The sequence below is a fragment of the Arachis ipaensis genome, chromosome B3 (genome assembly GCF_059453495.1).
Source record: "Arachis ipaensis isolate K30076 ecotype BB chromosome B3, ASM5945349v1, whole genome shotgun sequence".
In the NCBI taxonomy this organism is placed as follows: Eukaryota; Viridiplantae; Streptophyta; class Magnoliopsida; order Fabales; family Fabaceae; genus Arachis; species Arachis ipaensis.
Window position 1 is genome coordinate 15024390 of NC_142438.1, and position 144179 is coordinate 15168568.

The 144179-nt window shown below is 34.6% G+C and overlaps 12 protein-coding genes and 1 pseudogene across 12 annotated transcripts; 5 read left to right on the forward strand and 8 right to left on the reverse strand.

Annotated features, from left to right (window-relative positions):
• Nucleotides 1-26586: 26586 nt before the first annotated feature.
• Nucleotides 26587-28611, forward strand: LOC148569900 (uncharacterized). Its single transcript, XM_088506711.1, has one exon. It carries the CDS (start codon nt 26587-26589, stop codon nt 28609-28611), a length of 2025 nt encoding a protein of 674 aa, XP_088362837.1.
• Nucleotides 28612-30384: 1773 nt separating this feature from the next.
• Nucleotides 30385-33323, forward strand: LOC107629748 (uncharacterized). Its single transcript, XM_021117526.2, has 6 exons — nt 30385-31141; nt 31298-31545; nt 31630-31836; nt 31933-32025; nt 32117-32224; nt 32934-33323. Exons 1-6 carry the CDS (start codon nt 30385-30387, stop codon nt 33321-33323), a joined length of 1803 nt encoding a protein of 600 aa, XP_020973185.2.
• Nucleotides 33324-36851: 3528 nt separating this feature from the next.
• LOC107629749 (Leucine-rich receptor-like protein kinase family protein) lies at nt 36852-41779 on the forward strand. The gene is made up of 3 exons (XM_016332635.3): nt 36852-37380; nt 38177-40900; nt 41237-41779. The coding sequence occupies exons 2-3, from the start codon at nt 38350-38352 to the stop codon at nt 41608-41610; spliced, it is 2925 nt and encodes a 974-aa protein (XP_016188121.1). The 5' UTR covers nt 36852-37380; nt 38177-38349; the 3' UTR covers nt 41611-41779.
• A 1024-nt stretch (nt 41780-42803) lies between these two features.
• CCR4 (CRINKLY4 related 4) lies at nt 42804-45638 on the reverse strand. Its single transcript, XM_016332636.3, has one exon. It carries the CDS (start codon nt 45365-45367, stop codon nt 43067-43069), a length of 2301 nt encoding a protein of 766 aa, XP_016188122.1. The 5' UTR covers nt 45368-45638; the 3' UTR covers nt 42804-43066.
• Nucleotides 45639-48165: 2527 nt separating this feature from the next.
• On the reverse strand, nt 48166-51054 carry AMK2 (adenosine monophosphate kinase). Its single transcript, XM_088508739.1, has 8 exons — nt 50634-51054; nt 50437-50556; nt 50211-50339; nt 50000-50134; nt 49491-49637; nt 49282-49356; nt 48568-48718; nt 48166-48452 (listed from the first exon to the last, which is right to left on the reverse strand). The coding sequence occupies exons 1-7, from the start codon at nt 50880-50882 to the stop codon at nt 48614-48616; spliced, it is 960 nt and encodes a 319-aa protein (XP_088364865.1). The 5' UTR covers nt 50883-51054; the 3' UTR covers nt 48166-48452; nt 48568-48613.
• A 1902-nt stretch (nt 51055-52956) lies between these two features.
• RGD3 (ROOT GROWTH DEFECTIVE 3) lies at nt 52957-70015 on the reverse strand. Its single transcript, XM_016332638.3, has 29 exons — nt 69852-70015; nt 68255-68339; nt 68070-68164; nt 66990-67204; nt 66463-66517; nt 65653-65734; nt 64581-64915; nt 63920-64028; nt 63150-63789; nt 62837-62969; nt 62565-62633; nt 61972-62183; nt 61276-61504; nt 60938-61111; nt 59996-60421; nt 59469-59903; nt 59235-59354; nt 58667-59146; nt 57838-58376; nt 56738-57230; nt 56588-56656; nt 55921-56025; nt 55609-55836; nt 55261-55524; nt 54602-54651; nt 54307-54416; nt 54109-54191; nt 53632-53844; nt 52957-53492 (listed from the first exon to the last, which is right to left on the reverse strand). Exons 2-29 carry the CDS (start codon nt 68301-68303, stop codon nt 53322-53324), a joined length of 6183 nt encoding a protein of 2060 aa, XP_016188124.1. The 5' UTR covers nt 68304-68339; nt 69852-70015; the 3' UTR covers nt 52957-53321.
• A 4060-nt stretch (nt 70016-74075) lies between these two features.
• On the reverse strand, nt 74076-77394 carry LOC148569901 (uncharacterized). Its single transcript, XM_088506712.1, has 6 exons — nt 77047-77394; nt 76663-76986; nt 76377-76560; nt 75780-76280; nt 74662-75652; nt 74076-74562 (listed from the first exon to the last, which is right to left on the reverse strand). The coding sequence occupies exons 1-6, from the start codon at nt 77392-77394 to the stop codon at nt 74076-74078; spliced, it is 2835 nt and encodes a 944-aa protein (XP_088362838.1).
• Nucleotides 77395-98705: 21311 nt separating this feature from the next.
• LOC148569902 (uncharacterized) lies at nt 98706-101585 on the reverse strand (annotated as a pseudogene).
• Nucleotides 101586-107839: 6254 nt separating this feature from the next.
• SGR2 (shoot gravitropism 2 (SGR2)) lies at nt 107840-121000 on the forward strand. Its single transcript, XM_016332639.3, has 21 exons — nt 107840-108400; nt 108874-108974; nt 109089-109283; nt 110056-110211; nt 110936-111007; nt 111132-111284; nt 111861-111911; nt 112132-112302; nt 113236-113385; nt 113937-114002; nt 114089-114598; nt 115536-115608; nt 115714-115802; nt 115990-116062; nt 116751-116853; nt 117273-117366; nt 117450-117512; nt 118529-118577; nt 119247-119344; nt 119524-119570; nt 120410-121000. The coding sequence occupies exons 1-21, from the start codon at nt 108187-108189 to the stop codon at nt 120663-120665; spliced, it is 2784 nt and encodes a 927-aa protein (XP_016188125.1). The 5' UTR covers nt 107840-108186; the 3' UTR covers nt 120666-121000.
• Nucleotides 121001-121419: 419 nt separating this feature from the next.
• On the reverse strand, nt 121420-124213 carry LOC107629757 (replicase polyprotein 1ab protein). Its single transcript, XM_016332641.3, has 4 exons — nt 123381-124213; nt 123209-123262; nt 122663-122788; nt 121420-122088 (listed from the first exon to the last, which is right to left on the reverse strand). The coding sequence occupies exons 1-4, from the start codon at nt 123747-123749 to the stop codon at nt 121909-121911; spliced, it is 729 nt and encodes a 242-aa protein (XP_016188127.1). The 5' UTR covers nt 123750-124213; the 3' UTR covers nt 121420-121908.
• Nucleotides 124214-124233: 20 nt separating this feature from the next.
• Nucleotides 124234-127550, forward strand: LOC107629758 (Oxidoreductase, zinc-binding dehydrogenase family protein). Its single transcript, XM_088507986.1, has 4 exons — nt 124234-124575; nt 124698-124842; nt 124943-125034; nt 126499-127550. Exons 1-4 carry the CDS (start codon nt 124483-124485, stop codon nt 127186-127188), a joined length of 1020 nt encoding a protein of 339 aa, XP_088364112.1. The 5' UTR covers nt 124234-124482; the 3' UTR covers nt 127189-127550.
• On the reverse strand, nt 127541-129073 carry LOC107629755 (Acyl-CoA N-acyltransferases (NAT) superfamily protein). Its single transcript, XM_088507987.1, has 4 exons — nt 128546-129073; nt 128256-128308; nt 128005-128175; nt 127541-127914 (listed from the first exon to the last, which is right to left on the reverse strand). The coding sequence occupies exons 1-4, from the start codon at nt 128927-128929 to the stop codon at nt 127698-127700; spliced, it is 825 nt and encodes a 274-aa protein (XP_088364113.1). The 5' UTR covers nt 128930-129073; the 3' UTR covers nt 127541-127697.
• A 1529-nt stretch (nt 129074-130602) lies between these two features.
• Nucleotides 130603-133847, reverse strand: LOC107629759 (MICOS complex subunit MIC10). The gene is made up of 3 exons (XM_016332643.3): nt 133494-133847; nt 132883-133022; nt 130603-131217 (listed from the first exon to the last, which is right to left on the reverse strand). The coding sequence occupies exons 1-3, from the start codon at nt 133603-133605 to the stop codon at nt 131197-131199; spliced, it is 273 nt and encodes a 90-aa protein (XP_016188129.1). The 5' UTR covers nt 133606-133847; the 3' UTR covers nt 130603-131196.
• Between the last annotated feature and the right edge of the window lie 10332 nt (nt 133848-144179).

Consider the following 144179-nt stretch of genomic DNA (forward strand, 5'->3'; position numbering starts at 1 on the left):
TATATTTAACCAAACGAAAAAATGGATTGAAAATTATAAAGAAAAAAAGTACGTAACTCTTTTTATATTATAAGAAAAACACTCATTCAGATACATTTGAAAGTATAACTAAAAGTGAAAAAAAAAAAATGATGCTTTAGGCTATGGCTATATATGCTTTTTGGGCTACGACTACGCTTTTTGGAGTGATTCCTATTCGGCCGTTGCTCATCTGTCCAAGACCAAAGACTACGCTTTTCAGCGTCAATTTTTGTCAGAATAGGCTATGCTTTTCAACGCTACTGCATCACCTGTAAAGCGTAGGCACATTATATACCATGGCTACTTTTTATAAGTATAGCTTTAGGTCTCTCGTTTTTTTTTTTTTTTTGTATACTATAGTTACTGTATATAAGTGTAGCCTTAGGTCTCGATTTTTTTTTGTATACTATAGCTACTGTATATAAGTGTAGCCTTAGGTCTCGTTTTATATATATATATATAATTTTCTAATAATTATTAATACAACATAATAGTTAATAATATGATTACATGTATAATAATTCTGCATTTTTATTTAAATGAGTTGAATATTATAAAATAAAAATAAATACATAATTATACTAAATAATTTTTTAAATAATAAAAATTATTTCTAACCAAAATATATTTATAATAATGATCCAAAAGTACTAGAATGAAGTTAATTGTAAAAATTTATACATCTCATACTAAAGTAAGCATAGCCATATCAAAATAACCATAATATCACTTAGAATTTACTACTAACACTCTACAAAAAAATATATCCTACATACATAAGTATTTTCTAATAAAAGTCATTAGTCAACCATACATGTAAAGATTCTAAACAGTACTCTATCTTAGCCAATCAACCACAATAATAATAAGCTTAATCTTCATTATTACCCTACATAATTATATAGAAAAGTAGTTAGAAAAATATTCATAATGACATTCGTAATTATAAAAATTAAATAAAATTTTTGTTATATCAAGATTTTAGTATACAAAAATTATAATTTTTTTTTTTGGATTTTACATGTATAAGCTTATTGCGTATTTCATCAAACAGCTCAAGTGCAAAATTACTCGAAAGAGCATACAATCAATAAGCTCATAAATCAAACCAGCAACATTATTAACAAAACGTGTAGGCTTCCTATCTCTATCTCAGCATGCATATTTCTTACCATAACAAAACAGATCATCCAACATTCAAAAACAAAAACAAGAATCCAATAATGGAAATTCCAAAAGCAAATTCACACAATAAAATAAAACAAATAAAAAAACTACTAGAAAGCAAGTTGATTCTGACATTGTATCAAACACCTTAAAGGTGAACAAAACTTAAAACACACTAAACCCTCAATTACTAAGTTCCTTATATATATACATTTACTACTAAAAAATGTCAAGTTTGCATATAAAAAGGACAAATCAAACAAAAGTATAAGTATATATTAAAAAAGTATAATATTACTATTGATTTGTTTGGATTTTGGTTCAATTTCGATACAAAGTGTCTACCAAAACTTGTATAATCGATCTCCATTCGAAGAATATATATGAGAAAGTTTAGAGAGCCAGTATTTTTATTAAAATTTAGCCAGTACTTAATCAGTAAAAGAAAAGTGAGTAATTCTACATTATTAGATATAATTTCACACTATTAAAAACACTAATGATAATTAATTAATGACTATAAATCACAATTTATCTTTTATATGAATCTTTATAAAGACTTTACAATATGCTTGAATGTAAATAATTAAATTTTACTAATAATGAAAAAGTGTACATTACAAGAAAACATCAATTTTGCTATGCTTTTAAAGTATGGTGAAAAGTTAAAAAAGTGTAGTAATAGTTTTTTGCCACACTTTTTGAGCTATCGGCACGCTTTTGAAAGAGCCACATCTGCAAGCGTGCCGGTTACTCTATCGTCACGCTTTTGGTGACCTATCACCACGCTTTATTTTTTGCCATGCTTTTATAGATTGCCACGCTTAAAAGCGTATCCGTATGTGAGAGATATGGCTACGCTTTTAAAGCGTGCCAATAGCAAGAGATATATGGCTACGCTTTTAAAGCGTTCCAATAGCGAGAAATATGGCAACGCTTTTAAAGCGTTCCAATAGCGAGAGATATGGCTACGTGTGTAACACCCTAACTATCAAAATGTTACGCTTCCGACTGCGCCACTCTGATAGATTGGATATTACGACGACTCTTATAATATTTAATACCAAAATATGAGCCTGTTTAAAAATTTAAATCGTATTATCGCTCCAAAATACTTTTTATAGGTAGCATACATCCATACATACAATACAACATACCATACTCACAAAGAATACTTATAAATACTTAGTATTAATTTACAAGCTATTCATATTAAAATCCTATCCCTCTTACAGAACTTACGAAGTTAAAAGCGAGGAAAACATAAATACTAAAACAATCCAAAATATTTCCTAAACAGAAAAGAAATAAACTCTTTCGAATTTCGTCGTCCATAACCTGAAAAAGAGAAGACCTGTAGGGGAGTGAGAACATCGTCCTCGAAAGGGTTCTCACTATAGGGTTGCAGAATTACTATAATAGGATACGTGAAAATAAAATCATTACAGTGATTAATAATCACCTTATGCATCTTTCCAAAAGTAAAGGTTTACTATTAAAAATCTGAAATCTTTTCTAAAAGAGGAAACTGTCTATTTCTTAAAAATTCAAAAGCCTTTCAAAAGGTTTTTCCTAACCGCATGAATGACCAACCTGCTCCAAGTATAGGTTCATTAAGTCTATGTTGAACCAGCTTAGTTTTTCATACTTTTCTAAACCAGAAACATCAACCAAACATGGCCTTCGGCCTACCTCATGATAAACCACGGCCCTAGGCCCAAACAATCCAAACAACAACCAATCACCACAGTCCAACAGAGTTTCAGTCACAAACACAAGTAGAAAAGTTCAAGCACAAACAAACAATTACTTCAAGTAGAGCAAATAACAATTAAACATAATTAATCACATAGGCAAACCAAGTACAATATGCACACCCAAACAATGTCACATAGATGCATATGATGAATGGCTGTCCTAGTGGCTGATGAGTCTCATCTGTCGGTTATAAAGCCAACTCGACAAGTCCTGGTAGCTAACCATTGAACTGTCCCTCTGTCGTGCATCCCCAACTCGAGTTATTCACAACCATAATCATAATCACACAACACCCACACTGACGTTTATCCACGGAGGCGAGCTCATCCGGAACTTTCACAGTGTCCGGCCACACTTACGACATAGGGTCAGCAGAGTATCGAGTTTCAACCTAAAGCATGTGGTGACTAGCCACTGCTTTTACCCAGGTAAACTCGTATCTCAGATAATTGGAAATGCAACAATCACTTTATCAACTCAATAATCATCCATATTCATACTCAGCCATCCGGCTCATGACATATTCCACAATCAGCCATAATTCATTATCATATACAGCCATTCCGGCTCATAACATAATAGCACTTCCACCATCCAACATTATCAAACTCATGAAATCATCATTCAAGCCATAAATCACTTTTTTTCAATTCACTTTACTTTGAAATCAAAAATCAATTCTGTCCAGCCTTGGCTTTAAAATCCTCATTCCACAAATCATTTCAGGCTCATAGGCCACTTTTCCTCAAACGTAAATTTCTCTTTTTAAAGCATGGTTACTGAGCACGTGGTGGCTAGCCACTTCTCCTCAAACGTAAATTTATCTTTAAAATAAGGCCATTCTCTACAACATCTTTCCAAACATTCCAGAAACCACACCAAATCAAAAGCCATTTCCGCGAGATTCAAAATCATTCATTCTAAAACAAGATTTGGCAACAAAAGTTCCTCAGCGGAGTCTCAAGACTTTAGGGGAGACTAACCTAACTCATTTCCTTAAATTCATTGAAAACCTCTAAAACCTTAGCTTCTTGATTTGAATAAAGAAAAGAGGATTTAAACCAAAACCAAGTTATTTAATCCGAAAACCAATTTCAATTTCGTTTTTAAATCGGAAATCCCCCCAAAGGCTCGGAATTGTTTAGTCTCGCTAAGCCGAAACTTAAAGAACATTTCAAATATAAAACGAATTTAATTAATCAAAGTTCAATCTCTTTTAAAATCCACTAAAACTCTTCCAAAGGAACTTCCTTAATCAAACTTCAAAACATAGGCACTTTCATATTTCCATCAATCGAAAAAACATAAACTTTTCATAAACAGCTTAGACTCGAATCACCCATTTCTTAATAAACCAAAAAAACAAATAATAGGACCTCTCAAATCCAATTTCTTTTCTAAATCACATTTTAAAATACGATCTTACTTTCATAAAAATTTGGCAGCATCTCCCCTAAAACTTGGACTTTGCCACCCTTTTCGGGTCCCAAGCAAACCTTTCTGCAGCCCTTTCCACGGGTTCAAAACCAAAATCAGTTTACAAGCAAGCTAAATTCAACCATTCATATCATTTTTATCTCTCCAGGAAAACTGATTCAAAATCAACTCATTATCAACTGACCAAACCCATTTTCAAAACTTTAAGGAAATAATTCAGCAACAGTTCATTTATCGAAACCAAACAATAATCCAATCAAACATATAATCATATTCATCCAAACCAGCCAGGCAATACATAAGACTTATACAATCACTAAAAAGTATATAATTCTCACATCGGTATCCATTTATAACAATTCTAAAATAAAAAATAGCTTTTTAGAAAAACCCTACCTAAAAGTTGAACCCTTTAAAGTTAACGCGTCAAGAGTCCTCTTTCTATTCTTAACTCGCGGCAGCAACCTCAGTGATTGGCGATCGGATTTCTGCCAGTAAAGAATTTTATGAAAATAATCGCGTTGTAAGTATAGTTTCTAAACTAATAGAGAATCCCTTTCGTACAAAAGTTTGGTTGTCACAAGTAACAAAACCCAATAAAATTTATAACCGAAGTATTTAAACCTCGGGTCGTCTCTCAAGGAATTGCAGGGAAGTATGATTTATTATTGGTTATGAAATTGTATATTTTTGGATTTTTAAAATAAGGAACAAGTAATTTAAAATGGCAAGAAAAATAAATTAATAATTAGAAAAACTCTTGGCAAGGTATGAGAACTGGAAATCCCATCCTAGTTATCCTTATCAGGTGTGATGAGAATTGTTTATTGCTCCCACTTAGTTAACCCGTACTAAATAAAGGAAAGTCAAGTGGACTAATTAACTTGATTCCTCAAGTCCTAGTCAACTCCTGTGGAAAGACTAGCTTTAAAGGGATCCAAATCAATCAGCAATTCCCAATTTCCAATCAACCGCTGAGTTTGACAACTCAAGTGTCACCAATTACTTATCCAAAGCTAAAAGGGAAGGAAATCTACTCGAATAAAAATGTCTTTTCATCAAATCTAACATGGGAAGGTTCATAAGCCAATTTGGCAACATAATTAATTAACAAGTAAATGCATTAGAGTAAATAAAAGTAGGAGAGAAACATAAATTAAAGGAACATTGAACCTGGATTAAAGAAATAAACATACTCTAAGAGAAATCCCAATTCTAAAACCTAAAAGAGAGGAGAGAACCTCTCTCTCTAAAACTACATCTAAAACCTAAAATTGTGAGTTATTGAACGTTGTATGAATCTCTCATTGATTCCCTTATTCTCCAACCTATATTCTGTGTTTCCGGGCTTGGATTTGGGCCGAAAAAGGGCCCAGAAATCGCTGGGGGTGACTTCTGCAATTTTCTGCACGTGGCGTCTGTCACGCGTGCGCGTGGGTCACGCGTGTGCGTCATTTGGAGGTTTTCCTTTCCACGCGTACGCATCAGTCACGTGTTCGCATCGTTTATGCTCTGCGCCTAGGCACGCGTCCGCGTCGTCCATGCGTACGCGTCGCTTGTCATTTTCTTCAAAACTCTATTTTGTGCGTTCCTTCCATTTTTGCGTGTTTCCTTTCTGTCCTCTAAGTCATTCCTGCCCTATGAAGCCTGAAATTACTTAACACACAGATCACGGCATCGAATGGTAATAAAGGATAATTAAAATTAATATTTTTAAGGCATAGGAAACATGTTTTCACATACATCATGGAATAAGGAAGGAGTTGTAAAATCACGCAATTCATATGAATAAGTGGGTGAAGAATTGATAGAAACACTTAATTGAGCACAAGATAAATCATAAAATAGTGGTTTATCAACCTTCCCACACTTAAACATTAGCATGTCCTCATGCTAAATCCAAGAGAAAAGAGTGAAGGTAGATTGGTGGAATCTTATGCAATGCAATCTAATATAAATGCAAGCTACCTAAATGAATCATGCAATTCTAATTATTATCCACCTATATATATAGAGCTTACATGTGGTTAAATTGATTCATATTTTTCAAGGAATCACATATGCATAACCAAGGGCCAAATCATATTAAAATACATTCACAATTGAGTTGAGTTAATTAAAAGATTTCACAAACTTGCAAGACAATCAATGATTAAACATGGATATATGGAATTGAGCTACTGAACTCTCACTGGATTTGTGTATACACTCTAGTCACTCAGTGTTTGGGGTTAATCACTCTATTCTTCTCTAGTCATGCTTTCTAAAACTTTATTCTTCATCTAACCAATCAACAAATATTTAATATATACATGCAAACATCATGAGGTCTTTTTCAAGGTTGTAATGGGGCTAAAGTAAAGGTGAGGGCATATCTATAAGGCTAAGTGAGCTATAAATTGAATCCTTGATTAGTCTAAGATCTCACCTAACATATACATACTCTATACAATTTAAAATTATGCTTAGCTTCCTATAATTTTCCCACTTTCTTATCACATACTCATGCACCAAATTCTTTTTGATTTTACCCCCATGTGCATTGATTTCTTTACTAAACTCATTATTGGGGTAATTTTGTCCCCTTATTCATTTATTTATTAAAAAGGGATATTTTTTTTTGAAATATAAACACAACATATCAATGCACATGGTATTTTAATTATTTTGGTTTCACATGAGCATGCTCCCAAATTTCAAATGATTTATAGAGTTAATACCTTCCTATCAACCCAAGTTCTCACAGTTTCCGCACACTTAGTTGATTCATAATCTCTATCTTAAACTAACCAAAAATTCAATTTGGGATTTTTTTAATTTGTTTTTCTTCTTAAGGCTAGTGATGTGGTTATAGAACAGAAGGGGATTAAAAAGGCTCAAGGGGGCTAACAAGGGTGACATAAAATGGTAGGCTTATTTGGGATAAGTGAGCAAAAACAAGTAATGGCCTCAATCATATGCAAGTATGTAAATACATTCTATATTGGACGTATAGACTGAAACAAAGTAAAGATTGCAAGCATAGAAAAGAAGGGCGAAACACACAAGAATGAAAACTATGGTTAAATGTAACCATGCAATTAAGCACAAAAACTCACGGGTTGTGTGTTCTTTGGCTTAGAAACCATATATCAGTTATGTATATCATGCAAGTAGAAATCAAGAGTTTCCATTCAACTCAATGTGAATCTTTGAATGGCTCTTATAAAAATAGGTATTTTCTTTGAAAAATGTTGTCAATTTACCAACATTTATTGCTAAATATATATATGGTGGGTGGATTGTTGTGATTCTGAAAAATTAAAATTTCTAGTTTACTCTTTTTATTTTCAATTAAACCAAATTATGATATGCTAAAAAGGGTAAACTAAACTACGTAATCCATATTTTCTATATCACAACTAATAAGCTAAAAGTACAAATTAAGCTAAATATCTAAGATATATATACAGCCCAAAGTGCAAAATGTAGAAATAAAGTAGAAATACAGCAAAAGAAAATGCACAAGTACTGAAAGACAAATAAGATAAAATAAAATAAAAATATAGAAAATAAACAAAATAGGATAAAAAGAGTCTGAAAGTAGTTCACCAAAAATAAAGTTCGCCAGAGATGGCGACCTCCCCACACTTATATAATAGCATCGTCCTCGATGCTCTATCAAGCTGGGTGTGAAGAAGTGGCATCTCCGGAAGGGTGCTCTGCTGGTGTCTCTATGGTGGCCTGAGGTGCTGCAGTCTATATGGGTGGCTGGGGATCTGCCTGTTGAAGCGGGGGCTCTGTCTGTAAAGGAACCTGTGGATCGGCTGGCTGTATCTGCTGGGGCTCCTCATGATGTGGCGCAGCCTGCTCGGGTCCTGCCTGCTCAGCCGCTGCTCGATCATCCTCCTCATGGTCATCCGCCTCCTCCTCAGATGGCTCTGATGGTGTGTCAGGCTCGGAGGGGATGTCATGGTGGCCCGATCGGATCATCAACTTTAAATGCTCATAGCGTCGCTTGCTGCGACACTCAGACCTCTCAAATCGCCGCTGGTTGCGGCACTCCATCTGGTTGAGCCGCTCAAAGAGACGGTGCACAAGGTGGTAAATGGGCTCTGATGCAGGTGAGGGTGCTGTGGTGGTGGTGGCTGGTGCAGCAGGTGCAGAAGGAGTAGCAGAAGATGTGGCTGCCTCAACGGAGGCGGTTAGAAAGGGCGGTCTGTAGCCCAAAGCCTGGAACTTCCTGCCATGTGTGATAATCTTCTTGCATTCGGCGACTGGTGGCTTTTCATCCGCAAGCTCCCAGGGCACCTCAGCTCGGCGGCCTAGCTGAGTAATCAAATAGGGGAAGGGTAGAGTGCCTCAGACATGGACCCTGGACATGGAATACCGGATAAATCTGGGAAGGTACATGTCCTTGCCCTCCATCACGCACCAGATAAGGGTAATCATGACAGTTGGCACCTCAGTCTCGTGAGTGCTCGGCATCACATAGTTGCTCAGAATCTGCTGTCATAGCCGAGCCTCATCATTCAGATAAATAATTTTTATTCCTTTTGGGGTCACTGTTGACTTACCCATGACCCATGGGACAGTAGGATTGAGAGCTATAGTGTGCTTCACTGCGTTCCAGTCAAACCTCATAAATCTCATATCCTCTTCAGCCTTCTGGTAACCATCCGGCTGATCGGATTTAGGCTGGAGTTGGAGGATGTCTTCAATTGCCTCCTCAGTAACTAGAATTTATTTGTCTCTGAGTTGCATGGCATGCAGGGTCGTTTTAAAGTAGTTGCAGTAAAATTCTCTCATCCAGGATGCATTTACCTCAGTCAAGTTCCTCTCCAGAAAGTACCAGCCTCTCTGTTTGATTTGGTCTGTGGTGTACTCTAGTAATTTGGCTGGAATTCAGAGGGTCTTTTCTAGATATAAGTTCCTTGAAGTTGCAAAGACAGGATACTTGAGTTCACAGTATCGGTTTGCAAACTTGACTGGGTCGGTGGCAGGCAGTAACTGATCAGCTTTTTCCTGCGAGGTAAAATTCTTCTCCCGCCAGGAATCATCATGTAGTATATCCAGGATGGCCATAGAGGACTCTCCTCTTTTTCTTTTTCCTGTGCCTGTTTTGGCTTTTTTTTTCCTTTAGGGTCAGACATCCTGAAAAGCAGAGGTTCCAGGATACAGTTTATAAAACTAAAGTAGAAAAATAGGTAAGCAAATAGTATGTGAGCAATATAAGCATAGAGGGGCAAAAGAGGAATAGCATAACAATATAAGCATGAAGTGAGTTAGATAGATGTAGAATTTTGGACCGTATGCAAGATAAAAGTCAAAGAATTAAAATAAAATCACAATCCAAGATCCATGATATGTGGAATTGTTTGTTTATTAGGAACAACAATAATCATGCCTTGAAATGGGTTGAAAATAGTTAGGTGAAAACTAAAAGAGAGTTAGAAAGTTAATGCAGTTAAGAGTTAAAAAGTAAGGTTAAAGTAAGTGGCATGGTATTGTATGTCCTAATTAACAAAAATTGCATAAACTTGAAGAACAAGCAACTCACGTTCAAGCAAAGAATGTAGTTTATTGATGATAAATCATATAAATAAAAGAATTGTAAAATGAAAATAAAATCATCAATAATGCGAATTAACTAATAAGGGAACCAGAAAGAATAAGAATGCTAGCCCATTCATCCATGAATTGGCTTGGTTGAAACTAATTAGTGCATAATTTAAAAGTACCAAACCAATTCATGAATGGGGGTTGAGTGAAACAATTTGCGGAAAGAAAGAAAAAAAATTGGACAGCATTCCGGCTAAAAATTGGACGTTCCCGGGTAATAAATAACAGCAGAAACAGTTCATATGACATTAAAGTAGTGCACAAACGAGTAACAAATAGCAAGTCACATGAATTCAGAATAAACAAACTCAATTTTAAGCAAGAATTGCAATTTAAATCAAAACAACATTAAACAGTAATGAACAGCACATCAATTTCAGAATTGCGAAATAGATAAAGCAAGCAGCAAGACGGCGCAATTATCAGACCTAAATCCACTAACCACATCCTAGCTACCTAACCACCTAAAATCCACTACTAACATGCATCTCTAACTATCCTAATTTGAACATAATTTGAAAAATATGCAACTAACTAATTAACTGGGAAAGGAATCGGTGTGCAGCAGAACTTGGTGGGCGCAGTAACAATTTGAACGCAGAGAGAGGGTGGTGGTGTGATGGTGCTGGTGGGCGGCACGGCGGCGATGCGGCGGCACGGCGGCACTGGGAGTGCGGGCGGTGGTTCGGGTGGGGCAGGGAAAGAAAGAAGGAGAAGAAGAGAATGGAGGGGGGCAAGGAGAGGGTGGCGATGGGGCAGGGGGCCGTGGAGGAGGAGGAGGTAGGGGGAAGAAGAGGAAGAAGAGGAGAGAAAGAGGGGGGGTGAGGAGGGAGGTGAGGGTGGTGGCGACGGCGGCGCTGCAGCGGGCTGGGCGGGGGCGCGGCGGGGCGGTGGTAGTTACAGAGGGGAAGAGAGAGTGGAGAGGGAAGGCTGTGAGGGAGGGAGGGGGGAAAAAGGTGACGCGAAGAGGGCTAGGGTTCCGCGTCGGGGGTAAGTGGATTCAAATCCACGCGAACGCGTGGGTCACACGAACACGTGGTTGAAGCGGAGAAGCAATGACGCAAAAGCGTCATTGACGCGAACGCGTGAATGGTGGATAAGGAAAATGACGCGTACGTGTAGAGCACGCGTACGCGTCGACTAGAATTTGTGCTAAACTCACAAATCCAGCGTCGTTTTGGCGCAACTCTCTGTTTCAATTAGGGGGAAAATTTTTCACGCGACGCGTACGCGTCGCCCACTCTTACGCATGGTGTGTGTTAATGAAAATGACGCGTACGCGTCGTTGATGCATACGCGTGGCCCAGATTATGCCTAACGCATACCAGCCGCACGATTCCAGCCCAACTTTCTGGGCGTTGGATGGCGACGTCGATTTGAAATCGACGCCCACACGTGGCCCATGCGCACGCGTGGTGTGCTTTTTTTTTTATGCAGTATGCAAGATGCAGATGTTATGAATGATTCTAGGGAAAATGAAATAAAATAAAAATGAAACTAAAACAAACAAAATGAAATAAAATTAAAATTGAAAAAGGAACGATCATACCGTGGTGGGTTGTCTTCCACCTAGCACTTTTAGTTAAAGTTCTTAAGTTGGACATTTGATGAGCTCATTGTTATGGTGGGTTGTGTTTGAACTCATCCAGAAATCTCCACCAATGTTTGCAATTCCAATAGCCTCTGGGGTCCCAAACTAGGCACGTAAAGCCTATGAGCAAGTTAAAGCAGGTTTTCAGGCTCCAGGAGTATTGATTGTCAGGATAAATTCCAGGATCCCAAACCTTGATTTTGAACCCGTCTTCACTTCTATCTTCATTATTCCAATCGGGTGGTACACAACCTGGATTTTCACTGAGATACCCAAACTTCTTCCAAAATTCATTCAATCGAGCTCCATACCAATCCTTGTACTTCAAATTGAAGTGTGGAACTGTATTGAACCTTGGGTGCCAATTTCTATTGCTAACTATCTCCTTTTTACTCTTAAAGCCACAAAGAGCTCTAAGCTGGCCATCGGTCTCAAGCAAACCATATTCAAGTGGAAAGGTAAAGATAAAGGCTAAGGATTTTACTCACTTGAAGTTTGTATTAGGTGGTAATGGCCGTGGGAGAGGTGTTTCCAGTGGTTCTTCAAGCTCCACTTCCTTGTACTCCTCTGTGAATTCTTCCATTTCCTGACAAACCTCTTCAATTGCAACCTCGTCTTGATCAAAGTCTTCAATTTCTTCCTCATCACTCAAGTCATAAGTTGGAGGTTGAGAAAAATCTACCTCTACATCATCTTCGTATTCACTTGGGGCAGATTCTTCAGTCTCAAAGAATTCAATTACAGATACAAGTTCATCACTAGGAGAGCTTGATTTGTAGTCATCATTACCAAGGAAACTTGCTTCTTGATTTATCCCGTCCAGTTCTTCATAAGATACATGCCTTGGGGGTTGTGCACTATCCTCCTTAGCTTCAATTGCAAATTTCTGGGCGGAATTCTCCACAATTCTTGATTCCCATGGAGGTTCAGCGTCTCCTAAGTCTTCAACCAATTCTTCTTCTTCGATAATTTCAGCTTCCTCCACTTGTTCTAGTATAAAGTCATGTTCCGTATTGTCAACCGGAGCTTTTAGTGTCTCCTTCGGACTGGGGGTTAGTCGATTTATCGCTTGCTCCAATTGATGAAGGGTTGCATGAAATTTATCCACGGTTTCCTTAAGACAATCCTGTGATTCTTGGGTCGACGGATATGGACATGGTATATATGGAAGTGGTGGTTCTCGGGAATAATTGGATTGAAATTGGGGTGGGTAGAGGTTAGGGACATATGGAGGTGAATGGTTGTGATTGGCTTGTGAGTATAGTGGTTCGAAGCTATGTTGAGGAGGTGGTTCATTAGCATATGATGGGGCTTGTTGGTAACTACAAGGGGGTCCACCATATCTACCATCTTGGAATGCACCTCAGAATGGTTCTTGACCATAGTAAATTGGTGGAGGTGGTTTGTCACAAAGAGGTCTACCATAACTATTGTCTGGGCATGTATTGTAGAATGGTCGTTGTCCATGGTATCTTGGAAAATGTTGTTGCCGAAAGGGTTGATCAGATTCTCGTGGCTCCTTCCATCTTTGATTGGTTTGACCTCGATGCATGTTCCTGTTATAGATTCCATTCCTTTCAACAACATTGGAACCAAACTTAAAGTCAGAGAGGTGAGAACTTATAGTAGCTAATAAAAGAAATTAAAAACAAAAATAAAAACATAAATAAATAAACAAGCAAAATAAAACATTTACAATAACCAATAAAAAGGCACACAATTGCAATTTCCCAGCAATGGCGCCATTTTTTGCGATCGGATTTCTGCCAGTAAAGAATTTTATGAAAATAATCGCGTTGTAAGTATAGTTTCTAAACCAACAGAGAATCCTTTCGTACAAAAGTTTGGTTGTCACAAGTAACAAAACCCAATAAAATTTATAACCGAAGTATTTAAACCTCGGGTCGTCTCTCAAGGAATTGCAGGAAAGTATGATTTATTATTGGTTATGGAATTGTATATTTTTGGGTTTTTAAAATAAGGAATAAGTAATTTAAATGGCAGGAAAAATAAATTAATAATTAGAAAAACTCTTGGCAAGGTATGAGAACTAGAAATCCTATCATAGTTATCCTTATCAGGTGTGATGAGAATTGTTTATTGCTCCCACTTAGTTAATCCTTACTAAATAAAGAAAAGTCAAGTGGACTAATTAACTTGATTCCTCAAGTCCTAGTCAACTCCTGTGGAAAGACTAGCTTTAGAGGGATCCAAATCAATCAGCAATTCCCAATTCCCAATCAACCGCTGAGTTTGGCAACTCAAGTGTCACCAATTACTTATCCAAAGCCAAAAGGGAAGGAAATCTAATCGAATAAAAATGTCTTTTCATCAATTAAAGCTAAGAATACCATAATTCTAAAATACCTCAAATTGTATTTAAACATAAATTCAAATCTAACATGGGAAGGTTCATAAGCCAATTTGGCAACATAAGTAATTAACAAGTAAAAGCATTAGGTTAAATAAAAGTAGGAGAGAAACATAAATTAAAGGAACATTGAACTTGGATTGAAGAAATAACCATACTCTAAGAGAAATCCTAATTCTAAAACCTAAGAGAGAGGAGAGAACATCTCTCTCTAAAACTACATCTAAAACCTAAAATTGTGAATTATTGAACGTTGTATGAATCTTTCATTGATTCCCTTATTCTCCAGCCTCTATTCTGTGTTTCTGGGCTTGGATTTGGGCCGAAAAAGAGCACAAAAATCGCTGGGGGCGACTTCTGTAATTTTCTGCACGTGGCGTCTGTCACGCGTGCGCGTCATTTGGAGATTTTCCTTGCCACGCGTACGCGTCAGTCACGCGTTCGTGTCGTTTATGCTCTGCGCCTAGGCACGCGTCCACGTCGTCCATGCGTGTGTGTCGCTTGCCATTTTCTTCAAAACTCCATTTTGTGCGTTCCTTTCATTTTTGCGTGTTTCCTTTCTATCCTCTAAGCCATTCCTGCCCTATGAAGCCTGAAATTACTTAACACACAGATCACGACATCAAATGGTAATAAAGGATAATTAAAATTAATATTTTTAAGGCATAGGAAACATATTTTCACATACATCATGGAATAAGGAAGGAGTTGTAAAACCACGCAATTCATATGAATAAGTGGGTGAAGAATTGATAGAAACACTTAATTGAGCACAAGATAAATCATAAAATAGTGGTTTATCAGTGATTCCCAGGTAGTATCAACAGCGACAATCAAGGTTCACAGCAACGATGACTTATCTGACGTAAATTGGGATTAATGCGAAACAGATATTAAATGAAATTAGAACATAATTGTTAATAGAGCATTGTGGTAACAAGGAACGAAATCAATTAGTCTCACTATGAGAAACGAAGCGAGACGACACTGCAGCAACTTTCGCTTTAATCATATAGTTTTCAGAACTCAACCGATAATAGCAGAACGGCGAGCCGCAATCCCAAACTGACCCGGCAGCAACTCCGGTAGCGGCCAGAAGCTCCGGTGGATCAACTATAATAATCACGCAGCATCAAAATCTTCTCAGAATCCAAAAGGACAGAAACCACAATTAAAACCCTTACCGGTAGTGTTCCTCGATGATGGCAGCGGTACTCTCCAGCACAGAGGCTCAGCCACCCACCTCCAGCAGCGGGAATAGCGGCTGGGCACGGCGGCAACTCCACACGCGGCGGTGACAGCGTCAGCTTCGCCTCCCCTCATCCGCATCAATCTCCCGTCGGTCTCTCTCTCACCCTTCGCGGGCTCTCTCTCCGGCGGCGGCTCAATGACAGATTGGCGGCTCTGTGGTGACGGTGTGGCAGGATGCGACGGCAGCTGAGCACGGCAGTGCATCCACACGCGACTGTGACATCGACAACTTCACCTTCTCTGCGCGCTCTCTTCTCTGTCTGTGGCTATGGTTCGCGCTCCTTTCTCCCTTGATGGCAGCACGAGGCGCGGGCTCCATGGACGAGATGACAATGGCGGCGACAGCATGGCTTCTCTCGTGCAACAGTTCGGCGGTTGGGCAGCGGCATGACGCGAACAGCAAGCTCAACCAGCGACCAGGGATACGGTTGGGCGTGGCACAACTGCGCGTCTCCTTCCTCCTTTCCCTCTTCTCTATTCCCGTTCTCTCCATCTCCCTTTCTTGCTTTGTGTGTGCGTGTATTCTGTTGGGAGAGGGGCTGCAGCTTGGGGCTAAAGGGTATTAGGGTTTGTGGGTTTGATTTTTAGGGTTAGGGTTTGATTTGGGGTAAATTTGAAATTAGGGATTTTTGGGGTAAATTAAGGTTGGTAATTTCTAAATCAATTTATATTATATTGTATTTAGTTTGAAATCTAATTTAATCCCTAAAAATTACTTTGAAAATATTATTTAATCGTCAATTTGCTAATTAGCGCTCAATCAAGTATTTTAATTTAAAATATAAGATAATATAATAAATTTGCTCTATTTATAAAAATTAAAGTATTAAATTCTAAAATCTCAATTGGTTAAACGAAATCATATAAAAATTCTTTTCTTTTACAACTATTAAGCTTTATAATTTAAATATGAAAAATTATTCAATAATTATGAAATTAAGTAAAATCTTGATTTTAATTATCAAAACTTGGTTTAATTATTCTCAATGAAATAATTTCTAAAAATAAAATCTCTAATAAATAAATAAATTGTAAATCAGCTCATAATAGGATTTTATAAAAGTTCTGGGTCTTACAACGTGGCTGTTGATGACTACTATACAATATAGCCACTCTTTTAAAGCGTGGCTATAAGTTTGTTTAATAACCTTTTGTTCTTGTTTAATCTTCGTAATAAAATCTTACAAAATTCATAGATAATTTTAAAATTTAGACAATGAGAGTAATTTTAAATCAACTAATTCAACCTTCATAAAGTTGTCACAAAAAAAAATGTGTTTGATCACATGACATGCTCTAACAAAATACCAAAAATCAAAATCATAACAACTATCCATGAATTCCTAATACATGAGTTACAATTCCAACAACTATTATATTATCTACTTCCTTTACATATACTTCATTACAAAATATGAAACTTCATAATTAATGATCATCCATTGTAAGCAAAATTATTTTCACCACTGCTCTGTATAATTTTAAATATTGTTGTATTAGTGCATTTTATATTTTACCAAAAAATGAGAGGGCATATATTGAAAACCACGCTGTATTCACAATATTTATCTTTTTGCCATGAATCAACAGTACACAACCAGAAAATTCAACAACCAACAATACATATTCAACTAGCAACAGTAGCATGAATTACTAACAGAAAATTCAACATGGAAAATGAAATTCTATATGAATACAACAAGCCTCAAAAACTCCAAAAGTGCCCTTCCGTCCCCCTCCTCCCCTTTCGTTTTTTTTTTTCTCCTTTTCTTTTAGGCCACAAAAAAATGATAAATAGGGTTATAAACTTATAATATTAAGTTGTCTTTACTACTAGAATAGAGTAATGTAAAAACTCTTTGTTATTGCTATGAAGACAAGTACATAGTAAAAAAAACCAATAAGAACAAAACATGAGAAAAATAAATTATTTTCATGAAAACAAACATTAAAATATGCATAATAAGAATGAAAATTTGGTAGCTTTATCATCATCAAACAAGCACATATCTTATCATGTTCATCATAGAATAAGGGCAGTAACACATCAAACATTTACATTATAATCAAACAGCAAGGGCAGGAACACATCAACAATTTTTTTTTTTTGCTTAAGACTTCCATGATCCATCAACAGCAGCCACTTTAACAATGTATAATGAATTGACTAGACAATATTTAATTTTTCCCTTGGTCTAAACTAAGATTTCACTATTGAAATTACAATTTTACTTAATGAGAATTTGATAATAGTTAACTGAAAATAGATCTGAGATATGTAAGCAGACATAACAATGATATATTGGCTAATAGCAGCATTAAAGCTAAGAAATAGGGTTTACCAGCTCGACCCTACACGAGGAAGGGTTTCTTTCGAGTGACGGAAGGGAGCGACTTTGAACAACAAACCTTCTCCAATGCTCCGACGGAAGGGAGTGGCGGTGGAAGGGGTTAGAGGTTTGCAACGATAGAAGGGAGTGGCAATGAAGGGAGCATTGATGGAGGGTTTGTGAGGGACAGTGAGCGCCTAGGGAGCCACCGTCAGGGAGAGTCCCTGCCGAGAAGAGGGTTAAGCGTTTATAGCGGGAGCAGTGATGGTGGGAGTGCCGGAAGAGGGAGTGCCAACAGAGGCATTGCGAGTGCCAGCAGTATTCTTCGGAGTGTTGGGGTTCTTCGCGGAGTGCTAGGGTTTTGATCGGAGTGATATGACATTCTTCGCAGAGTGCCGTCAGTGTTTAGGGTGAGGCATGAGAGTTATTTTCTAGTGAGAAGCACAAAAAGGGTTTCGAAAGAGTTTCAGGGTGTGCCACGAAAAAAAATGTAATTAATCATATCTGAACGAAAGCTTTTTTTTTTGGAACCTTTTGGCCATGCTTTTGAAGCATGCAAAAGAGTTACAAGAAACGGCCACGCTTTTAAAACGTCACTATAACAAAACCATATCGCCACCCATCAAAAGTGCGTCTGTTTCTCTCTATGGCTACGCTTTTGAAGCGTAGCAAAAAAAGCGTGGTCAAATCTCTAATCAATTGCCACCCTAAAAAAAGCATGACCATTGACCCCTTTCGCCACGCTTTTGAAGCATGGCAAGAAAAAACGTGGCCAAATCTCTAATCAATCGCCACCCTCATAAAAGCGGGGCCATTGACCCCTTTTGGCCATGCTTTTAAAGCGTGACAAAAAAAAGCGTGGCTACAAAATTTTTTTCTTATAGTGACAGTTGTTAAATGTAATAATAACAATAATTTCAAAGAACTTATAAATAAATAAGATCTGACAAAAGATTAAGATGAAAATTGAACATTAAAATGTTTGAAAATTGGAAAACAAGTAAAAAAAATAACAACATGAAATAACACTACCACAAAACAAAAGATAATGACAGAAAATTAGCAGTTGTTTTGACAACCGCCACTATCTGGTGGTTTTCCAGCAGTTTCAGTGGTGAACACTGGAAGAGCAGCTATTTGATTTGGTTTTGCGACAAATTTTAAAGAACCGCTGCTAATCTCCTTTTCTTTGGCGATATTTCAATCTCCCCCTTCCCAAAAACACAACCCTAAACAACTTCAGCAAAAAAAATAAAGAAAGAAACGTAAAGAGAAGAGAGGGAGAAACGGAGAAGGAGAGGGAAGGGAGGAAGGAGTTGGGCCAGTGCTGCTGAGTTCGTCGCCACCGTTGCGTTGTCGTGCCGCCAGAAAGCCAGAATCGCAAGAGAAAGAACCACGAAGAGAGAGGGAGACCGCATCAACTCACCGTGAAGCCAGTGCCGTCGTCGTCCTCACGCGGGTCTTCTCCGTCGTGTCTTGCCACGCCGCCGCCACTAAGCTTGCTGTCGTCGCCACTGAAGCCAAAGAGAGAGAGAGATTTTGTGAAGAGAGGGAGAGCGCGTGCTCACGAAGGAGAAGAACTACGAAGAGTGAAGGAGAAGCAAAAGACGATGAACGCAGGGGAGAAGGAGGAGGTCCGTTCTCGCACCGGCCTGCTCTGCCACAGCCACTGCCGTTGATTGGGGTCAAGGTCGTTGCCGTCGCACCCTGTTCCCATCGCCATTAGGGTTTGCTGCTGCTGCCATTGATAGAGCCGCCGCTGGGAGGAGCCGAATAGGGAGAGGAGGTCACCGTCGAACACGCCACCACCAGTTACAACCGTCGCCAAAACAAGACAGATTCACCGGTAACTCTGCTTCTTCCTTTCTTGAATCTGTTTTGCTTCTATTTTGTTCCACTATTCTCCTAACTTTATTTCTATGCACTTTGAAATTGGCTTTGCTCATTTTTTGTACCCAGTAATTGCTTTGCTTCATCGATGGTATGTCTTGTTTGCTTTTCAAATTTAATTTTACTGCCTGACTGGCAATGACATGGGTATTGTACATTTTATTGATTTATTATTTCCTTGGATATGTTGTATTGGCACTTGATAAACTTTTTCTCCACCATGAGGGTGTTGAGATATTATACTCATTAAAACAAAGATAGATTTCATTACTTGCTTCCTCTAATTTGATGGCGTTTACCTATGTGGGGGTGTGTCGTGTTTGGTTTTCAAATTTAATTTTGCCCAAGCTCCAAGTTGTAACAGTAATGAACATTGTTGCTATGCTAGAGACCTAAGGTATTTTATTATTTTTTTCATGACTGTGCTTGTAAGAGCATCATTTGATTTCAAACTACAGTGAAGTAAGTGCAATCATGTAATTAGAATTAATGTGCCTTAGGATAACTTAGTTATTTATGATGGATATGAGAATATTAAGTCATGATTAGCCTTTGCATCCGATGTGAATGGTCCCAATTGAACCTTCTTTACAAGTCTTGTTCTTTCCAGCTAATAAATGTTGTTTTTCTCTTGGGAAGTTCATTATGACGAGTATTTGGAGTCAATGTGATCTCAAACTCCGTTTGTTACTGTTGGTTAAGCTTCTATTGTGTAATCTTAGTTGCTCTATTCTTGAAAAATCTGCACTGAGCATGTACAATGGATGATTTGCAGGAGAGGTTGAAGAAATAGCAGGAGGAAAAAGAACACAAAAAGAAAGAAAGCCCATCTTTATACTATTATAAAGGTTCTTTGTTAACTTATTGTTTGTCCTTATAAATATGCTATGAGTTGCTAGATGCAATTGCACGTAGCTATTACTTAATAGAATATAATGCTTCTTAGGTGGCACGAGATGAAAATCTTGCAGAACAAATTAGAAAGGACATATATTTTGATCTTGTAGACCATGACAAAGTTAGGAGTTTTCATGTCCAAAAGTAGTTGTTTTTTAACACATACATTTAAGGTATCGCATCCATGAGTTTTAGCTATCCTATAAGAAGTGTTTTTTAACTTTTGAGCTGATATTTGCCCGCTATTTGGTACTCTCACTAGTAAATATTTTCAAATAGACAAATACCACACAAAGAGGATTGATTTGTGGTGAACAGAAATTTTGTAGTGCTTGAAATAAATCTGTCTAGATGTCCAAATATCTGATGAAGGAAGTATTTTCAGTTTAAGAAATCATGTTATAACTATGTAGTCTTCGTTACTATTGTTAGAGTTTTCTTATTTTTAGGTTATCAATATTTATCACATGTGTAGGAGACAGCCTTGCAATTTTAAGAGCAGAATTGAAGCGTCAAAAGAAGCATGTGAGAAATTTGAAGAAAAAATCATTGTGGTCTAGGATTTTGGAGGAGGTAAGAAAACTAGTGTATTTACTGATTCTTGTGTTTTATTATTTAACATATGTTGAGCATTTTCACTTCTCTATTGAAAATATTTTGTGGTGATGAGGTTCTCATCATTGATGATGATAGTTTCCCTTGGATTTGTAAGCTGTTGTTTTTTATTTTTGCCCATTCCTAGTTTGTAGTTTACACATTAGCACCTTCTATTGTTTATGAAACTTTTAATATTTTTCTGACACTTTAGGTAAGTGGCTTGGAAGTAGACAGATACACTGTAACTGGGCCACTAAGGGAGCTAACAGCAATGATGAAAAGCAGAGTTCTAAAAGTGTTGTGGAGTTAACTAATGGAATATCGGGTGAGATTGAATTTGTTGCCTACTTCCTGAAAGCTCCTTTGAGATCTACAACATGATTTTTTTTCTTATTATAAGTTTAAGGTGGCACTTCAATATATTATGTGTTCATGCTGCTGATTTGTATCATATATTTCATATTTGATATTTTTTTAAATAATTATTTTTTTTAATGTATGGATACTTTTTCATTTATTGTTTGTAGTAGCCTGATTGTGGATTATGCTTGGTGGATGATTTTTATTTCATGGTTATCTTGTTTTCTAATTGTAGAAGAAGCTCAACAAGTAACCAGTGATGATGCACCAGAAAAGAATCCTCAATATACCACTGTTTATGTTGGCAATTTTGCTCTAGAGGCAAGGGTTTTATATTTTGGCCATTTTGATATAACCTAGTCTTATAGCTATATTGAAAGGTGGAGTGCTTTGGCAATCAGTTGTATGTATTAGCAGTACAGATCTGCTAGGCTGCTAGCTATAAAATGTGATGTATTCTTGCAAGTTAAGCTTAATTGAAAATTACTTTTTGGAAGTTCTTATAGGTATTGAAATTGCAGGCTATCTGTTGATCTTCATCACCATTTTCATGCCCTTGGTGTTGGATTTATTGAAGATGCTAGGGTGCAATGTGACAGATTTTGGATTTGTGAGAAATAAAAGATGGTTGGCTTAATTGGCTTATACTGGAGTTAGTTTTGCTAGTTTTCTAAGTAATGCATTGCTTGTTAAGTTTTAATTTGATTTTTATATTATATTTTTCTCCAAGATAGAGTAGTATTTACCCTTAGAAAGGATAACACTAGAAAAATACACTAGACAAATGTAGGCTTTTTGTTAAAAACTGTTGTATGAAATTGCGACAGTTCAAAACCGTCGAATTTTTTAAAAAAAACCTCAGATAGATTTGCGGCGGTTTTAAAACCACCGTAATTTTTTTTTAAAAATCCATGACCAAATAACGGCAGTTTTGAAACCGCCGCAAAATCAAATCTTCACCCCTAACTTGTAACATTTGTGGAACCGCTAGTATACTGTTTTGCGACGGTTAAAAACCGCGACAAATTCTTATAAAAACCGCTGCTATTCAGCGTGTCCCTTGTAGTGTAAAAATAAAATAAAGAAAGAAAACAGGTAAAGAAATAAGAACATGAAGATAAAAGAAAGAAAAAGAAAAGCAATCAACATATAAAGTAAAAAAAAGAATCCTAACATTCATGTATTTATACTCTTTTACTTCTACTTTTACTTTCATTTCGTGTGATCTTTAAATTCTTTAGAATATTTATATGTGAGATGTGAGCCGAAAACTCTCTATTTGATCTTTAAATCCTCTGTTTTTAGACGAACTTCTTAGTTCAACTCAATGTTATTTAGTGGTCAAATAATTACCCATGTCATGGAAAAACGACTTTCTTAAATGTCAAACTCTTCAACCTACGTTCTAATAAGAAGCCATTATTTCTAATTATTTCATCAAATTACTTGGTGCTCAAGTAGTTTGAAAATTAAGCATGTGTTTTTTGTAGGGTTTTTTATCCCTCTTATCTATTCTACTTTTTCAATTCTAGATAAAAGAATTTGACTAAATGAATGCTATCAACTCTTTCATGCCTCTGACACTACTTGTTTTGACTAATCGCTATCTTTTGGTTGATATGCTTCTATTTTTTCCTCCTTTTTAAGTTTAGTTGTCCTCCTAAATTTAATTATACTCTTTCACCAAGCAAAAAATAGAATTTTCAAGTTTTCTTGCTTTTTTATTTAGTAAGATATTTCTTTCAACTCTTTAGCTTTTGCATTTACCTATTTACTCTCTTAGCTTTGCTCACTACAACATTTTTGGCCTAAGGTAACCCTTATTCGAAGCAACATTTAACAAAAGTTGCTTTAGATAGACAAAGACAATATTTTTGACATGTTACCTTTGAATAAGGCTAAGATAACTAAATTTTTGGCCACCCACAAAAATTGTTGTCTTTGATATCTAAAACAACACTAAAAAAATGTTACAATATAAAATATTTAAGACAACATTTTTAAATAAAAATACAACATTTTATAAAATTTATAAAAAAATTGAATAAATAACATTTATAAAAAGTTGCCTAAAATTATTCACAGTTACAAATTTTAGAGGAAAACTTTTCATATTCCCACCAATTATTTTCCAATCAAATAACTTGAAAAAAAAAGGAAAGAAAAGACACAATGCTCTTCATCAGTTCATCACTTCATTCCTTCATCACTTAGCTTCCTCATTTCATCAGATACTGTAACCCTAACATTATCACACAGACGGCCACACCACCGATTGCGGATCTTCTCCTCATCGACCGCAACTCTCAATCGCAGTGTTGTCCACTCCAAACGGCGACGGCGCGGTTCTCCCTTTCACGGTCGTTGGAACGTTGCTCTCATCCACGGGCTTCTGCGCGGTGCTCTCCTCCACGGGTGTCGGCGCGGTGCTCTCCTCCACGGGCATCGGCGCGGTGCTCTCCTCCACGCACGCTGCTCCACGGCTCCCCCCTCTTCCTATATCGGCTCCACGTACAGGGTCTTGTTCGAGAAACCCCTCTCCTTCTCCCGCTTCCACTTCTTCCCCTGTCTCGCCTTCTCCTCTTCGCAAGGTCTCACAATACTACACGCAGTTGTAACCCCCCTCCTCCTCCTCTGCTTATTGGTAAGAAAGCTTCTTAATTTTACTATGGAATGAATATTCTGAATGCATTGATTGTGAATTAAGAATTGGGACTGTTCTGAATTTTAGTATGTAAATCGAATTTCTGAATGCATGTCTTTTTGGGGCTTCTCAATAATTATGAATTTAGGGGTTTGCTTTTAATTTTTCTGAAGTTTTCATGTGGATCAACATCTTCCTGGTGCTTTTTCAGTTCCATCTTTTTGACCATGGTTAAACAAATTCCCACTATTATATTTTTCTTGCAGCTTCTATTCTAAAAGCTGTGTTAAGGTACGAAAAGAAGCAGTTTGCGGTTGATGAGACCAGGCGTGATACTTAGAATTGTCCAGTGCCTTCATGCAATGAACCACCAGTATTGACTACTTGGTATGAACTTTTCTTATTTCTTTTTCTCTTTTTCTTATCTTCGTGAACTAGATAAAACAAAATTGGAAGCATATATCAAGTATAGAGTCATCTTTTGCTTCTTACTTAGATTTTTTTCAACATCAGGTTGGTAAGAAAGCTTCTAAATTTTACTATGGAATGAAATTTCTGAATGCATTGATTGTGAATGATGATTGGGAATGTTCTGAATTTTATTTTGATTATGAACTCTGAATGCATTGAATCTTAATTTTTGGGGCTTCTTTATAATTCTGATTTTAGGGGTTTTATTTCAATTTTTCTGAAATTTTTATGGTTTTGATTGTTGCTTCTTAGGGTTTTCTGAATTTTTGTGCATCTTAATTCTGATTTCTAAAGCTGTTTCCTGGGGAAAAATACGAGGATCTGCAAAAACTGTTAAGGTACATCCTCTATATGATTTCACAATTTCTTTTCTTTTTGTCAGAATTCTCTAAATTGCTGCGGTGAATGCTATGGCTATAGTTTCATACTTTTGGGTTATTGTAGCCAGCTAATATCATCAATTATCATCCTGATTTAGAATATGACTGAAAATTCTAAGGTTCATCCAATTTTATATTATAAAATACAACCATGATTTCTACTAACATTAGCAGAATTGCAAAATATGCTGATGTCCATAGTTCTTGTTATATTTGTTGGACTTCTAAAGATTTATGTAACGTAAGTCGGTATATTTTTATCTTTTTTCCAACTCATGGCCAAATTTCATGTTGGAGGAAAAGATATATCACAATTCAGACCTTATTTATTCTTCTGAATCATATTGCTGTGCCCGTACTTGTGTTCTTGATTGTATATATGGTTTTGAATACAAGTATGCGCAATTCCTATTCTCTTTTTTACATAAATTCTTAGATATCACCAAGCATCTAACCTACATCAAGCAGTTAGAAAATTAAAATCTTAACCCATATAGTTCAATGTTACTCTTATATATATATATATATATATATATATATATATATATATATATATATATATATATATATATATATATAATTTAATCAAAGTTCAATTAGCACAACACAAATTGGGCATGCAAATCATACATTTAATTTATATCAATCAATAGAAATATATAAATCAATATAGAGAGATAAAGGGATAATTAAAAAAATAACCATATAAATTAAATTAAAATACTTGGATCTCAAGACAAACCCTACCTTGAACCTTTTAAATCTTTAAGTTACTCTTAAAGTCTAGTATTATGTTCCATGAATTACAAGATTTTATGTAGTAAAAGTTGTAACTAAAGAGTTATGGAATCTTGGGTTTTCACTGTATTTTTTTCAGCCGCTCAAAAACAGAATTTTGTTCATGCCATTCCTCTTGGGCTTTATTCTTAAATTCTAGGAAACATTTTTTGTGCAGAGAAAGGAACAAGGAATATCTATTTTTGAACCAGAGGATGATATTTGATAATGACACTAATCTATTTTTGTGTTTATCCTCAATCATGCGACATTATATTTTGTGTGTCTGTGCTTAGAAGGCAAGCAGCATGTTTTATTTGATTATTTAAATTGCATAAGCTTTTGGGCTTGTGTTTGTGTTTGTGTGTACTTGGTGGAGGACAGTGCCTTGGACTTTTGTTCGATTATTATTTTTTGTTTGATTTTTCTTTTTTCCACATGGAGTAATGTAAATTTGATACTTTCCTCTGTTATACAGAAAGATTGCTTCAGAGGAGTTTGAAGAACATTGGTGGACATTCTAGGACTTGAAGATTGCAATTTTTTTAGCCATGACTCCGTAAGTTTTTTTTATCTTACTTATACTTGTATGTTTTCATATGTATATTATGACCTTTGTGCAGTTTTTTTTTCATGTTGAATGTCTTTTATGTGTCTTTTTCATTGTTTCTTAATTTTAATAATAATATTTTTATGTGCCTTTTTTATGAATTTATATACTTACTGTGCATAAACATTATTATTTACATGGTTATTAGTTAAATAGTAGTAATAATATATGAATAATTAGGTTTTCCCAAGACCTAGAAAAAGATTGGATGAGTTTACCGAGAGATAAAGCTGAGTTTAGTAACGGTGTCAATGACTTCTTAGACTTTGCTTACTCCATCGAATACCTACAAGGAGAGGAAATCTTATGCCCTTGTGCAAATTGTTGTAATTTCTTGTGGCACAAAAGACAAATAATTTATATTCATTTGATTGCCTTTGGATTCGTTAATGGTTATACGAGATGGATTCATCATGGGGAAAGTGTAGTCGGCATGGATGTTGATAGCGATAGCAATAATGAGATTAATAGTGAGAGTGAGACTAACTCATATGACGACATGGACGCCTTGTTGAACGATAGATTTCGGGATGTGGCACAAGCGGAAGGGATAAAAGAAGGTATGAATGAAGATGCAAAGAAATTCTATAACTTGGTTGAAGAGGCTAGCAAAGAACTGTATCCCGGTTGCGACGGGTTTTCTACGTTGTCTTTCACCATCCGACTATACTTGTTAAAGTGTCAACATGGGTGGAGTAATGCCTCTTTTACTTCTCTCTTAGAGTTGCTAAAAGAGGCTATTCCTAACTTAAATATTCCTACTTCTTTCAATAAAGCCAAGACTATGGTGAGAGACTTAGGTCTTGACTATAAAAAGATTGACGCATGCCCGAACGATTGCATGCTATATTGGAAAGAGTACGAGAAGGACACATCTTGTCATGAATGTGGCGCTTCGCGTTGGATTGTGCATCCTGTAGTTGAAGCTGATGTTTTGCCTTCAAAAAAATATCACAATATTCCTGTGAAGACGTTGCGACACTTTCCCCTAATTCCCAGGCTTCAAAGACTATTCATGTGCTCAGCAACAGCTAAAAGCATGAGGTGGCATGACGAAGAACGCAGAAAAGATGAGAAGTTAAGGCATCCCGCTGATGGGCAGTCATGGAAGGACTTTGACAATCGTCATACAAATTTTGCTCTCGATCCCCGTAATGTGAGACTTGGCTTGTCAAGTGACGGATTCAATCCATATCGAACCATGAGCATATCTCATAGCACGTGGCCTGTTGTTTTAATGGCTTATAATTTGCCGCCATGGATGTCTATGAAACAGGAATACTTTATGTTGTCGTTGCTAATCCCTGGACCAAAGTCACCAGGAAATGATATAGACATTTACTTGCAACCTTTGATCGAGGAGTTGAAGGAGTTGTGGGAGGTCGGGGTGGAAACATATGATGCATCAAAAAATGAAACCTTTCAAATGTATGCAGCTCTTATGTGGATAATTAATAATTTTCCGGCTTACGCAATGCTATCTGGTTGGAGTACAAAAGGGAAGCTAGCTTGCCCTTGTTGTAACCATAGTACTTGTTCTAACTATCTTAAATATAGTCGCAAGACATGCTATATGAGTCATCGTGCCTTTTTGCCTGAGGATCATCCATGGAGAGCTAATAAGAGATCTTTCAATGGAAAAGTAGAATATAGGCAAGCTCCACCATTATTGTCGAGTACTGAAGCTTTAAGTCAGTTGGAGTATGTGGATACTTCATTTGGGAAGCTAAAACCAAAGAAAGATGGTCCATGGAAGAAGAGGTCAATATTCTTTGATTTACCTTATTGGCAGTATAACACATCACGACACAATTTAGATGTGATGCACATAGAAAAGAACATAGTTGATAGTATTCTTGGAACTCTCTTGGATATTTCTGGCAAGACAAAAGATCACACAAATGCTCGATATGACTTACAAGAAATAGGCATTCGAAAGAACCTTCACCCTAAGAAAACAAATGGTAGGAAAAAGGTGAAGCTGGCAAAGGCATGCTACTCAATGACCAATGCTGAAAAGTCAATTTTTTGTGACGTCTTGAAGACAGCAAAGTTGCCAGATGGCTCTGCTTCAAATATTTCTCGGTGTGTGAACCTTTTGGAGAGAAGAATATCTGGTTATAAGACTCATGATGCTCATTTCATGCTTCACTATTTGTTACAAATTCCTATCAAAGGAATACTTCCAGATCAAGTTGCAGTTCCTTTGATTCGACTTAGCTCATTTTTTCGTCAAATGTGTCAAAAGTCTATCACATTACAAGAGATAGATCAATTAGAAGAGGATATTGTCACAACATTATGCCAATTAGAGAGGATCTTTCCTCCTTCTTTCTTCGACATAATGATTCATTTGCCTATTCATTTGGCTAATGAAGTGAGATTGGGAGGTCCAGTTCAATTTCGGTGGATGTATCCTCCCGAAAGATACATGTGTACTTTGAAGTCCTATGTTTGAAACAGAAGTCGTCCTGAAGGATCTATTGCAGAGGCATATTTGGTTGAAGAATGTTTGACATTTTGCTCACGTTACTTACATTCTGGTGTCCAAACAAAATTGAATAGACAACCCAGAAATAATGATGAACCTAATAATTCTATGATGGAAACTACAGATGCATTTTCGAATCTATTTCCAAAAAGAGGTGTTCCTTTGGGTGCAAAGAAAGGTGAACCTTTTCTCCTTGACGACAAGTCTCGAGAGCAAGTTTATAGCTACATATTATTGAATTGTCACAAAATAGACGACTATGTTAGGTAAATCATACTAATTCTACTATATTTTGGTATTTTAATTAGAAATTGATAGGTCTGTTTTATACTTACAAATATTATACTTTTGAGTTTTAGTGAGAATGAAACTTATCAACAAGGAACACGATGGATGAGAGCTAAAAGCCATAGCAAAAACTTTTCTACATGGTTTAAAACACGTGCTTTGCGGCATGATGTTCCAAATTCGATAAAAGAGCTCTCTAGAGGACCAACCCAATGTGCAAAAAGATATTCTGGTTATTTTATCAACGGATATAGATTTCACACTAGGCAATGTGAGGTAAGACGCAAGACACAAAATAGTGGTGTTTCTTTAGTAGCATTAACGACAAGCTTTGCAAGTACAAAGGATGCAAATCCAATTCATGAAAACGTTTCTTATTATGGTAGAGTGAATGATATCATTGAGTTGGACTACTATGAAAATTTTAAGGTTACATTGTTCAAATGTGATTGGTATGAGGCTAGGGAGGATGCTTATGGCTCGACATATGTGCATTTTAACAAAAAGTGCTATCAGAAAGAGCCTTTTGTATTGGCATGTCAAGTGCACCAATGCTTCTATGTGCAAGATGCATTTGATAAAAATAAACATTATGTAATGAAGACTGTTCCAAGGGACCTATTTAGCATAAGTGATCAAGTTTCCATTGATGCTGAAGATACTTATGAAAATGAGCCATTTGATAATTCGACGGTTCCTTCTTTACCTAATGATGATGGTGAAGTAGACTTGGTAAGGAATGATTTGAATGAAGTTCTGGTCGATGTCGCAAAAGAAGTTTATTTTTCCCAAGAGTATAACACAGGATCGGATGAAGAATATGATTCCGAAGACTTTTGAGTGACTTGTTTCCCTCTTTTATGGTATATAAGTCAAATTTATCGCTTTATGTTAGCAGTTTTCAACTTGTTTTCCCTCTTTTATGTTCTGATGGTTGCTTCTTAGAATTTTCTGAATTTTTTCTGCATCTTGATTATGAGTTTATGTGGGACATATTTCTCTACATTTTGAATTTTTTCTGAATTTTTCTGCCTTTTGAGTGAAGAATATGATTCTGAAGACTTTTGAGTGACTTGTTTCCCTCTTTTATGGTATATAAGTCAGATTTATCGCTTTATGTTAGCAGTTTTCAACTTGTTTTCCCTCTTTTATATTCTGATTGTTGCTTCTTAGAATTTTCTAAATTTTTCTGCATCTTGATTATGAGTATGTGTGGGACATATTTTTCTGCATTTTGAATTTTTTTGCATTTTTCTGCCTTTTGAGTGAAGAATATGATTCCGAAGACTTTTTGAGTGACTTGTTTCCCTCTTTTATGGTATATAAGTCAGAGTTATCGCTTTATGTTAGCAGTTTTGAACATGATTTGCTGAATATTGTGATATAGAATTTGGTAATTGTTTGTTATGGTTTACCTCTTCCCCTTATTAGATGCATATGCAATTGTATTTTATGGCTGTTTTAATATTTTTATACAGCAACTTAATGGAAAACGGAGCAACTTCAAAGAGGAAAAGACTGGTAAAAAAGTATCAAGCTCATGCAAAAGTTAAGGAATTTGAAATGAAGGAAGTATCTTCTGCTGCGAAACTAGTTCGAAATTTTATAACCAAAGGTGATAAAGGAAGTAATCAAGCCAAAATAGCACAACAGCCTAAGAGAAAAATTTCAGAAATTGGAGACAAATATAGTAGGGAGAATTCAATGGAAGGGAGAAATAAAACACTTGTAGACAATGTTATGAACCGGTCTTTGAGGTCTTCCCATAACCAAGTGAGGAGTAATGTTCAACTAGAAGAACAACCAATTCCTAAGAAGATGAAGAGCAAGGCAAAGTGTCCAGCAATGGCTCTTGATGCCTTTTTGCATACAGAAGGAGTAGAAGTGGAAAGAGAAGAGGAAGATGACTTTGAGTCAATTGGTGAGGATGCTGGAGCTACTAAAAAAGAACCAGCTAACTTGACAAACTTAAAAAATAACTTAAAGCGTCCAGCAATGACTCTTGATGCTTTTTTGGGTGACCAAGAAATTCATGTGGAAAGAGAGGAACATACTGAAGTTTCAACTACTGAGGATACTAGATCTAGGCCATCCCCGAATAATGGAGAAAATGTTCATATCCCCTCTGAGGAAGATTATATTGGTGAACATGAAAGTGACAATTTTGATGTAGAAGGAGATCAAGTTATGGAAGAGGCTCATGTAGAAGGTGATGTAATTTAGTTTGTTGCTATTTGTTTTATATTTTCTTTTTATCTATGAGCATGGGGCTGCCCTTTCCATACCTTTCACGGTATCTCTCTCCATATATGATTCACGGCTGTCTTTGGTTTTAATTTGTACTATTTCTCAATTTTTAATATAGATACTTCAAAGGTTAAAAAGACTCGTGAAAAAACAAGATGCCTAAAGATTTATGCAAGAACTTGGGAAGAAAGGGAGGAAGTGACTTTTGATCAGGGAGCAGTCGTGGGGCCAACTGCTCAAAGAGTGAAGGATTTAACTAATTTTATTGGAACAATGGGAAAGAATAGTGATTTTATTACCTTGATGTACACTAATTGGAAAGCTGTGCCTAAGCAAATCAAAAAGTGCATTTGGAAGTATATTAATGTAAGCTCCATTTATCTTTATGTTTATGCCATATGTTAATAATCTTTTTATGCATATGATATGATAAAATTGATGTGTTTGTAGTCAAAGTTCATTCTTCCAAAATCTTCAAAGTTATGGGTGATGAATGGTGTTCAAGGAGCATGGAAGCGTTACAAAACAAGAATAAAAAAGAAGCATTTTGAACCATATTCTGGAAATATTGAGGATATGTTGGTGAATCGTCCTTTGGAAATTCCAGAAATACAATTTTGGAAGCTAATTGCATATTGGAGTATTCCAACTGTCAAAGTGAGCTAGAGGATTTCAATTATTATTATTTGATATGATCAAGTATAATTCTTTCAATTTTTATATTTTTTTCATCATTGTTTATTTTAAACACAGGCCATGTGTGTTATAAATTCTGAAAATCGCAAGAAGCAACAATGGAGGCATAAAATGGGACCAATCAATTTTGCAAGAGTGCGTGTTGATTTGGTAAGGTCACATTTGAGTTAAAATTCTCTACTTGTTACTTCTCCCTAATTTTAGTATGTTATAACTTTGTAATTGTTATCTTGATCTGTAGCGTGAGAAAAAAGAGAACAAAGAGGAACCAAATCAAGCTGAAATGTTTGTTGTAACTCGGAATGGACTAAAAGGGAAAACACTTGATGTAGAAACACAAGCTGTTATTGTAAGTTCCTCTATAATTTTCTTGTTTTAGTTGTTGTTTTATGACTGTCATGGATGCTATTTTTTTTGCTGTTTTATGGCTATCGTGATTATTGTTATGGTATCTATTTTGTGGCTGTTTCATGGGCTGTTTCATGGCTGATTTAGTTGATTTTTTATAGCTATTTTATGCATATTTTATGGCTGTCATGGCAGCTATTTTATGACTATTTTATGGCTATCATGGTTGTTGTTTTAGTATCTACTTTATGGCTGTTTTGTGGTTGTCACGGTTGCTGACTTGCTGCTTTCTTTTTTATGGCTGATTTAATTGCTGTTCTATGGCTATTTTATGCATGTTTTATGACTATCGTGGTTGTTGTTTTAGTATCTACTTATGGCTATTTTATGGCTATCATGGCTCCTATTTTATGGCTGTTTCATGGCTGTTTTATGGCTGATTTATATGTTGTTCTATGGCTATTTTATCCATGTTTTATGGTTATCATGGACTGCTATTTTATGGTTATTTCATGGTTGTTTTATGGCTGATTTAATTGCTGTTCTATGACAATTTACAACCATGTTTTATGGCTATCATGGACTGCTGTTTTATGGCTCTTTTATGGCTATTTTGGATTGCTGTCCCTATTAGTTATCAATAGATTTTTGGATTCTTTCATTGAATTTTTATCACTAAAAATAGACATATCATATATTTGTGTGTATAGGATAAACTTGATGATCTCCAAGAAGCTGGAAAAACTCCTACTAATGCATTTCAAAAAGTTTTTGGTAAAGAGAATCTAGGAAGAGTTCGATGTTATAGAAGAACTGTTACAAAAACTTCTCTTAAGAAAAATAAAGAAATAGATGAAATCAAAAAACAAAGTGAAGAGAAGGTAACAGCTTTAAAAACTGAATTAGACGACCATAAGCAACGACTGCAAGGATTGGAAGATATTGTGAAACTTATGTTGCAACAAACTTCTCCTGGTATGAATGTTGATGAAGCGCTTTCTCTCTTGCGATCTAAGCAATCGTCTGCAAATAGTGCACAAGATCCAAATTTAGTTCCTCGGCATTCTCCTCCATCGACTCATATACCAAATCATGATTAGGTATATGTATGCTAAATTGTTGTACCACTTGAGTATACATATTATTGTATAGCTGATGTTTTGACTATAATTTTTTTGTTCATTTAAATTTGACTACAGCTCTCTTATTGTTGGAGGAAGTTTTCTAAAGACATAAAGACAATTCTTGCCACAATGGTGAAGTACAAAGTCTTTTTAGTTTTAAGTGGACAACTTAGTTTCTTTTTTGTTTAAGTTCATTAGCAGAAAAACATGTATTTTGCTTACTTGGGTTTATTATTTATTTAACTTGGTAACTTATTAGCAAGTATATATGTTAATTGGTACTTGGAAGACCTTTCTATATATATATACAATATATATTATTATCTTATTCAAATGCGGGTGTTATATATTCTTTTCAAATGTCATATAAATATAACAAAAATAAAAAAATATTATTTTAAATATTAAAAAAGAGAATCTAAGAAAAATTCAATAAGGTGTTGCTTTAGGTATTAAAAAAAGACAACTGTAAATAAACCTACATAAGTGTTGTATTAGGTCTATAAAAAAAGCAACTTAAAAAAACTTGGACAAGTGTTGCTTTAGGTATATGAAAAGGCAATTTAAAAAAATCTGGACAAGTGTTGCTTTAGGTATATGAAAAAACAACTTAAAAAACTCTGCACAAGTGTTGCTTTATATATTAGAAAATACAACTCGTAAAAAGTGTTGCCATAGCGTTTCATATAAAGCGTTGTGTTTGGGTGCTCTAAGGCAACCCTTTCGTGGAGTTGCTTTATTTGCAGAAAAGGCAACGTTTTTTGAAGGTTGCCAAAAAAAGGATTCCCTTTAATATACAAAAGCGTTGCCTTAGACCAAAGGTAACGGCCGTATAGCCAACCCCTAAAAAGCGTTGTCTTTTGTCGGAAAGTGTTGCCTTTTATCAAAGACAACACTTTCTCTTATTATAAGCAACGTTTTTAAAGGGTTGCCTCAATCCGAATTTGTTGTAGTAGGTCAAAAATATTTCGCACTAACAAGTTAACAATAGTTCTTCGATCTTTTAAATTGAAAATATTTCGAAGTCTAAATAAACGTTAACGTCGATGACACAAGTAGTAGGACATTGATGGAGTAAAATAAAATATATGAGAATAAATTTGTGAAAGATGCTATTCGTTTTAGATTTGATCCAAATGTAACAATGTAATGCATAATAATGGAGTGAAAGTGTGAAACAATGAAAAAGAATAGTAGGAAAGAAGACAAATTATTGATAACAAAATAAGTGGTTTGTACAACGACGTACTTCCTTTTTTGTTTGGTGGTCCGCGCACTATTGAGGATGAACATTAAATGATACACGAGTAAAAAAATCTTTCCAATTAATTTAAAAAAATGTGATTTTATATCATAAATTTAATTTTGATATATTAACAGTATAAAATATTTTATATAATTATTTAATTATATCTATTTTTTAATAATTATTTATATAATTAATATAAAAATAATTTTTTATATACATTACATAATTAAATATATGTATAAAATTATTTTATATGAATAATATATTAAAATTAAATTTTTATATTATATAAAATTCTTTTTACATAATTTTTTAATTTAATTTTAATATATTAATAGAATAAAATTTTTTCAAATTATTTAATTAAATATTATTATATTAGTAAAAATAATGAATAAAATTTTTTATATTATTAATATATTAAAATTAAATTTTTTTTAATTTTATATAATATAAAATTATAATTTATAAAAACAACTAAAAAGATCTATTTCTAAAAAAAAATTATACAGTCATACACCATACATCTCTCAAGAAAAATCTATATTCTCATTATTCTGCCACTCTCACTCGTGATCACACATCTAATCATCTAATCTAAATCTCTTTCACTAATCAAAAATGCATTTTGCCATAATGACATCGCTACCCCTCTCATACTAATTGATAGCATTCCAAGTGGTTGGAATGTGTATTGAAACACAAATATATAAAGAACGGTGTAAACGCAGTTAACTTTACGTATAATTTATAGTTAAGAATTATTAAATAAATTAATAAATTTAACTAAATTATTATTTAATAATTTTTATTTATCAATTTTATGTAAAATTAGTTATATCTGAATTTTTATTATAAAAAAATATAATAAAAATAGTTAAAAAGCACAAAAATATTAATTATTTTAATATAGTATTAATAAAACAAGACAAATATAAAAGCATTATTAATTAGTTATGTTGAACTACTGTAAATAATAAATTCATTTTGTTGCAAATTCGAGTTCTAACATTAGCGATTCAGCAACGACTTGGTCCTCGAGCTTAACTCGTCCAACTCAGCTCAAGAATCAGGGGTAATCTTGACTCGACTCAAATGTCTTTCTGACATTAAATTTCATATATAAATCATATTTTTTTCTATGAAAAAATGTGGTTAAAAAAATGCGCGTATATAGGGAAGTCTCCAACTCTTAAGATAAGAGACACAATAAATCTTAAAATTTTGACTTCTTGAATCAACTATGATTTAGACGTTAAAGTATTTTTGTAAGTTCTTTTCTTTTATTCACCACAAAAATCCAAAAATCGTAAAATTTGTCAAGTCTCGTTAAGTCACAGATTCTATCAATTCAGGTTAATCTTGAACACATTTATTTTTGTAAAAAGAAGTAAAAATATAAATTTTGTCCAAAAAAAAATTACGATAGTTAAAACGGTTTAATTAAAAAGAATGTGATTTTTAAACAGTAATATAGTTAAATAAAAAGAAAAATAATTTCTATTTATTATCTTAAATGTCTTTTGTCTTTACTATTTGAAATTTTAATCATTTTAGTCCTAATTTCACTATCTAACAAGAAACTTTGTATTTACTCTATTAAAATATTTGAGGAATTATAGAACTCATTATTTTTAGTGGAAAAAAAAGAGGGAGTTAGATTAATATACAGAATTAATATCTAATTTGACTCTTAAAATTTAATGTTAAATTTAAATTAATTCTTAAAATTATAATTGACTCAATTCGATTTTCAAAATTTATAATAATAATTCATGTAAGTCTATAAACTAATTTTATAAATGATATGTTGATTTTGCACGTTAACTTGTTAAGATTTAGATTATTTGTCTAAATTTCATGTGATTAAGTTTTATTGGCTTTCCAATATTCTTGCGAAGACGATAATAATAAGTTCAATTTAAAAATTTTGCGGTCTCTAAGAATAACAATCAAACTTCAAGAAATCAATTTTACATCGAATTTAGACAAGAAATCAAAATTATAATAAATTAATGTACCAAATTAATATATCATTAATGAAGATTAGTTCAAAAATGAATGTAAATTGCGATTATAAATTTTAGAATTTAATTTGAGTCTATTAAAAATTTAAAATTTGAAAGATCAAGTTAAATCTGATTTTAAATTTAAAGAGTCAAATTGAATATCCACTTAAATATAAAATAAATTTGTCGGTGTCTCCTTAGTTCCCACCACTAGGAAGTAGGAAGTAACTCAGCGTTACCAAATTTATCTTAGACTATTTTAATTACTCCAATAATTCTGTATTACGTATATAGATTACCAAAAAAGACAAATTGTTAACCAATAGAAAGAAAATTAGAATAAGAGAGAGATTATTTTCTGCTACCAACAGTCTCTGTCTTTCTTATGTGTGGTGTGCCCACAGAGTCAGTGCCAAAATTGTGCTTCAAGCTTCCACTTTCAGCATTATCGTCTTCTTCTTCTTCTTCTTCTTCAGTCTTCAATTCTCTTCTCTTTTTTCTCTTGTCCATAATGATTCCTGTAGAACCTTCCAAACAGAATATTACAGCTGCTACTTCTTCAAGGAATCACAGTCATGCATCACCATCAACACCAATAATGCCTTCATTTTGTTCTTCATCATCTTGACCCATTCATTCACTCACTCACTCACTCTCTCACTCTCCTTTGTTTTCCATCTTTCATATCACAAACCACTCAAACGTCAATCATATTTCTCATTAGCTCCTTCTTCATCTTGGACAAGAAGAATAATTCAATTTCACTGAAAATCAGGTAATCAGATCAAAACCTTATACCACATCCTTTTTATCTGAAGGAAAATTTAATCCCTTGCAGCTCAAGTTCATTAATTTATATCTTCTTTTTCAATCTTTGGATTCCTTTTTCTCTGTTTTCTAAAATGCTATGTATATATAAAAAATCAATCCTCAAATCAGCTATTATATATTTGTGTATAAATAATATATTGTTTAACTCATTTTTAATGTATACTTTGTATTTCGACCTATATTTTATACTAATGACTGATTTTGTTATGTGCAAATAACTGGATACGTATTTCTCCATGTTGTGTGTTACAAGTAGTCTTAATTTGCGAACAAGAAGAAAAGAAATGAGTTGTTACACTTTTAATGTTAGCTGTCTCGGAAAAAGTGAAAAATAAAATATGATTGTAACGTCCATGGTTGTTAGCAATGGTATCTAATGGTTTTCTAAAGAAGTAGCGGGATGCTTAATCATGATTAATCTATGTGCTTTGCTTTGAGAACAAATTAGATTTGAAACAAAACTTTTCAGCAAAAGATACGAATGAGTGACTCCAAAGCAAGCAAGCAAGCATAGTCTGTTTCAATAATGCCTTTGATTACAATCATAGAAAAGACAGTGCAATAATTCACTAAAACTTCTTACTACTACTACACATGGAAACAAAATTGACGTCTCAACTTCACCTTTCTTTTCAGTTTCACACATCACACCCATGTTTGCATTATTTATTGATTACTATTATGCATGCCATGTGTTTGTTAATATTTTAATGTGAGTGAATGTTTGTTTCTGTTTCCAGGATGATGAGGTGACCCCTTATTTTTACCCTTCAATAATGGTTTCTTAATTAATTGCTGTTCATTAAATTAAAGTTCAAAGATCATTTCATTCCCCCACCCACCTGGCAGCCGCTTCAATTATTCTTCTTTCACTGTTCTCAACTGACAATTTTGTCCCTCAACTTTTGTCCTAATGGCCAACACTCCCATTCTCTTTCACTTCTTCAAACTGTTGTTGCTCACTTCCTACTTCATTTTCCCGCCATGTGCATCTCAATCCTTGGAAGCCAAAGCTCTCCTTGAGTTCAAGAACCATTTGAATGACCCCTTGAATTGTTTGGGTTCATGGAATGTATCAGTGTCTCCATGTGAGTTTGTTGGAGTGAACTGTGATGCATTCTCAGGGAAGGTGACAGAAATCTCAGTAGAGAATAAGTCCCTCTCTGGTGTCCTTTTCCCATCAATCTCAGTTCTTCAGAGCCTGCAAGTGTTGTCACTGCCATCGAACATGATCTCTGGAAAGCTTCCAATAGAAATAAATAGATGCACCAACCTAAGAGTGCTGAATTTGACAGGAAATCATATGGTTGGAACCATCCCAGACTTGTCTATGCTGAGGAATCTTCAGGTTCTTGATCTTTCAGCAAATTACTTCACTGGGAGAATCCCAAGCTGGGTTGGGAACCTAACTGCCCTTGTGTCACTGGGCCTTGGGGTGAATGAGTTCACTGAGGGTGAGATTCCAGACACACTTGGAAATCTCAAGAACTTGACTTGGTTCTATCTTGGTGGTTCACATTTGATAGGAGAGATTCCTGAATCATTGTATGAAATGAGGGCATTGCAGACACTTGACATTTCAAGGAACAGGATCTCTGGTAAAATTTCCAGATCAATTTCCAAGTTAGAGAATCTGTACAAGCTTGAGCTTTTCTCGAATAACTTGACAGGAACAATCCCAGCTGAGCTTGCAAACCTGACCAATCTGCATGAGGTTGACATGTCTTCAAACCACTTGTTTGGTAAGTTACCAGAGGAAATTGGTAGTATGAAAAACTTGACTGTCTTTCAAGTGTATGGTAACAACTTGTCTGGAGAGCTTCCTGCTGGATTTGGGGAGATGCAGAGTCTTGTTGGGTTCTCAGTTTATAAAAACAGCTTCACCGGGACAATTCCGGAGAATTTTGGCCGTTTTTCACAGCTTGAGAGCATTGACATCTCTGAGAATCAATTCTCAGGTGATTTCCCAAAGTTCTTGTGTGAAGGAAGGAAGTTGGTATTTTTGCTTGCATTGGAAAACAATTTCTCTGGGAATTTTCCCGAGTCTTACGCCTCGTGCAAGTCTCTGTTGAGATTAAGGGTTAGTGGTAACCAATTATCTGGGAAAATTCCAGATGGTGTTTGGGCACTTCCAGATGTAAAAATAATTGATTTGGCTTACAATGATTTCAGTGGTGAGATATCTTCAGAGATTGGGTTTTCTACCAACTTGAGTGAGTTAGATTTGACACAGAACAAGTTTTCTGGTAAGCTGCCATCAGAACTTGGCAATCTGGTGAACCTTGAGAAGCTTTACTTGATCAATAATACTTTCTCTGGTGAAATACCACCTGAAATGGGATCACTGAAGCAACTCTCTACTTTGCATCTGGAACAGAATTCCTTAACTGGACCAATACCTGCAGAATTGGGTGATTGTGCAAGGCTAGTAGACTTGAATCTTGCATGGAATTCTCTCTCCGGAAACATACCCCAGTCAATTTCACTTATGAGCTCATTGAACTCTCTTAATCTATCTGGAAACAGACTTTCCGGTTCTATTCCGGATAATTTAGAGACATTGAAACTGAGCTCTGTGGATTTTTCTCAAAACCTGTTTTCTGGGAGGATCCCATCTGGTCTTCTGATTATTGGAGGAGAGCAAGCTTTTCTTGGGAACAAGGGACTTTGTGTTGAGGAAAATTTTAGACCTCCCATGAATCCTGATTTGAGAATCTGTGCTGAAAGTCATGGTCAGAAAAGGCTTTTTGCTGATAAATTTGTCTTGTTCTTTCTCATTGCTTCTATTTTTGTCATTGCTTTAGCTGTGTTGCTGCTTTTGAATCGTGGAAACCTCAAGCATATTATTGCGGATAAGAACTTGAATGGTCAAGATGAATCAAGTCAAAAATGGAAACTTGCATCTTTCCACCAAGTAGATATCGATGCAGATGAAATATGCAAATTGAACGATGATAATTTAATTGGAAGTGGCAGTACAGGGAGGGTTTATCGAGTGGAGTTGCGAAAGAGTCATGCCACAGTTGCTGTAAAGAAACTAGGCAAAGGTGATAATGTGAAGATTTTAGCTGCAGAGATGGAGATTCTGGGGAAAATTAGACATAGGAATATACTTAAGCTCTATGCTTGTTTAGTAAAAGGAGGGTCCAATTTTTTGGTGTTTGAGTACATGCCAAACGGTAATCTTTTTCGTGCTCTACACAGAGATATTAAAGATGGGAAGCGGGAGTTGGATTGGAACCAGAGGTATAAGATTGCTCTGGGAGCCGCAAAGGGAATTTCCTATTTACACCATGATTGTTCTCCACCTATTATTCATAGGGATATAAAATCCAGCAACATCTTGCTTGATCAGGATTATGAGCCCAAAATAGCTGATTTTGGTTTTGCAAGGTTGGCAGAAAAATCCGGTGACCAATTGGGTTATAGCTGTGTTGCTGGTACACATGGTTATATAGCACCAGGTAATTTTGAAATTATTTTGTGCAGGAAATTTTATTTCACTGTTTAATATTTAGGAAGCATACACAACTTGAGTTTGGTTTTAAAGATAGAACACAAATACAAAGATAAAGGACTGAAGATTTGTGTCCCTTCTATCCCAGGTTTAGAGAGAAGTATAGAAAATAAACTAAATTTGTATTCTAAAACTTTCTGTCTCTCTGTCTTTATATATGTGTCTTATCTCTGAAACCAAATGCAATCTCAGTTATTATTTTTGAGACATGAAATATGCATGCCATTGTTAAATAAGTTATATCATATTATAGTTAATCTATGCAATACACTCTTGTGTGCAGAACTTGCTTATACACTTGACATAGATGAAAAGAGTGATGTTTACAGCTTCGGAGTGGTGCTATTAGAATTGGTTTCAGGCAGAGAACCGATTGAAGAGGATTATGGAGAGGCAAAGGACATCGTATACTGGGTTTTGACTCATCTGAATGACAGAGAAAGTGTTGTTAACATCCTTGATAACAAGTTGGTATCCAAGTCTGAAAACAATATGATAAAAGTGTTGAAGATTGCTATAAAGTGTACAACTAAGCTTCCATCTCTGCGCCCAACAATGAGAGAGGTTGTCAACATGCTCACTGATGCTGAGCCTTGCACATTGAAATCTCCTCTCAAAGATGAACAAGAGGCTCCTTTGACAAGTGATTTTCTTTAGCTAAATGTAAATCCTTGAAAGCTATCCCTTAATCATAATGTATCATGCAATTATTATGCACTTTCGGTAACATTGTCCAGATGTATGTAGGGACTGAAATATGCCTCTCTGCCTTAAAAATGGCAACTATGTCTTCTTCCTACGGTATAAGATCATCTTGTTTTACTTTTCTTATTGATTCAATTTCTAACATTTTTGCTTAGGTTTAAAGGATATTCCCCCTGCTTTTAGTAGTGTTACAAGTTTTTCAGTGGGGTCAGATATGAATTTAACTTGATAATTTTATCATCTCTCATACTACTATAAAATTACAACTTGTTTAAAAGCAGGTCAATTTGACTCTACTCGAATAACTCGTGAGTTAAACAGACTCGGTTGAACATATACAGGTTGACTTGTCTGAACTTTTTATATATGTAATATATAAAGCTAGATTAATTTATGTTATACACTATCTTTGTTATAGATTTGTTAATAATTTTTTGTAGAGTTTAGATAATTTACTATGAAATTTTTTTTATTTGTATGGATATTAAGTAAAAAAGAATTTACTAAAACTATGTAGCAATTTTTTTGAAAAAAAAAAAAAAGAAACAAATCACCCTATTTAACTCATTAGCTTGGACGAATGGAGTCATACCGACATTTCCTTGACTCATTTAAAATACAAGTCAATCCATGTTTTTTAATTTTGGCTCGCGACTGATGATGAGTCTGCTAAAACCCGACCCACCCGCTTATTTGTAAGCTCTAATTCTGATTCAAGGCTATCCATTACTTATTTACGTTTTTTATGCTGAAAATTCCTGAGAAGAAAATTCTGACTTTCAAACTCGAACAAATGGGTCTTTTATTTATTTTTTTCCCTTCCACTTTTGTTCAAAATCTGTATATAGTATTGGTTTTTCTAGAAAATTTTAACGTGAAAACTTATAAGAGAAATGTTCTCAACATGTACCATGTCAAAGTTTTTATGGTCTTATACCAGTCAATGATTAATGTCCATAAAAGGAATGGTCATGGGTTATAAGATTGACTGATGAGAAGTTATATCTACAGGAACAGAATTTTGTTGGAATCAAATTTAGATTCGCTATTCAACCTTATTATTCACATATCACATGATTTTACTGTTACTGTAGTGGTATGTCAAAATCTTCCAGCAATTATTAAGAAACTAAAGCGGGTACCAATTCATTAAGAAGTGATTCTTATATTTTATTATTATCAATATGATTTTTTCCTTCATGGTTGGTTCAATGTATAATACATAAAAATAAATACATAGGCATCTACGGCCCTGACTAATTCAAAACACAAAAAAAAACAAAATTGGACCGAGTATAATTGTTGTCTCATGGTGTGACAACGAAACAGGTCTAAAAAAATGTATTAACAAGAAAAAATGAGTGAAGGAAAGAGAGATGGAATCTACAAGAAGAAAGGGACTGGTTCTTCATTCATCAGAAGTGTTGGTTGTGGATCTTGACATGGATGGTTTGGCCAAACACACAGCCAATGCTTTTTCCAAGTAATTTGCAACTTCGGTCATTGTTGGACGATCTCTGCCCTCCAGCCTCACACAATCTGCTGCCAAATAACCAACGTACGCCACCGCCTCTATCTCGTAGGGCGTTGGCGGCGGCACTCTTGGGTCCAGCACCCTGTGAAGCTCATCTTGATTAATATATGGCACCATGAAATCCACCACGTTTCTTGGGACTCCATTCTCATTTTTATGTATGGCCTTGTGGCCAGACAGAATTTCCAGCAGCACTACTCCGAAACTGTAGACATCGCTCTTTGTAGTTAGCATTTGAAGCCTGTAGTATTCAGGGTCCATGTAACCAACCGTGCCGGCAGCGAGGAGCGAAAGATGCGACTCTTCGTCTTCAGGACCCATGAGGGAGAGTCCAAAATCAGAAACTTTGGCAGTCCACTTTGAGTCTAACAGTATGTTTGATGATTTTATGTCGCGGTGAATGATTGGTGGGGTTGCGTATTGGTGAAGGTACTCTAGGCCTCTTGCTGCATCAAGTGCTACTTTGATGCGCACGGCCCAAGACATTAATGCTGAAGTATGAAGCTTGTGGAGATGCTCGTTTAAGCTTCCATTGTTCATGTACTCGTAAACCAATATGCGCTCGTTGGCGTCCTCATAGAACCCCAATAGCCTCACCAGATTCTTGTGGTGGAGCCTAGAGAGGCTCTCTAGCTCGTTCACAAATGCACTGTCCTTGTCTTCCTGCCTTCTGGTGGCATTGGACGGCGAATGGGGAGAGTTTTCGGCTCTTTTTATGGCGACTTCCTTGCCTTCTTGCAGTGTGGCATGGTATACAGACCCAAAGCTACCTGTCCCTATTTTCTTGTCCTCTGAGAAATTGTTGGTGGCTTCAAGAAGCACTTGAAGGCTGTATTCCTCCAAATGGCTCCCGTTTCCCAAGCTGATCACGTGGCTTAAACGCTTCTCTAGAACTCCACGGCCGCCTCCGCCTTCCGGATGGCTTGGCGAGGCGCTCCCAGTCCCTGATTCGTCCAATCGCCCAGAGTCGTGGACGCGGCCTCCTTTACCCTTGCAGTGCCAGTAAATGAAGAAACAAAACACTAGCAGCAGGGAACTGCAACCAACACATCCAATCACCAAGAATGCAACCATCTTCTTGCTCCATCCACTACTTTTTGTAGTCCCGGTCGGACTACTTGTGGGTGGTGGCGATGGCGAGGGCGAACCAGCCTCATTTCTTGGGGAACAAGATGTACAAATTGACATTCCTGAAGAGCATAGTGTGGCAGAACCTATTAAGATTCCGCATGGGCAATTACTCCTACAAGGTCCTGGGAGGACATTTTGAAACACCTCAGCATTTGTATCAAAAAACTTAGCACCCCAACATACCAAACTAAAATTAGAAGACACAATTCCACAGAAAACACTTCGTTTTGCCACAATTGCCACAAAGAAAGTCCCTTCAAATCTCTCTGGAATCCTGAAATTATTCTGTCCCCAACAAGCAACAGTTCTATTTTCTCTAAGTGCACAACTTCGGTTCTCTCCCAAGGCCAAATCAACAAACTTACCCTGCGGTTTCTGATCCACGTCACCCCAGCAATCCAAGCTTCCATCAATGGAGATGGCACAAGCATGCCTAAACCCGGCTGCAATGGCAGAGTGCTCGCCACCAGGCTCCTTACCAACAACTCCGGTATCACCACCACTGCAAGTAACCTTGCCTGATGACTCCGATAAGCCGCAGACGAAATTCTCTCCCACAGCAATACTTGACAAGTTGATGACCTTGCTTGAATCGAAGCGAGGCCATTGCCAGCACTTAAGGCTATTATTGTTCTGAGTTACAAGGCCACAAACATGGGAGTTTCCGGCATCCATGTTTTGAATTACAGGTCCATGGTAGAGACGCTTGAAAGGAACATTGGTAGCATTGGCAGAGAATCTCCAACAACCCATGATGGAGTTAGAAGAAGATGGTGTCCTCAATGCACATAGGAATCCACTGCCACCAGCAATTTCAGCATATGAGAGGTTACGATTCAGTTGAAGAGAGATTCCAGGTGGAAAGCTTGTACAGTTAAGGTTAGATTGTCCTTGTACTTGTCGGTTGGGATTCTGTAAGGCACAAATAAATGTTTGGTTGGAAGTCTCGGAGATGGAAACAGTTGAAAGTGTATTTATGATGGTAAGAGAAGAGAGGAAGCAGAAGAGAATGAAGAGGAGGAGGCAGAAGGAGGAGTTAGCCATAAGAAGAATTCGAAAATTTCATGGTGGGATATGATTTGATGAGAGTAATAGAGGTGAGGTGAGGATTTTATGACAAGACCGAAAAAGCAAAAGCATAACATTAACAAACGCGTTTTACGAATTCTGAAAGAGAGAGTATTGTTCTTTTCTCTGCTCTTTTGTTAGGACTCAGTACCAATGACTTAGTCCACATATATGTTAGTTCCACAGTGTTTCTCCAATTATTAATTATTAATTATTAATTATTATAATTGTTTTCAAGTAAATATTATATAACTCCGTCATTTCACTCGCGGAAAAAGAATCCCATTTTAAAATTAGACCCTACCTCTTGTGATTCATATCAAAAGAGAAATAATCAAATAGAAGCCTTACCTACTCATCACTCATATATAAACTTTCTATATATTCCTTGTATGCAATATTAGAATATATTTAGGATATTATATATTTAATATCTATGTTTATCTCAAAGTGATTTTATGTTTATCTAATTTGATATTAGATTGATTTTATCATTGTGATTAAATTACATCATTAGCCTATAAATGAATATTTTTTATTGTACATTCACACAAGAACGACGAACATTTGATATTTATTTTTGAGTTATTCTCCAAACAATATATCAATTTTATGGGCAGATATCACTTTTATTAATATTTCTTTTTCTGGGTTGACGTAAGGTTTAGATTGGTGGTGGAAGAAGGGAAAAACCAAACAAGTCAACCCTAGTTTGCAGGAAGTTGTCTCCTTTATTGATATATCTTTTAGGAGATTTTTTTTTTACCAAAAGATTCGATGCAGCAACTTTTAGATAAGTATAGAAAAATTATACCGTTTAAACTATAATTTATTGGCTTTTAGAAGGAAATTATATTCATGTTAATGCTTATTATTATATATAAGTTTGGGCGCCATTATTTTGATTAAAAAATTTTTTTTTTAACGAAAAAATATCTTTTTTTATTTTTTAGCGTGTTTGGTAAATTTCTAGTAGTAAAAGTAAAAGCACTAGAAAAATAAAAAAATATTTTTTTTGAAAGACTGTAATTTACATCTTTTTTTAAAAATCTTTTTTTCTTAAAAAAAATATGTTTTTCATGTAATAAATAAACAAAAAAGTACTTTTATATTGTTATATACCCAAACATAATTAATAAATAAAAAGATCTTTTTGCATGAGATACCCAAACATAAAATTACTTTTACTTTTTCATAAGATCTTTTAAAAAAAGATAACTCAAAAAAAGATCTTTTCTTAGAAGTTCACCCAAACAAATCCTATATTTATTATTAATCCACAGCGGCACAGCCTGACCAGCCATTGCTGAGCCTTGCAAGAAGCTAGAAGAAAGTTCAGGTGGTGTTAGGTCTCCATATATAAATGTAAAAATAAAGATTATTATGTTTGAAAAAGTAGCAATTTGTTATTGCCCAAAGAAGGCTGCTCTGTTGACTCCTGAGGCTTCATTAATTTGGAGGTCTCAACTCTCAAATATACGAATAACTAACATGGTTGAACTTTCCGCCACTGTTGCCATGGCAGTCAACAAAGCACCATTCTTAGTTTCTTACAAACTCGTGGGTTGTAATTAAGCAAGGACAAGGAGTAACTATATACAAAAGATTTGTTAGCAAGATATATAATCATTTAAGGCACATATGCTGATTAAACTAATTTCAATGTGAAACGGTGAAACCCAGAGCTGAGACGCAATTTTGTCCCCGTCCATTAAGTCAAGATTTGCCAATAATGCAATCCATATGCATCTCTCCTCCATTTTCAAAATCTTGTTATTAATTTGTTTAAGCAGGTGAAAAGTACCTACAATTCTAAATTTTAGAAAATTTTCAACCAAAACTCTGACCACTTCCCATTCCCAGCAAAACTAGTTGGATTAATGGCAGAGCAAGGTAATAGCTAATTGCATAGTTTGTCTACATGTTCTAAGGTTTCAGTTAAAAGTACTGTCGTAAGAAAGAGAAAAAATAACAGCAGGGAAATCTACGCAAATTACATTTTCATAGATTTTATTTGTTGAATGTACTAACCGATAGATGGTGGCCAGGATTAACCAAGAAAGAATTATCTTTAAATAACAAAAGCAGATATATTCTAATAATCTCCTTCTCGTCACTCTCGAGATTAAAAAAAGAAATAATTGAAAGTTGAAGGCTCTTTTTTTAACTGTTATTATTTCCCTGATAATAAATTCAAATGTATCCACTATCCAACATTCCAACTCCTACTTTCTAGTTTCTACACCCAAGATTAACATTAGTGTCAGAGGAATATAAGACCAAACAAATATGTAGTTGACCACCGAGTTAAAATTACGTCAAACAAAATAGCAATCAGTCGCGTGGAAACAATATCGAATAAGGAGCTATTCCTAAACAATTTATACTAAATTATTGAGGAATGCTAGGAGACCGGCAACTTTGTAATTTGTAGCCATCAAATAGCCATCAATGATGGTTTTAATTGTGTGAGATGGATGTGAAATTTTATCCAATGGCTCACTTTTCTTTGCTGGTTACATGATAGCAAGAATTTAACAAAGTTGCTGGCCCTAAGACTTTTCCTAAATTATTTATACTCGTTTTAGTTGATTTTTAGAAAAAGGTCATGGTGTTGAACATCTTTCAATGAATAGAGCAAATTGTCTTTTTAAAATAAAAAACAATTGTGTACAATGAATATTCTCTTCACAAATTTAGTTATAATATTACTCTTCCCCCAATTCCACTTTGCACAAAAGATATTCCTTTTTATTTCTTTTTATTCAAGAACATCGAACAAATGGATTTCTTTTTATTTCTTTTGGTCGAACAAATACATTCAATCATCAATTAATCTATAGAAAATGATAAAGGACACAACATACCAACCAAGCAACAACCGGAAACAAGCATAATCTACCAAATCCTCCATTTACATGCTCCTCATTGGCTCATTGCATTAAAAATTTAAAAAAAAAAAAATCTTCAACCACTATCTTAGAAAGTAAACTTCCAAAACATACCGTGCAATTTATGATCACAAGTCTTCATGTATGGTTGTAGCCAATCACAATGCTTTCTACAAAGGATGCAAAGCCATGAGACAATTTCAACCAATCAGTCTATACGGGCAGCCTACTTTGCATGAAGTCTTTTATTAAGTCATTATATAAATAAATCATAAAATCCGTTACCAAGAGCAGGACGTCAGGATAGATCAAAATGTCAAAAGATGCTAATCTAAGCGGCCACAGATCCTGATGCAGCCTTCCTTTGTTCCAAAAGACTAGTAAGTGCACTGTCAATTTGAGCAAATACTTCCTCCTTGGAGACATTTCCGTTAATCTAAAAGCAACAAAATCATATGAGCATATTAGCAGGTGTTCATCCCAATAATGATTGAGAGTCCTAATTTATCTTCCTAATACTAAAATAAGTAAAATTCAAATATATATGTTATTTTTTGAAAACATAAAAAAGATAAAAATTCAACTTTCTTCATTTCGAAATTAAGAGGATAATTAAGAAGATGACTAGGACTCTTAATCAGTTTTCATGTAGATATTCCAACATCACTATATCAGAATGCACAAGAATATTCGAATGCATCATTATGTTAATGTTACTAATTATTTCACATATGCAGAAGTCAATTATAGTTTTGTCTTCAGTCTCCTGAGAAGATATGCTATTCGGAGTTGCCTTTTTTTAGGAGAGATAGTAGCTCTGGCGGGAACTTCCGATTATAAGTTGTTTTGAACAGGATAAGTTAGTCCATATACACTTATACACTGTTAGCATCTTGTCCATAAGAAGATGACTGCCATTGAAGTATGGATACTCAATCTTATACTGTAGAGAGAGAGAGAGAGAGAGAGAGAGAGAGAGAGAGAGAGAGAGAGAGAGACCTTAACGGTGATATCTTTATACATTGAAAGCACTGCCTCCACATTTTGATGGTGTGTGTTCAATCGCAACTTTACCTAAATCAATGAAGGAAAAGAACTTTTAGTTGCACTTAGTTACACACAGAAGAGAGAGGAGGGAGGAGAAAGGGGGGGGGGGGTGGGACAGTGGGATATTTACAGAATCAACATGATAGTTTAAATATTCATGCCTTTTCTTCAGTATCATCAAAACGCTGGGTAAGCCGTGCTGCAATTTCTTCTGTCTCTGGAGGAGAATACTTCAAGTGATATATCTTTCCAGTAACAGGATCTAATCTCCGCCCTACTACTCTCTCGACAAGAATATCTTCAGAAACCTGCAAATTGAATCATAAATTATCATATACAACTGATGGCTCCTAGTATTTATATCAGTACAAGGGATCTCCACAAGACAACACTGCAGTTATTCACACAATTGATGGAAGTGATGATTAATATGGTTGGTCCAGAGCTTCAAATTAAAAGATTACTTGTGAGCTTGCAACCTTGGACAAATTTTTGTGAATGAATATGATATATTATGCTGAATATAAAACTGCTTTATGAAGAACTAGCAAGGGCATTTATGATTATGGGGGAATCAGGGTCATAATTATACATAAGTCGCAATGAAAGATTGGAATTTGAAATACTAGAAGCCAAAGAAACAAAAAGAAAGCAAGAAATGAAAGAAGACCTCGAGAAGAATGAAGATATCAGGTTGGAAGCCGAATCCTTTGAGGGCAGTAGCCTGAGACAAGCTCCGCGGATATCCATCGAGAAGCCAACCATTGTCCTTAGCATCAGGCTTCAAGAGACGATCTTTCACCATCTACACACACACCCCACATCAACCACATACATACAACATGAACAACGAGAGAAGAGAAATAAGAAGGTAGCATTACCATGACAACAATATGATCGGGAACAAGTTGACCTTTCTCCATATACTGTTTAGCAAGCTTTCCATTATCACTGCCAGTGGCGATCTCAGCCCTAAGCAAATCACCAGCAGCAACGTGCACTAAACCGTACTACACAAATCACATACGAGTAATGAGTAAGTGAAGCGTTGAAGGAAGAAAGGGATTAATAATAATCATAATAAAGAGGGAAGGGGAACGAACCAACCTTGTGTTTGATAAGCTCGCATTGAGTGCCTTTTCCGGAAGCAGGAGCACCCGAAATCATAACCTGAAGAGGCTCGTAATCACGCTCAGGCTGTGCATCGATTCCAAGCGCGGCCACAATCTGAAAATCAAAGTCAACTACAGGATCAGCTGATGAAAAGGAAGATAGAAATTGAAATAGTGAGAATAGAATGATACCACGGAACTTGAATTGGAATTGGGGGAAGTGAAAGGGGAAGAGGAAGAGGCAAAGACGGCGGCGCCGCAACGAAGAGTGAGGGCACAAGAAGAAGGATGACGACGAAGAGTTGAATTAGAAGAAGGCCAGCAGCTGGGAAGTGAAGAAGAAGAAGAAGAAGAGGAAAGAGGAAGTGATTTGGAATTAGTGAAGCTGATGGTGATGGATGGAGTGGCCATGGACGCCACTGCCACCATGTTGACGCTCATGGCTTCAATTCCAATTTCTATTTCTATTTCTATGATTCACTGCCGCGCATTCCTATCCATATTATCCCTTTTTAATTCCTCTCCTCTCCCTTTACATCTCAAAACCCACTATATGCACATACCCATAAATAGATAATAAAAAATGCGAGGTGCAGGCCAAGAATTTGCTTTCAAATTTCAATTTAATACTCAATTTGGTTCTTCAGTCTTAATTTAATCACTAAAATTTTAATTATTTTTATTTAGTCTCTAAATTTTATAAATATACTTCACATTAGTTTTTAAAACAATTTTTAGTAATGTTAATGAAGCGTTAAAATGAACAATCTAATGTCACACTGAAACATATAAAATAATGTAATTTTAGTTTTAGTATTTAAATAACTCAAATAATATTACATCACTTATTTTGTTAGATAAAGTTTCAATAAACACCACTTATGATTTTTTTGATTATTTAAATGTCAAAAATAAAACGACATTATTTTACAGAGTTTAGTGTGACATTCGCGTTCTATTAATGTGTATACATTAAAAATTGTTTTAAAGACTAACATGAGTCATGTTCGTAAAATTTGAAAATTAAATAAAGACAATTACAATTTTAGAAACTAAATTAAGATTTATATGCAAATTCAAAAACCAAATTGAATATTATCTCTAAATTAACCACTTTATATCTCTATATAAATATTAAATATATATAAAATTTAATTTATTTTTAATATAAAATATATCTTTTATATTTTATTGTATTTTATATTAATAATTAATTTTAGTGATTAATTTTGATTTTTTTTTACCAAAATTAATATATAATATATTATCGTAAAAGATAAATTTCAACAAAACGTTCATCGGAAAAAACAATTAGACACCAAAAAATAAAGTTGTCTTGAATTCATAATAGCAATTAAATGAGTAAAGTAGTCAACTCGCTAATCCAAAAATATGCCTATTATTAATCCTTCTATTTATAATTTTTACATAGTAATTCATTTCACCTGCTATATAATTATCAAATAGAAAAATATGTATTCGAATATGAATAATTCCTTTTTTTTTTAATCTCAATACACATGTAAACTATCAGGATCCAATCGTACAGTACTCGATGAAACACAGTATACAACAAAATTAATTATACTTTTCTAGTTTTCTATATGGATAACCATTTTTAAAGTGAGACGGCTTCAACTTTTACAGTAAATCACCAAAATAAACATCGGTAAAAATATTTTTGAAAGATTAAATTGATAAAAATATTTTTAAAATGTTTAAAAACATAACAAATTTAATAAAATATTATATATATATATATATATTCTCAAAATGACTTTAGAAATAAAAGTTTAATACAATTTTTCAATCACACTGAAAAAAATGAGATCTTTGTCTTTAAAATTTGATATTTTAATACATTCTTTTTTGCTATTTTTTTTGAATGGCCAAAAAATATCTTAAAAAATAAAAATTTTTAAGGATTATATTTTATTATAATTTTTTTGCATATACCTTTTTAAATAATTGTCCAAATACTTCTACAAAATTAAAATCAAATACAAAAACTATTTATCAATACAAAAATCATTTGATACTTAGAAAATGAAAAGTGTTTTATTGTCATGTTTTTAAATTCTTTTAATGTGTTTTTTTTATCATTTTAGACTTTTAGAAATATTTCTATCTGCATTTAAATCTTTTGGAACACTTCTGGTAGTTTGCTCTAACTTTAATTAAAAATTAAATACTTTAAGTTTATTAATAAAAATAACAGTACTAACAATTAACAAACATACACTTAATAAACTGTTAAATATGGAAAAAAAAAAATATTAAAAACCTACAATGTCAGCATGCAGAATCGGAATATACGCCAACTAATTTTTGGTAGTTACATTACATAGCACGAGAATGCGAATTAAATATTAAACAATAACTTTGAATAGCCGTCATTGTTGATTAGCGGCGAATTATGACTAACAGCTGAGTTTTAAGACTGACTTATACTAATTTGTGGTTTGGTATTGGTAGGCTGGTAGCTTTAAAACAATCCGGCAAAAATGCAAGGTAATTCGTGTTAACAAAGGCTAAAACTATAATTATCATTAGGACTGATTGTATATATACAAAATTCCAAAAATTAATGGGACTCCATCCCCTCCCAGAAGCCGTCACTATTCCATTTCTCTACACATCACTGCACCACCAAGGGTACATGCCTGCCATTGGGGGTGTTCACAAAGCAACGCCCAAAAAGGGGAAAAAAAAAAGAGGAGGGGGACAAGGAGGAGGAAAAAGAAAGAGAAAAAGGAAGAGAGAGAAGGAAGGGGGGGGGGGGGCACGGAGGAGTAAAAAATGAGATGTTACAATGCCAAAATTTGTAGTCCTTGGATATATGTACACTCCTCTGACTCTCGGTCGAATCTGGAATATTAATTAACCATTAAGTTTTGCTAAGAATTGATTTAGATTGTACTCTTCTGTGTATTGTGATTGGTCCCATAGCTCTTCCAATCCCCCAAGTATGGCTTTCAGCCCCTTTCCGGTACCTACTAGTTTAGCGTCTCCTTCAGGGTTGTTTTCCAAACTCTTCCCGGCAGAAGAACCCTATCAGTAACATTGTTAAATGATGATATTAACGATTATCATACACAAACCAATGAAAAGAACTATAAATCACGCTAATTGACAGTTGGAATAACAAAAGCATATACTTGCAGGTATAAACGAGGGGTAATCATAATACCTTCTTGGAGGTATCTGCTGAAGCAAACAAATCAAGCAACTGATCCGTATTCATCGTCTTCATGCTAGCATTCTCCGCATTAATCACAGCATTAGCCACAGACACTTTAAACCTTTGCAGACTCATAACCTTCTCTTCCAAAGTACCACGCATTATTAGACGGTGGACATTAACAACTTTTTTCTGACCTAACCTATGCGCTCTATCCATAGCCTGCAGGGTTATTAATATAGGATATACGTTGTCATTGCACAAAAAATTCTTCCCTTAATACAGGATACATGTTCACTCATCAATACAAGCATGCTGAAAATAACTACTACTTACAACTAGAGTTTATAATGAAAACCTTAAAAAAAGATCAATGAGGAAAAGCTTAATCCCATGTCTAATTTTGGGTTTTCAGCTCCCAAATATTAATGTGATACTGAACTAGAAAGGAAAACCCAAAGAAAGCACAAGATGGATCATAATTACCTGATGATCTCGCATTGGATTCCAGTCATGCTCCACAAAAACAAGGGTATCTGCAGATGTCAGGTTCAAACCAAGCCCACCCACTGCAGATAGAGAAGTCAATAAATTTTTCTTTTTTTAAAAAAAAAAAAAAAAAAAAAACCCATCCTGAGAGGAAATGGTAGATCAAAATGTACATGGAGGTGTAAACTTTTTTACCGTGTGTTGTAAGCAGTAAAACATCAATGGTAGGATCTGAATTGAATGCTTTGACAATGTCAAAACGCTTTTCTGGCTCAACTGATCCATCTAGCCGCAAGTATGTAACACTTAGAACATAAAAAGGAAAAACAGAGAATGGAAGTCATCATCAGTTATAATCAAAAACCAAAATCAATTGATTTTGGGATGCAAAAAACAGGTGAAATTTCTTCATTGAAAGCTTTAAACAAACATGAGAACCAAAACAGCCAATTCATTGAAAGTAACAGGATGACTAGATGCAGAAACTTACTTTTTCATGTGTGTCTGAAACAAATCTCTTTCTATTATATCCAGAAAAGCCTGCAAACAAGCCATTGTGGAAGGGGAAATCAGCATCTATGAAGCACGGACACTTCGTTGAGTTGTCGTGTCCTCGTATCGAACACATTTCGGACACGACACTTACTGACACTCGTCCGACACGCGTGTCTGCTGTGTCCAACCGTTTCTTAATAAAAAATAAAAAATTCTTTTCCGGACACACTTGGACACACGTAAATACCATCACGTGTCAGCGTACCCAGTCTTATTCTTAACATATATTTTTAAAATAAATTTAAATATAGTATATATTATTATTTATTAAAACAAAATAATATTTTAAATGTTTGATATAATTAAAATATGATATTAAAAATAATTAAAAATTGATTTATATTTTAATATCAATAAAATATCAAAATATCATTATAGTTTTTCTAAAATATACTTTATATTTTATGTGTATGCGTGTCCCCGTATCTTATAAGATATTAAAATTTGCGTGTCGGCGTATCCCGTGTCGTGTCGTGTCCCATGTCCGTGTCAGTGTCCGTGTCCGTGTCCGTGTCCGTGCATCATAGATCAGCATACTATGTAATGTACTAAAATTCAGCAAGAAATTAGGCCTCACGAAAGCTAGGTTATAACCTTGTGTTGAGCAAATATCAATACCCTATGCTGCCCAAAGTTAACAGAACCCTCAGAACCAGAAGCATCAACTCCAATTCCACACTCTTCAAGAATCTCCTGAAGAGCAACTAATTTTGGCGAATGATGGAGGCTGTGAAGTTCTGAAATGATGTCAGAAACACCCGGTAACACTCCGGAGAGGATGGTCGAAAGTGAATCTAAAACCTTATCATTGATGACAAGCAATGGATGACTACACAGCTTCAGCAAGTATTGAAGTGCCTGAAGCAAGAAATGAATTCTTGGTCAACAAAAATGAAAAGTATTGAAGCAATAACTGTCATATAATTAAAGAAATCAAATTGCCTGGAAAACATGTGAAGACGCTTTAGTTGAACTGCTGCTTCCTTCTGCTCCAGCTGACTCATTTGTTGTCACAATAGATGACATTTCTTGTTTTACGTGAGAACCAGAAAACTGTTCATAGAGTTTAAATTGTACAGGGCTCAAATCACAGTATCTGTCTTGAATTATTTTCTCCGGCAGATCAGATAAGACCTCATCCTTTGTTCTACGAAGGAGAAAAGGCATAGCCTAGAGGGTAAAAGAACATCTATTAGAAGTGAAAAAAGACCAAAATATTCGCAGAGCAATAATGCAACAGAAGGTATCAATCACCTGCTTATGCAATCTCTCCATAGCAAGTGCTCCTGCTTCGGCATCTTTGGCTGAGCATTTTGGATCTCTAGCAGCTAAAAGCGGTTTTCCATATGTTGCTTGGAACTGTTAATGTTACATTAAATGTATGCCAGTTGTGACAACAATTAATAAGAACGCAGAAATGGTTTGGCAATCAAAGATAAAGCATTACCACTATGAAAGGTCTAGCTACATATCTACATGATGTCTGAAAGAGACTCTTTAAAATCTCAAACTAACCCTAGAGGCAACATAATATCATGAGGGGAATACAGATATTGTCAAATCAAAAGAACAAAATCCACTCAAATATTTTACTTAATTTGAACAGATGCAAGAGTACAAAACTTTTGTAGGTATTGAAAATTGGGTGCTAGTGTATGAACTGATAAATGAGAAGGTGGTGAAGAAAAAGGATAAAAGTATAAAACAAATATCAAGAAACAAATCAATTTAAGAGAATAAAATATTAGGTATAAAGCCAAAGAATTGTTTTATACCTCTGCTACACACCCACATGCTTTGGCCTTTAAACATGGATAAGCATAGGCCCAGTTTTTCCATGTGCTAAAATTTAATTTAATTATTAAGAATGAGGAAGCAAGCATCAAACACCTAATCCTTGGTAAAGGAATCACAATTTTACCTGTCTCTCTGTTCCAAGAAATCCAGGCATTAGAAAATCAAAAAGGGACCACAAGTCCATGATGTTATTCTGCAAAAAAAAAAGAGGTAGTGTGTTTATTTAATTAGTCATGATATGTTTACCTTTAATGAGAACAGAAACCACACCAACCTGTATTGGAGTCCCACTCAATATCAAGCGGTGTTGGGCTTTTAACTGCTTTACAGCAAGTGTAACTTTGGACTTGGCATTCTTGATTATATGCCCTTCATCTAAAATGCAGTAATTCCACAGAAGCTGTCCCAAATAATCGATGTCTTTACGGACAACATCATATGATGTTATAATGACGTTATGCTTGCAAAAATGATCTCGAAGAATCATTCGATCTTGAGCAGAACCAACGTACTGAAGACAAGATATAACTGAAACATCAATATATTTCTCTATCTCAAAGGCCCAGTGTCCAACTAGGGTTGATGGGCAAATAATCAAAGATGGTAGAAGATCTCCATTCCCAGACTGAGTTCGATGCTCAGCGATATCAGAGGCCACAATAGCCGATGACTGAAGCGTCTTACCAAGCCCCATGTCATCACATAAAATTCCATGAAGCTTGAAACGTTTCAAAAAAGCTAACCAATTTATGCCTTCTTGTTGGTACCTGGAAGCATAATAATATTAGTAATAACAATAACAAAAATGAACAATTATGAGCACATCTTGATGTTTTTTTTAATCACAAATTTACAAAATAGAAATTGGGGTTTAAATGAAGATCAAGCAAGAATGTCTTTTAACAGATGAAGTGAAACTGTATACAACATAAGATCTCAATCTCATGTTTGTCTTGAAATGTTCAACATGAAGAATCCCTTGAAAAAAAAAAAGAGGGAGAGGGGGAGAGGAAGAGATAAGTAGCTATGAGAAGATCTAAAACATAATTGTGCAATGTTTTCAAGTTGGGCAAAGGTGTCAATGCATATTTTAATAACTAACTCCCCAAAAAGCTTAAATTCTTGGGTAAAGGCTCATATATGATCTCTATATCTAGCATGGACCTCCATGCAAAAGCCTTTTGGGCTCTAAACATAGACCGAAGTGAAGAAATTCAACTTCAGGGTACATATATCACTTGGACTCGGTCATAAAAAGTTTTCTTATAGTGCAGAAACCAACTCTACCAAAACCTGATGAGATTTTATATTTCACAAATTATTTCAGAATGGAATGATGAAAATATTAAGCCTCCAAAATGAAGTCCAAATTACCTTCTCAATGTGACTTTCAATTCGGTGCATAACTTGTAATCTTCAATGTGGGAGTTGTCAAGCAGTTGCTCCAAAAATTGCAAATCATCAGCATTTCTAGATATACCTTCCCCCAATCCAACTGGTTGAGGAAGGCCTCGTGCCAAAGGAAGTAAAGGAACAAGAGCAGCAAAACTATGGGTCACACTCTGCCTGACAGACTGATCACAGTCACTCATGCACCTTAGAAGTGGAACTACCAACAATGGAGCGTAAGGGACCAACTCTACCCCCAGGCCCTGAACAAGAAAATTAATCAACATGCCTGCTCCTTGACGGGCATGAACTGATGATGCGTCTTCCAACATTGGGATAGCATTTTCAACCACAGCACTCATAACTTTCACAGTCATTGACCGGGCCATGGAAGTGATGCAGCGTGAAGCAGCTAATCTAACTGCAACATGAGAATGCTGAATGCATTTAAAAATGCACGGGAGAAGTGTCAATAATTTTGGCTTTAACTCCTCATTTAACAAGGGCGCAATAGATCGTACCACCTACAAGAAATACATGCTGCATATTAAGCAGAATATCATATGCAAAACAGTAAAAACTGACCCAAACAAATATGGCTAAATTTTCAAGAATTTATTCAATTTATCAGTTGTTGTCTTTGTTTCCAGTGTTCTGTCCTAAACAAATTAATATCACTCATTCCAAAAAGAGGCATCTCTCTTGATAAGCTCTTCCCATCTTATAACACAGTAATTCAGCTTCATACAAATAGTGATGTAGCAAAAATATCATGTAATGAGCAAGTTCACCAGTAGAAAATGATGAGACTAACCTGAATATTGTTAATCAATATCTGGGGATCACTAATAGACTCAACAGCCATAGTAGCTTGTTTTTCATTAGAGACTGCTGGAGATTCAGAGGAGCTAGGTTTAAGCACCTCAGTAAGGCAATCCCACAGTTTAGGAAGCTTATCAAATAACAAAGCACCAAACTTCTCGCACAAAAGCCTCAACGCTAATTCCGACCCACGTCTACTTATGAACCCTTCCATTTTTGATCGATCTTCACCAGCCAAAACATGGACCTTTGATTTATGTTTGCTCACAGGAGTTCCAAACGACAGAAGACCTTGGTCATCAATACTCTCCATGGAGCAAATAAGTTTAGCTTGAGGGGTCTCGGAAGGATCCAAGCATGTCATACTGCATATATTTTTAATTAATTTATCATTTGGGCATGGCCTACGAGCAACACAATGATATATTAGCTCAGCAAGTGCTTCAGCTGACTTCATTTGCAGTATTTCCTCCTGGGGAGATAAAACATACATATTATGACCAAATTAAACATTGAACGAGTATATACAGGAAAGAAACAGTCAAAACTTAAACAAGCACCTGCTCTCGTCTGATCGAAGCCATCAAAGGCAAAATGATTGGGGTAAGCCGAGAAGAATATTCAGACATCCAAACAACAGCAGCTGCAACTGCAGATGAGACTGTAACATGCAAATTACTCTGCAAAAACAACACATAAACCAGAAATAATTAAGTCAAAAATATATAGGCCACAAAAAATTGAAATGTTAATATAAACAGTTAAACAGAATAAAGAAAGCATGAGAAGCAAACCTGCACACATTTCAAATAGCCAGAAGTCGTCAAGAGCCTCTGTTTTGTGGATTCTATATCATCTAAAGCATTCTTTACCAAGGACTCATTCAGAGAACTATCATTACACACTGCTGGAACTTTTGATGCAAAACTAATGGCACCATCCACACCCAAGCTATCCAACTCAATTTTGGAAGTTGACAATAACTCATCAAACATACCAGAAGACTTGATAGCATTTAGCAATTGACCAGCCTCATTACGCATCTTTGAATAAGTTCTTGAAAGTTCAGCATATGGAAGAAGTGAATCTTTTGTAGGCAAAGCAGGATCAGAGCATCCTAACAAGTCCAGCAACCAATCTTTGAGGGCTCCAGGAATGCCATCAAGATTTTTGGATGAATTTGTCCTCTTAATCTCCTTGAACCAAGAAATGAGTACCATAGATGCAACCTAAATATAAATAGAAAATATCAATGGTGGAAAAAAGAGAATGAAGGATAGCTTGGGTGTAAGTTCACTGTACACAAACCAGAAATTCATACCTGACGTTGAACACCAGACAAAGAGGTTAGAGACCTCCAGAGTGGATCAACAACATACTTCAAAGAATCCTCTGGCAGCTTAGAGGCAAAAATTCCCAATGCAGTTGCTGTAACCACCCGTGTATGAGTAACAGATGTGTCCACATCAGCACCAACAACTATCTTCACTGAATCCATAGCAGCATCACCATTTCTTTCTTGTGGAATAGATCCTTTTGTAGAATCAAGACCAAAATCCCCACCATAATCATATTCAGACTTCACAGCTCTCATTTTAGCAGCAGCTCTAAATTGACTTTTCCTTGGAAATGCAGCAGGCCAAAACATCTTTGAGGCATCTAATGCTGAACCAAATGGTGTAGAAGCAAGTTCTATCCAAGAAGCCATGTAAGATCTCGCGGCAGTATCCAAGTCCTCCACAGAACACTGAAAACAAGCCAGCCAATTTGATAGATGAGAAAGTATAAAAGGCAAACAAGGATAGATGCAGGGGAAATACCCAAATGACCACTTTTTGGGGGCCTTAGCAAGAGAAGACAGGAAGACTCCTTAGAAAAAAGAGAATCATCATGAATATTTGAAACACCATTAGAAAATTAAAAATGTAGAGGTATCACAGAAAGCAGAAGGAAGTTGGAACCAAAACCATATATCAAACTCCAACTCAAATCAAAACTGCTGTGTCTCAATCCAACCATAGTGTTCTAATAACAATCACAGTAGCACATTTCCAAATCAGGGATCGTCCAGTCTAATACTGTCAAATCAGGGATAGACCACCTTTCTGGGACTCTGTACAATGCCAAATTCAGCCATAAAAGACTGTTTCTTTTTAAGCCACAATCTTGATGGGAGGATGACAAGCAATAGGGTTGACGTAAACAGTTGGGAACATTTAGTCAAAGCCATTTCTAAGCAATAACCTTTTATCATATGAAATACCTTAACAAGGAGACTCCACACTCTCTCTGAACATTGCAAAATATCCTCATTTGTTTCCAATAGCAGATTCTGAAATACAATTCTAAGGGTATCTCCAAATATGATAGAGGGCCAAAACGAAGCATTAGACAACTCAGACATTCTTCTCTTATATCCAGCTTCAAGTAGCCTCTCCTGCAAGTAGAAAATTTACGATAAACCACTAACACTAAAACTGCCTTTTGTGAAGGAAAAGAATATAAAATAAATAAATAAAAGCCTGTACAATAAAATATGTTACGTGAAGTATTGTACGAGATTCAAACTTTGTGCAAACATCAAAGGGAAAAGATAAATACCAGAGTCCGCATTGCTGAATACCGAACAGAGCTGATACTATGCCTCATAAAAGGCCACAAACGTGGTGCCAACGTTGAAAGCACATAAGGATTTTCTTCATCATCATCACCACCACCACCACCGACTCCATTTTGAATAGATATTCCGTTGTCTCCCAATCTAAGAACTTCATACATCATTGGGACCATCTCTTCTTGAGAATAAATTTCTGACAGCAAATTCATAACACTGAAAACAGATATTTTAACAATAAATAAATTAATCATTAACATCAATATAGTAATGCAAAAATCAGCTGTATTGGTGTAGTTTAAGCTCTGATGTCTACAAGCTGTGGACTATAAAGCCCAATCCTTTGGCTTGGTGAGAAGTTGTTTGAAATTATAAACCCTTTAATTCCCTGAATATTCTCCAAACTAATCAGCAATATTAACTAAAAAGCCATCATTCATACAATAATAAATAAATAAAATTACAGCAATTAATCAGCAACATGAAAATAAATGAAATCAGATATAATCAAAGGCTCATCGACATGTAGGATCTGTAATTAACAAAGCATAGAACCCCCTCAGCAGAATAAAATATATGGCTTTGTTACATCTACATAGAAACAAGAATATGACAATTTAATTTAATCAAAAAACAAGCAAATATAAGTATATAATAATGAAAAATTTCAGCCATTCAAATACCTGCTAGTGGATGGACTTAAATCATCCAAATCAAGCAATATATCCCACAGCAGCATCACAATTGTGCGCAATGTTGGACCCTGCAATGCAACGATTGCAGCTGAAGCTGGTATTAAGGCATCAGCAGCAACAGCTCGGACATCATCATCCGGGTCCTCCAAACCAGATTTACATGCAGGAAGAACAAGTCCAAGCAAGTCAGGTAGCAACTCCTGGTGGCAGTAAAAGACACAATAGTCAGAACAGCACAAAGCATTGCTTGGAATGGTTGGGTGTTCATATTTCATGAGGAGACTACATTTTCAAATATGAAACCAAAAATTCTCTATCTCCAGTCTTAGATTTGCAATGCCTGCTACTGTCATCAACCTTTGACACTCCTAGAGTAACACCAAAATAGGCAACAAGTACCTAGTCGCTTATGTAGTCAATGTCTTGATTCATATGACAGCAAATATCTTGCTCAGAAAAAATGGTCAATGGCAAACATATCATGTCTAACATAGTAACCATTTCTTGTGCCAAAACTATCATATCATACCTATAGTGTTAAACCAAGTAAAAGGAATAGTAAAGGCAAAAAAGATATGCACCTGCCGCACAGCAACCAAATATTTGATACCTAGAAGACTTCCATGACGAATCTCCCATTCTGGTCTACACTGAACAAAAGGCAACAGCAAAGCATAAAGATTAAAAACCAATGTATCAGAGAATTCTTAAGTGATAAGTCAAATTATTATACTATAAAAGGAAGTTGCAGCATAGCGAGGAAGAGGACAAAGAAAGCAGTTGAATTAATACTAAAGCAATGTAAAATTAATATCAAATGATATAAAAAAATGAACTCTTAAATGATGTTTACCTGCATTTTCAACAATATATTCAATGTTTCATTTACCAGTGCCGGATGCATGTACTTAAATGCGGCACCTAATGCCTGTGCACAGGTTTCACGCACTGGAGCAACAACCTGATCAGATACGTAATCTCCGAAGCTGAATAAAATAACCAAAAAATTATCAAAGCAAAAACCGACAAAGCAGAAATCCAGTTATACGTCAACAGCAGTAGCCAAAGAAGAAACAGACAGAAGCACAAAATTTCACCACCAGTTCAGAAAATCAAATTCCAGCAACATTTAAAAAAGTGATTAAATAAAGAGTAAAATATCATACCGGTCTAGTGACAACACACACAAAAAGCGTATCACACAATCTTGAAGAAATCCACAGTTTCGCAACCATGAACTTCTGGCAACTTTAACCATGCTCATCAGCTCAGAATTCTGGGGAACATTTCTCAGCACATTAAGATTTCTGGAGGGAATCTCTTCAGAATAACCCTTCTGCTCTGCTACAATAGCAGGTTCCTTGCATGCATCTTGCAGTCCATCAGAGAAAGATACCACATCCATCTCAACAGAATTACAATTAAATTGCCCATTTACACAATCCAAAGGTAAATTGTACCCAGAGGTTTCAGAACTAATGCTGATTTTAGTATCACCTTCATTGCTGCAAGTAATTAGACTATCCATAGAGGTTGATGATGTTACATTTTCAAGTTTTGGTCTCTTCAAGTTTGAGTCAAACTCGTCTGCAGAAACTTGCATATTCAAATCAATCTCCCTCTCTCTCTTCAATATATTTGACACACTACTGTCTTCTTTTTTTTCAATAATTATACTTTTGTCTTCTAATTCGACCATAAAGTTCCCACCCAAGCGTAAGTCATGTTTCAATACCCCAGCAGAAGCACCTTGATGTGTTAAAATCTCTCTCAGTGCCATCACACTACCATGTCGGATCTCCCAAACTAGCAACATTTTAAAAAAAAAAAAAAAACATTCGAAGAACATTAATAAAATATTGAAAGCCCTAAAGCATTTCATATTGCATATTCTCAAAATTGTACTAAAACTAGACAAAAGAAGTAAATTGTTTACCTGGATCAAACATATCAATAATAAGTTGCTCAACAAAAGTGTGGAAAGGCCATTGTCCATCCCCATCATGGTCAAGGCCATCTTCATCATGACTAACATCCATGAATACCTATGTAAAAGGTCAACGGGATAGTCAGAATTATGCCTTGCAATTGCATAAAGAAACTGAACAACTTGCATTAACACAACTGGCACTTGCCAGCCCGTCAAGCCACATTTTTATTGATTACTCTTAACATAACACAATAAATACAAAGAAAGTTCCTGTAGTTCAGAGGTTAAAAAATGCATAAGGAACTTAAAGGGACCAGGTTCAACTCCACCTAATAACCATTTTGGAATTATTTTTATAAAATTGAGAGACAGACCAAAGTAGTTACTATATGTAACCCATTCCACACTAAGATAGGTATAGATTCAAGGGTAAAGACAACATTTCTGAAAACCACAACAGAATAAAATTTATTACTTGAAAGAATGTACCAACTGGAAAAATAATAATATGAACATAACATTAAAAAAATGGTTAATTAATTAACATACAAACTGCTGCCATCAATGATTAAATAGACTGGAGGAGTTCTGTGGAATAATTGTCTCAAGCATGCCCCAGGAGGGTCTCAAAATCACCTAGGAATAAACAAGTAAAATATAAGAATACCTTATTGTAATTAACTGAATCAGGATACGTGACTTTCGAAGCCGAATTCTGAGCACCTGATGGATCAGTAACGCCATCTTCGACCCAGCTTTTTGTCTGGTCCTTTGAGTTTATTTTTGCTTTGCGCTTTAGAAGATTCAGTTCTCTTGCACTTGGCCACTTTGATTTGACACTAGGAACCATGTTTGCAACCATTTTCTGGATGTTATGCACAGAAGAAGAAGTAAAAACTCCATGATCTATTCCATTGGGATGTGAATCTGACTTGTGTGTCATAAGATCTTCATCTCTTATTACATCACTCATATCCATAAATTGTTCACAAACATCCAAACCTACATCAACATAAATGGGTATATGGAATCAGATGCACATAAACCAAAAGTGAATAAATAAACATCATTAAGCAAAGAACCACATCATGATAACCAAGCTAAACACATCAAATGTACAGTGATAATATAGATGTTTATTCACCCTACAAAGTATGAAGTGAAGGGCAATGTACATTATTAAGAGTGTACCAACAACAGGTAAATCAATGCCTTGTTTAACACGGAACACACCAAAAAAATCAGACAGCTACAGCTGCTTCTTTTTATTAAAAAAAGGGGCCAAGGTTACACCGTTACAGTACCATTTGAGTTTCTAGCAAAGCAGCCATACTTTCTTGCCACCATAGCACCTTTTGGGTGCTGAAAAAGTTTACATTTGCCACCAAGAACAAGTACATAGAGTATATTTATTTCAGCTTCAATAAAGTGATGATATGGAAGCTTTTTATTTTCATCTAGTTTACAAAAGAAGCAATAGAAGCCCTTTTAATTCTTTTTAGTGGGGAAGACATGTTCACCTTTCTAGTTTTGAAATTTTGTCTATTAACCTCATTACTCATTAGGGAGGAGACAAAAACGTTCTTGCCTTAAGGAGGAAAAACCTCAAAACAAATGAGCTTTAAATACAAAATAAATGTTTAGGAATCACCAAACTAGTTAAAGTCATGATTTTACTACTCACTTATTGTCGACAAGATTTTATATTAATGAAATATTGGCAATAAGAGATTGCAAACCTAAACGGCGTCGAAGATTTTGCTTTTGGCGTACCAGTCGCTCCTTTGGGTTCTTTATATTATCACTGACAATATCATATTCCTGAAATGGAACAAGAAATAAAATTTGTATGCAATATATGTGCATGCAAAGAAAACAGGAGTAAAGCCAAAGTAGTTTGCATACAGAGTACACTTACAATGTGTACCTTTTATGGGATACCAGCACAGAAATTCCAAATTACCAGGACCAAGACACAAGAAAGACCCTTGTAAAAATTTTGCTCTACAAATAGAAGGCCCTTGCATAGCCTTAGTTTAAGTTGGTTGGTAATTAAATGATTTTCTATGACACTTTCCCAATCCTCCAGAATAGCCAATTCTATAGTATTACTGTCAAATATATGCACTTATAATCACTACACAAATTATGTCAGAAAATAAGCCATCCACTGCTTTTTGGTATTGTTAGCATATGTTGTCATCTGTTGCTCGACTACTTTCTGAAGAAGCAATTGCAAGTTTAGATCAACAGTTATGTTGGAAAAAACAGATTTAGCATTGCAAAAATTTTACGACAAGCAGCTTTCTACATTTCTTGTCTAAAATCCTAACTCCAAAAAACACTCTTTTTCTTTCTTCTAGTTTACTTTACTCGTCCAAACTTTCCATCTGATTTGGAAGAATAAACAGCTTAACCTGTTATAACTTCATACTAAGAATCATGCATGCTTTGTCAAAAACTTGTGTTAATTTCTCAGCCAGAAAATCTGCTTCTTTTGAACAAGCATAATTCTCAAGTGGTCAAGGGAAAAAAACCATCATTTTTACCTGTCCTCCAGATGCTAATAAAGCTCCAAATTCAAGCACCTTGCTCATATCAAAACTGTCAACAGCAAAAACAACTAAGTAAATATCTTTACAAATACATTAATGCAAAATAGGGAGGAATCTATTCTTAAACAAACAATAACCATTTTCAGGTCACATTAAAGTGTAGATGTTTTCACTTCTGCCAGTTTTTCATGGTTAAAGATAACAATTAGGTGAAAACAAGGGGTTATCGTTTTGTGGCAGTGTTCAGTTTATGCAATTCTTTGGTTAGCTGCTGTTTTTGCAAGTTATAAAGGTGTCTGTTTGCCCTTGTAGCAACAGAAAGATTTTGTTTGAGCTTCCCTTTGGAAATCTGCAAACAGGATATTCAATAGTCTAATTTTATATTAGAAAGCAATTGATCAGCCCAGCTACAACCCAGATTACTTTCTTGTTATTGGCTGATCTATTTTTATGCGTCAGAGTGGATCTCATATACCTCACCCAAAATAAAATGTCAAATAATGTTTGATAGGACAACCTACCTTCTAAATGAGCTTCCTGTAATTCTTGATTGCAAATATGTCCATGCACAAAGATCCTCAACACTACATGATATCCCATTCTCAGATATTTTTGATACAACAGATGTAGTAAGTTCATTCAAACTTATGTGTTTAACATTCTCAGCAATAGACCCAATTGCACGAGCAGCAGCGACTCTTGTCTCCCAATTTTTGCTGCGCAGATATTGAGAAACCTAGAGATCACCAAAATAACAGTTGTTAAAACAGACTCGACAAATAATAGGCAGTCACTATCAAAGTGCAATAGGATAAATAAAACACAACCACCAGCACTTGTGTAGCTTCACCTAACAACTTAAGCAACTGTGAAATATACTTCAGAAAATAGTATCACAATCTTTATGGCTGCGTTTGTTTACATGCACAGGACACTGAGATAGGGACACAGAGACACAAAATCATGTTTCACAAATAAGACATAGACAAAGGTATTATGTCCAGAGACACTGAATTAGTGTATTTTATATTGGAAGGACACAGAGATGCTAACAAGAGCACAACTAATTTTTTATTTTTTCTTTCATTATTTTTATCAAATTTTCATAATTATAATTTTTATCATTATATTTTTCCTCCTAAGTTTTTTTGTATGGAAAAAAAAAGTAAATTGGACTTTCATAATTTGCTCTAGTTTATCACCAAATAAAATACAAGAACACCAATTTTTATGTCTCTGTCCTTTGTGTTTTTGTTCTCAGTATCTTGTCTTGTCCTGTTCTCAGAACCAAACACAGTCTATGAGTTATGACATAGGTCTAGAGTTGATTGTTGCTTCATTCTTCTAATTAACATTGAATTTCAGTACTAGGCTGAAAAATGGCTTTCATCTCAATATAACAGAACTATAAAACAATCCAAAGACAGAATTTATTTACAAACAGAAAGGAAAGAGATAGAAAGTTCATAACCAGTTTTCTTTAGCAGTCTTCATACCATAGTACTTGGCATGATTGACATAAAATGAAAACAATGCAGAAATCATATTAAAACTGAGCAATATTGCAACAAATGTATAAATATAAATTCAAAAATTAATACCTTCTTAAGAAGACTGTTCAAGTCTTGAGGGTGTGATTTTGCAATTTCCCCTATCTGACGAGCAGCAGTCAACCTTGTCGCTTGGGTTGACCCAGCTTTAACATTTGGTTAAAGAAAATTTCAAGAAAAAATAGATACTAAATAAATTCAGTAAATGAAAATCATAAGGAAAATATGGAGGATACTATCCAACAGAGTAAGCAACCGCTGAAGCCTAGACGACTGTTGGGCCATAACAAATCATTCCAGAGGCTTTGTTGCTCCCTTTGCCTGCATAACAATCTCTAGTCAATCAGAAAATACATTATCCAACAAACACATTCAAAGTTGTGTTTTATGTATGTAAATCTTATAAAGGACTCCAAAGTTACTTGGGCAACATCAAGCCAGATACCGTCCAATGCCTCGTCAAAATGCTAAAGAAAATATGTATTATCGGAATGCTAACACATTTTATTCTCTATTCTCCTAATCGATTAACACTGCAAATTCACCATGATACTTATTGAAAAATGAAATATTAATTTGCATAAGTCTAACACTCGATCTTCTAAATCTAATATGTGTATTACCAGCAATACTCTTGGCCATTTGGCATTGTAAGGTTGTTACTTCTTAAGGGAAGAACATATATGTGAATTTGCAGGATTTTTGGATCCTGTCACATGTGCCAAGCCCTTAATATAAAATACAAGGCCACTTAGGACAATCTCTATTAAAGCATAGCCTTGAATCATTCTTACAGTTTTTGCCTAAACTACATGTAAGGAAAGCTCAGTGCACAAGCATTCTGAGACTTTGAAGGCTGCACGCAAAGGGTGCAATGCAAGCAGCTTAGCTTGATAAATACATCAGTAGCTGATTCCATGGCTTGAACCCACTACCTTGAGATCACACAAAAACAACTCAACAGTTGTTCCAGGCTCTCCTTTTGGCCTATGCTACATATAACACAAATTTTGCCAAAGCATACAATTGATGCATTTTTTGGGGTGTATTTGAAGGAAGAAAATGCCAATATATCCAAGGATGTATACCATCCATTAGGTTGCAACATGATAGAATCACAATTACTATTCCTCTTTGGTCATTCCTCATGTTGCTTTTAGGAGAACTTTCATGAATAATATACAAAATGAAAGTCTAGATTCCATTATTACATCATGCATCTTCTTCGGCTTCCTATTTTTGTTTAAATTTACATCCCATAAGCATATCCTATCATCCCCAGATGTAACATGATTCTTATTTTGGTAATTAAACACGATGCCTTTCTTCTTTAGTAAAACTAAAATAACAGCAACAATAGCATTATAACACCGGAGAAAACGCCCAACATAATTCTGTTCCTTTCATTGATTGTTTGCTCTTCAGAGAGAGACTGGGAGAAATAACTCACTATGTTTCTGTCGTATTTATTAAACGTGAAAGGAAGCGAGTCAATTATGGAGTGATCTCCACTGAATGGTTATTACATTCCACAGTAGAAGCACCAGCAGTTCAGTGCGAGTTAAATTGGAATTGTGAACAGTCGCATATCTACGGAAACTTACAGGCACAAAACATTTCAAAGAGGAAAAATGAAATTTTTACGTGAAACGCGAAATTCAAATCACCGAATGCATCAATAGCGTGAAGAATAACGAAGGAAGAATTTGCCACTCGCGAGGAAAATGCAGAGGGAAATCAGAGTAGATCATGCAGAGCAGGCAATAAGAGATTCAATAAATTGAATTATACGGCAAATATTAAATATAGCGATAGAAAAATGAGAAAAGGAACCTGTGGCTGCGAACGGAGCTGATCACCGGAAAATTGAGGCGGCAGAGAGGAGAAAACTGCCGGCGAGAAAGAAGCGGCAGAATAAGAGAGTCGAAAGAATGAGGTGAGTCTCTCCGTCGATTGCTAGGGATTACTCGAGAGAGAACGAGAACGAGTGTGGGTATGTCCATTTAGATTTTCCTTTTATTTATTTATTTCTTTCTTGTTATCGGAAATTTGGATATTAAAAAATAAAAATTAATAAATAAATTATCAACAATAAAAATTAATAAATAAATAAATATAAGACGGAAGGTCAAATTTTTCGACATTCTTATGGCCATAAAAGTAGCATCATAAGCAGAAGCACCAATAAGAATTAAGCAACAGGTCAATAAAGAAACAATAAATTCATATCACCGTTGTTTTTAATTTACATCCAAGTATTTCTGTAAATCATTACTATCACAACTCACAAGTCACAACTATGTTTATAAGCGCTATAATGACCTATTAATATATGTTTCTATCTATAAATTAAAATGTTATATATCTATCTATATCTATCTATATATATTAAAAATCAATTATATATGTATATTTATATGTGTTATGTCATATATTTTTAATGTATATTTTTATTTTAAAATATATTTTATATAAATAATTAATTTTTTTATATACATAATATAATTTAAATATTTATAACAATAAGAAATACAAAATGTGAAATTAATCAAAATAATAAATATATCATATTTTATTCAATAGGTGTTAAGTTGAAGTCTCACAAAATTCATTTTTTATGAATTATATATGAAGAATGATATTTTATAAAAGAGCATGATGTACCAAACCAAACCTCTCCTTTACCCACATTATGCATAATCGCTACAAGTTGTATTTTTTATACACCCTTTAAACACTAACTCATATTATTTTTGTGCTTGTATGGATTTTGTTGATGTGTTACAATATAATATATATGAGTGGTCTTAATTATACTAACATCTTGTCGGATACGTAATCAAAAGTATTTTTCTTAGATTTTATTTTTGTTTATTCTTTTGCAATTTCCAACAAAAAAGGGAGAAATTGCATTAATCGTGATAAAAAAAAACTACTAGGTGTATAAACTATCCAATTTAAGTAATTTTGTAAAACTAATATTTTTAGGGATATCCCATTAATTTATATCTTTTATAATTATAATTGTATGCACTCAAACTTTTTATGACAAAAAAAACAATTTATTAAAATATAATATAATATGATATAATAAAATAAAATAATCTACTCTATCTATTATTTATACCTAGATCAATAAATATGAATTCAATAAAATCTTTTTTTCAATGAATTGACCTGTCTTTAATTTTAGACATTAAAAATTTAAAATTCATTCATATTATATTCACACATACAATATTTAAGAGTTCTATCTGCTATTTAATCATAACTAAACTTCGAATTCCGATGCACTTATTAGTTAATAGTTATTACAATATATATAAAATCACCACTAAACCGATACCCTGCATGAAATCTAACACTTCCACTTATTTGGGTTATAACTAGGCTCAAACAAAACAGAACCACACAAATGGGTCTCTAAAACCAAGTGGACCACAACTTCAAATTTTCTATTCAAGTTTGACCCGATGTAAAGAGCAAGTTCAGAACCCCCTTAACTATTTTGGTTATCAGTACTAGCGGTTTTTTTTATGAGATTTAAAGTTAATTATTTTAATAAATTTTAAAATTTTAAATTTGAATAATATAAAAATAATAATATAGAATAATCAATGATAATAAAAATATGTTTAAATTAAAATAATTATATATTATCTATTTATAAATCTATAACAATATGAAAATGATTTAATTATAATACATACATCATCTATCTACAAATCTACAAATAACATAATTTATAAAATAATTATTATAATAATATTTTATGGAATTCTATATAACTCAAAGTCATAAAAACAAATAGAAAAATACAATTATTTACAAAAAATGAGCCATATTTAAAAGTCATATTTTTTTTTGTTTAGAGACTTTTTTTTTAAGTGGTAAGTCAAAGTACGGATCTATATTTGAAGAATCTTTCTTGTGCCTACAAAAAGTGTAAAGAAGAAAAATAATTATGTCCTTTTTTTGTGATTATAGATCAAACTATAAGTGAAAACGTTAAAATAAATCTAAAGTAATTTCTGAATTTGTACCTAGAAAAAATCTTTAGCAATTCCTCATACATCTCCTTATCAATAAATTCTTGAGCCTTGAAGAGCTACAAAATTTAGAAATCAATAAAATATATCATATGCCAATACAAATTTCATTATATTTGAACGAAAAGTTAACAATAAAAAATATAAAACTTGCAAAATTGAAATTTCTTGTTTGAGGTTGGATTTCCTACACATGCACAACAAAAGAAGCCATTAAACCCTCTGTAGAGCATTCAAATCTATAAGTATCCGATATTACCTCTATTTTGTGCGGTTTCTTAATCTAATGATAGGTACCTGCAATGTTGTTCTTTACTAACATCAGTTGGTTGCGCTCCTATGAGTTTGTTGCTGGAAAAAGAAAAATGTTTAATTTATTATCATTAGTTTAAAATTATTTTTTGTAACTTTATTCAATATGGGAAACATAATCTCCGTTACAATCTCAGAATAACCTTTTAATATTTTAGGCATATACTTTTTTCCTTCATTTTTTATTAGTAAAAGAAGAACATAGAAGGGGATAGATAATAGGCATATCAATAACATTCTGATTACGATGATTGCGTTACCTTGTATATTGTTGGAGCAGTATTTCCTTTTTTATCATCTTCCAGAATTGGGTCTTGTCTGTTTTAACCGTTCCTCCCCAACCAATAGAATAAATTTAAAGGAAATGAACCTATTAGATAACATATGATTATGATTACTAACATAGAAATAGAAGTATGTATATTGAATGCAATTTTGACGGTAATTAATTTAAAAAATTACTTTATTGTCTATTGGTTTGATTGATGCAATTGCTTGCTCATCTTTCCATGCACTCCAGAGATTTTGGAATCCTTCTTCCTGTAATTGATATTTGTTAATATATTTCTAGTATACCTAGTATGTCTTAGTTAATGATAATTAGTACGTACCTGTTGCGTAAAACAAATCTTCAAGGTCGTTGTCTTTATCTCCTGGCATATATTGATGAGCTCCTTTGAAATCAAATTGTCTATTAAAAAAATATAAGTCGTTAGTCCTCAATAAATTGAAGTTTGTATACAAAGATATCTATATCAATGAAAAAGATTTAAAGATTAAAATTATATGTAGACTGAATTGTACCAAGAAGTAACTACACACACTTACTAAGAACATAAATTATATGTGGAGAAGGTAACAATATTTCTTTGAAAACTATATTTCTGGTAAATTCTCCATTTGTTCCATCTATTTTTCCTTTTTTGACTAAAATTTTTGTAGTTGATTGAGAAATACTTCGAGACAGAGCAACATATAATTGGCCATGGCTAAATACATGTTTAGGGAGATAGATCCCTACTTTAGGAATGGTCTGTCCTTGTGATTTGTTTATTGTTATTGTAAAACTCAACCTTACAGAAAATTGCTTCCGGATAAGTATAAAAGGCAGTCCTGAATTTTCTGTTGTTTTGTGTTTTATCCGAGGCAAGAAAGCTCTTCTTCCACAGTGATGACCGGTTAAAATTTCTACGTCCAACATGTTTTGAAAAGTTCCACGACATAGTAACCTTGTACCATTGCATAAGCCGGCCTTAGGGTCTATGTTTCTCAATAACATCAAAGGTGCACCTCTTTTTACCTTCAACACATGAGGTGGCAACCCGCCTGTAGAAACTGAGTTAAGGTATTCTTGTTGATATAAATTATTAACATCTCATTCTACCTCATCAAATGAGACTAAATTTCGTTCTTCTCCTGAAAACTGGTTGATAATTATATCATTAAACTGTTGCACATCATGATTTTTTGGCGTCAATATTGCCCTTTCTACCATGTAAGAAGCGTCCCACCTATGAGATTGTAAGTTTAGAAATATTTCTTCTATTAACTTGTGTAACGATGTTTCACCCTCCCACGGAATTGCCATATTTGCTTGTATCCGTACAAAGTCTTCATGTATGGTGGGCTCAATTCTATCACCAATGCGCATAAGATACTCAACAAAAACATGATCATTAGAAGATCGCATATTTTGTCACAAATGGAGAATTTTAGTGGAAGCCCATAAATGAGACTTAACTATAGAAGCTGAAATCATTTGTGACTTACTACCTTTCGGTACCACAGGCAGTACTTGGCGGAAATCTCTTCCCATCACCATCACTTTTCCTCCAAATGGCATATCGTTTGCTAATATATCTCTCAGAGTGTGGTCTAATGATTGCACCGATTCTTTATTTGCCATAGGTGCTTCATCCCAGATGATTGTCGTTGTTTGTCTAATCAGCTTTGCAAGATCTGATTGTTTGCTTATGTTGCAAATGGATGATGGTTCTGCATTAATTGGGATCTTAAACCTAGAATGAGCTGTTCGACCCCCAGGTAATAATGTTGCGGCTATTCCTGATGATGCAGTTACCAAGACAATATGACCCTTATTTCTCAATTCTGCAATTATAGCTCTATAAAGAAATATTTTGCCTGATCCTCCTGGCCCATCAACAAAGAACACTCCACTTTCTCTTCAATCAATTGTATTCATAATGCACTTGAAAGCTTTAGATTGGTCATTGTTCAATCTTGCTACGGAACACAGGTCTTCCCGAGGTACTTCGACAGACAGTTCTTCTTGGATAACTCTGGGTATTGAGTTGTCATTGTCATTTTCATGAGTTAGAGCTGGCAAATCGTATTGTGTAATCTGTTTTCCGTGCTGAAGGAGTATATCATTTATATCCCTGAGTAGCCGATTTGTGAACACTAAGGCTGTTGTGGTGCTGGCTGACGGATAATCATCCACCATATATGAAAAAAATCCATTCCATAAGCTTCTTACATCTGTAGGCTCACAAAATATTAAGATGGTTGCAAACAACCTTCGTAAAGCACATAGAAATCGTAAAACAGAAGCCTCAACCAAACACGCACGGATGCTACTGTCACTCTCTAACAATCCTCGGTGTTTAGCAGATTGCTTGAAGGACGAATATTGGACCCCATTCACTGTTAGCAAGTCATCCCAACTGATTGGTCCTCTGACATTAGATAACAGAATACGCAAATAGAATTTTTCTCCTTCTGAAGGTGATACAGTATAAATTTGACCGATGGATATTCTCTGTGTCTTGCACCGACGCCATTCCTTTTCCTTGTTGTGCCAAGTGTAATACTCTGGAATTTTCCTGTACAGAAGATGCCTAGATTGTTGGTCCTCCTCACGATTTAGGGCAAAGAACTCAGTGAGCATTGTTCTAGAGAAATAATCATCATTAAGTATTTCAGGAATGGTTTGGTGATCATAGAAGCTCACTTGATGTTGATTTGGCAAATGAATTTGTAACCTTTCCACTGATGGATACATTCGGTAAAGGTTAAATTTAAATATTCTCCAACATGCCTCTGGAGCAGCGATCCATCTTGCATCAGCAAACTGTTGGACCTCGTCAACATTAGAACCATTGTGAACTTCCATTGCAACTCGGTCTGGACCCTTGTAGCAATATTTATAGAGATACTTTATACTCTTTATGCTACTATATATCTCAACATTAATATGGCAATCATACTTTAGTAGTAGCCAAGAGTTGTACGGAACTACCCATCTATTGTCAACTATGACATTTTGGTTAATCGGTATTGGAGTGTTGAATCGTCGCCTATATTGCGGATATGAGTCGTCACCTCTTCGTGTTTCTGCTGCGAACTCTTTTGGGTAGTTTCGTTTGGCCATTTTTCATACAGGGCGAAGATTGATCAAGTGTTCCGCAATGACCATGAATCATATGTTTTAGCACTGCATCATGTAGGTGTGGTTCTACTTCTTTAGATGGTATCTCTGCACGTACTAAACTATCATAATGCTCCGGGTCAATTAACTTGTCATTGTTCTCTAAGATTAACAACATATGTACATGTGGCAACCCTCTTTTTTGAAACTCAGTGACATAAATATAGCTCTTCACCTTTCCCAAAACACCCTTAGTAATTACATCCTCTTTCAGCTGTTCAAATTTGGCTCGAAAAATTCTTGTTGTTAGATTTGGACGATCTTGTGGAGTTTGAACTGGGTTGAGTTCTGAAGTTATCTCAGTCCAAGATGGATTGCATGTCATTGTGAGAAAAATATCTGGCTTGCCCTCTTTAAGAACAATCGCCATTCCATCTTCATCTCGTTGGGTCATGTCGCGACGGCTACCAATGAACGACGATGGTAATATTGTTCTTTTTCTTCCAACATTTTCTGAAGACAAATATATAAAGAAATATTATTAGTTTTAATAATTATTTTGGGTAATTCTTAATGATTTACGAAGTAGCAATTAGATACAATATTAACCTGCATTGGTTTCTCTTGTGTGCAAAGCATCTTGTAAGCCTTGGTATAATTCAGCCTGTAATTTCTTCTGTCTAGTTCGAACCCATCTTAACTTTCCGGTTTCAATTTTCACATAGTTATCAATAACATATTGTTGTAGTAGTCGCCCTGCTTGCAATACGGTGGAATGATCATCGGGGCGGATCTACAAATTTTTAAGAATTTGCAAAAAAGATTAGATACATTGAACAATTTTTTGGCAGAATTTTATTGAAGTCTATACTGCGCAGGAAATGGGAATTTGTACCTGGAGCATATAGCTATTATATGTTTGGCATGATACTTTGCCGCCACTTTGACTTCGGGTATTGATATCCCATCCATGAGTTCCAAATGGAAAAAGAAGAGGATATTGTAGTGGATCGTAATAGCCAACGAATTCCTGAATCCTTCGTAGGCTACCAGCATGAGTTTGCACCTTAATATCTCGCCCACGAATCATTGTTTCAACGTCATCACCAACAATTATAGCTGCTACCTGCGACGCAGTTGGAAGACTATATTGTGGCTGATTAGCAGGTCGCTCTCTAATGACCAAACTACACTCATGTACATCTGACCGTTGTGCAAGCTGGCAAAACACATGGAGAAAAGGATTATACCGGTGTAGCAATTGTTATAACTTGAAAACTAATGTTTCATGTAGTTGTGTGTTCTCCAGCATCCTATTCTGCAACTCGTGGTCAGTATCATATATGTACAGTTGCAAAAACTGTGGCCGCGTGCCCTGATCTGGATGAAATCCCCCTATACTGTGATATATTGAGCCTTGAGCACGAAATGTATATATACCACGACCTGTTATAGCCAGTTGTTCGTCTATGTGCACACCACACGAAGTGAAGGAAAATACATGATTGTATCTACGAATATGTTTTCTAAAATGGTTTCCTTCTGCAGAGGGGTCCAAGAAGATTTCAAACAATTCTTGAGGAGCATTTACTCGGGGAAGAGAGACTTTTCCCCCATTACAGCACATCTCGAATGTCTCATGGTGAAATAGACGTGCGCTACAGTAATGACATGTCCTTGGGATTGGTAGCGGAGTTCGAATTATTGTTGCATCCTCTTGAAAATTTCGTGCACAATTATGGGATGCTCGAACATTTTGTCTAATTTCTGTACTCGTATTAAATTAACATATATTTGGTTACATTCATAATGAAAATAAAAAAATGATGAATTTTGTAACAACTAAAAAAATAGTTCTTTGTTGATTATAAATACAAAGAATTACTTCCATTTTAGTGGTCATCATAAAAAGAGATAAGTAGCTATCAAATATTTAAGTGATGTTTCAATAATTTTTTTTAACTTTGTTACATTGTATAATATTGTGATGTTATTTGACTTTATTTGTTTTAAATTTTGTTATTCAGATGTATTTAACAATTTTAATTATAAAATATTTTATTTTATTCTTTATAAAGATGTTTTGTATTTATTAAGTAAATATTTTTATTCTTTTAATTATAAAGAAATATTATTTATTCTGTAGCAAAATAGTTTTATTCTTTTTTAAATAAAATTATTTTGTTTAAAACCTTTTATTCGAAACTGTTATAACAAAGTTAAAATCACATACGATCTATAACAACATTATATTATTCTAAATATTTATTATTTTCTTGTTCTATTATATGTTTTTATTTATATGGTAACATTATGTTTATCATGGATTATTTTTTTTAGATTAAATAGTCAATACAATATAGTTTGAGTCTGAAATAAATAATTTTTTTAAAAAAAAATGCTTTCTTTATATATCATAAATTTTTTTTTTGTATAAAGTTTTCTGTTCATCAACTGTCTTACGGTATTTTTTAGTTAATTATCTTATATAGGGTATGAAAATTTTTGTCTTTGGCCAAATTTTTTTGCTTGTATGTTTTGTTTCATATTTTTTAAATGTTTAGATATTACTGGTCGAAATAATACAATACATGACGATAATATTGGTTCATATTTTATTTGTTCTATTACTTCTAATAATCTTTATTTTGTATGCTTTTGCCTAGAGTTATCATTTTAATTTTTACTATTTATTTTATTTCTTAAAATATATTTTATTTAATTATTTTATGTTGTCATATTTGTGTGAATTATAATAAAATAATTCAACAAAATGTAAAATTTTTTAAATTAATTTTTTTTTGTTTTCGCTAAAATTTTCATATTTTTCATTTTAATTGGCAAATAAATATTTTAAGTATTATATTGGTTTTTATAAAAAATTTTGTGTATAGATTTTAATTTTTTTTGTTAGGCACAGGCACTCTTTTTTATAATTGGTTCTTGTAATGATCTTAAATAAATAAATTTTTTAATATTTTATTTTGTCATGTTTATGTGAATTATAACAGAATGATTCAATAAAATATAAAATTTTTTAAATTACCTATTTTTTTTGCTTTCACTAAAGTTTACATATTTTTCATTTTAATTGGCAAATAAATATTTTAAGTATTTTTATTGGTTTTTATAAATTTTTTTGTGTATAGATTTTTTTTTGTTAGGCACTGGCACTCTTTTTTTATAATTGGTTCTTGTAATGATCTTAAATAAATAATTTTTTTAACACCAATTATGCTCACACTTAATGTTTACTATGAATACATTAATATGCTAACATATAAGGATAAAGTAATATTTTTTTATAACTTTATTTACCTATTAAAATTATATCACAATACTAAATATATAAAGAAAAAAAAAGTACAATACTAACCAGTTACATTTTCTTCACGTCTACTGTTTTGATTAGATCTATTTCCATGAATTTCTGATAGTACGTAAAAAGAACACATCAACAAATTATAAAATTGTTCATTAAATTAAGTCGGTACAGTATCAGTGGTAATTGAGAGGTTACTTTTAAAGAAACAAATCATACAAAATTAAATTGATTGGAAGTAATAGAATACGTAGAATACCCATTAATATCATAATTATCCAAACTTTGAATAACTAAAAAGAATAGATAGTGACCGATAAAATATAGCAGTTTGAGTTCCTGAAAAAAGTTACCATTTGAAAAATAATTCAAGTGTAACCGTATAATAGATTTATTAAGTGAAGAAATTTTCATTTATTTTTTACAATGTTATATATATTTATTAAAAATATTTTAATTTTTTTTGTGTATTAAATAAAACGTTTAAAAGAATTGTAGAATATTAAAAAAGATATGAAATGTAAAATTCTATTAGATATTAATTAGACTACTATTATTATGAGCATCTGAATAATAGCAATTATATTATTGGAACGACAATAATGTATTTTAAATGATTATATTTTACGGTGTATAATTTTTCTTTAGAGATAAATAATTCATGAATATAAAAATTATATTAAACTGGTAGCATAATAATTATATTAAAAATAGTAAATTTATCAATTTAAATTTATGTAGTGAAGAAATTAATACTTCTGATATATCTATTTTTGATAAGAAAAAGTATAAAAAAATATCGAAATACTAATTATTTTTGTTATACAGTGAAAAAATTTAAGTTATAATTATATTATTAAACACATATATCTAATATAATTTTTTTTTATAATGATGCAGCGCCGGAACATTTTATTTATTCTTATAATAATATTATATAGGTCAATAATGGAAGGTTTATTGAATCAAAATTTATGAAAAAATAAATAATATACAGGAGTTCTATCCATATTTATTACCAATTAGTCTATTACTTGAATTAATTTTGCTTTTATTATGAGTATCTAAATATTTAAAAAATTTGAATTATTAACATGAAAATAATGTATGTTGACAATTTAATAAATATATTAAGTAGATAAATTATAAATAAATAGTACTAAGAGTATATTAACATAGAGATATTGTAGAAATAATTTAAATTAAATGGCAAATTAAATTGTAGAAAAAAAGTTAAAAAAATATACCAGAATTATCTACTAAAATTTAATAACAAATATATTATTAAACATTGAATATATATATTTTTCTTATAATAATACAGTTATAAAAATTGTTTGGCAGTATAATATTATATTAAAAAAATTATTAAACTATTTAATAATTGAGATTATAATTATGTAAAGTACATTAACACAATATAATAATATCTATAATAATATTATTTAGGCCAATAATAAAAGATTTATGGAATCAAAATTTAAGAAAAAATAAATTATTATTAATTAAATAAATATAAATATATAGGATTCCTTCCCATATTTGAACTGTTTGGGAACGACAATAATGTATTTTAAATGATTATATTTTACAGTGTATAACTTTTCTTTAGAGATAAGTAATTCGTGAATATAAAAATTATATTAAACTGGTAGCATAATAATAATTATATTGAAATAGTAAATTTATCAATTTAAATTTATCTAGTGAAAAAATTGCCACTTCTGATATATCTATTTTTTAGAAGGAAAAGTATAGAAAAAATATCGAAATTATCAACTAAATTTTTTTGTTATACAGTGAAAAAATTTAAGCTACAATTATATTATTAAACATATATCTAATATAATTTTTTTTATAATGATACGGCGCGAGAACATTTTATTTATTCTTATAATAATATTATTTATTATTTAGGACAATAATGGAAGATCTATTGAATCAAAATTTATGAAAAAATAAATTACTATTAATTAAATAAATATACAGGAGTCCTACCCATATTTATTACCATTCCATCTATTACTTGAATCTGTTTCGCTTTTATTATGAGTACCTAAATATTTAAAAAATTTATTCTTAACATAAAAATAATGTAGACTGAGAATTTAAGAGTACATTCGGTAGAGTACAATAACATAGAGATATTGTAGAAATAATTCAAATTAAATGGCGAACTAAATTGTAGAAAAATGATTAAAAAAAATACCAGAATTATCTATTAAGTTTTTTTTGTTACAGAGTCAAAATATTTAATAACAAATATATTATTAAACAGTGAATATATATATTTTTCTTATAATAATACAGTTAACTAAATTTTATATTTGTATGATATTATATTAAAAAATTATTAGATAAGTATTTAATAATTGAGATTATAACGATGTAACGTACATTTAAGATAATATAATATTATTATTTAGGTCAATAATAAAAGATTTATTGAATCAAAATTTAAGGAAAAATAAATTATTATTAATTAAATAAATATAAATATAGGATTCCTACCCATATTTGGATCGTTTGGTATATTACTTGAACCAGCTCCGGTGTTATTATGAGTATCTATATGTAAAAAATTCATTATTAAGATGAAAATAATGTAATTTGATAATTTAAGGGTACACTCAAAAAATAAATTATACATAATTGGTATATATCATAAAAAATAATTCATATTAAATGATAAACTAACAATATAAATTTATTAATGAGAAGTATAACTTAGAGTACCTGATATAGAGTATTGTTGAGAGTATTGTTGAGGAGGTATATTTGTGATATCTTGTAATGGTGTTGCCATGTTAGTTGGTCCATTTGATGTATCGATTTATTTTCCTCGTCTAATACTCTCTCGGTAACTGGCACGCCTTCTGGCAAGGTGTTGCTGCCTCTGTTCTTCACTCATATTTTGTCTTCGTTGTCTGGCATAGTCTTGCCAAGTTCGTTGACCACTTCTACGTGAATCTTCTATTGGTATGTTGTCAACTATAATTAATCAAAGAAACATATATAAAAACAGTTCTACACTTTTATTTAATGACGAAAAATAAATTACAGTAAATTTAACATTATATTTAGGCAAAGTGAGAAGAAGGCAGGAGAAGATAAAGGAAAAACGAAGGAAATTTTTTCTATTATGGAGAGATATGGAGTAACCAGTGTGAAGTGAGAGAGATTAGGAAGAAAAATTGGGAATAATACAATTGACGCAGTAACTGATGTGAGAGAAATTAACTGATGCAGTAGTGGGAGTTAAGTAGTAAAATTCTGTAACTGATGCAGTAGTGAGAATTAACGTGGAGAAGTTATATTGAAATAAACGTGGATGGAAATGAAGTAGTAGAATGCTGTAAAATGGAAGTAAGTTATTAAAAAGGATAAAAATGGAAAGTAAAATTGGACACCAAAAATAGGTTTTCCCATTATATATTGTTATAGATAAATGAAGAAAAAGTTTAGGGGCTAACAACTTTGTTAAATTCTGGCCACATATAACCAGCAAAGAAAAATGAGTCATTGGATAAAATCTTATACCAATCTCACACCATTAAAATCATTATTGATGATTATTTGATGACTACAAATCATAAAAATTGCTGCCCCTTACATTCCTCATAAATGAAAATAAGTGTTCATTCTGCAATAAATTCTCATCCAGTTAGAGGTTTAACAATTCTATTACTAACCAGAAAATTTGTCCTACTGATAACTAAATCATCATGCAACCCAGTGGCAGAGCTTCAAAAATTTTTTTGAAGAAGTCAAAAATTTAACATAAAAATTACATAATATTATTTTTATTAAAAATTTATAAATATAATTTTTTTGGTGTCTAATATAATTATTTTTTAATTTTGTTACTAATACGATAATAAATAAATAATTTAAACTTAAGCTGATTTTGGGATTCACCAAGGATCAAACTCTTGACTTTTCAGATCTAGAGTTTTGAAACTATGTCATGAAACCACTCATCCCAAAAGTTTAAGCTGATGAAAAATGTAACACTAATGATTATATCTCTAATACTACCCTAAACCTCCATTGTACACATTGTTCAACTATTCTATTGGTTCCTATACTTCCTCTTCTTAAAAATGTATTAATTTTTTTATTTTCTATTATTATGATTGTACAAAAATTTTGAATATATATCTTGTGAAATATATATAAAAAAAATTAGAAAAATAAATATTAAAATTTACAATATTTATTGATTTTTTTTAGCAAAAAATTCAATTAAGGAACCAACAAATATAAAATAGTACTAAATTAAATGAATAAAAGGTTACCTAATTTCACAAAGATGATTTAAACAAATATAATTGTTTAAACTCAAAACTTAGTTTAAAAGATTGAAACTTCTTAAGTTGTAACTTGCAAATTCTTTTATCAATTTATAAAAATATAATGATATCAATATTTATTGTATATTCTAATATTTTTGTATAATATAAAAAATAAATTAAATAAATAATAAAATATAAGATAACATTAAATTAAATAAAAGATATCTAATTTTTTTTATAACTAATTCTACCGTTAAAAATATGCTTTGTGTGTTTTTTCTATTTGAACGGGAGCTTTTCTTATTAAGTGAAAGTTTAGGTGAGAATTGAACACAAATACCTTATATAAAAGTGAAAGAATTAAGCTAACTAACTGAACTAAGTTATATTTTTTCTTTTGTTAAAAGTATTTCTAATTTTTTTATAAAAAATTTGGGGACATAGCTGGCTAAAATTTTTGCATATGGATAATTTTAGTGTAAAACATGAGAATATTTTATTATTTTAATATTTTACACTACTATAATGATAGTATAAAACATCATTGACATTTTGTAAAAAAAAAAAGTTAATTATAAAAAGACAAAACCTCATAACTACAAAAAATTTGTGAGAGAATCTTACATTTATATGGTGACAAACTACAAAAAAATGAAATGTACATGACTCCTAACTATTTATACTAACACCTAATCTACCTGAGATAGATATTTAGTTAACATGCTAAGCTAAATAACTAACAGTAAAACTAACTAACTCTGGTGTAATTAAGTTACTGTGCTACCACTTTCATTTTATCCCATGTACTCACACCATGCAATCTATGCAGCTTGTGTTAGTATATAGTACTTTTTCACCCCCTCAAGTTTAGGAGTATAAAAGTCATACAATCTGAGCTTGGAAATGCATGTCTAAAATGGTCCAGGGGGTAATGGCTTAGTAAACACATCTATAACTTGTTCATTGGAGTGAATTGGCAGCAGCTTGACCAACCCATTTTGAGCCTTCTCGTGCACAACGTAATAATCCACTTCGATATATTTAGTACGTTCATGGAATATAGGATTGGCGACTATGTGGAGAGCAGATTTACTATCGCAGTATAATGGTATGGACTTTGAGAATGGCATTTTGAACTCAATCATCATGAAGGCTAGCCATTGTGCCTCACGAACGGCAGCCGCTAGCGCTCTGTATTCTACCTCAGAGGAAGAGTTTCTTACTTTTCCAAGATACAAGGGATGTCTTGACAATGACCGAATTGCATGGGTTTGGATTTTCACACTAAAAATAGGATTGACGTAAATATAGTCCAAACTCAATCATTGATCATCAGTCAAATTATAATCCTAAAGATGTCACAATCAACACAAAATAATCGGGAGTTTTAAATCCCGGGTCGTTCTCCCTAGGAACTAGTGCCGACAAGTGCACACAATTTTGGTTGTGAGGAAGCCAAGGGTGTTTTCAATGATAAGGAAGCAAGCAAACAAATAAAGAGATAAAAGAACAAGACAAAATTGCAATTGATAAACTAATGAAAGAACAAAAGAATTATGTATGTAATATAAACAAGTAAACTATAAAGTGATGGAAAATTGGTTCAAAACATAAATGAAACATTGACTTGGGATGAGTTATGGAATCCCTTCCTTGCCATAACCACAACTATGATAATTATCATGAGTTAATCTCGCCTAGTTAACTCCAAACATCGAGGAGTAAGTTAAACAAGTATAATTGACCTTAATCCATAAGTCCTAACCAACTTACCAAACTAGTTGATAAAAGGCTAGTTTTAATGGAATAAGAATCAACTAACTTCTCAAGAACTATCACTAAATGTTGGACATTATGCCTCTAGTAATTCATAGACTCATTTTTCCCAAGCCAAGGGGTGGAAATCTACCCCATAACTAAGCTTGACATTTCATCAAACACATAGAGGGCATAAACATAAAACATGGCAAAATTGGAAAAATGGTAAAAGCTATGAACCATAAATGATCAAAATCAATAAAAGCAACTCGAACAAATATATAAAAGCCATCAAACATCAAATTAAACAACTAGAAATCCAAAATTGCAAAACTATATAAATTGGCAAGAGAAATGAAAATAGATGAAAGTGTAGAACAAGTAATGTAATTAGAGAGAAATTAAGGAAATACTTACAATGAAATTGCTATAATCCAAAATCAAACTTGAAGTATAAAATGCTACAAACCCTAATTAAACCTAAGAGAGAATTTTCTATACTACACTACTCCTACTCCTATGTGTTTTTTCCTAATCTAAAGTGAGCTCCCCTTGCTATGTGTTGTTGCTCCCTTAATATAGCCTCTTGAACCAGCCTTTAACACTTCAGAAATAGGCCTAGAGACCCCCAAAACCGTGTAGCACGTGACTTTTTAATGGAGGCATGCACTGGGATCTGTGCGGACGCACAGACGTGTGCGTCCGCACACTCTGCGGAAATTCTCGACCTGTGCGTTCGCACAGAAGGTTGTGTGCACGCACACCAGGCGATGCTTGATTGGATGCGCAACGCGGCCCACGCGCACACGTGGCTCTAATTCGATGGCTGTGGGTATGCACGCATGTCTATACGCACGCACACTAGGCTGAGCTCTTCTCCTTTGTTTTCTTCATGTTTTCTCCCTTTTTGCATGCTTTCTTCCACTTTGACCAACTCATTCTTGCCTCTAGGACCTGAAATCACTCATCAAACATATCACGGCATCGAATGAAATAAAAGTGGGATTAAATTGCTCAATTTAAGCACAAAAACGCATGTTTTCATATTTAGGTTCAATCTAATGATCAAACACAAAAGTATGCTATCTTAGTGAATAAGTGTGAGTTTATATGATGAAATCCATCCAATTCAAGCTAAAATATATCGTCAAATATGGATTCATCAATTCTCCCACACTTAAACAATAGCATGTCCTCATGCTAAACCAAACAAAGAGAATGGTCAAAGGGAAACAACTTATTGAATGCAACTATCTATATGCATGCAAGTATGTATATACTATATATTCCTATATATACTATAGTGTCCTATTGATTTGGTGAAAGCAACAATCAAATTCCAAGCAGGTGTATAGACATATAGGGCTAAGCAAAGAAATAACTCAATGCAATAAAAAATCTAAAGAATTGATTTATTCATCAAAAATGAAGCAACTTGCAAGAATACATGATAAGAGGTATGGAAACATAGAGTTGAGTGATCGAACCCTCACTAGGTGTGTATACGCTCTCAACGCTCGATGTTTAGGGTCAATTCACTCAAGTCTCCTTTAATCATGCTTTCAAGGATTTACTTTTCATCTAACAATCAACAAACATGTGATGTGTGAGTACAAGTATCATGAGGTCTTTAGAGGGTTGTAATGGGGTTAGGGTTAAGGTAGGATAAATATATGGCTAAGTGGACTAAATGATTGAATCTTTGATTAGCTCAAGTACCCAACTCAACATATATCAATCAACCCACAACAAAGCATCCTTGCCACCCATTACTTCTTTTCACACACACATTCATGCCTTAGTTCTATTCAAAACACATATGCATTTCTTATTCATTTTTTTTTCTTTCTTTGGGATAACTTTTGTCCCATCTTATTACTATATTTTTTTCTTTCATTTCATTTTTTTTCTTTTTCTTTTTCTCTTTTTTTTTTCTTTTTACTATGACAAATGCATATGGTTAAAGCAAATTGATACATGAATGTGCACCCATTTTTTTCCAAATTTTCAATGAATACCCACAACAACATTTTTCTCTACCAATGCTTTCCCAAAAATTTTTTCCATACTTAAATGACACACATTCCTCAACCTAAGCTAATCAAAGATGCAATTCATGGTAACTCATGGTTTTCCGCTTAGGATTGTGATGTGCTAACAATTAGAACAAAGGGGATTAAAAAGCTTAAGATTGGCTAACAATGGTAGATGTAAGGGTAGGTCCATATGGGTGAGTGAGCTTAATTCAAAAATGGCCTCAATCATGCTAAATGCATTCAAAACATCAAACATCGGAAATAAAGAGTCAAGCAAAACCAAGATTACAATCATAGAAGGAGTATAACACACAATGAACAAAGTTTGTGGTTATAATGTGTAACCACTCATTAAAGCTCAAAGACTCACTAGGTATTTTGTTCTTTCTCTCTTCTATGTTTCACATAAATTCATTCAAACAAGTTTAAAAATAATTTTCCAAATCAATTCAATAGAATGCCCTAAAAACAAAATTCTTGGAAAATTCTTGTTGTTTTTCACCAAAATTATTTCCTATATGTATGTATGATGTGATGGATGCAATTTCAAAAACTTCCCTATTTTTATTCCTAATTTTCAACATCTAAAAATTAACATGAATAATTAGGACAAAATTGAACTAGGTGCTATACTATTCACATCATCCAATCACAACTTCTATCTATAAAATATAAATCATGCAAATGCAGTATATATATATTAACTAGAGTAAAGATGCAATAGTAAAAAATACTAACAAATATCTACAAGAAACATAATAAAAGAAAACAAAAGATAAAGTGCAAAGTGTTCGGTAAAGAAAATTTTTACGCCCCAAAATGACGAATCATCCCCCACATTTAAGCATTGCACGGTCCTCCGTGCACGAACATCATCCGGGAAAAATGTCTCTCGAGAGCTCCACCTTCGGTTGGCGGATGCGGGGGTTATGGGTTGCTGTATACACAAGTAAACAACAATTGAGAAAAAAGATCATATGAGTGTGGTATGATAAAAGAGAATGTGTGTATTCTAAGTGTGCGCACACTTTAGAACAGACACATTAGCCAGGTGAAGCGGTATCCACACAATCCAAAGAAAAAGTATAAGTTTCTCAATTAAGTTACCTAGGTTGCAAGTGGAGAATGAGCAAAATTTAAGGCACAAGCAACCTTAGGTAACTATGAAAGTGAATTGAGTGATTAAAAAATTGGCTATTGTAATTGGGCAAGTTAAAGCGCAAGATTAATATAAAATAGTACAATAAACAACAACCAATTCAATAATAAACGAAAACTCCTTACTCATCACGAAGCATAATGAAAATGTCACATGGAAGGGTACTTGTTACAAAAACTGATAAGTTTGATAAGAATCAAGTTAGGTCACTCAAACAAATGCAAAGCATTAACAAGGAACAAGTACTGGACATGTGATGAATTTTAATATGAAAATCATGATGAACAACTAATTTTAACTCAAATCACTTAATCCAATGCACTTATATAATTTGCCCTAGTGGTACAATCAAAACATGAGTATTCAAATCTACTAGGTACTTGCATATTAAAGCAAAGTATAAGTGCATTGTATCAAGAGGCAACCCTATCGCTAATAAACAAACACTTGCAACTTATTTAAATAGAAACAACTAAAGTAAAACTAATATAATTACTAAAATAAAAATAAAATACAATGAAGATTAAGTAAAATAAGAGCAAAAACATGGAAAAAGCAAGAAAAGAGAGGGATGGATGGGGCGGAAGTGCGTTAGAGCTTAAATGGAAAAGAAATAAAAATTTTGCCCAAAATAGCATTTGTGCATACGCACACTAAGTGAAAAGGGGAGGGGTGCGTCCGCACAAGTCGTGTGAACGCTCTGGACAGAAGGCAAAAATAGACGTGTGCGCACGCACAAGCCTGTGCGCGCGCACAGAATGCCTTTTTTTTCAAAAGATGGATCATGTGTGCGTGCGCACACAGGTCCGTACACACGCACAAGAGCGAAAAGGGGGTATGGGGTGCAAGCGCACAGGCTGTGCTAACGCTCCCACCAGAGGGGCTACCAGCTTGCGTGCGGACGCACACGTCTGTGCAGCCGCACGGGGTGTGCGAGACAGGGGTTGCGTATGTACGCACCCACAAGGCACAAAAGATAGGAGAATGCACGTGCATAAGGCATGCGAGCGCTGCCAGCAGAGGCTTTGCAAGGGGGTGTGCGTACGCACTGTGCGTATGCACAGGATGCGAAATATAGAGGTTTGTGCGCACGCACAAGTGTGTACGCACGTACAGATGCCCTGTTTTTCGAAAATTTTTCTTCAATTTATGGGGCACTCTACTTTAGCTCAACACATATTTCAACCCCAAACATTCAAAAATCCACACATTCATGATCCATATACAAATCAACCTACTAAACTCAAAATTAAACTAATCATAAGCTATCCAAGATAGGCAGACATACAAGAAACTAGGACTATAAGCAAAGGGAAAGGGTAAGAAAGATGTTACCATGGTGGGGTGTCTCCCACCTAGCACTTAGGTTTATAGTCCTTAAGTTGGACTTGTTGTGGAGACTCTTGTTAGGGTGGTTTGTGTTTCCACTCCTCCTTGAACCTCCATCCAAGCTTGCACTTTATAGGTCCTCCGGGATCCCATATTCTAGGCATCTGGTCACCTTCTTGTTGATCTTTATGCTTCAAGCCGGATGGATAAGCTCTCATTCTACCCTTGAAGTACCCCAACGTTCTCCAGAAATCACCCACTTGAGCCCTACACAATGCTTGAACTCCAAGTCTTGAATTGGTCTTCTTGAAGAACCTTGGATTCAATTGGCACCCAACATCATTTCCTTCACCATGTACCAACCCAAGAAGGACCTTGAGTTGGTAATCTGTTTCCAAGATAGCATATTGATGGGGCCAATGAAGTTTATAGGTGAAATTGCCACCCACTCAATATGTTCTTGGTTGTCAACTCCTTCCTCACCAACCTCTTCCTCCTCTTCCCCATCACTCACATCATAACAAGGAGGTTGTGAGGAGTCTACCTCCATGTCTTTCTCAAGCTCAATGGGAGGAAGTTCATTAGGATCCTTAAGGGGATTGATCAAGGAGGACAAAAAATCATGAATGATGGAATCCTCATCTTGATCAATCTCCCTCAATTCTCACTTTCTCTCCTCCGATTCATATACTTCCCTTTCTCCTTCTTGTTTCAATTCATGCTTTAGCTCTTCTTCTTTCCCTTGTGGCTCCATGCTCTCCTCTTCTCTACGCCCTTCAATTGTTCCCTCACACTCTCTGAGAGGAGTTTCTTGATTGGATGAGCGTAGAAGAGTTAAACGGTTAACCACCTCGGCTATGGTAGCCATGAATTGTCCTTGAGTTCTTCGAAATCCTTCTTGCTCTTGGAGAAAGGCTTGAAAATCTTGATGGTCTTGGGCCAAGGGTGGGAATACTTCATATTGTGGTGAAAAAGAAGGTTCATAATTTGGGAGAAGGGTGGTATATGTGGGAGGTGACTTATGTTGGTAGGTGTTTTGAGGTGGTATATAAGAATGTGGTTGTTGGTATTAGTGTGGTGATTGAGGATTATGTTAGGGGTATGGGTCATAGGCATATAGTGGTGGAGGTGTATAATTATAGTGAAATCCACCATATCCTTGGGTTTGGTATGTGCATTGGGAAGGGTATAGTTCATTGTAGTATGGAGGAGGTTGCTCCTTCCAAAATAGATGCTCCAATCCCATGATGCAATCCAAAATTGAAGTTATCAAACCCTACAAAATAATCACAACCAAACTCTAAACCAAAAGGGTGATAACTCATAGAGAAAATTGAAAATAAAAACTAAAGACATCAATTAACAAAAGAAACAAAATCCTAATTAATAGCAAAAACAAGCAAACAACCTAAAAAGTATTTATTCACACTATTCAAATATTTACAACAACCAAAATATAGCACTCATGACGCTAGCTCCCCGGCAACGGCGCCAAAATTTGACAATGACCGAATTTCATGGGTTTGAATTTTCACACTAAAAATATGATTGACGTTGCAAGTATAGTCAAAATCCAACTATTGATCATCAGTCAAATTATAATCCTAAAGATGTCACAATCAACACAAAATAACCGGGAGTTTTAAATCCCAGGTCGTTCTCTCTAGGAACTAGTGCCGACAAGTGCACACAATTTTGGTTGTGAGGAAGCCAAGGATGTTTTCAATGATAAGGAAGCAAGCAAACAAATAAAGAGATAAAAGAACAAGACAAAATTGCAATTAATAAACTAATGAAAGAACAAAAGAACTATATATGTATGTAATATAAACAAGTAAACTATAAAGTGATGGAAAATTGGTTCAAAACATAAATGAAACCTTGACTTGGGATGAGTTATGGAATCTCTTCCTTGCCATAACCACAACTATGATAATTATCATGAGTTAATCTCGCCTAGTTAACCCCAAACATCGAGGGGTAAGTCAAGCAAGCATAAGTGACCTTAATCCATAAGTCCTAACCAACTTACCAAACTAGTTGATAAAAGGCTAGCTTTAATGGAAACAAGAATCAACTAACTTCTCAAGAACTATCACTAAACGTTGGATATTATGGCTCTAGTAATCCATAGACTCATTTTTTCCTAGTCAAGGGGTGGAAATCTACCCCATAACTAAGCTTGGCATTTCATCAAACACATAGAGGGCATAAACATAAAACATGGAAAAATTGGAAAAATGGTAAAAGCTATGAATCATAAATGATCAAAATCAATAAAAGCAACTCAAAAAAATATATAAAAGCCATTAAACATCAAATTAAACAACTAGAAATCCAAAATTGCAAAACTATATAAATTGGCAAGAGAAATGAAAATAGATAAAAGTGTAGAACAAGTGATGTAATTAAGAGAGAAATTAAGGAAATACTTACAATGCAATTGCTATAATCCAAAATCAAACTTGAAGTATAAAATGCTACAAACCCTAATTAAACCCAAGAGAGAATTTTCTATACTACACTACTCCTACTCCTACTATGTGTTTTTTCCTAATCTAAAGTGAGCTCCCCTTGCTATGTGTTGTTGCTCCCTTAATATAGCCTCTTGAACCAGCCTTTAGCACTTCAGAAATGGGCCTAGAGACCCCTAAAACTGCGCAGCACATGACTTTTTAATGGAGGCATGCCCTGGGACCTGTGCGGACGCACAGACGTGTGTGTCCGCACACTCTGTGGAAATTCTCGACCTGTGCGTTCACACAGAAGGTTGTGCGCACGCACACCAGGCGATGCTTGATTGGACGCGCGACGTGGCCCATGCACACGCGTGGCTCTAATTCGATGGCTGTGCGTACGCACGCATGTCTGTGCGCACGCACACTAGGCTGAGCTATTCTTCTTTGTTTTCTTCATGTTTTCTCCCTTTTTGCATGCTTTCTTCCACTTCGACCAACCCATTCTTGCCTCTAGGACCTGAAATCACTCATCAAACATATCACGGCATCGAATGGAATAAAAGTGGGATTAAATTGCTCAATTTAAGCACAAAAACGCATGTTTTCATATTTAGGTTCAATCTACGGATCAAACACAAAGTATGCTATCTTAGTGAATAAGTGTGAGTTTATATGATGAAATCCATCCAATTCAAGCTAAAATATATCGTCAAATATGGACTCATCAGTTTCCTAAGAAGAAGCATGTTGTTGTAACTAATCTGCATGTATCTGGCCACCCAGCCCAGTCCGAAGTTGGAGTACGCAGTGATACACAAGTCGGATGATGCTGGAAAGAATAGACCTCGAGTAGGGCGAGCTTTAGATATTTCAACACGCACAGCATAGCTTGATGATGAGCAATGGTGGGACAATCAAGACACTGGCTCAGCTTTCTAACAGCAAAGCTAATATCAGGCCTTGTGTTGGTCAAATAAAGCAATCTTCCAACCAATCTTCGATAGAAGGACACATCTTGAAATAGTGCTGCATAATCTTTTGACAACTTGGTGGAGTAATTCATGGGCATTGTGACAAGTTTGGCATTGAGCATGTCATATTCGGAGACCAATTCAAGGACATAATTGCACTGGTACAATGCAATACCTTTGCTGCTGCGTGCCACTTTCATCCCAATGAGGTACTTTAGTTTTCCTATATCTTTGATCTTGAAAGCATCATCAAGTATTTTCTTGATCCTATTTATCTCGTTTAAGCAATCTCCAACAAGTACCAAGTTATCCACGTACTCTAGTATTGCTGTGAAGGTTGAATTTGAAGCTCGAGTAAACAAAGCATAGTCATGCTTTGATTGTATGTAACCGGAAGCACTAAGTTCGGAACATAGCTTTTCATGCCACTGCCTACTGCCTGCTTTAACCCTACTAGTCTAAAAGAATCATACCAAAACATTCATTTGAATGTGATAAGCTAAAAGGGAATGGAAGGTGTTTCTGCCTTGCATAATGGCACGCATCACAAGATTTGGACAATTTAACTTTATTCATTGAATCAATGGATAGATACAATTGTTGCATTACATCCAATCTATTAGGTAGGACATGCTACAACCTAAAATGCCACAATCTGCTCTAAAATTTTAGTCATACCTTCATTTATTCGCTTGTCATCCTGTGATGAATTAATGCAATGTGAATTATGCTTTGTGCTTTATTGTTTTTCACAGTATATAGTCCATTTTGTAGTTTAGCTGCACCAATCATCATTTGCGTTTGATAATCTTGAATCTCACATCCAAATCTGTTAATCATAAACTGGTAGTCTAGGCATTTAATTAGTGAGAGACATATATTAAATTGTAAGCAAATTAAGGCAAATACAATACATTGGTCAGACACACTAATTCTAAAAATATAACTGTACCCGCAATATGTGAGGTTAAGATGCAGTTATTGGGTAGTCAGACATATATTTAATTTGTTTATATGTGTGAAATTGATTTAAGTTGTATGTGACATGAATGGCCCCTATGTTAACGACCCAGGGAACTCCTTGACACCTCTCAATGATCATGATTATGTCATTATCTTGAGCAGAGTTCATAACCTGATTGACACTATGAATTGGTTGAGCTCCATTCTGTTGTAAGAATGTGAGCAAGACCTTCTTTCGCTCTGAAGTAAACTCTACATTTAAACCTTCACCATTCTCTTCATATAAAGATATCTCATTGCTTGTTGTTTTTTGTTCATCTTCATCAATTTTCTCAGATGAAATGTTATTGATCTTGGCCACTTCTTGACGCTTTGAATCTTTCAAGTGTGGTGGAAACCCATGCTTTCTATAGCAAGTATCAACTAGGTGCCCGATTTTGCCACAATAGGAGCACAGTTTGTTCGAATTTCTGCCACTTCCATAGCTTCTCCCCCCAGTTCTGACCCTAGCACGGCCTCTACCTCTCGCTGGTGGTGTTTAAGAGTAGTCGAAACTTGTTATTTCAGCAACACTCATTAGAGTCTTGGTATATTTTAATTATAAAAAAGACAAAATGTCACTAACATTTTGTAAAAGCTCACAACAATGTATAATACATAATTTAGATCATCTTCAAATAATTCACCACTCATAATCCATATATACATAAAAAAGTTCGACATGGCCTCCATTATCAAACTAAAGCTCCGCCCCTGGTGAGGTCATAATAAGGATATTTCAAGGTCTTTTATAGCATATTAAAGTTAGTACCTAATTAAAGACATATCAAGAAGCACAAATCACTCATTCTCTCTCTCTCTCTCTCTCTCTCTCTCTCTCTCTCTCTCTCTCTCTCTCTCTCTCTCTCTCTCTCAGTTAATTTTTCTATTACTGGTCTTAAAGTTATCCTTGGATGTTTAGTTTATGAAATTTGTAATTAATTGTTGCTTTACTCTTTATTTTGTCATAAATTACAAGCAGTGCAAAGAAACACACAAAATAATGATACCTAGTATAGTAATAATTTTTGCATCTAAATGTTAGATTATTTTTAATTTATTTTATTTTGTTAATTTTTGTGCATCTACAATATACGACAATTCAATTTTTTTTAAAAAAATTTCCTACAGAATTCTTCGGCCTATGCATTGCATAGACTTTCTGCTAGTAATTTATATATAATAAGAGAAAATACAGCTTTATAAAGTAGTTTATACTAGTGAATTAATTTTAAATCTTACATTTAAATCTTGAGAGCGGTGAAGTTTTAGCAGTTGATGTTTCATGCATTGTTGCTGTCTTAGTTTGATTAAGCATTTCTCTTCTGCTTTGTAAATATGGTTAATTTCACCTCAACCTCAGGCTTTGCTGGTATTGAGCTTCTTCTGTATTTACATCTGTTGTTTTAGTCTGCCTATAGAAGTTGGTTAGCTGATATAATTCGAATTCTGGATTTTTGTGCAAATGTGAATCATATATAATTTGTGTGTTATGACCATTCTTCTTTTACCTCTTTCCAGTGGGATAAAAACATGTATGATCAATGTTTAATGCTTTTATTTTGCTTTTTCACTTGATTGCATAATATATAGTTCAGTACATTCATTTATCAGTTATGTCAATTTAGAACTGAGTAGTAACACTTCGTTGCTGCATAATTAAAAGATACAAATTTGACAATGTTATTTAAGGGATAAGAGACAAAAATTGTAAAATTGTTTCCAGTTTGCTATAATCTATAATGTTTGCCATGTCACTTGTAGTTTCTTGATCTTAGCTCATTGCAAGCTGCTCTGCCCGATGCACAGTTACAACCCACTTTCCATAGTGGTATTGCCAAACCATGGCTTCCTCAAAATTCAGTTAACTCCTACATCTCCTCTGCTGAACAAGGTAGTCTTCCAAGACTAGTCATGCTGAGGTTTAAACATTCAATTATTATGATTTCTTGGTTTCTATCTCTACTACTGTTAGAATGATCTATTCTCTCACTAGAGAATAATACCATTCAAACATCTGTTGGAAGAGTTTTAACACATTTTAAATGTGTATCATGAATTTTAATTTACTTTTTTTTTTCCATCATTGTATATTGAATTACTGATTTTGATTCAATTATGCAGGTGGTGGTTTGACATCCTTGCCTGCTCAACCACCAAGTTCTCAAATATCGTAAGTCGGCAAATATTCCCGGCTTCCTTTTCCTGCCTTGAATATTTTGCTTGAGATTCTTTGTGACAGATGAATGTGTATATGCCTCATGCTTTATTCTTTGTGCTAAGATGTAAAATCTATTGGCATCTTGAACTTTAGTTATTGTCACTGTTGGAAGAGTATTTATGCATATTGAACTTTAGTTATTGTCACTGTTGGAAGAGTATTTATGAATTTCTGATAGCACCTTCCATACCAAATCCGTCAAATACTGAATTCTTATAATTGATTATCTTTTGGTCATGTTTTTTTCTTGCTTTAAGTTCTTGTGAGGTGGATTTCTACTATGATGATCAAAGACATGCTATGTAATTCTAGTTGAGAGTGAATTTTAGTTGCCAGTTAAGGAAATTTCTAAACATATTTTGTATTCCCTTGTTGATTTTGCTATTTCTGAATTTGATTGTTGTATGAGCTTACTGTTCTTTTTTATTTTCTGCAATAGATGCTCTGTATCCTTTATGCAAAGGGGGAAGGCCTTCTATGACTTCCATTTCAAGACAAGGCTTGTAAAATCCCCAAGCCTTATGTACGATCTAAAGGAAGGAAGTTTGACAGGGCTAGAGGAAGGAGGAACAACAAAGGACATAGGATTTAAGTTGTATTATTTTTGTATTTTTCTTCAGTTTTTAGTTATGGAATTTGAACTCGAGATTTATTTTGTATTTGAGTATTAGTTTTTTAATGTATAAAACAATTATAGTAAAAATTATATGTCACTAATTATTGTTTGATTTGTCTTGTAATAAAAATTGCATACTATATTTGTAGGTTTGGTAATAAAAAAGGACTAAAAAATAATATATTTTGCGGTGGTGAAGGTAAAAATAATTTTTTTTAAAAATTTTGTAAGGCTATTGCCACGCTTCAAAAGCGTGGCCGTATCACTGGCTATCGCCACGCTTCAAAAGAGTGGCCAAATCTCTCTCTGTCGCCACGCTTTGAAAGCGTGACCATATCTCTCTCTGTCGCCATGCTTTAAAAGCGTGGTCATATTTTACATACAAGCGTGGCAAAAAAAAGCGTGGCGATGGGTTGAAAAAAGCGTGGTAATAGAGCAACCGCCACCCTTTCAGAGGTCACCCTTTTAAAAGCGTGGCAGTAGCTCAAAAAGCGTGGCGAAAAGCTATCGCCACGCTTTTTTCAACTTTTTGCCACACTTTAAAAGCGTGGCAATAGAGCTGTTTTCTTGTAGTGTAAAAATCAGTTACCAACTCAATTATTATATAAATATATGTTAGGATATGAAATACAATTAAAAATTTATAAAATAACACACACAAATAGATGATGATGATAATTTTTTTGGTACACATAATTTTTTTGCATGCAAAATACCAATATGATACCTAGTTAAACATGATAAGGAATTACAAGCAAATAATTCTATTTTCAAACCTTACCACTCAATTAATCTTCTTCAATGAGGAGGTTGTTTTTCTCTTTATCTAGTTTCTTCAAGTTATAATACGAGAATATGAAATTATGAATATAACCGTGATTTTAATTAAAGAATATCACTATATTTACCAAACACTACTACGTGCTCTAGCATCTATTTTTTTGTTGTCCAAATAGCTCCGAAGAGAAAGAAATATAACCTACACAAATACCTCAATATCCAAATGAAGAATTTGCTGAAGATCATTTGTCGGATTTAACCAAATCACATTATTAGCGTTGCTCTTAGTCCCATAGTTTGCTAACTAATCTGCGATCTTATTAGCTTCCCATAGGATCCAATCAAAATGAATGACCTATTATCGAAGGAGGAGCTCTTGGATTTTAGACACAAGATCAGCTTCTTCACATATATTATGATAATTAAGATTTTGGAGAAAAATGAAAACATCCAAGCAATCAATTTTACAAATAACATCTTTTACGCCACTCTCCCAAGCCAAGACAAGATCTCTCCCAACCACAAATAGTTCACACATAAATAAAAGCATAACTTTATAGCAATAGTTTGTGCTTCTTGATATGTCTTTAATTAAAGGCATAATATAATTAAAGACATAACTTTATAGCAATAGTTACTATAGTTAGTAATAAAGGCAGTTTTATTTTGATCAGAATGATGCATTAAAATCTAGTTGTAACCAGAATATGCGTCCATAAAACTTAAGGTTTTATAACCTAAAGCATTATCAACTAAAGAATCAATAGATGTTAAAGGATAAGCATTTTTTGGGCAAGCTTTGTTGAGATCGGTGAAATCAACGCACATGCGCCATTTACTGTTGTGTTTTTTTATAATTACCACATTGGCCAGCCATGTCGTAAACCTTATTTCCTTTATAAAACCAGCACTGATGAACATTTTTGTTTCTTCTAAAGATGCTTGCTTTTTCTCAAGGCCAAGGTTACGTTTTTTTTTTTTAGCCATAGATCAGGCTGATGGGTTAAGTGCCAACTTGTGAGAAATGATCGAGGGATGATTTCCGAACATATCAGCAGGAGTCCATGCGAAAAGGTCGACATGTTGTTGTAGGAATTGTTGAATTGAACTCTTTTCCTCCTTGCTAAGAGTTGTGCCTATATAAGTAAAGTTGTTAGGATCATTAGTGAAATATACTTTTTGTAGTTCCTCCATTGGTGTTGGTCGCTCAAGGAACTCAGCTCTCGGGTCAAGGTCTGCAAGTGCAAGGAGCTCATCAGAATTATGGACATTATTCACTTGAGCTCCTATAGCTCGGTTTGGTAGTTTGAGACTGATGTTGTAACAGTGACGAGCTTTACGATAGCCACTGTGAATGGTCGCGATAAGATCGTCCTGCACAGGGAACTGAATACAGAGATGAATTGTAGAGACAACAACGCCAAACTTATTTAAAAAAGGTCGGCCAAGTATTAAATTATAAGGACTAAAACAATCGACAACTAAATATATATTGAACGTCCAAAGTTTTAGATAAAGGATGCTCACCCAGTGTGGTTTGTAACCACACAGATCTCAATACTGGGACATGTTCACATGAGAATCCAATCAGGTCTCCAGTGGAAGGCTGGAGTATATTATTGCTCAGTTTCATTTTTTGGAATGTAGAATAGAATAGAATGTCCGCGTTGCTTCCTGGATCTAGTAACACTTTGCGTACTAAAAGGTCTCCTAGTTGGATGGAAATGACAACCGGATCATCCAGATTTATATTGTTTGTATTGAAATCAGACGTTTGGAATGTCATCTGTGGAAAATGAAGAGGTGTTTTGGTCTCATTCAAATTGCCTTCTACCAAGAGCATAGCTTAGTATGTTCGCTTTTTGGCCGAGCTTGTTGCTCCTCCACCTGCAAAACCTCCAGAAATACAGTTAATAATACCTCATGGTTGGTCAGGATGATTATGAGTCATTTTCTCTTTATCTCGGGAATATTGTCCCGTGGAGGTGTGGTCGGCAAAGGATGTGGCACGTTTTTGTATGTGTCTGCTGATATATTTATCTAGATATTCCTGCCGAGCTAATCACTCTAATAGGTCTTTGGCAATCACACACTCATTAGTAGTGTGTCCATGCATTTGGTGAAAGGTGCAATACTTGGATTTATCCATGTTCTTTGTGTCCTGATAATTCCGGCCTTCCGGGGAGGCTTAACGAGTTTTGAATTTAGGATCTCCTTGATTATGTCGTCCCTTTTGGTGTTAAATTGTGTATATGAGTCATAGCGAGGAGTTAGCTTGAAGGCTTTCTTACTGTCCCGATCTTTATCCTCGTCTTTGCTATTGTGAGTTTTCTCTGATTTTCGAGCTTGGTAGAGTTCCTCAATTTCCATTTGACCTTTAGCCTTCTCACGGAACTCGCCCAGTGTTTTTGGCTTTGCAACCGTGATCGTCTCTTGGAATTTTCCTAGTCGAAGTCCGCTTTTGATGGCGTCCAGACGCACTTCGAGGTGAAGGTCTGGTATAGTATTTGCTACCTTTGTAAAATGAGTAATATAGTCTTTCAAGCTTTCATTCTGTCCTTACTTGATTGTGTTTAAATAATCAGAATCATGTAAATAGATAGAAGACGCAGCAAACTAATCCTCGAAAAATTTTGCTAAGTCCTGAAAACGAGAAATAGAATCTGCAGGCAAAGAACAAAACCAATCAAGTGCAGGGCCATCTAAATAAGTAGGAAAACAACGACACAAAACAGGGTCAGAAGCATCGTTTACTATCATTATAGATCGGAATTTCTTGACGTGCTTTCTTGGATCGCCCAACCCATCATAAGGGGTTAAGCTGGTAGGCAGAGTAAACCTCTTGAGCATTTGAAAGTTCATGACATCTGCAGCGAACGGACCAACAGTATTGTTTGGTTGATTCTCTTCATCGGCTCGCCGACCTTTTTCATGTCACTGGGTTTTAGAGATATGTATTGGGTCAGATTCATGCTCCTCATCTTCGGCTCGTTCATTATGATTGTCATTATTTTCAATCCGAGCATTGCTCAACTCGATTATTTGGTTTGCCATTCTTTGATGCTCTTCCGCCATGCGCTGATTAGCTTGCTGTAACTAAATCACCATCTGAAGTAGTTCAGAGGGTGTGAGAGGCGATTGATCAGCTATAGGTGGATAGAGAAATCTTGAGGCCTAGGAAAGAAGGAAGGAAGGGCTTTATTTCTTAGGGTCCATGGTGGGCCAATTGTTCTTACGTGAGTTAACTGGATATAGCTCATCTTTCCAGTAGCAGGCTCCGAGCTTCTATTTTAGTTCCGAGCTTGTGACTTGAGGGTTCGAGCTTTTCGTCTAGGGAGTATATCTTGGTGCGGAGAGAACAAAAAGGGGAGTGTACCTGCAAAAGACACTCTGATACTTAAGTTAGTTCAATGTATATTCGTATATCCCTATTCAGATAATGCACCTTACCTTTTATATGTGTGAGGAAGTGTTAGCAGTTATGCTTTAGCAATTATTTTTTATTGAAGAGTAGTAATACCATATCAGGACGTTATGATATTTGTTTTGATGTGCGAATCTGAGTTATAATGTTTGGATGAGTTATAACGCTTAGAGCCGAGTTATAACATGCGAAACTGATTTATAGCCTTTTCAAATTGGGTTATAACAGCCATATCACATTCCAAGGTGGCATAGTTCCTAAGCAGTCCGACACCTACAAACAATTAGAGTTTCTAATAATACAACTAAAACCAGCCAAACCCAATTCAGAAACGAGACTAGCATCACAATTAATTTTATAAGAATTATCTGGAGGAGGTTCCTAAGTTAGTTGCTGATCCAAATTCTTAAGAAGATAGTTCTTAGTTGTATACAGTCAAAAGTCATTTGCCGAATTTCTGGCATTGGCAGCAACTTTATCATCAGTCTAAGGGTCATCATAATTAAAGATATCATTGCAACGATGTCTCTAAATCCACCATAAGCCAGCGCCAAACGTAATTCTCTACCACACAAATTTTTTTGGATCCAAAAAACAAAGTTGCTCTCTCCATCAAAATCAAGAATGGATGGATCCAGCAGCCTTCAAATAACTTTAAATTTCTCATAATCTCTAAGGCAATGTTGCACCATATCTTTCTCTAACCTACATCTTAGACAAACATCCATAGCGAAGAGATGGTGTCTAAAACGAAACTTCTCCATTGGAAGAGTCGAATGCAAAGCAAGCCAAATAAGAAACTTAATTTTTTATTGTAGATTAAGCTTCCATACCCATCTCCATCTGTTGTTATCATTCAACCCAAATTTGCTCTTAGCTAGCCACTTCTAATCCTCTCTAGCACCATACTGCTTTGTAGCTGTTGGCCACTAACTCTAACTGGATTCATTACTACCACTGTTTTGGGGACTAAATTGCCGAATAACCAGCTTAATATCTTCTGAAATTGGAGTTGTTAAACTATCAGTGTCCCAAACACCATTCCTCCAAATATCATTAATAGTATAATTTAGCTTAGAAATATTAACATCCAGGAGGAGATCACTCAAAAAATCTATGAGTGTCCAAATATCGTGCCAAAGAGATTGTTAGAGGCTCCCAATTCACCACTTGAAACCATCTTTAAGGATATCAAAGGCTTTAACAATATTTTTTCAAATAGGAGAAGCATTTTGAAAATGGTTGCAACCAAAATCTATTGGATTCCAGAGATATTTTTCTAAGAGAAGCTGAATCCATAGTTTATCCCTATTATTCAAACAATCTCAAACCAGTGTAAAAAAAAAAAAGGAAAAGATTATCATAATGGTATCACAAGTACGAAGCCTTCTTGCAACCTTAGGAGCTCCAATACTATCCCACTTCACCAAGGGCAATCTTTTGTCATTTGCTTGATCTTTCCAAGAAATTTATCTTATCACAAACATAGATGAAGGAAACTTGCATATTATAAAGGAGGGATATAAGTCATGATTTAACCTGACAAAGCCTCCCAGCATTGTTAAGCAAGGATCCCTTCCAATTAGCCAGTTTCTATTGAATATTTTCAATCACCTCCCAAGTTGTTTTTTTAGTTGCTCTATCATGCTCAATATTAATTCCCATATATCTTCCTAAATCTTGAGTAAAAGCAGATGTTAGAGACAACTTTATTCCTTCTCAAGAGAATATGCTTTGAGCATTGCGCCTTTGATTTACTAAAAATCATTTTCATTCATGAGGCCTTGGTGAACATATCCAGAGTCTTCATCACGACTTTTACTTGCTTCGTAGTAGCTTTGCAAAATAAAAGAAGGTCGTTCGTAAATGTTAAATGAGAAATTTTTAAGCCATGCCTCAAAATCAAAACAGGAATCCACGAGCCAGTTCAGATCATATGAGTAACCAGACAAGCCAAATTTTTTATACAGAGTCAAATTCTCCATACAGAGTACAAAGAGGTAAGGGGATATAGGATTCCCATGCCTCAAGCTTTTTTTTTTGGATTAAAATTTTGTAATTTATTACCATTCCAAAGAATAGGGAGAGAAGACGACGTCACATAAGTCATCATAAGACTTACAGTAGAATTGGAAAACCCAAACCGTCTCAAAGATCTCTATAAACCTTAAATTCACTCTATCATACACTTTCTCAAAATTAATCTTAAAAGTCATTATATCTTTTCTTGACTTAGTATTCCTCGTGAAATACATAATCTCCTGGCAATAATGATATTTTTTGTCATGCCTCTACCTAGAATAAAATCTCCTTGAAGAGGTCAAACAATCTCAATTAAAAAAGATTTGAACATGTTAACAAACACCTTAGTCGTGATTTTATAAATCACATTCCACATGTTTATTGGTAAAAAATCTTTTGGAAAAGACATAGACTCCACTTTAGGAATTAAAACAATAAGAGTATCAAAAGCAGTCGACCCGACAAGTTCTCCCGCAAAGGATTTTTGAACAATACGCAAAATTTAATAACATTCAAGAACTCTTTTGTAGAAAAGAGCTTGAAACTTGTCCAGCTCAAGAGATTTGAAGGAATTTATTCCCATAACCATACTACTAACTTCTTCTAAAGTAACAGGTCCACAAGTCTCATCTTGACTAAGTTGAGGGAGAAAAAAATACCCATAGTATCAATATGAATATCTTTTTTCGTAGAAAACAAATTTTTAAAAAAGGAGTTTGTTTCAGCCTCTAAAACCTCAACCTCCAAAGTCCAAGAGCCACCCTCAAGAAAAAGACCATAAATTTTACTTCTCTTATGCCTTACAATGGTTTGAGGTAAAAGAATTTATATTACGATCTCTAAATTTAATCCATTGCTCCATACACTTTTGGTACCACATAAGCTACTCCTGTAAAAGAACAAAATATTTAACTTCTTATGTAAGCCATTCTCTTTAAACTTCAAACTTGGATTCTCATTATTCTCATGAGAAGATCTAAATTTTATTAATCTTTCCCTCTATTGTATCATCATACCAAATTTTAATAAATTTTGTTATATTCAAACTAGATAAATAAATTCTTAACATGTTTTATTATTTGATAATATCCTAAGAAATGTTATTATAAAACAAATTAGGATTAGTATGATTTTAGTCTTTAAGATATAGGCCAATTTTTTTTTTAACTTTTTTTTTGCACACAAAATCGTCCCTAAGGTTCAATGTAATTTTAAAATCGTCATTTGGACCAAAATATTATTCTCTTCTTTTTCTTTTTCTTCTTCTTCTTCTTCTTCATTACATCATATCTTCTTCTTTTTCGTTAGAAGCAAAAATAGAAGAAACAGAAGTAGAAACAGTGGCGACAACCATGGAGCTCGCGAGGAGCAGCGCAACAACGAGAACAAGAAACCAAAGTCCTTTCACTTTCCAAACCGTGTAGTGTGCCTTTTGAGTTTTGACTATTTACGAGGACGACAATGACCATTCTCTGCGCTTCTTCAGGTCTTCTTCAATGCCTTCTCCTCCCTCTTCTTTCCTATTTCCTTTTCAATTCACTTCCTTTTCTCCTTGTTTCTTTTTTTTTTTTTCTGATCCTGGATTAGTTGATTTTGCAGTTGAGTTAGTTCTACTTGTTGATTTGGATGCATTCTTGATTTTTAAGGGAGAATGAATGTTTTGGAGCTAATTCTTTGCTAGATTGCTTGGTTTTACCAATTCAGTAAGCACTGTTAAAATTGTTTGACCTAGCTTGCACAGATTAAATATTGAAACTAAAGAAAATTGAATAAATGTTTGGTCTTGTTGTTCTATTAATGCTGATTATTAGTTCTTATTTCTGGTAAGTGCTTTGTTCTATGGTTACTATGGTTTTGCTCCCACCAAGCTGAAACAAGCTTTCAAGGGGTATTCAATTTTGTGAAGCCTTGCTGAGAATTTGCAGGAAGCTAACTTAGTGTGTGTTTGGATTACAGTTTACAAACGGGAGTTTGAATAAAATTGATTTTGCAAACTTGATTTTGATGAAAAGTAAGTTTGTGTTAAAGTGATTTATGTTTGGTAATTTTTGCATCAAAATGAATTATAGTAAAATAAATATTGTTTGGATTATACTACTCAAAATCACTTTTAGATAAAAAATTACTAAAATAGACACCAACTTAAATAATTTTTGTATATTATCTTATCATTTTAATTTAGATAATTGAATAGATCTTATTAATTAATTCTATAATAAAATTAATATTTATACACTAAAATAAAAATAATATATAAAAATTGGCAAAATATATTTTTAATTAAAACTAACAAAATATAAATTTTAGAGCGTACTAAAAATAATAAAAAAAAATAAATATTTATCTTGGTAGTAATTGAAATAAATAAAAAAAAAATTTATGATATTTTTTTATAGTATATTTTTAGTACTCTTAGTACTCTTTTTTAGTATGCTATAATTTATTATTATTATTATTTACAATTAATTTTTTGTTTAATTTACTTTACCTAATAGAATTAATAAATTATATTACAAAAAGATAATAAAAATAATACAAAAAATTATAATTATAAAAGTGTATAATATCAAATAAATAATTAATTAAAAATAATAAATAATAAATAATAAAAAAAGAGAGTTCATGTAAACAAAAATAATAAGAATTCCATAAATAATATAATAACATGCATAAAGAATAAAGTTGGTAAAAGGTAAATAAAGATGGAGTATTGATGGCTAAAAGTCCGTCGGTGAAACGCAGAAGTTTAAAATTGTAGCTTCTTGTAAACGTGGTTTTGAAAGCAAAATCACTTCTGCGTTTATGAATAAAAAATTTGCCAAACCAAAAATTGAAACTTTCAAGAAGGCTAAACGTGCTTCTTCTCTTGTAACGCGTTTCCCAAACACACCCTTAATGATTGGATTTTGTTTTATTGGTGTAAAGATTTATTGGGTGTTGAAAAATTGTAGTTTTGGTAACTGAATTCCTACAAACCTGTTAAGGTAACGGTTTCAGATCTTCTCCTCTTCTTTTCTTTTTATGTTGTTGAATTTAAAATATTAGATTGCAATAAATGATATTATTGTTGTTTTTGAATTTGAATATTGTATTATTGTTGAATATTGTGTATTGTTGTTGTTGGTATTCCATTAATGACTTTTTTGTAGTTCTTTTTTTTCTATTAATAGTTTATCTGTTTTTTTTATTTTATAATTTTTTTTGTTACGGATAATTTAGTCTAGAATTTTAAGATCTAGATCAAAAGAACGATTTTAAAACTACGTTAAACATTAAAGATGATTTTGTAGGCAAAAAAAATAAAACAGAAAAAAATTTTTAGTCTATATAATTTAGAAATCAAAATCATACTTAACCCAACAAATTATAAAATCGTATTTAACCCAACAAATTATTTTTCTTTAAAATAATATTATTTGGTGGTTTTAAGATGTTTTTGTTAAAGATTTATGTCTCTTATCAAAATAACTTACCAGGTACTTAAATAGAGATCTATTTGTTCTTGTTTAACATATATAGTGTTATGATAGTCACGTCAATTATTTTTTAAAATAATAAAAAATTATTGAGAGTAAAATATTCGATTTAGAATTTATGAATCACGAATATAACTATTAACATGAAAATTGAAGATGATAACTAAAAATTGTTATATGATTACAATATATTTAATTAAATTATTTGATATAATACATGTATATAACTATTATCTTTATGGAAGGAGCAATGCCATTTACTAATGTATAGGGTATTAATAGTTAATATGTAATATCCAACGAGTTATAATTAAAATGGCATAGTCTCCTCATATTTATCTAGAAAATTGTGAGTTTAAAGATAAAAAAAAGTTAATTATAATTATTTTTTATATAATTATATACACAATCAATAAATATAAAAAATAATTATTCTCATTAAAACGATTTTCCTGCATAAAAAATAAATTCATTTTCTTAATGTAATAATCTTGATTTTGGGTAGAGCCTAGGGGTGTGCATGGGCCGGGTGAAACCGGGTTTGATGTGACCCAGACCCGGCCCGAAATATATACCGGGTCTATTTGTTAGACCCGAACCCGACCCTAGACCCGATGAAACCTATACACTTTCGGGCCACGATTATACCGGGTAAAAACCGGGTGAAAACCGGGCCGTTAACATTATATTACCTTGATACCTTCTTGTAAGTTAGCATGTAAAAATATCCAAATTTCCAAGACTCCAACCATTATTTGACATGGTAAAATTCACTTAGAAAAATATAATAAGAAATAACTCTTCTCTAAAATTAAAGTATAACCATAATCAATACTAATATTGCCTAATAACACCAAATATTTAAATCAATACAAATAACACAAAATTATGCATTAGTCTAAAGTCTTATGCATTTTAAATATAAAACATTAACTTATAGTCTTATATATAATGACTAATAACACAAAATATTAAGGTTTACAATACTTAAATTTCACATAATAATAGCCATCATCCATCACTAATAACACAAAATATTAATTGTGTATGATGACCGGGCCACCGGGCCAATTTCGGGTGACCCGAGCTATGGCCCGGACCCGACCCGAAATAATGACCGGGTCTACTTTTGAGACCCATACCCGGCCCTAGACCCGATGAAATCACATCAAATTAGCCCCTAAAGTGCTCGGGACCGGGCCGGGTCTTCGGGCCGGGCCGGGCCATGCACACCCCTAGTAGAGCCACCGCTGTTTGGCTGTTGGTGTATGGAAAATAGCATGTTTGAAATGATGAATGAAATGAAATTCACCTGACATTCAACGCACGCCATCTCTGTCATTCTCCCTCCTTCCCTTCTCTCTTTCTCTCTCAGTTTTGATTTACAAAGCAGAAAGAGAGGAATTAGAAAAAGGAAGAGAAACAGAATCGCTTCCAATTTTAGAATTGGTAGCTCACTCCAACCGAACGCAACAACAATACAACACCTTCCACCGTCTGTTCCCGTTCCCGGACTCCCAATCGGTTCTGATTTCCTCGGCGGCGGGCGATGGCGGAAGCGGAAGAGCACCGCCGCGGCGCTGAGGGAAGTAGCAACAGCCCTGACCCTGACTCGCTGAAGAACACGCCTTCCAACATTGCGAGGCTTGAAGACGTGATCGAGCATTCAAAAGCAAGGCACAAGTATCTTGCTCAGACTTCTAGCCCCTCCGATGGCGGTGACGTTAGGTGGTACTTCTGCAAGATCCCTCTCGCTCCCAACGGTATCTATTCTCTTCATTCAATTCGGCAATCTTGATATCCATACTTCACTATGCTTCTCTTTCATTTGTTTCTCTATGGGCCATTTCACTCACTGTTCAGCTACAAATCAATAGGGCTGTGCTTGGCTTTGGGTTTAGACTTTTAGGAGTGTGATCTTTTAACTTGCATGAGACTCTGATGTTGCTTTTGCTTTTTAAATTGAACTTTGCTAGAAATGGCTTGCAGGGCCTTAGTGTATTAATGACTTAGTGAATATATAAGTACGAAGTGATGTGTTTGATGAATTGTTGCACAAGAAAAGGAACCGTGTTGAGAAAAACCAAGCATAAACTGTCATTTAACTCGTTAACTTCCTGTGATTCGTATCACCATTTTTGAATCTTGTTCTTTTGATATGCTTTCGGAGTTTGTTTGTCTGTTCATTAAAATGTGGAAGCATTGGTACTTGCACTCACCTGCTCTCTCGTTGCAGAGTTGGCAGCCTCAGTCCCGAGCACAGAGATAGTGGGGAAGAGTGATTATTTTCGTTTCGGCATGAGGGATTCTCTGGCAATTGAAGCAGCATTCTTGCAGGTCATTTTATAAAATGTATAGTTGGTTACTTTTTCTTCTACTTTTTTTTTTACTTGAATCATGGATGGGATGACTTCTAGATAATGAGATTCTTTGTTGTATATGCATTGGTAGAGAGAGGAAGAGTTACTCTCTAGTTGGTGGAGAGAATATGCAGAATGTAGTGAAGGCCCAAGACAACGACAAAGTACCAGTACAAATTTAGATAAGCAGCACAATGAATCTTTGCTGGAGCGAAAAAAGTCGTTTCAACTTTTTGAAATTGAGGAAGAGAGAGTTGGTGTCCCTGTAAAGGGAGGACTCTATGAGGTATTTTGTTTGTTTTTTGTGTCTTCTTTTCATAATGGTCTCAATGATAACTTTCTAGATTTATGTAGCACAATATGAGGAAATTTGGCGAGTTTTTAATGGAAAAACCTTAATGTTTTGCGGTAGAAGTGGCTTCTATATCATTCCTACTCTTGGGTGATTTATGGTAAACACCATAGTGCTTTCTAATCTTACTTTATTAGAAGGTGGATTAAAAATAAATGGAAAACAAATTTGGAAAACATACAATGTTTGTTTGAATTCACCCTTTTTCCCCACAAGAAAAACAGGTTCTTTCATGTCTTCATGATGCATGTCGTTTATTATTTGGTTTTTGATGCATGGTTCTAAATGCGGAGAGAGAGGATAGGAAAGGATCAAGTGTTTTTGGCGTAAATTTTTCATCAGCACTTATTATATATTGCTTGCTTCTAGGGATATTTTTGGTGAGTAATTATATTAAGCACATAAAAGAATGGGCATTTTCTCAAGCAAGTTTTATGGGATAGGATTAAGTGTTTGGCCCTACTTTATGTAAAGTTCATTATCTTTTTAGAGGATGTTACCTCTTGGACATGTTGAGTAGTGGAGCTATATATATTTGGGCTCGTGTGAGGTCCTCCAGTGTTTTTTGTATTGTTCTTCTATTCCTCTTAGGACATTATTCTTTGATTCAAAGAAAGAGAATGAAAAAAAAGAGGGAACATGGCTTTTCTCTTGCTTGAAAATAACTAGAACTGATTTCTGAGGATGTGATTCTCAATCCATGCAGGTGGATTTGACAAAGAGACATTGTTTCCCAGTTTACTGGAACGGAGAAAATAGACGTGTTCTAAGAGGCCATTGGTTTGCTCGTAAAGGTGGGCTCGATTGGCTACCAATTCGTGAAGATGTTGCTGAACAACTAGAGATTGCTTATCGTACTCAGGTCATTCTAACTGTTTGTGTTAATGTTTTCCAACAAATAATTCTATTCATAATTTTAAAAAGGCTTTTGCTGTGCATGTGGGTCTAATTTGAATTGCAAAATCATCTTCCATGTGCAACTCTTGCTCCTTTTTTATTTTATTGTTCTTATCAAATTGTTTCTGGAAGGCTGTTTGATAGGGTTTTGTCCAATTGATATGCTTTTCTTGTTTATCCCAGTTTAGTACGTTATTACCTTCTGCTTTTTACAATTTTGTTTCTCGCCTTTTACAATGTTTTGCAATCTATTTACAAAACGCCAAGATTGTTATTATACTTCCATTTCTTTAGTCTCTTTTTATTATCATTTATTGGAAATTGTTGTACAAGAAAAAGATTATAAGATCAAGGGATGTATTATGATCCTGAAAGATAAAGAAAACAGAACAGCCAGAGATAACACTTAATCTTGTAAGTTTCATGGAGTTCACAAAGGTACTCTTACAAATTAGCTGTGCAACAAAAAACTTGGAAACCTCTTTACTCCGTGAAGATTCTAAATACATATCCTGGACATGTTAGCATCACACTTGTGTGAAGGAAGGAAAGGAAGGGTGTTGTTTGTTTTGTTGTTGTGAGAAAGAGAGAGAGAGAGAGAGGGGGGGGGGGTTAGAGGGTGATCGGCTTTCAATTTGGTTCTTCCCTTCGCCCAGAGTATAAGGTTTACGATTCATTGGTTTCTACAGGTTTGGCATCGTAGAACATTTCAACCTTCAGGTCTATTTGCAGCTCGAGTTGATTTGCAAGGCTCCACACCAGTATGTAGAATATCTCTAAAAGGATGATATGTTTTATTTATTTTGTTTTACAGATAGAGAATTTATTTATTTTTAAAATTGTAAATGACTGGTGCTTCATTCTATATTGTTGTTGATCATGCAGGGTCTGCATGCACTTTTCACAGGAGAAGATGATACCTGGGATGCCTGGCTAAGTGTCGATGCTTCTGGCTTTTCTAGTTTTGTTAGTTTTAGCAGAAATGCAATCAAACTAAGACGTGGTTACTCACCATCAGATTCATCAAAACCAACCCAGGTATTTTTCTTCTTTTTTTTTGTGTGTGTGGAGAAGAGAGGGGGGGGGGGGGGGGTCTTACTACTAGAATGTATATAGGTACTAATAGTTATATATAATCATGTTGTCACAAAAAAGCTCCTCAATCTTTCCATAAGATGCAACAATAGAGTCTTGTCCTACTAGGTGGGATTGGTTACATAGATTAAATGACGTCATTGCTCCTTGTCATTAATCATGTCTAAACTCACCCCACCCGTTTCATTTCCCTTATGGATAGCAAATTTGCCTTGGAATTTTATCTTCTCAATTATTGTGATTACAGAGGCGTGCTTATGTTGATATATAAATCTTGCTGTAGCTATGTCAGGGATGCCATTATTTCTTGGTTATTCTTTAATGCATGATTTGTTGTAGAAAATAAGAAACTGTATCATATTCAACACATGACAATTGATATCGTAAATTTTAGTAAGTTTATTGGATAATATTGTGGATAATTATCAGTTAATTGTTGAATAAACTTCAAGGCTCTTCTTTCTGGAAGCATACAAATAGAAATCAATTCTATTGTTATTAACTTACAAATTTTAACAGGATGAATTACGGCAACAGAAGGAGGAGGAGATGGATGATTACTGCTCACAGGTATAGCCTACATTTATATTGTGTTCATCGTCATACTCTTTTTCTCCCTTTCAGTTAGCTTTTTGTGTTCTTGTCAGTCTCTAGAGCTCCATACCATCCTGCTAAAACTTGGAAACTTAGTTTTATTTCCCTTTGGAATTGGATTTGATCATATAATGCGCCTTCCCCTGGTCATAATTGGTTTGCTACATATCAGCTGTATGATAATAATTGTTTGTAGGTCCCTGTTCGACACTTGGTATTTATGGTTCATGGAATTGGTCAAAGGCTGGAAAAATCTAATTTGGTTGATGATGTGGCAAATTTTCGGCATATTACAGCAAGGCTTGCAGAACAGCATCTTACTCATCACCAACGTGGCACTCAAAGGGTCCTCTTTATACCATGCCAGGTATCTCACATGTTCTCATTTTTGTGTTCTGAGCCTTATATGAGATTTCCTGTTTTTTTATTTATTATTATTATTATTATTATTATTATTATTATTATGAGGCTTTTATCATTATTTTCCTTATATACAAAGTTAAGCTCTTTCTCATCTTGATTATCCATTGGACTGCATGTTGCAAAAATGGTCGAAACTGACATAGATACTATGCTAATCCATATTAAACCGAATTGAGACTTGTATTGTGAATCGAAGAACTATTTCCTGGCTTGTATGACCTGTATGGCTGTACCACATAGTTAGAAACTTGCATGAAATCCCATAATCTTCCTGGTGATCTCTGCAACAGTGGAAATGTTGTCTGTTTCACTTGCTCTGTTTGATGAGTGTTTAGGCTTGCTCTTTGATTTTGTTTTTGTGGAGTTACATGATGTTCTGATGTTATGGATTCAAAGTATCTTTTGCAATTTATACAGCATATGTAATCAAAGCTGGAATTACTTTGGATAGACTAGAGTCAAGTTCCAAACTTGGCAAATTTGCAAAATCTGCTGTATTTTTATGTGTGTAGGTGTGTGGTTTTATTTTTTTTTTTGTGGTTTTTTTTTGGGGGGGGGGGGGGGTGTTGTTCTCCTGATATGTGTGAGCAACCTGCACAATCTATCCTGAACGTCAGAATGAGAAATTCCCTTGAAATATAAGTTGAACATGAAAGAGAGGCCATTTTTCTAGACAGAACCAAAGCTTGTAGCATGTTTACAGGCAAAGAGAAATATATAAGTTGAAATCTTACGGGTTCTTCTACAAATCTGTGTACAAAGAGCACATTGCAAATTTTACGGAGGCCTCAATGCTTTTAATCATTGTGATTGTTTATGTTAATCATAATCTTTCATTTTATTTTGCTATATTTATTCATGAATTCATGTTATCTAGTGGAGAAAAGGTTTGAAGCTTAGTGGTGAAACAGCTGTTGAGAAAATAACTCTCGATGGGGTTCGCGGCTTGCGTGTTATGCTGAGTGCTACTGTTCATGATGTTTTATACTACATGAGCCCAATATACTGTCAAGACATAATTGACTCGGTATGTATGTGTGCACATATAGACATGCATACCTACATTGTCTTTTAAATCTTTAAAAATGATCAGATCTCGTTATTTCAACTTTTTCCTACTTTTTCCCCATTTAAAGATCAAATCTTACTGTTTTATTTTCAATTGACTGCAATAGCCCAAAAACTTACTTTCTCACAATCCCTTAGGTCTATTAGAATTGGTAAAGAAGGTATTTTTGTATTTTTCTGATCCTAGGGGCATTTATGATATTATATGGTTTCTGCTTTAATATCCCCTTGAATCCACAAACTCCATTTTTGAAGAACTTTAGAGAGGATTACTTCTATGAGCCTCTTGTTGTTCTCAGAGCTGTTTTGGTAATTGCAAAAACAGCACTGTCAAACATACAAGTGGAAACATGATGCATTTTTTTTTTAAATTTCACGTGACAGCACAACAGATTTATCTAATTTCAAAAATTTCAGATGGAAAGTAACATTCTTGTTTCCTTCTTGATTTGGATGGTTTGTTTTGAAGATTTTTGTAACAGAACCCTTGATTGTGAAACCATTCTATAGGTATCTAACCAACTGAATCGATTATATCTGAAGTTTCTCAAGAGGAATCCTGGATATGATGGAAAGGTACACTATGAGAAAGTTTGCTTCATTTGTCCTCTATGCATTTTCAATATATATAATTTATCTATTTTTGGCTGATTTTTCTGTAGATTTCTTTATATGGACATTCTCTGGGAAGTGTCCTTTCATATGATATCCTCTGCCATCAAAATAATCTGTCCTGCCCTTTTCCAATGGATTGGATGTTCAAGGAGCATGCTAAAAACGGGGAATCACTTCCTGATGAGCAAGACAGTCATTTTCACCATTCATCAATCAATAAGGACGACACTTTGAACACAGTGAACCCCTCCAATGAAAAGAACAGTATGCAGCAGATCATTCCTGAAGTAGAGAAAGAAAATTCAGAGGAATCGTTAGTTTCAGTTCCTGCCTCATCAAGTGAACACATCACTGCTGAAACTGATGCTCCTAAACCAAGTAATGAGGGAGATGTTTCTGAGTTCCTTTCTTATTCTAGTGACATGCCTTCGGAGACATTCAATGGGTTGGATAAGTCTGAGAGCGCGAATGTTGGGCTATTGGCAAAGAGATTGTCTGAGGAAGAATGCCAGGGTACAGAGAACAAAGATGAAGTAATCAAGAAGCTCATGAAAGAGGTTAGTTTTCAGGTTCTACCTGTTCCTTTATTTGTAATTTTTCATTTTTAATGTTCTTTTCTGGAAACTTCCCCCTTTCAAGATAGTGAGGAAATCTAAGAAGCCATAAGATACAGAAGCACCCCTGCTGTTTATCCTTTACTTACTTCCCTTCAAGATGAATCGTTAATTCATGACAATCAATCAATTAATCATGTCAATTGCAGTACCATTATCATAAGCTGTTAGTTGCTTGTCCATAATGGTTTGTTTTCTCTGACACCTCATCCTATTAAAGGTGTTTCTATGGAGAAAGCAAACACTCAGTCCATCGTAAATTTTAGGTTGGCTACCTCACCCTCCCTCCATACCCCCTTCTTTTCCACACACCCAGAGAAGTGGCAATGTTAAGTTCTTTTTACACTTTATGGTTATGAGTTTGATTGCGTCCTGTGTGTGCTTATGAATTGTTAGTGTCTTGTTAGTATGTCAATATGTCCCATGGAATGGTGGGTTTGGCTTAGTAACTATGGTTTGGGAGTTATTTTAGTCTAATAACGTGTGGATATGAAGTTATTGTTCAATACTTAGTTTTGAATTCCCTAAGATGGCATTAACTTGAGAGGTATTGTCTTGAATTTAAAATCTCTGCCATTTCTTGAATAAAACCTGGAATTATTAAGAACTTCATTATCGCCTGGTTTGTTACCCTGTAAAGATTTAGTCCTTAGCTGTGTTTCACTGTGCCTATTCTTGGTCTATTACTCCTAGTGGGTTGAATTTCTGAATTGGTCTGTGATACATGTTTATACTAGTATGAGAGCTTGAACTGTAAGATGGAGGCTGGGTTTGGTGTGTGCATATATACTACATACATGGCTTACTTACTTTTAGACTTATAAAATCAATGGAATGTTCTTGAATTAGTATGGTAATAACTTGTAATGTCGTTGTTTAGATTGATTCATTGAGAGCCTCTCTAGTCAAAATGGAATCACGAGGTGCAGGGCATATTGAAGAGTTGCAACCTGGTAGTTACTAGCTTGTGCTTGAACAGCTTAAAGTGTTTTCTTTGTTCTCTTTGAATTTCAATATATAACGCAAAATAGTTAAAGATGCTTATGTCAATATGGCAGTGCAACAGTTACCTGAAGGGTTATCTACGCCACAAGATGAATCAAAGAGTTATACCCCATATATCAAGTACACAAAGCTTCATTTCAAGGTATGGTAACAAATAAAAACCTTTGTTTCAGGTATATAATCTCTTCAGTGTTTTCTACTGTGATGTATGTTTCCCTTTAGTATTTTAAACATATCCAATGAAAAAAAGATGGGTGCTTGCTAATTTCCATTTAAAATATGAGTTATATATCTCATTGATAATATGATTGTTACTGCTTGTATGGCAGGTTGACACCTTCTTCGCTGTTGGATCCCCTCTTGGTGTATTTCTTTCTCTCCGTAATATCCGAATTGGCAATGGTAATAAGTTTTGAGCATGTATACATAAATGGTGTGAATTCTATAGTGGCTATAATTATGATGGCTATGAAACTTTGTCAACACTTAAAAAAGTATTGCTAAAATTAAGGTCACACCTTTTTTTTTTCAAATTAAAAAGCATTGGCAATAATAAAAAAATGTGACCTTAATTTTGGCTACAATTTTTAAGTGTTGCCAGAGCTTTATAGCCACCGTAGAATGTAGAAATTTTATTTCTAGTCTTGAAGTTCCTTTTACAATAGTGCACATTTTATACTATATTGCTCTGTTTCCACATTGATGAACCATTTGTAATGGAAGTATGATTTAGAGACCATATCAGGAGTATGCAAATTGAGGGTTAGCCTTAGTGCAAAAGGTTTCTGCCTTGTGACTTAGAGCTCACAAGTTGAGTTTCTCTGCTTGCGGAAATAAGACTGCATGCACTATCCTTCCTAATCTCCATTGGTTCAGATCTTGTTCATTGGGCTCCCCTGCTTTGACCATGTTTTCTTCTAAAACTTTCTTTCATTCAAATTCATTTGACACTATTAGATTAAGTTGGAAATAGGAAGTTGGGAATATCACACCATATTACTTTATTGGATAAGTGCTAGTCACCTATAAACATACAAGCTTCAATTGTATTGATGTAAATTAAGACAAAACTCTTTCCTCATCATTCTAGGCAGAGGTCAAGAATATTGGGAGCAGGAAAATATAATCGAAGAAATGCCAGCTTGTCGTCAGATGTTCAACATTTTTCACCCCTACGATCCAGTTGCATACAGGTTTGTTATATTTTCATCCCCAATGAAATTCCCTAGTAGGCTTTTTTATTTCTTGCCCCCAGTTGTTTTTAAATAATCCCTTAATTATGCTCAAATTCTATGTATTTGCTAAATCCCGTTGCTGCTATTTGAATTTGGAACATCACTTTAATATATAATTTTGCAACAAGAGGAGTATTATATTAGGGTGGGAAAAAAGGTATATATCTAACAAACTGCTCCACATTGTTTGAACATGGATGTGAGGACCTTTGTCTTGCTACTTGCACACTGGCTTGTGGAATTGTTAATACCAATTCAACATTATTTTACTAATTTTCTTTCCAAAATATATTACTTTAATATTCTATCTGAGGATTTAGAAAAATATATGACATCATAAATGCTATTTTTATCCCCCCAAAAAAATATCACTGCAGGATAGAGCCACTTGTCTGTAAAGAATACATTGGCAAACGTCCTGTTTTGATTCCGTATCACAAAGGAGGAAGAAGGTTGCATATTGGATTTCAGGTAAGGCAGTATAGATGCTTGTACCATGTGAATGCACTGGACCACTGTATTTGTCTCAAATAATCCCCTCAATCCTGGTGTAGGAATTTACTGAAGATTTGGCAGTTCGCACTCAGGCAGTGAAGAATTATCTGAATTCTGCAACGGTGAGCATCTTTTCTATAAGAATAACCAAGTGGAGGGATGGCATACAGATTAGGCTAGATGACTAAGGATTACGATTATTTATTCATTTCATATCATCCTTTCACCCTGTTACATTTTCCCCTTCTATAATATCCATTTCTGAATCTATTTTTCTATTATTGTTCCCTAGCTTTTCATGTTTCATGTGCATTGTGCACAGAAAATGTGCAGTTTTCATTTTTGTTTCTGAATTCATTTGAAACACTCGTGGAGTTAGTTTTTGTTTAACCATGGGGGTATGAATTATATAATTTCCATATAAAGAGTTGCTTCCGTAGTATTTAAACTGATGTCCAGTGGTTAAGATTGCTTGTCACCTTGACCACTTTTTTGGTTAAAAGCAAGAGGCTTTATCAGAGAGAAGTACATTTTTGGAAAAAAAAAAAAGAATAATAATTAGATATTCCTCTGTTGGCCAAATCAGCGTGAAAAATTTTAAGAAACATAATGCAATTAGGTTCTGTCCTTGTATTTCTGTTGGGGTGAGCTCCTTTATTGGGATTTTGGATTAGGAGTCAAAGGCTGACCATAAAACAATGTATGTTACTAATATCTGCTACCCTTACTGGAATCCTAAAGGGAGAAAGAAAGTGAAGGAGGACACATTTGGAGTAATGTTCACGAAATATAGGACCACCTAAGCAGAGATGTTAATAATAACTACGAAGATTGCAGCTACCATAGTGGTTTTCTAAGTTTCAAATGTGAAATTTATGAGTTTTGATTGCTTTGTAAACTTGCTAGCTTAGAGTTTGGTTCATGGGTTGGTCGACAATTCATTTTGGGAGAATATACTAGTAAGCTAAAGTGTATGCAGGTTTGTTACAAATGCAGCTCAATATAGACAATTTGAAGCTTAATATTATTTTAGAACATTGAATTATGTAATTCATCAATTATGATGGTTCTGCTAGATTGAACAGAAAACATATTGTTTAGCTTTGTAAGATGATTGTTATTCATGATTTTCGAGCAGGTTAAGGTCCTCACAGTTTGTCAATCGACAAGCATGGATAACCAAGAAGGTAATATTGTCTTTCAGGATCCTTTTCATTTGATAACTTCATTTTTATGAGCTAATGTTTTCCGATTTCATATAATAAGGTTGTTTTTAAGACTGTTGATATAGTAGCTGTTAAAATGGATTTTTGTAATCTTACAGCTTTTCCCATTTGCATTTTATTTAGAAGTGGCTTTTCTTAGTTCCTTTTGCCAGGGTTGTGATAACTAATAACCATGCCACAGACATGGTAGTCAGTCTTGTGGGAGTATGTTTCATTCGCTGACTTTTTGGTAAATATTATGTCACCAAAAGAAATGTTGAACTTTAAAGTCATGTGATGGCTATATCTATGAACATTTAGATTTTTATAACCTAATGGGAATGTGCGAAATTCCACAATAACTGTAAAAAGCATTGCAAGCTGATTTCAGCTTTAACAAGTTATAAAACTTGACTACTTGAGTTCAAATTAAATCTTGCTTCTGTTCTTAATGCAGATATTTATGGTCCTCATCTATAGTCTTTATTGTAGAATGTAAATTGAAAATAATATAACAATACCAAACATGTTGTGTTTGATAGTTTGACTCTGCTTTTGCAACTTTATTGGTCTCGTGGTTATTAAATCATTTATTCTTGATTAATGCTATAACATAATTGTGACAATTTTTTCTTGGCTCCTGTATTGCAGATGAAAATCCAGAAGTGGAGGAAGAGCCATCATATGGGTCTTTGATGATGGAGAGGTTGACAGGAAGCAAGGATGGACGAATTGATCACATGCTACAGGTATGGAGTTGTTCCAAACTAACAATCTGCTACTGCTATTGTTGACCCACTACTCCAGTGTCAGAAGTCTTGTGCAAACCAAGATCATATATAACTGATTTCTGCAAAACTTGCTGCTCCAAAATTAACTCATTCAAATTCTTTTTCTTTATTCGTTTGATTTTCTGTTTGATATACAGGATAAGACATTCGAGCATCCATATCTGCAAGCCATTGGATCACATACGTAAGTGCTTCATTTAGAATTTGTGTAATTATCATACTATCAAGATTGTAGTCATTGGAAGTGAATAAAATGAAGCAACTGGGTGATTATTTTAATTGTTAGGTTATATATATATATATATATATATAACAATTCTTATTTCTGGTCTGGTGGCCATGGATTCTAATAACATAAACAACCTCTTTGCTTATGTTAGGCTACATACATCTGATCCTTTGTAGACTTGTAATTGGAGTTTGCTTAGAATATCTGTGATTTGTTTAATTTGTTCTCTAGTTGTTAACATAATACACTATTGGTTGTCTGTGTAATTTTGATAAGTATAATTTTGATGCAAGTTTAGATGACTTTTTAAGTAGTGGGTTTGGAAATTAGTTATTTTTGCTGACATGACAATACACGATTGGTTGTCTGTGTAAAATTCTTTTACATTGACAGTACATGAACATTAAATTCATAAAGATATGTTTAAAATTTATGTAAAACAATAACATATTGCATTTTTTCTTATGTCCCTTGAGCCAATTACATGGCCAGTGGCTCAATTGCCACATTATATATACCGGGACAATACACAGAACAATCTATTTTAAAATCAGATCCAATGTGGTGATGAGTTGATTCTCTTCCTTAAACATAGCATAGATTTAGAATTGATGTGCCTAATCATAAGGGTCTTCTCTGCAGCGGGAAAGACATGGTTAATATATGTTTTGGAGCTTCAGTGTCTATTATTTTATTACTAGAAAGAGAATGAATGATTTGACAGAAATATCATGGATTTTGTGGTGTTATTCTTATAACTGATAACTGACCACCATTTTTTTTGCTCTGTACAGAAACTATTGGCGGGATTATGACACTGCTCTTTTTATATTGAAACATTTGTATCGAGATATACCAGAAGACCCCAACTACTCGGATGCATCAGGCACAGGCACCTCAAAGTACGAGAGTGGTTCTACTGGCTGGTTTGATAGGAGAGAGACTGTTGAGGAAGAAGTTCCCTTGACATTCTCTGACAAGGTAATGGTGAGAAACTTCTCAAGCAAGGCTAGAAGGATTATACAGAAGCGCACACCTTCTAGTTTCTAAATAAATGCAAGGCTTGCATCAAATCACTGCTTTGTGAATGTGGCACATGCTGATACGAGCATTGCTCTCAATCATTCATCCGTAGTTGCTGTTAATGCCTCTAACAATGTAATTGCAATTGTGTAATTGTCAAAGAATGTACACTAGAAGTAGAAGGATTCATCATCTTAGAGTTGTCCGATATGGCTGACTAGTGTAGTGGTGAATTGTTCCATTCTCCAATGTACATAGGAGGAGAAAAGAGCGGGGAAAATCATACTTGTACCTTTTGTTTACGAACTGTATAATCATGGTCCTTAGAACAAATTGCTATATAATGAAATGATTGTTCTTCACTGTGTACACTTAAATCAGAGACATTTTATATATGGCAAAACCTGAGCAATTGAGTATAGTCCCGGGGAAAACACAGATGTAAGGTGTAAGGAGAGCATTATAACGTTTTTCCATATTGTAGATTGAACTTTTGGCCATTTTTATGACCACAGTGGTACAGTCTACGGATGAATCGGGGCTGCTTCGGTTTCTGGTTTGGGTGGACAAATTATTCCCTATACCAGCCCACCTACCTCCTCGTCAGAAGACTCATTCAGAATCCAGGTCCATTCACACCAACTTACTCTAGACAAAGATACGATTTTAACTTCTAATTGTGATGTTACCTCCTTGAAGGAAAAGACCTTCCAAATAGAAAACGTTTTCGTGATAGAGACACAACCCGCAAAATTGGAAACATGACAATTAAAGGACCAAATTTAGTAGAAATATAATTATTTGGAATCAGAGATCTTTGAACATTCAAAATAGTCAACATGCAAGGGGCATTCCCCTTTGTCCATTTTGAAGCATAATCCTAAAGTCTGTTAAGTAATAACATGCTTCTTGATGATGGTAATATTATGTTGCCCAAACATCTTGCTACAAAATTGATGCTATCTGCCGACAAAGTTCACAAATTGATGTGGCCCCAGAAACTGTTTGCACCGGAAACTGGCTGTTACTTTTTTATTTGTCTTCCAATTTTCTTTTAGTGTTTGGTTTTCTTCTTTCCGATCTCAGCTTTCATCGTACAAGGAAAAATTTACAAGTGCATACAACTAACACTACAAACACTTGTACAGCAAATATATAAGAACAAACTCCAATTATAAAGAAACCGGAAACATAATTAATGAATTGAAACTGATCACATTATGTTTGCAAAGTCAAATCCATAGTGATATTCACCAACTCCAACATGTCTTCATTTCTCCTCGAAATCAACATCAATAATCTCAGGGTCTGACTTAGATGCAGAGGTTCTTTTACCATCTCTTGAAGAGAAATCCCCTTTAGGTTGCCACACAATGTTGCCACAGCTTGTACATCGAATTATTTGGCTCTTAAGACCAACAAATTGCATCTTACAAGCTGGACAATTTCCCTATACAGATTTAACAACATTTTGAGCCTATAAAGTGCATAAAACATTATAATTGAAATGATCGTGACTTTAGACCACTAGAGCAACTTGAGCTATGTGCCACATAAATAACAAGTCCAAATAATTTGATCCAATGTGTTTAACGTCAATGGCAACTGCCAGCATGGTGAGAATTAACTGAGTGCTAAGTTGCAAAAATAATTTAACAAATGCAGCTCAAGTATAAATGCATGAACATTTTTAAAACATTAAGTAAAAATGAAAACATAGTACAGATGATTCAAGGGAAAAAAGTTATTTCATTGAACACAGAAGTTTTCTTGGTCGCAGTTAAAACAAGCTTCATAGGCCCAGTTCAGAGTCTACAGGTTGTCAATGAGGCCATCATGTTAAATTATTTTTGGTGTACTTATTGTTAGCATGCCTTCTTTCCTAAAGAGAATTTCACCTGCCTGGTTATAGCCACAAGTCATAATTGCTATTGAAGTGATGTACACTACTCTAAACAGCACAATTCAGAAGTTATGCACATGCTTGAACGCATTAAAAATTGAAAGGCAATGATTCCTCATACCTGAATAGCTAAATTATTAGCCAATGTCCCTATGAGAAGAGGACCAGCAAATGGAAGTACCCATGTTGCAATAATCAAGATTCGAAAAAGCCAACCAGACAATGCAAACCAGATGAAGAAAGTTGTCTGAAAGGGGGAATTGACCAGTCAGATCAAGGTCGAGAAACTGAACTAAAAAATCACATGTATACTTGACGAGTTGGTGCACACTAAAGCATGATTCAAAGGGTTTTTTTTCCTTTTTGTAGAATAAAAATAATAACTAAAGCTTACATATCTTCAAAGTAAGATCAAATAAAGTGATTAGCTCCAGTGTGCCCTTTGGAGAAAGTAAAGTTAATTAGATTCACAGGTTATGGCAGCATTAATGGAGAAAATGTTTACAATGAATTCTATGGGACTCAATTTTTGGAACCTAATGTATGGTTTAATGCTCAAGTTAAATCTCGCATTTCACATGGCCTTTGTAAATAAATCTACATGAAATATTCCTATCTAGCATCTTAACCCAGAAATAAAAATTTTGAATTTGAGTGATATACGTACCACGACGCCCTTTCCCACTGGACTATCCAGAAATTTATTGAGCTGCACCCTGTACTGAACCACACACACACGCACAAAATAACATAAACCCTAAGAATATAAGATACCGAACCAGTAACCACCACAAAACTAAGATCATCAATGCACAAAAGAAGGGAAATAATGAAAAGACCTGAGGCCAATTTCTTCTGAAATCCATGGTGAAGGTGCGCCATCGGAGGCTAATCTCGAAATCGCGATCAATCTCACGTGCTCGGTCAGCGGCAGCCCTGGCCACCGAGGAGAGGCGGTTGGAGAGGGCGTAGCGGCGGTCGAGGCGCTCAGCGGTTTTCTTCGCTTCGAAGATGAAGCGCTCCATGCCGTCGTTGGCACCTCGCCACGCGTCCTTCCATGCTTCCCCGGAAGCCATACGCTTCGCGAAGCTGTCCATGTCGCTCCGGCGAAAGGCTTCGACTTTGAAGGTTACCATTTGGCGATGGCGGCGCTGCAGGTTCGTGTTGGGCGGTAGCAGAGGTTGCCACCGCAGAGCTGTGGTGGCCATGGCAGTAGCTCCCGTTCTTCAGAATCGGCAAAACGAAGAAACAATTATCGAAGAAACTGGAAATTGGAGAATACAACACTCAATTTTAGAAAACCACAACACAAGACAAGGGTTTTCACTTTTCACTATTCAGAACCCAATTTGAGATAACGTGAGCTTACAACTCAATAATGATAATTAACAGTAATAAAATTGACTAATACAAGTACAGAAGAAAAAAAAGAACATAATAGTATTTATATCATTCATTATTCATTTTAACAAAACAAATGTTCACATTTTCAACTCCAATAAAATAAAATAAATATTTGATTCTAGCATAAAATGGACAAATATTTTTTTATTAGGCAATTGGAAATCAGTGGATGATCAAACAGGGAGACAATTTCTTTCTTAAGAAGATTATTTATTACTTTTAAAAGAATTCGTCAATATTTGTGACGTGATTTCAATATTTACAATGCAATTCAAGTTTATCGGATGTGACTTGCATATTTGCAACGATTGCAAAGATATTATGTGGTAGGCATGTATGCCACGTGAAAATTGATGTATATGATATTTATTTCATTGAAAATTTCGTGAATTAATTACCATGGAATTTTCAATTTTCATTTTTATATAAAAGCAAACAAATCTGACAGATATTATACTCTCTTTCCACACACGTCTTCTACCTCAAAACAGTGACAGCATTTGGATTGAATTGAATTTGGTTGCGACGTGATAGTGAATGTCGTCGTTGACATCCCTCTCCGATAAGGCCACCAAGCTTATGCGAGCTCTCCAGTACGATTCCTACGGCGGCGGTGCCGCCGGTTTGAAGGTACCTCCCTCGTCTTTGTTTTTTTTTTTAAATCAAAATTAAAACTTGATGGTCGTTTCAATCCAAATTGAAGTTGCTTGATTTTGATTCGGGAGTGAGAAACGATTGTAATTTGTAAGCAGCATGTTGAAGTTCCGGTTCCTACTCCGAAGAGCGGTGAGGTTTTACTGAAGCTGGAAGCAACTAGCATTAACCCTGTTGATTGGAAGATTCAAAAGGGCATGCTTCGCCCTCTTTTCTTACCGAGAAAGTTTCCCCACATACCCTGTAATTATGCTAACGCTAAGTCTTCTTCTCAATTTACCTCTAATCCGCAGTGTTCTGGTTTATTTATTTGACAATTCGTGTTTAATGTTGCTGCAATCAGGTACTGATGTTGCAGGAGAGGTTGTAGAGGTTGGACCACAAGTTAAAGATTTTAAAGTTGGAGACAAAGTCATTGCTAAACTCGGTCATGATGTAACTTTCTCTATCTTTCACTTGTTAATTGCTTTCGATTAAAGTTCCGGTGATTTCTGTCTACTGTCTACTCTAGCTCGGGGGTTAAAATTGTAAGCTTGAGTATATATACATTGTTGTTCACAAATGGCAACACTTCTATCAAGTAGAAGAGAAAAGAGAGATAGATAGGGTTAAATGGACTTTCGTTTTCAATTTTTGATAATTTCAAATGGTCACTAGCTACACTCAGAAGGTACAGTAGGAATAAAAGAAAACAACAGAATCCACACTAATATATCCACATAGATATCTCTTCTATTAGCCTTCTAAGTTCTAACCCTATGCCACAATTCAATTCAAGAAAACAACAGCTAGCTTCTCGGGTCTCCAGTGCTATCTCAACACACAAGAAGCTGAACAGAGCAAAATCCTTCTTTTTCCTGCGTGTTTTCTCTCTGTCTCTGAACCATTCTTTTTTCTCTTTAAAACATAGTTACAGCTGAATCTTTGTTCTGATGCTGCTTCATCATTTCCTTATATCCATGACAGTTGTAGTAAGTTGGATGAAATTATTTCAAATGTTTCAAATGTTCCATTTAAGTATTTAACACCTCCAAAGCATACTGAAATACCCATTCAAATGCCATCATTTCCGCCATTTTTCTGAGTTCGAATCTTCAGAATCACCTATCATGTAGAGCAGCCCTTTTCCATTCGACAAGTATCCTCCTAAAGCATATCTTCTTTGATTTGCATCGTGATACAGCACACCCACCATTCCGCCTAAATTTCTCTTCTGTGTTCCTCATGACTGCCATGTCCTCCTTTTGGATATCTATCTTCCTCTATTTGATCTTCCTTCTCCAAGCTCCATGAACTTGGGCCTTCTCCTTGTTTTTTTGATAATCTGTTAACTAGGGAATATGAGCATACACTTGAGCCCAGTGTTTGGAATGTATGCTTGATTCTAGGTTTTCGGGATAGACACAGTAAATCATTCAAATTTTAAGAATTAGGTGGAAAAAGATAAGAAAGTAGGGGGTGAACACAAACAAATTGCAATTCACTAATTCAGTGAAGCAGTTCTAAATAGCTGTGATGTAAGACAATAGTCTCATACTTCTCTCTATATTATATAAAACACGTCTGCTAAGAAAACATGTTATACTTTTTGGAACACACGAGAATAAAACGGGTACCCCCAGTGCTCCAAGCTCTGACAATTGTGGGGTTGGAGAGGGTTTTATGTATGTGGCCTTAACCCTAATAGAGAGACTGATTTTGTGACACAATCTGAAGATCACCTTCCCCATTTTTGTTATAGTTTTCCTCCCGTAAACTAATAAATGATAGCCCCTAGATGGAAGAGTATAATTTAACTTTCTGAAACCTGTAAATTTTCCAAGTTTAGATCGTTGTCCAACATATCCTAGGATAATATTTCCAATATCTATTTTATGTGTTGTTTGTTTTGAATGGCAGTATGGAGGTGGATTAGCAGAGTATGCCGTTGCTAGTGAGAGCTTAACTGCTATCAGACCAGCAGAAGTATCGGCTGCTGAAGCAGCAGCTCTACCTGTTGCCGGTCTCACTGCTCGTGATGCCCTCACTGAAATTGCAGGAGTCAAGCTTGATGGGTCTGGCCAGCAAAAGAACATATTGGTAACTGCTGCTTCGGGTGGTGTAGGTCATTATGCTGTTCAACTAGCAAAACTAGGGAACACACATGTGACAGCCACTTGTGGGGCTCGCAACATCGAGTTTGTTAAGGGCTTAGGAGCTGATGAGGTTCTTGACTACAAGACTCCAGAGGGGGCAGCCCTAAAGAGTCCATCAGGCAAGAAATATGATGCTGTGATACATTGTACAACCGGAATACCATGGTCAACTTTCAGTCCTAATTTGACTGAAAATGGGAAGGTAATCGATTTGACACCTAATGCGAGTTCTTTGTGGACATTTGCTGTGAAGAAAATTACTTTTTCCAAGAAGCAGCTGGTGCCATTCTTCGTTACTATCAAGCGGGAGGGCCTGGAGCATATGGTTCAGTTAGTGAAGGATGGGAAAATCAAGACTGTTATTGACTCTAGGTTTCCTTTGAGCAAAGCTGAAGATGCTTGGGCTAAGAGCATTGATGGCCATGCTACTGGAAAAATCATTGTGGAGACATAAGCTCTGTTTGCTTGCAGTTTCAATATTTCTGTGTATCCATGTATGGTACAAGGTATATAGAAGTGAATAAGCAGCATATGCTATGCTGCTGTTTTTATGTATTCTAGTGTTTGGAGTGTGTCATTCCTTTGCTGTTTGTAAATGGTAAGATCTTTTTTTTTTTTGGGGTGTGTGATATAAGATGCTTTATTAGGGAAATCACTCAAGTCTTTTACCTGGATTTTATTTGTTTTATTTTATTTATTTTATTTTCATTTTTGGGGTGCTTGTGTTAGTATGTAAAAACAGTTTATCTCTGCTGTTAAGCACTTTCCGCTGTTTAGTTTATTGCATACGAATTTTAGTAAAAGGGTTTGCTAAAAGTTTGAGGCTTCTCACTTGAAAAGCATATTTTGACAGCATGAGAATTACAAAATAGTTATACTATCACAAACTATGTACTTATGATACACTTTACTCATGTTGAGGTTTCGTTTGGATGTAAGATGTCTCAAAACTTATACATTAAGCTAGCTAGTTCTTTTAATCATAAGAACACGACATTTTCGTCCAATCCAATTACTTGTCCATGGTGGATCTCTAGACACAACATGGTATCCTGCATTTGTGTACAATTTGCGTGCACCAAGATCTTCTTCATAAGCCCGAAGTGCAAGAAACTCATGACCCCACAGAATGGAAAGCTTGTCACACGCTTCCAACAATGCAGTAGCTATTTTCCTCCTCCTGTAGTCACCAGTTAGTTTCATAAATACACACTTAACAGCACAATGAAAACCAAATAAACGAAGTCTATATTAGATTTCACTTAGCTACCTGAATGTTTTGGAGACTGCTATTCCTGATATGTAAAGGTACTCTTGTGCTTCAGCAGGAAGATGTTGAAGCACATCTCGGTCTCTTAAGACAGTGACATCTATGACCCCTACAAGTTGTTTTTGTGAATCTGCATCTTCTGTGGCTGCCTCAGCCACCAAACAAGCATACCTACACAAACACCAATGATCAATTCTTGATATTTCTCTCTCTTTTATTATCTTTAGAAGTTCAGATGTTCACAAATTTACCTATTGGGAGGTGAGTTATTAAGCTTGTACATGAGCCCAGAAAGCACTTCCGCCTACTTGCATATTGTAAATGCATCAAATTCACAGTGAACTAACGAAGTGATTTCTTTTAGAATTTAATTTTGATACGCGTAAAACAGTTTTGCACGGAACGCTAGCTACATCAATAATACTACTTGAATGAATAGTAAAAAAAACTAATGCAATTGAATGAGTACAAAAAATATTTTACATAATCAGAGTATCTGGTTGAAAAAGAAAAAGAAAAATAAGAGAAGCAAAAGATTGACCTTAAAGAATTGAAAGAACAAGTCATTAAAAAGAGCCACAGGCTCATGGAACGCTTCTGCCTGAATTAGAGCGGCTTTCTTTGTCTCATCTTTATTCTCAACAAGCCTCCTTACCTTCCATCCATATTCACATACCAAATACTCGAGTTGCTGCTTAAGCTTCTCACCAGCGTTCTCAATCTGCTGCTGCAGACTCAAATTCTGATCTGCACGAGATAACTGAGAAGTACTACTTGTGGTGGTGCATTGCAACACAAAGCCGCCGCTACTCCTTCTCACACTACTGCAACATGCATTTCTGGAAACTGCTCTAGAATCAAGAAAGATTTCTGAGCAGAAAAGCTTGTGTGAAGTGGTGGGGTTGCATGCCAGTAAATAAGCCATACATAAATGCAACCAAACAAAGAAAGAAAACAAGATAAGCAAGCTTATACGCTACATAACATAGCCTTCTTGCTGGTGCTGGTGATGTCAGATGCAGGATCCATTACAGGATTCCGAGTGGGACCACCAGTTCTTGCTTTTGTGGACTCTCTTGCTCTCTCTGACTCTGCCTCTCAAATATATAGGCCACGTGGATTCATGCCAGCCAGGGAAAACTGAATGAATGTCATTTCTATATTCGAAGTAGTGATTCTCTTGCTGCTCGTCGTATATAAAGGTTACAGTGATAATTAGAAAATTTGTTACAAATGTAAATAGTTATTTTGATTGATATTTAATTAGATGCATATATAAAATTATTTTATATTAATAATATATTAAAATTAAATTTATATATTATATTTCATTTATTGCATTGTATTAAATTTTAAATAATTTATACTATTTTATTTTAATTAAAAAATTATATTTTAGTAATTTTTGATACGTCTTTTAATATTAGTTCAGATAGTAATTTTTAGGTCTTTTTATATTCTTTATAATTTTATCTTTTTAAAAAATATAATTAGAGTAATTATTTAAATTAGTTTGTAAAATTTTTAAAATTATATATTTTAGTCTTTTAGATTTTAAAATACACAAATTTTTAATATTTTTTTGTTAGATAATACAATCACTTTTTGTTAGTCACTAAAATATTAAAAGCTATTTTGTGTATTTTAAAATCGAATAGACTAAAATATCTGATTTTAAAAATTTCAAAGACTAATTTAAATAATTACTCATATAATTATCGACAACTTAAAAATTCATAATGGTGATCAAGTTTTAATTACTAGACTCTATTAAATTCTAACCATTACATCTATCAATAAAAGATATGCGAGTAAACACTCAATTCGACCCTTATTTATTTTCACGAAAGACAAGGCGATTTCTGTCTAAAAAAGAGATACTCCGGGTCTCAACCTTTTTATTTTGGGACAATACGATTTTTCTATTTAAAAATTCGTTAAATAGTAACGTAAATTAATTTTGTGGAAGTTTTATTTGTAATTTGTGGAGTTTTAAATTCCCACAAACTATTAATAAGTTTGTTTTCAAAAAATTCCTTCACCAGTGGTGGTTAAATGGAAAAAAAAACCATTAATAGACATGATATCGCAAGAAAAAAAATAATTGTAGTACGAAGACTTTTTAAAGGAAAAAAATAGCATTAAATAAGAAACGAAAGAAAATAACATTAATGTTGATAATATTAGTATTGTTGAAAAAAACTTTGTGAAAATTTAAAATTCTCACAAAATACAAATAAAATCTCCTATAAAAATAGTTGTCATTACTATTTGACAGATCTTTTATTAGAGAAGTCATATTATTCTAAAATAATAAAAAAAAATTTGAGGGTTTAGGTGTCTTTTTTTTTTATATAGGAATAGTCCTTTGTGAAAATGGACCAAATTGAATCTTCAATCAAAGATATGCATAGTTTAAATTTAACCAGAACACTAATGTCCAATTTTTAAACGGGAACATTTTAAAAGCGTCCCATTTCATCCATGTGTTATGCGTCCGAAAGTTTGAACCTTTAATAATTTCATCTTCCCGGGATGTCATTTTACGTGGTATCGACGAACTTTCACTTTCAACAAAGTACATATGGCATGATGTATAAAACCAAGTACTTATTCGATTGTTTTAATTTTCATAATACAACTCAAATACTGAAATAGGTAACAAGCTCACAAACACAACACAAATCATATTTTGATATTTCCACAACTGGCAATTTCTTATGCATAGACTTAATTCCCCAAAATCCTGCCGTGGGGCCTTTAACTAACTTCGGATGGGAATTCAAGCTCAGAAACGAAGAACGAGCACTTCTTGTTCATTCAACTTCATCTTTCTAGCTAGTGTATCCATTATTCGATTCCATTTAAGACTCACGGCAAGAAGCCATCCAGTTCAATTATACAAGACAAAATTGAAATCACACAAAGACGCATGGTGTCATATGCCTAAGCAGAAATGATAAGACACTAGCTAGCATTCAGATTGAAAATTGTGCAGACACAACTTGAAATCTGCAGAAGGCAATGGTTATTTCTATTTTGTGATCCAACGTTAACAGCTTGTGAATGAACTCTGCATACATTACAGAATCACAGGGTTTCTACATGTTACCGGTATGGAAAAAAAACCACCAATAATAATAATAACATTCTGTCTTGACATCCAAGAAGCGGGATCCCTTAAGCAAGCATCTACTCCGTGTCCGACACATTCTGGAAATAAGAGCAAGTAAGCAAGTTAAGTTCCCAATCCACTCAGTGCAAGGGCATGCATTGCCCACAAAAGTTACATAATGAGCAATCAAATCAACCAGTATCCCCTGCCACTCAGATTAAAAGTAAAACAAACTACAACCACCAGCATTTAAGCTTCAGTCTTCTCTAGTCATTACCATATACCAGTGGAAGTTCATAGTTCATAAGATGTCCACAATTGAGATTAGAGAAAAGAACAAAAAAGTCCCTGACCTTTTATCTCGAAGGGGATTAAGGCCCAGTTTGGGTAACTAACTTAATTAAGCTCCTTTTGATAAAATAACTTAAACAATAAATGACTCTGTTAAAAGTAACTTATAAATAAGTTATTTTGTGTTTGGATTTTTAACTCTAAAAGTGCTTATTTTATAGAAATGTAATGAAAAGTAGAAGTATTATGAGAGAAGTCATTTTTTTTAACTTCTCTATAAGCTCCAAAATAGTTTCTTAGAAAGTTGTAATTTAGTTTTGAAAATTGCACCCAACATTAATACTACTACTTTTCATAAGTCAAAAGTTAAAAAAAGCTACTTCTAGAGTTTCCCAAACGGACCCTAAATCCCTCATCAAATTTAATTACAATTAAATTCCCGATCTTTCAAAACAGGAGACATAGGTCCCCTTGGTGATGATTTGAACCCAGTATGAAGGGACCTATGGCTATGTGTCTCCTGTTTACAAAGGTCAGGGCTTGTTTGTAATCAAATTTGGCAAGAGACTTAATCATATTCGCTATAAAATGTCAAGAACCTATTTGTCCATTTCTCTTGGATTATTTCAATATTTCTTTTCTCATGCACTCTCCTCACTTGCTCTCCAATGCAAGTATCAAATTCATTATGCAGTTAAGAAAAAACCAACAAGCCAACAATGTGTGTTAGGAGTATAAACTCGCTAACATCATTGTTTCATTTTTAAGAATAAAATTTTAAAGAGGCAAAGACCTTATTTTTTTCCAAATCATTATAGAAGATGAAATGAAAAAATTTCAAATATTTAAGTTCCAAAGGCCACTGTGCAAATTTCAAGCGCAGAGACATCTAAATTCTCAAGCTCTTTCCATTAATGTACTTTTCCTACTCTTTGAGGACAAATTTCTACAAAATAGTCTTGATTGTTTACTTTTAACTAACAAGAGCAGTGGCATACTTTGGACAACAGAAAAGTATACGTGCTTGTATGTAGAAATAAATTTATAAACAATCAAGTGCACATCAAAAGACAACACGGGATATAATCAGGAAATGAGAGAATTCTAATTTTCACTACAGATAGAAAAGAAGACAATCCAGTAGTTTTCACCATAATGCTGTTTACAAACTTTCCAGGCCACTACCAGTACTGAATATAATGTGGCACTAAATCTTTCTAAAGAATAATTCATATCCATATTGCTTGAAGTCTTGAACTATGCATTCACTACAGCTTTTGTCATGAATATCTCTCACCAATTCAAATTAAGTTAGGAGCAACCAGCACTAATTCCTACTTCTTAGTAAAGCAGCAGCATACACCAATAGTTTGACTAGTATTGAGGGCAAGCATGTAGCAGTAGCAGCCCATAATTTCAGACACCGATACTAAACAATTTCGATGAAGAAGTAAATAAGAAAAAAATGGTACCTGAATGGGAGTGTCATGGACCTGGGGTGGTGCTATCTTGGTTGCGGATCCAGCAAACAGCGAAGAACATTCTGTGTAAGCAGACCCAATTCCAACTCCAGCACCAAACGCAACTGAGGCCCAGCGAGTTGTAGGACTCCCTAACACAACAACCGGAGCAATACAACATTACTTTTTTCGGCAGAGGTCAAACCAATACAAATGAAGTCTTTATTAAACTACTCTTTCACAATTTTATCAGTCTTCATATCCAATGCAATTCAATAAATTTCCGGCATTATATGTGAGAAAAGCTTGCATAGAGGCTTGGGAAACGATCGTATTTATTCACCGGAAATAAACCACCACTGCAGTGCATATCTAGGACTCCGAGCAACATAAAACAGAACCCAAAGCAATAGCATAAGGTAAAACTAGCAAGTGACACTGGCATCTAAGAAATCAGCGAAATAATGGAATGTTAAGTGGGGCTTGGAAATTAGGGTAGCTTATGCTATGTAATGGTAGGGAAACGGTGAAACCTAAGATGCAGAGATACAAAGAAAGGAATGAGTTATATAATTAATTAAGTTATGTGAGAGATCATGAGGCGAGGATAAGAAGGAACGTACTGAAGAAGAGGAGACCGCCAAATGCACCGGCGAGGGACGAATACACGACGCGCCGAAGGGAGAGATCAAGGCACGCCTCCCATTTCGCATCCAGCTCTTCTCCCTTTCCCATTTCTCTTCTTCCGATTTCCTTTCTCTTCTTCTCTTCTCTTCTCTTCTCTGCGATGCCGATGTCTCTCCTTCTCCCTCTCCTCTCCTGTTGCTGTTATGTCACAAAACTCCGTCATGCGTTTCCACCGTTAGGGTTCCACTTTCTCTGGGCCTTGGCCCAACCCAAAACAAAAACTTTTTGCTATTTTCTAGAATTCTAGTTTTCTTCCAAATAAAACAGAAATAGGGACGACAATCATAGGGACAAATTTGGTTTAATTATTCTGTTGGTTTTATAGTTTCGTGAAATTTTTAATTAGGTCTTTATATTTTTTTTATAATTAGGTCTTTATACTAATTTTTTTTCAATTAAGTCCATCTTAGTAGTAATTGGCTTAATTTTATAGGGATCCAACTAAAAAAAAAAGAATTGGTACAGGAACCTAAATAAAAAAAAAAGTGTAGAGACCCAATTAAAAAAAAATTGGTGGAAGGACTTAATTAAAAGGAACAAAAAATATAGAGACCTAATTGAAAATTTCGCGAAACTATAGAAACCAACAGAATAATTAAACCGACAAATTTTGACACTATTTGAATCCATCGCCTTTTATCCAGTACCTTTCGTATTTAGAATCGGGTTTATTTTTTTATTTAAATAGAGTAAACTACTATTTTTACCCATGAAAGTTAAAAATGCTAACAAATTTACCCATAAAAAAAGAAATTATCATTTGTACCCATAAAACATGAGTTTTATACAACAAAATTATCGAAACACTAAAAAATCACATAAAACCCTAAATTACCCTTATCATCATCTGCATCATCTTTCTCCTCCCCACTAACCACTCCATTATCCTCATATGCTCATCACCTTACCACCACCACCACCGCTAACCCCATCCTTTCTCTCTCTAACCAATAATCAATTGATTTTCAAACAATCCTAACAGCAATTTTTTCAGCCACGAGCCACCTCTCCTCCTCCGTGACAAATGTCGCAGCCTCTATTTCTGTTCTTGCAGCCTCCAGCGTCAGTGTCAGCGACCACCCCTCCTTCTCTTCTTCCCTGTCTCGCCCTTGCTGACCAGAGGAACTTCTGCCCCAGACTTTGCTTCGCCGCCGCCAGCAATCCTAGAGTCGCAGCCCCCTCCTCTCTTCATCGCCACCACCCTCACCTACCGTGGCTACCTTCTCCTCATCACCGAACCAATGCCCCCGACGGGCCACCGCGCTAGCCGCCACCACAACGGTCTCCTTTGCGAACCAAAATCGCGGCGAGCTCTCTCTCTCTTTCTGTCTCTTTCGCCATTTTCTTTTCTCCCAGAAAAAGTGAATCCAAATACACGAGGCTTCTGTGTTTGGTTATTTAGATTTGATCCTTTCTCTTCACTCTCTTCACACCTTAGATCTGTGTCCTTTTTCGCCTTATTTCTGCCAGCTTTCTCCACGACACCCTTTTCACTGTTTTGTTCTCTTAAACAACTTCACACTCAGCTGAAACCAAGATTCAATTTTGACTCTCACCCATCGTGATCCATTTTAAATCCCTCTCTGGGTTGATTTTAATTCCTCCAAAGGTTCTTTTCTCCGAGTTAATTCATGAGGTCACTATTTTTCAATGCACTATGCTTTAATTGAGGTGATGAAGGTTATGGTGATGAAGGAGCAGCAATGAGGTGGTTTGTGGCAGAGAAATGGAGGTTAGATCGGAGGGTATTCAAGTGGTACGAAGAGAGAGATGGGGGATGATGGTAGTAGTGGTAATGATAAGGTAATTTGGGATTTTTAGGTAATTTTTTAGTGGTTGGATAATTTTGTTGTGCGGAGCTCATGTCTCAAGGGTATAAATGGTAATTTTCTTCTTCTATGGGTAGATGTGTCAGCGTTTTCAACTTTCGTGGATAGAAATGGTAGTTTACTCATTTAAATAAAAAGAATATTTAACCAAGTTGGATAGTTACTAGTTTATTTAAACAAGTGTCGACGATTTGAATATCATTTGATGATGCAGCGACTTATTAGCCATCAACAAATCCTTAAATAGTGCTCCGACTTGCACCATGAGAAAGAAAAAAAATCAATAATACTCTGCATCCATGTAAAAAATGCATCCAAGTTATCCAAATGTTTTTTGATAGACGCGCCTCCCCATTCCCTCATTCGTTTGTTATACACGCGCCACATATAACGTAAACTTTTTCTGCATTGTATTCCTATACCTTTGCTCAACATAAACCTTTTCCTGCAACCTAAACCTTCTTATCTACTCGCGTTTTCTTCCTCTTCTTCTTCTTTTTCTTCTCTGCTCGCGTTCTCCTTCAATGTAATCAACTTCGTCGTTCTCCTCTGGTCACGTTCGTCTTCTTCGTTTTCTTCTTTAGATCTGCTTACATTGCATTTATCTTATTCCTATTGTTCTTCGTTTTCTTCTTCGATCTGCACTTCTGAATAGAAACAATGAATTACTCAACTTCAAATCAGTTGAATGAGAGCGATTTGGATTATTCTTCTGAAACGAATCAAACTGAAGAGGTTTGGATTATTCAATTTTGAATCGAATTGACTGGAATGCAATTCCTAATTTGAATTGAATTGAATTGAATTTGAATTGAATGGACGGAGGTGTACTGAATTAAATTGAATTGAATTGATAATCTGTAGATTGTAGGCAGAGCTGTTTGAATTTGATTTTATATAATGGATTATGTTTCGTTCACTTAGTACTATACAATTGTTTCACCATAAGTACGTATTCGGTTCATTATGCAGAAAGCTGCTTAAATTTGATTTTATATAATGGATTATATTTTGTTCACTCAGTACTATACAATTGTTTCACCATGAGTACGTGTTCGGTTCATTATGCAAAAAGCTGTTTGAATTTGATTTTATATAATGGATTATGTTTCGTTCATTCAGTGTTGTACAATTGTTTCACCATAACAACATATTTAGTTCATTCTGCAGACCAGGTGTGTTGTGGATGAACAATTTGTGCCAAAGGTTGGGATGATTTTCAAGACATTAGAAGAAGCCAGAAAGTTCTACAAAAATTATTCCAAACTTGCCGATTTTTCTACCAAAATAAGGAACATGACTCGGGACGGAGACAAGATTAATAATCAACTAATTGTATGCAGCAGAGAGGGGAGGTGGAAATCCAAGATATCTCCTACTCTGAAGACAAACCCACCTCAGCCGACATAAACTATCCAGCTAAGATATACGTACACATATTGAAGGACGTGGGTCTCTGGGCAATTTCTAAAGTTATTCTGAATCACTCACACCCTTGCTGTCCAGACCGGACAGAGATGCTCAAACAACACAGGGAGCTAAGCATGTTTGTGTGTCGCACCATTGAAACCAACGAGGAAGCCGGAATCAGACCTAGCAAAACTTACCAATCATTCTAGTAGTAGCCGGCAGTCATCGTGAACTAAGTTTTATAGAAAAAGATGTGAGGAATTACATCACACAGAAAGTACGGAATGTGTTCGAACAAGACGACACCAAAGAATTCGGGAAGTACCTATTAAGAATAAAAGAGAAGAACTAACATTTCTTTTTCGAGCTCATCCTCGAAGGTGATCACTCCATCAAACATGTATTGTGGGCCGACGCAAGAAGCAGGGCGGCATGCGAGTATTTCGGAGATGTTGTTTCATTCAACACCACATACAACACAAATAGGTATTCCGTTCACTGAGATTAAGCTTGTATGTTCACCATATGTACACATTTCAGTTCACCAATTTGTGACAGTGTGCATTTATGCAGGTACAATATGGTTTTTGGTTCTTTTGTGGGCGTCAATCACCACGATCAGTCGACACTTCTCGGATGTGCGCTAATGAAAAACGAGGACATCCAATCATTCAAATGTCTATTCGAGTGTTGGCTCCATTGCATGGGAGCCAAGGCACCAAAAGGCATTCTTACCGACCAATGCGCATCGATGCAAAGGGCCGTTGAGATGTGCATGACAACAATAATTCACCACTGGTGCATCTAGCACATCATGAAGAAGATCCCAAACAAACTAAACGGCTACAAGCGACACAAAGAAATTGAACAAGAGATGAGCCATGTCGTTTGGAACTCGTTCACAAAAGTGGAATTCGACAGAAACTGGAACGATTTTCTCACAAAGCATGGCCTCGGAGGCAACAAGTGGCTCTCAGGTAACCGAGGTTTTAATTGGAATTATTTTGGATTAAAACATGCACAGATTTTGGTTTAGTGCAGCTCATTGGTTCAGTTCATTCTACAGTGGTGTATGAGGATCGACATTTATAGATTCCAGTTTACTTGGATAACCATTTCTGGGTTGGGATGAGAAGCACACAAAGGAGCGAGAGTATGCATCCATTTTTCAACAAGTTCATCACACGCAATAGCTCTTTGAGTCAGTTCGTGAAGCAATACGACAACTGCTTAGCAAGCAGAGGGCAAAGAGAGAGAGAGAGAGAGAGAGAGAGAGAGAGAGAGAGAGAGAGAACCTTCAAATCCCGCCACATGTCAGAACAAGAGGCGGGTCCAAGAACAGACTTCGATCAAACCTGGAAAAATGATCTCTAACGTCACGAAGAAAAAGAAAAGGCCAACTCCAAGAGAGGTAAAATTGATTTGCTTTCGATTAGGCAAACATTCATTTGTGCATTTTGCTAATATACGATTTTTTTTTTTTTGCAGTTGAATCTTTTAGACAGCGGACCAGCGATTCAGCCAAGTTCAAGCTTTTACAATGCCCCGGATATGAATTATCCAGGAGAGGATTATACGAGTTTTTTTAACATAAATTTCCTTTCACCTATGAGCAAATTTTGGTTCACTGAAGTTATAGGATGGTTAATTTCTGACTGTTGTTAGTCTTTATTGAATAGTCACTTTTTTTGTTTTTGATATTAGCTTTTGTGAAATTCTTTATTCCATGGTCAATTTATTGTGCTATGTCAGAGAGTTCAGGTGTTTCTGAAACTGAATACTGATATATGCATTTTTTTTCAAATTATCTCTCTGCTATATTGATATATGCATTTTTTCAGTTCACTGTGTGTATTAGTTTCGGTTTATTTGTTTATTTGGGGTTTGTAATGTTTGAAAAACACCCTGATTCCATTCACTGTGAACCTGGAACAAAATAGTAGCCAGACAGTTCCAACAGATATATACATCTTGAATCAGATATAAATATTAACATTAAATATATACATTAACATTAACATTAGATATATACATTAGGATTTACATTAATATTCAGATATATACATTGAAAGAAGTAATGTTTGCTTTTTTAAACAAAATAGTGTTAATTACAACCAGTCAAACAAACTATATCCTATTTACTACTATATATATCCTCAGACGTGAATTTACAAAAAGGGTTGGAGAGGGCAGCAGATGGCTTCGGGAGTCTTATTGCTTCACATGCCCGAATGATTTGGTCTCTCATTTTATTCAGTTTGTGGAAGATAATATTTGGACCATACTCAAGCCTGAAAGCATCAATCTTTTCCTACATTTTAATTGAAAGGAATTAGTTACATAAGAAATGAATCAAACTCAATAAGAATTTTATTTTATTAATTTAGAAACTACTTGTGTCCAAGCTTTATATTGATACTTCTTCCCGCTTTTGATCTTTCGAGGATCAATTATTTCAAGCCATTTCATGACGTATATGCCACAATCATAGCTAAGCAAGAATTTAAGTAAAATACAATTAATAGTATACAAAATAAAACACATTAAAAATAGCACTAAAGAAGAGAAAGATTTTTACCTTGTACGTTGACCATTGAGCATGATATACTCTGCTTCTTCTCCATCTCCGTCCTCCATTAAGGGTTCCGCCCCAGCGTAAACCCTCATCTTGGGATATTATTAAACCCTGAAAGTGATAAAAACGTGTGTTGAATAAAACGTGATACACATTTAATCATCAAGAAAAATATTTTTTGCATGCAAAAGGACATAGCTGAAGACACAAACAATCAAGTGAACGAAAATGACCAACACCACTGAACCGAATGCAATTAATGTGCTGAATAAAATGTTATACACATTCAATCAGCAGGGAATAAAAAATTTGGCTTACCACAATATCTGTTGGCACACAGTATATATCTTTCTCAAACTGGGGACATTTCATGTCGTTGAGAATTGCAATGTGTATTGCCCACCTATAAGAAGAAAATTTACGAGATATGCGATATTAGAGTCTCTAGAAAAATCATTGATGTTAATGCAATAGGCAAAGAATTTATCGTGCTTTCCACTTGTTCTCCGGGTATTAAAGACATGAAGTGATGTCTAAGCCACTCAAAATTCGCTTTATGGTTCAAGATGAATAAGGGGTCATATTCATCGGTACCATCTTTGGTTACTTTGACATGTGTCATCAAATGATAACACTTCTCCTTCAACTCCTCCGTGATTTCTTTTTCTTTCTCCAGAGTTTTGTAAAGTTCAGCAGCTGTGAAACTCGACTCGTCACTCGTTGCTTCAGCAAACTTTAATGCTGCCGTCACACTAGCATCTACCACGGCGTCTGTCAGGACTTCAAGATCTAACACCGTCGGCTCAGAGGGATGAGTTGGTTGAGTCATTGTCACTTGAGACGGGAAAGTTGGTTGAGATGCTAGGAGATTTATACCAAGGCTGAAGGAAGGCACATCATCTTCCCATTGCCTAGGACGAGCAGCACTGCAAGACAATAGAGAGAGTAATTAATTTCTGGATTAAACAAATCAGTGAACCGAAACAAAATGAAACAGTGAACCGAAATTTATCTAGATTTGAACAAGCAGAAAACTTACAAATCAGGTTGTGCTTCTTCTTCCAATTGCTGTGCCGCCGGAGCTTCTTGGCATGGTTGCTCTTGTTCTTCGGGAGGGCTGCTGCATTAAACATAAAAGAGTTCAATAACGACCCAGAATTATTATCCTATACCATTAAAACTAATAAAAAGAATTCTAATTACAACGTAAAGAAACAATGAAAAAGCAGTAGCCCGAAATTAGATATAGTCATCTTTCAGGAACTCTTAAGAGAACTCGGAAGAGATACCGCAATAGGATCTCTAAGGAATGTAAAGAAGGAAGAAGTTAATGTTGAAAAATTAGAATAGGTTTTGAGAAACCGAAATTTGCACATTGAAAAAATCACATTTCCAAAGGTTGAGAACGAGTTTCTTCTCGAACCTCAATTATTTGTAGGTCGAAAACAGGTGTAGTGCTACTGACATTTAAACACGATTTTCGTGTGATTAATTAAATCAAATTTATTACCTAAATCTAAAAGAGCAACATAAATATTTTTAACTTACACTGGTGGAGTTTTAAAACTCTTCTTTTGATGGATTTTCTTTCTTTAAAAAACTTTTACCGGGGTTTCCGGGATATTTTTCCTAATAAAAAAGATACCAAATTAAAATCAGCAACCAAGATTAAAAGCAGCGGTCTAGAAACACATGAAATTCATTTTTAGACCCTACTGAACCAAAAGTAAAGCCTGCAATAAACGAATTTACCTGGTATTGTCCGGGACATTCACAGACGGTGTGGAGCTTGCTTCAGTCTGTAAGATAGGTTCGCTACCCAGGTTTAGAGTCGGCAATCTAAGTAAGATAAATAAATATTACGCAGTGAATCCAGAGGAATTATAAGAGATTCTATCAAATGTTAGCAAACAAAGAAAAAGAACTCAATATAATAAATCGAATCTTACGTCTTAGAGAAATCATTTCGTGCCTCTGTGGAGTCAAACCTATTTGGAGCAACGTTTGTTGTCTGAGCTCCATCGTTTCTTCTCTTTGTTATCTTTTCTCTTAACATCTCCAACGCCTTTCTTCTTCTTTCTGCATCGCTGTCCTTTTCTTGTTCAGTTCTGAAAATTCATAAAATAAGTATCAATGAACCTAAAACGAAAGCATGAATAATCGAAAATATGATTCGAGAAACTTACTCCCTGTTAGATTCAGTTTTACTCTCTGAATCTGTGAAAACAAGCTTTCCTGATTTGGTTTATTTTTTGGTCACCCTCCCCGGTTGTTTTCTTTTTACTATGGGTGTTTTTTCAAATTCTTTTTCTCTACAACATAGACAAACACATCGAACTTATACCGGAGACAAATATCAGTAAGAAAAACATTTCTAATGCAAAGGAACCTAACTGAAGACACTAACAATCAAGTAAATGAAAATGAGCAACACCACTGAACCGAATGCAATTCTTTTGCTGAATAAAACGTGATACACATTCAATCATCAGGAAAAATATTTCTGCATACAAAAGGACAAGTGAAAACACTAACAATCAAGTGAACAAGCCCACTGAATCGAACGCAATTCATGTGCTAAATAAAACAATTTTCAGCAAAGAAAAGCAAAACTAAACCAGTTCGAGATCATACAATCACATAAATGAACATCACCCGATACTTACTAGCTTTCAGTTGGCTTGTGCTCTCTTAATCCGTCGGCACATGCTTCATTTTTTTGCTTTCTTTTGTAACCACCTTCTGTGGTTGTTTTCTTTTCTTTGTTGCTGTTTTTTCAATTTCTTCTTCTCTGAAATACATAAGAACAAGCGCATAAGAACAATTTTAACCAAATACAAGTAAAGCAAAACCATTATGAACATCAAACTTACTGGTTTTCGGATTCACTTCTACTTTCAGAATCTGTGGGACTGCTTTAGTTTCTCTTGTTGATTCTGAATCCGTCTCAACAATCTTTTATTTTTTAGCCAACCTTTGTTGTCTTGTTCTCTTGGCTGGCAGTGTTTTGTCGGATTCGGATTTGGATTCAGATTTGGAAAAAGTGTCTTCTTCCGAAGAATAATCCAGATCAACATTTTTCTTTTTTTCCTTTCTTCCCTTTTTCTTTCTCTTTCCCCTTCAAAAAAGTTGGTTTCTTCTCCACCTTCTTTCTTTTTGTTTTTTCCTCCTTTATTTGCTTTCTATACAAAAGTCCCTAAACAAACAAACTTATTTAGTTAGCAGAGTATTTTAGAAGCATCTGAAACGAGCAAATACGGTAACAATCAGGTGAATCAAAATGAGCAGAAACACTAAACCGAACACGATTCATGTGATGAATAATACGCGATAAACATTCATTCATCAAGAAAAAAAATTCTGCATGCACCAGGACTCAACTGAACACACTAAGAATCAGGTGAATCAAAACTTCAAACCCCACTGAACCGAACAACATTCATGTGATGAATAAAACGTGATAAACATTTAATCATGAAAAAAACATTTCTGTATGCACAAGGATTCAAATGAACACACTAACAATCAAAATGAAGAACACATTTCAGAATAAGTCGATGTACTAAATAAAGCAACTCAATCCAATAAACTTAAAATGCAACTAGGAGAAATTTTAGGGAGAAATTTTTGTTTAAAATTTACCATTGCGTCTGTTGCTTCCTGTGAAATCCGGTCAAGCATCATCTTCTTTGTCCAGTGGGCCACCCACGGTGGCGGGGGAGCAGCAGATCCATTCAAGCAAGGGAACTTGGTTTCATGGAAATAAATAAGCATAAAAACAAAAACACAGCCGTCAACGGACTGTTTCTTTCCCTTTCTTTTGTTCTCGATTCCCTTTCTCAAGAAGCTGAGCACATGATTTGCCCAATCCCACTGTCAGATGTTGTCCACATGAAAGATAGGCGAGTTATGGATCGGGGAGGCCATGCTTACCGTTATCGGCAGCAAGAAGCACTTCTATATGAAGATGACAAAAGTCCTTCGGAATTGTTGCCGGTTCTCCTCCCTTTTAATACTCATATCCAGGACAGACTTTGTCAAAGTCACCAACGTAACCCATTTGAGGCTGTCAAATATTGCCTTGTCTGCTTCATTTAGTTTGCCATACTCAACCTTTTCAGGAAAACGACTCCCTACAATATTTTAATAGCAACAAATCACCCAAAAAGGCTCAGTTTAATTTTCTGTACCCAAATAAACAGAAATTAAAGGAATCAATGAACCAAAAATAAGCAGAAAGTGGAAAGTGTATTACCACCGTGGCTTATGCCCAGTGCAGCTGCTATCTTGTGAGGTGTTATGTATATTTTTCCATGGAGAGTTTTCAGGCATCCATGATACTCATCATAGCAATCAATCAATTCTCTCAAAAGAGCATGAGAGACGTTCATTTCTGGGACGTGTGCCAAGGCATCAAATCCCATTTCTTCAACTACATCTTTCTTTTCCTGACTCAAAATCTTGAACACTGTCGCTATTGCCTTTGTTTAGCATATGCAATCGTGAGTTTTCTGCAAGGTTTTGAAACAGAATGTCACGGTATATTTATAATACAAAATAGATTTTATTCGAATCAAAGCGGATAAATATATTTAATGTGCTTACTTTATAGTGCGGCTTCTCCTTCTTTGTCACCATTGTCTTCTTCTTTTTTGCTGTATGGACAAAAAAAATTGGTCAATACTTCACTCAATACACCGACATGTACAAGCATACATATCTTAATCAAGTGAATGAAAATGTCCCAGCCCACTGAACCGAACTCACTTGATGCACTAAATAAAACATGATAAATTATAAAACACCTA

Excerpts from the sequence above, each read along its gene's own strand:
- LOC148569900 (XM_088506711.1), top strand. The coding sequence starts at position 26,587 with ATGGATGTTGATAGCGATAGCAATAATGAGATTAATAGTGAGAGTGAG.
- LOC107629748 (XM_021117526.2), top strand. The coding sequence starts at position 30,385 with ATGGCTGTTTTAATATTTTTATACAGCAACTTAATGGAAAACGGAGCA. Across the intron at positions 31,546-31,629 it reads GCATTTGGAAGTATATTAAT|TCAAAGTTCATTCTTCCAAA; the intron begins GTAAGCTCCATT and ends ATGTGTTTGTAG. Across the intron at positions 31,837-31,932 it reads GGAGTATTCCAACTGTCAAA|GCCATGTGTGTTATAAATTC; the intron begins GTGAGCTAGAGG and ends TTTTAAACACAG.
- LOC107629749 (XM_016332635.3), top strand. The coding sequence starts at position 38,350 with ATGGCCAACACTCCCATTCTCTTTCACTTCTTCAAACTGTTGTTGCTC. Across the intron at positions 40,901-41,236 it reads ACATGGTTATATAGCACCAG|AACTTGCTTATACACTTGAC; the intron begins GTAATTTTGAAA and ends TCTTGTGTGCAG.
- CCR4 (XM_016332636.3), bottom strand. The coding sequence starts at position 45,367 with ATGGCTAACTCCTCCTTCTGCCTCCTCCTCTTCATTCTCTTCTGCTTC.
- AMK2 (XM_088508739.1), bottom strand. The coding sequence starts at position 50,882 with ATGAGCGTCAACATGGTGGCAGTGGCGTCCATGGCCACTCCATCCATC. Across the intron at positions 50,557-50,633 it reads ATTCCAATTCAAGTTCCGTG|ATTGTGGCCGCGCTTGGAAT; the intron begins GTATCATTCTAT and ends TTTGATTTTCAG. Across the intron at positions 50,340-50,436 it reads GCGAGCTTATCAAACACAAG|TACGGTTTAGTGCACGTTGC; the intron begins GTTGGTTCGTTC and ends TGATTTGTGTAG.
- RGD3 (XM_016332638.3), bottom strand. The coding sequence starts at position 68,303 with ATGGCCCAACAGTCGTCTAGGCTTCAGCGGTTGCTTACTCTGTTGGAT. Across the intron at positions 65,735-66,462 it reads TATTAGCATCTGGAGGACAG|GAATATGATATTGTCAGTGA; the intron begins GTAAAAATGATG and ends GTTCCATTTCAG. Across the intron at positions 57,231-57,837 it reads TTGAAAGTCACATTGAGAAG|GTACCAACAAGAAGGCATAA; the intron begins GTAATTTGGACT and ends TTATGCTTCCAG.
- LOC148569901 (XM_088506712.1), bottom strand. The coding sequence starts at position 77,394 with ATGTGCTGTAATGGGGGAAAAGTCTCTCTTCCCCGAGTAAATGCTCCT. Across the intron at positions 76,281-76,376 it reads CACAAGAGAAACCAATGCAG|AAAATGTTGGAAGAAAAAGA; the intron begins GTTAATATTGTA and ends ATTTGTCTTCAG. Across the intron at positions 75,653-75,779 it reads ACTTGATCAATCTTCGCCCT|TTGACAATAGATGGGTAGTT; the intron begins GTATGAAAAATG and ends AAAATGTCATAG.
- SGR2 (XM_016332639.3), top strand. The coding sequence starts at position 108,187 with ATGGCGGAAGCGGAAGAGCACCGCCGCGGCGCTGAGGGAAGTAGCAAC. Across the intron at positions 113,386-113,936 it reads GTCAAGACATAATTGACTCG|GTATCTAACCAACTGAATCG; the intron begins GTATGTATGTGT and ends ACCATTCTATAG. Across the intron at positions 116,063-116,750 it reads TAATATCCGAATTGGCAATG|GCAGAGGTCAAGAATATTGG; the intron begins GTAATAAGTTTT and ends TCATCATTCTAG.
- LOC107629757 (XM_016332641.3), bottom strand. The coding sequence starts at position 123,749 with ATGGCCACCACAGCTCTGCGGTGGCAACCTCTGCTACCGCCCAACACG. Across the intron at positions 123,263-123,380 it reads TCAGAAGAAATTGGCCTCAG|TACAGGGTGCAGCTCAATAA; the intron begins GTCTTTTCATTA and ends TGTGTGGTTCAG. Across the intron at positions 122,089-122,662 it reads CTAATAATTTAGCTATTCAG|GGAAATTGTCCAGCTTGTAA; the intron begins GTATGAGGAATC and ends AAATCTGTATAG.
- LOC107629758 (XM_088507986.1), top strand. The coding sequence starts at position 124,483 with ATGTCGTCGTTGACATCCCTCTCCGATAAGGCCACCAAGCTTATGCGA. Across the intron at positions 124,576-124,697 it reads GCGGTGCCGCCGGTTTGAAG|CATGTTGAAGTTCCGGTTCC; the intron begins GTACCTCCCTCG and ends ATTTGTAAGCAG. Across the intron at positions 125,035-126,498 it reads TTGCTAAACTCGGTCATGAT|TATGGAGGTGGATTAGCAGA; the intron begins GTAACTTTCTCT and ends TTTGAATGGCAG.
- LOC107629755 (XM_088507987.1), bottom strand. The coding sequence starts at position 128,929 with ATGGCTTATTTACTGGCATGCAACCCCACCACTTCACACAAGCTTTTC. Across the intron at positions 128,309-128,545 it reads TGTTCTTTCAATTCTTTAAG|GCGGAAGTGCTTTCTGGGCT; the intron begins GTCAATCTTTTG and ends ATATGCAAGTAG. Across the intron at positions 128,176-128,255 it reads AATAACTCACCTCCCAATAG|GTATGCTTGTTTGGTGGCTG; the intron begins GTAAATTTGTGA and ends GTGTTTGTGTAG.
- LOC107629759 (XM_016332643.3), bottom strand. The coding sequence starts at position 133,605 with ATGGGAAAGGGAGAAGAGCTGGATGCGAAATGGGAGGCGTGCCTTGAT. Across the intron at positions 133,023-133,493 it reads TGGCGGTCTCCTCTTCTTCA|GGAGTCCTACAACTCGCTGG; the intron begins GTACGTTCCTTC and ends TTGTTGTGTTAG. Across the intron at positions 131,218-132,882 it reads TCCATGACACTCCCATTCAG|AATGTGTCGGACACGGAGTA; the intron begins GTACCATTTTTT and ends TCTTATTTCCAG.